The sequence below is a fragment of the Xyrauchen texanus genome, chromosome 17, assembly GCF_025860055.1.
Source record: "Xyrauchen texanus isolate HMW12.3.18 chromosome 17, RBS_HiC_50CHRs, whole genome shotgun sequence".
NCBI classification, from domain to species: Eukaryota; Metazoa; Chordata; class Actinopteri; order Cypriniformes; family Catostomidae; genus Xyrauchen; species Xyrauchen texanus.
The window spans coordinates 31,740,784-31,879,564 of NC_068292.1; the positions used below are offsets into that span (position 1 = coordinate 31,740,784).

At 38.5% G+C, this 138,781-nt stretch overlaps 4 protein-coding genes and 1 pseudogene across 7 annotated transcripts; all 5 read left to right on the forward strand.

The window, feature by feature from the left end:
- The first annotated feature begins 5,550 nt into the window (after nt 1-5,550).
- LOC127657976 (smad nuclear interacting protein 1-like) lies at nt 5,551-17,353 on the forward strand. Of its 2 annotated transcripts, XM_052147018.1 has the most exons (5): nt 5,551-5,824; nt 6,016-6,145; nt 13,398-13,966; nt 14,446-14,519; nt 16,621-17,353. In XM_052147018.1, the coding sequence occupies exons 1-5, from the start codon at nt 5,676-5,678 to the stop codon at nt 16,623-16,625; spliced, it is 927 nt and encodes a 308-aa protein (XP_052002978.1). In that variant the 5' UTR covers nt 5,551-5,675; the 3' UTR covers nt 16,626-17,353. The 2 variants fall into 2 exon arrangements, with proteins under 2 accessions (XP_052002978.1, XP_052002977.1); XM_052147017.1 differs by lacking the exon at nt 16,621-17,353 and having other exon boundaries at nt 14,446-15,310.
- Nucleotides 17,354-22,723: 5,370 nt separating this feature from the next.
- LOC127657944 (AT-rich interactive domain-containing protein 1A-like) lies at nt 22,724-64,626 on the forward strand. Of its 2 annotated transcripts, none has more exons than XM_052146965.1 (20): nt 22,724-24,915; nt 38,811-39,008; nt 39,628-40,230; nt 46,169-46,279; nt 51,750-51,957; nt 52,127-52,216; nt 52,336-52,506; nt 54,205-54,529; nt 54,662-54,804; nt 59,035-59,141; nt 59,252-59,461; nt 59,581-59,785; nt 59,883-60,015; nt 60,101-60,264; nt 60,396-60,537; nt 60,659-60,781; nt 60,916-61,012; nt 61,133-61,964; nt 62,108-62,238; nt 62,340-64,626. In XM_052146965.1, the coding sequence occupies exons 1-20, from the start codon at nt 24,007-24,009 to the stop codon at nt 64,260-64,262; spliced, it is 6,825 nt and encodes a 2,274-aa protein (XP_052002925.1). In that variant the 5' UTR covers nt 22,724-24,006; the 3' UTR covers nt 64,263-64,626. The 2 variants fall into 2 exon arrangements, with proteins under 2 accessions (XP_052002925.1, XP_052002924.1); XM_052146964.1 differs by having other exon boundaries at nt 22,725-24,915; nt 60,095-60,264.
- A 1,612-nt stretch (nt 64,627-66,238) lies between these two features.
- On the forward strand, nt 66,239-68,854 carry LOC127657677 (GPI mannosyltransferase 2-like; annotated as a pseudogene).
- Nucleotides 68,855-72,333: 3,479 nt separating this feature from the next.
- Nucleotides 72,334-83,285, forward strand: LOC127658354 (palmitoyltransferase ZDHHC18-A-like). 2 transcript variants are annotated; one of them, XM_052147601.1, is made up of 10 exons: nt 72,334-73,427; nt 73,561-73,721; nt 73,827-73,976; nt 74,164-74,301; nt 75,574-75,625; nt 76,238-76,340; nt 76,497-76,606; nt 76,749-76,851; nt 78,592-78,659; nt 79,476-79,618. In XM_052147601.1, exons 1-9 carry the CDS (start codon nt 73,189-73,191, stop codon nt 78,628-78,630), a joined length of 1,095 nt encoding a protein of 364 aa, XP_052003561.1. In that variant the 5' UTR covers nt 72,334-73,188; the 3' UTR covers nt 78,631-78,659; nt 79,476-79,618. The 2 variants fall into 2 exon arrangements, with proteins under 2 accessions (XP_052003561.1, XP_052003560.1); XM_052147600.1 differs by lacking the exon at nt 78,592-78,659 and having other exon boundaries at nt 79,476-83,285.
- Nucleotides 83,286-94,090: 10,805 nt separating this feature from the next.
- LOC127657973 (terminal nucleotidyltransferase 5A-like) lies at nt 94,091-100,172 on the forward strand. The gene is made up of 2 exons (XM_052147015.1): nt 94,091-94,492; nt 98,306-100,172. The coding sequence occupies exons 1-2, from the start codon at nt 94,337-94,339 to the stop codon at nt 99,329-99,331; spliced, it is 1,182 nt and encodes a 393-aa protein (XP_052002975.1). The 5' UTR covers nt 94,091-94,336; the 3' UTR covers nt 99,332-100,172.
- The last annotated feature ends 38,609 nt before the right edge of the window (nt 100,173-138,781 follow it).

Sequence of the window (138,781 nt, forward strand, 5' to 3'; positions counted from 1 at the left end):
TATAATTCAAACTGAAAATTACATTAAAAAAAATATTTGAATGTAGCATTTTGATAAAAGCATAAATAGGAGGCAGAACGAAGGGGCCTTAAAGGTGCACTCAGTCATTTTTTTCCTGATTAAAAAAAATGTTTTACTTCTCAATTAATTAATTGCAATTTTGAAACATATTTATAAAATCATGAGCACTCACATGAGATGAAGACTCCAGTCTTCGTATCAGTAACCTTAATAAAAGCTGTTTTACAACACATGGAGAGGGTCTCCTCATGAGGGCTGCCATATTGGGATCACATGACCACCCGAAATCTACTCACTAATCTAACCACCCGAAATCTACTCACTAATCTAACCACCATGTTATTGGACACTTTTAATCATAGATTAAACAATAAAACAGTATCAGTAATAAAGGGCTTAAATATTTTCTCACCCACATCATATCACTTCTGAAGATGTGGATTTAACTACTGGAGTCATACAGACCATTTCAAGCACCGTTTGTTGGTGATGTCCAGTGACGTAAGTGAAAATGTCCTGCTTGTCAAAACAGTCAGTCTGCGATTTAAATGAAGAGATAGAAGCAATTGAGATTAGAAAAACTGTGGCAAATTCTTCAAGAAGCTTGGAACATCCTATCTGCCAACAACCAAGAAAACTGTGTCCAGGAGTAAATAGGAGATTTGGTGCTGTTTTGAAGGCAAAGGTGGTCACATCAAATATTGATTTATCTTTTTTTTTATGTTTACTGGACTTTGCATGACATTAATTGATTGAAAATAATTTTGGGTGAACTATCCCTTTAATTTTTGTTTTTGCCGCCTGTCCGCTTATCTTCAACATGTTTTACACTAACAAATATGAAAAATTTTAAATACTATTTTATAAGAGACGGCACAGACAATTTTGCAACAGGTAGGTGTCCGTTTACGGCTCTCCCCATTCATTTGTAGAGTATCCGCAATCAGTGGCTTTTAAGGATGGGTTATACCGCATTTCTTTTCGATCCGTTACCAATAATTTCAAGTTCAATATCGTTGATACCAATACTTCTATTAAATTTTTTTATTATTATTTATTTATTTATATGAGTGGTGGTGGCGTAGTGGGCTAAAGCACATAACTGTTAATCAGAAGGTCGCTGGTTTGATCCCCACAGCCACCACCATTGTGTCCTTGAGCAAGGCACTTAACTCCAGGTTGATCCGGGGGGATTGTCCCTGTAATAAGTGCACTGTAAGTCGCTTTGGATAAAAGCATCTGCCAAATGCATAAATGTAAATGATTTAATAGGTAATTTAAATTACATTTGTGAGCCTAAACTAAAATAGACTTCTGTTTTGTTTGTCATTACAAAAATCAACCATGGTTTCACTACAGTAACTAGTTTAACAATGGTATTTTAGTTAAACCTTAGTTACCACACAGTTATCCATGATTCTTACAATATTACTTTAGTAAAACAATTATTAACATTATTTTCACAAAATTCACTCTGGTGATGTCTAATCTCCTCTGAGTCATATTCCAGAAAGCATTTTGGTCTGATGTGAACAGCTGCAGATATACAGCAGGGTTACCAAATCCGACACGGCAGTATTAGAGGTTACCAAAATCTGTTACCCCTCTCTATTTCACACAGAATTGATTTAATGTTACCCAAATGTAATCTGGTGATGCCTGGACTGCTCTATTTTGTTCAGAAACTGTATTGCTCTGATGTGAACTACCATGGCGATACAGCAGGGTCACCAGATTGGGCAATACAGTAACATATTTTTAACATACAGTATTCACTATTAGCAGTAGTGCTCTTTTTTTTAATGTGACCTTTCATTTCAATTACTTGAATAAGGAGCTCAATGGGAGACTTACATGTTTTCACAACAAAAAAAAAGACATTAAAGGTTCTTAAATTGAGATGAATCAGTGTTAGGTGTTTTAAAGGGTTTGTGAAGTTTATTCACAAATGAAAAGAAAACACATTTAGTAGACTTAATTTGTTATTTTCATTTGTTTTACTAATATATATATATATGGATGGATGGATGGATGGATGGATAGATAGATAAGAATGACTTAAGTTTAAATTAATTATTAAATTAGAATAAGTTATTTTACAATTATATATAGAATAACCAATGAAAATAACAAATTAAGTCTATATACTACTTCTATGCTGTGTGAAGGACATTATCAGTCCCACCACAAAGTCTTGAACAGAATAAATAGAATGTTGACACAGTACAAATAAATGTAAAGGCATGCTGGACAATGAAAATTACTGTCAATACCAACACAATCTTGGTGGATCCACCTGCTATACTTTTCACACTGAATCTGTGAAAAACAATTAAAACTCAGAAAGATAGAATGAAAAGCACAAGACACATAAACCTAGCAATTTTATACAGGTCCCTATACTGTCATGGTACTTCTATTATGTTGTGTCTGTATAGTTCACAAAACTGAATATATAACCTATTTGTTTTGGAGTTTTGAAACTGTATGTATTATTGAGGTTCCTTGATGAAACAAGCAAAAGCACAAATTTACGAATACAATTTTCTTAAAACCATTCTTCAGTTGTTGCATTTAAGTGAATGTGACAATTTATGTAAGAATGTTTTTACAAACAATTTACTCAAATTTACAAATTTGCCCTGCTCATTCACATCTATTGACTCACCAAGGATGCTCTTTACCCAGTGGAGTGACGGGTCTGTAGCGACGCTTTCTTCTGAGGCTTGTTGCCATCTTTCATGCCACAGTAGTGGCACAGGTCAGACAGATCATCTAAAATATAGGCGTAGAAAGGCTGGACCAAGATTACATCATATGTAAATTTGAGTGGTTTCATATAACAATGAAAAAGTTTAATTTAAAACACTAACAAATGTAAACACTGGTGCTTATTTATCATAGATACTAAATAGCAAAACCTTAATCTAAAAATCTAGGTGAGTGAGTGCTCTTTCTGTAGAGAAACTCCTTTCTGTATATTTCCAGGTCACTGGTACTTGATGGGAAGTGAATGCCCTCAGCTGTCTTTTCATTAAAGACATTTTCAGCAAACTAAATTAAAAAACAAAAACATTAAGTTAAAAATAGCGAGCTATATTAAATTTAACAGTTAATAAAATATATGTAATCATTTAAATTATTATGACAATGAACATAACATGTATATTAACTAAATTACATTCAACTTATTATATATTATTAACAGCAAATTAGTCTAAACATGAATTCTAGTTTTTAAACACACATCTTAAGTGCAGCACTTTTGTATTGCTTTCAAAACAGTTCAACATTAAATTTGTGTTTTGGTGATTAAATCTGTCTTGTGCCAAAGGCAGGCATTTGCAATTTCTCTTCGACTCTTCTCTTTCTCCACCCAGTTGTGATACAGTTCAGAGGAAACATGTTGTTTCACACAATTTTTTCCTCCATATCTTCGTTCCAATGAGAGTTTCTTGATACCGCACCCATGCTAGTTGATGTTCTGTTGCAGGTACATCAGGACTCCTCCCACTGAAACTTCCCGTGCCCGTTTCTTGCTCTTTCATTGGCTGTAGGTCAATGCTGCAGATGTATTCAGTTAAAACACATGTCACGTTGTGCAATTTTGAGTCGCAAGACAGGTCCAGATATTTAACATGTTCGATATCTCACTGACATCAGTGAGGAGTCAGCTCTTCTCTCAGATCACGTCTTTGATAATTCATAGATTGCGTTCATCGTTCACAGGAGCGAGCTCTGATTTGCCTATGATTTCGGGCTTTTGTCTTCAATCTCCACAAAACTGTCGGCGAGTAAAAATCGGGCCTAAAATCGTGTAGTGGAAACTCGGCATAAGGGAATATATATATATATATATCAGTGGACAGATCCGGCAGTAACACACCACCAGGTGGTGCTGTACAATGATGCCCTGAAGAAAGCGGAACCAAAAAATATCCTTCCATTTTTCATGGAGGGACAAATTCAAGCAACGTGCAAAAATCGATTGGATAAAATACAGTACAGAGCCCTCAGAATATGTCTAGGAGCAGTTAAGTTGACACCTATTAATGCTTTGTTAGTTGAGACAATTGAAAGCCCAATGAATTTATGCAGAATAAAAATTGTCGTTGGTATATTGGGCAACCTTGTAGAGTGATGCTGGAAGCCATATTACTTCTAGTGTTTTAAATAACTTTTGGGAGTATATAAATAATAAAGGAAGGGTTTTTGGGTGGATTATAAGTGATGTGGCAGAAAAGTAGACAGAATATTTAATGCATCACCTACAAGGAGTGAAGTTCTGTCATGGATATTCCCTGATGTAAATAGATTTGGAGATACTAGATAAGAGTAGAGAATGGGAAGAAATAGGACAAATTAAATATCATGTAAATAAGCATATCAAGGAAAGATTTTATACAAGAACTCAAATATATACAGATGGTTCAAGAGACCCAAATCTAGGGATTACAGGAGTGGGAGTATATATTCCAGGTCTTGATATAACTATATAAAAGAGACTAACATCAGAGTTGACAGTATATGCTGTAGAAATGGTTGTTATTATTATAGGAGTAATGTGGATGGAGGAGATAAGACCAGACAGAGTGTTGGTCTGTTCTGATTCTGCATCTGATTCATTAAATATTTACGTTGTTGTGGCAAATACATTGGAAAGGAGTGGAAGTAGGATTCTGTTGGGTACCAGTGCATGTAGGGATATCTGGTAACGAAGTGGCAGATGAGCTAACTAAAAAATGCTTTAAAAAGGAAAGAAGTGGATGTTCGTGTTCCTTTGTGTAAAGGTGATATTAAATACATTATAAGGGAAAATATTGTTAAAGAATGGCAAGAGGTCCGGATCAATGACTGTAAGGGTAGATATGTATATAAGATAATACAAATGGTAGAGAGTAAAATGAATAATTGTGGAAGAAATAGGAAAGAAGAGGTTATAATAACAGTTCAGACTTGGGCATTCAGGTTTGAATTCATCACTGTATATAATTGAAGTACATGAAAATGGTTTATGTGAGTATTGTGGATGAATTAAACATTTGAGCATGTACTATTTGAATGTAGTAGGTATGAAGATGAGAGAAGAAAGATAATATTATATTTAAATAAAAAAAGGTCGAAAATATAAGGATTTTGAATTTTTATCGGGTTGGGAGTATAATAGGGATCATGTAGGGTACAGTATTTTGATGCAGTACTTATATAGTACAGGTTTGAATATAATAATTTAATAAACATTAGATTAATGATGCTATTCCACACTTTTAGGATCATGAGGGGTTCTGTGAGGAGGATAGATGAGCTGAACATGCAGTGCCATCTGAATCATGGGGTCTTGATTGAACTAGAGTGGGGACAAAGCATCTTTTTTTTTTAAGGAAGTTGTCTAGGGAAGCAGGGAGAAAGAATGGAAAGTTGAAGGAAAATATGAACTAAATAAATGATGGTTGCATTACAGTTCAGTAGGTGGCGATGTGCACATAGTCTGCGAATCGCCAAAAAAAACTGAAGAAGAAGAAGCAACGTGCGAGCTTCAAACCGGAAGTGCACTTGGACGTTTCGAAAATTATGGTTTTAATATTTTTTCAGCATTTCCATTAGTATGAACGACTCTTACTTTTTACGAAGTTTATAGACAAGCTCAGTTCGCTATGGATAACAAGAGACGACACAGAGAATCTCCTTCCCGGAAGGCAAAGATACAAATCAAACAAGAAAATGTGAGCCCCGTGCGGCCTCAACGCTCACACCGAGCCAGTTCAGGCAGCAGCAGCCCTCCACCGAGAAGACGAGACAGCAGGTGAGCGCCTTTATAATTTACAACCCGGCTTAAATGCATGGTGACAGTTCCGCGGGTAAAACGAACGCTCACATTTGTTGTCTCGTCATTCCGTTAAAAACTATTGTAGTTTTGGGGTGTATGGTTCACCAAGTCATCTTGTTTTGTAAACAAAAATTTAATGTTGGATGTTTCCTGAATTGTAATTGTAGATCACCTGTTAGAAGAAGGGACCGATCGCCGGCGAGAAAAGACCGGTCATTAGCCAGACAAGAGGAGAGATCCCCTCGGACCCGGAGGAGCAGAAGTCCGCACCGTGGGACAGACATTAGGTTAAAGAAGGTGAATCTAATTGGAGAACATTGTAATAACAAATACAAATAGAGGCATGACTTTTTCCATAACCTTATGAATCAGTGCAAGTTAATGAGGAATGTTTCAACTTCATGTATTGGTGTGAAAGCTGTCATTTATTTATAGTTTTTAATTGCGTTTTTAATCTGAGGTCTTAAAGAGAGTTCACCCAAAAAGGAAAAATCTCATCATTTTCTTACACCCATGCCATCCCAGATGTGTATGACTTCCTTTCTTCTGCTGAACACAAACAAAGATTTTTAGAAGAATATTTCAGCTCTGTAGGTCCATACAATTCCAGTGAATGGCTACTAAAATTTTGAACAACAAAAATCACACACGGGCAGCATTAATCAATACGACTCCAGTCGTTAAATGTATATCTTCATAAGTGATATGATAGGTGTAAGTGAGAAACAGATAAATATTTAAGTCCTTTTTTTTACCATAAATTCTCCTCCCTGCCAGTAAGTGGCGATATGCATAAAGAATGTGAAATGAGAGTGGAGCTTGATAGTAAAAAAGGACATAAATATTGATCTGTTTCTCGCCCACACCAATCAAATTGCTTCTTAAGACATGGATTGTACCTCTGGAGTCTTCTGGATTAGTTCTATGCTGCCTTTGCGCTTTTGGAGTTTCAAATGTTTTATACCCGTTCACTTATATTGTGAAGACCTACAGAAATTAAATATTATTCAAAAAACGTTTGTGTTCAGCAGATGACAAAGTCACACACGTCTGGGATGGCATAAGGGTGAGTACATAATGAGAGTAATTTCATTTTTGGGTGAACTATTCATTTAAATCAAAGTTGTATGACTATTCTTTGCATAGTTGTGGGTGTTTTAGTTTTGAGTGCATGCTTTGCTGTTTTAATTAGCAACTTTGTTGTTCACAATTTTTACTGTCACCTTTATAATTCTCAGCAATATGTTCTCAGCAATATGTACTAATAAGAGTTCCCTATCGAGAGGTCTCTCCTATTGCGTAAGTAGCTTATATTGAAATATTGAAGTCTTTATGTAAAACGCATTGCAGCTGCACAGCAGACAGCGATGAGCGAGGCAGCTCGGTCATTGGCTGTGCCGCAGCAACTGCTCGAACCAATGATGGGGCGACTCTGAACGCGCTACCATTGGGCGCGCGCCTCGCGTTCGCGCGCTCAGAGCCTGCCGAAATTAGCATAGGCAGGCTATATAATGGGCACCCCGTCATGCGAGTTCCTTTAGATTTAATCTCCTTCAGCGAAGACCTTCTCTTCGCTGGATCCTCCGGATTGTTGGAGTCTTTCGCCGCCGTTGACAAGCTTACAGCGGGATTGCTAAGAGGACGCCGGCGCCTTCAGCCGCCTTGAAGCCTTCTGCTACGCCATCCGGCGCGCATCGCATATCGCTTACTGCAAGCGCTCGCCCGCGACGCTTTTAAAAGTAAAGAGTAATTTTCAAGGCATTGTTGCAAATGCCTTCAGCCTGCGCCTCGTGTAGAGGCCCTCTTCACGACGGAGATCGGCACATCATCTGCACTCGCTGCCTGGGTCTGGACCACGCAGAAGCTGCACTCATTCAGGCGGATGCCCGAATGCGACTCCTTGGGCCTCGCCGAGCTGGCGCTCGCTTTGCCATTTTCACCGCAAGCGAGCCGGCTTCCACCGTGTTGCCACCTCCGTTCGAGCAGCGCAAGAAAAGCGCCGCTCACAGAGGCTGCCAGAGCACGCCGACCGATGACGTCACGCCAGCCCAGTCCCGCGTGCATCACCGCTACCAGAAATCTCCCGCCGCCAGTCCATTTCACGAGGCGGACCTGCACCCCTCCAACAAAGCGGTGGGTCTCGTCTCGTTCGGCACATCAGGGGACAACGATGGAAAGGATGACAACCTCTCTCTTGGCGCTGCATCCGGCGACTGGCGGGCTCGTTCGACCCAGCGCCATCGACATCAGCGGACACTAGCGCGGGCACCAGCATGGACTCGAAATCGTCCGTATCCTGTCAAAAGCCGTGGAAGACCTCGGGCTCGACTGGTCTTCCCGGAAGAACTCCGCCCGCAGCCGGCTGGACGAGTGGTTCCTGCAGGGCGCCGGCAGGCCCCGACAGAGACCCTCTCCTTTCTTCCCTGAGGTCCACGACGAGCTCACAAAGTCGTGGAAAGCCCCGCACTCTGCTCGCCTAAAGCCTTCTTTTTCTTCCTCGCTCTCCTCAGTGGACGGCGCGAGAGAAAGAGGCTACGAGGCAACTCCGCCCCTCGAGGAGACCGTGGCCAACCATCTATGCCCACCCTCAACCGCTGGATGGAAGGCCAGAGCTTCTCACCCCTCGAAGCCCTGCAGAACCACCTCAGCTCTCGCCGGTCGCGCAAGCCAAGCTGCGTCAGCGCTGCATTCGATGGCGGTCCTACAAGTTTTTCAGGCCAAACTCCTCCGCACCATGGACGAGTCTGGACCTGAACCCGAGGCTTTCAAGGACCTGCACAGCGCTACGGACGTAGCCCTGCGAGCCACAAAGGCCACCGCCCAATCCATCGGCCGGGCCATGGCTAATTTGACCGTCCTTGAGCGCCATCTGTGGCTAACGCTTACGGAGATGAAGGACGCGGATAAGGCACCATTTCTTGACGCGCCTGTCACTCCAAGCGGCCTGTTCGGACCGGCGGTGAGAGAATTCACTGAGCGCTTCACTGAGGCTCGGAAGGATTCGCAAGCTATGCATCACTTCCTGCCCAAGCGCTCCAGCTCGTCTCAGAAACCGCCCCAGCAGCAGCAGCGAGCCAGGGCAGAGCCGCCCGTCTCCCAGCCGAAGAGCAGACCTGAAAAGGACGCTCGACGCCGCTTGCGTTCCGCTGGCCGAAGAAAGCCGCACGAGCAACGAGGTCCTCGGCCCAGAATCACTCTGAACACGGAGCCTCGTAAGTCTTCCTAGCAACAGGAAGAAAAAGAGAGAGTACGTGTCTCGCAAAAGCCGGACCGCTCTCTCTCAAACATCTAAAACATTACCCAGTCCCCTTACAGGCGGCTGGAAATGTCTATACAGCAGTCAATGGGCCAGTCATAAAACTCGCTCACCTGCAATCAAACGCCGTTTTTACGGCGACACACAGACATCACGAAAAGAGTCATTTTCTGCCTGTGTCACTAAGGGTTCACATGTCCACACTAAAGTGCGCATTCCCACCTCCCCAGTTCAGGCTGGATGTCCCAAAAATGTAGATCGTGTGCCTATTGTCATGTATACACCACTACACACAAGCACTGTTCCCACAGTTATAAACACTTCCCCAGTAAAAACGGGAAATACTATAAGTGTAGCGCGCATGCCTGCTGTACTGCACGCACCCACCCCTACACACAGCTACCCATACAGTTTCAAACAGCTCTCTATTTCATGCCGCAAGCATCACAGATGCAATGCGCGAGCAAAGAAACTCCCCGCTAAATGCGGAAAGCTTTATGAATGTGGCGCGCGTGCCTATTATGATGTATGCACCCCCACCCCAAAACACTGTTCATACAGTTTCAAGCATCTCTCCGACTCATGCTGTGAGCATCTCGGAGATAGCGCACGTGCTTGTACTCTCACACGCACCCCTGCACTCGGCACTCAATACGGCTGCTCAGCGCGCAGCTGCGCCTCTGAGAGCCGTAGACTCTGTGTTAGCACAAAGCGATTTGCCGGTGGGGCCCATACGTCACTGCGACACGCCCCCAGCCAGCATTTAGCCCATATCTGTGCGAGCAGAAGCCTGGGAAAAAATCCCCGACATGCCGAAATGGGTTTTGAACATAATAAAACACGGATACTCGCTTCAGTTCGCTCGCAGACCACCCCGCTTTTCAGCGGTGGTCGAGACGAAAGTGAGAAAAGATGTGTCACATGTTCTACGCACCGAGGTGCTCAAACTGATAGAGAAGGGCTATAGAAACTGTTCCTCCCTCTTTGAGCGAGGCGGGTTTTACAGCCGCTATTTTCTCGTCCGAAAAAGGACGGTGGCCTTCACCCCATCCTGGATCTCAGACATCTGAACAAAGCTTTAATGATTCGCTCATTCAGAATGTTAACAACCAAACATATCCTCGCGCAAGTTCGCCCGGGGATTGGTTTCTATCAGTGGATTTGAAAGACGCTTACTTTCACATTCGATAGCGCCTCATCACAGGCCCTTTCTGAGATTCAGCTTTGGAGGGACAGTCATACCAGTACACAGTACTACCATTCGACCTATCATTGGCCCCGTACATTCACGAAATGTATGGACGCGGCACTTTCCCCTGAGACAGCGGGAGTCGCGAATACTGAATTACCTCGGCGATTGGCTAATCATAGCACAATCAGAGGACCAGTTAATGGCGCACAGATCTTGGATTATCAGCCATCTAGAATGCCTGGGTCTGAGAATCAATTTTGCAAAAAGCGTGCTATCCCCCAGCCAGAATATCTCTTTTCTGGGAATAGTGCTAGACTCAGTGCAGATGACAGCGCGCCTCTCATCAGAGCGCGCGCTCTCTATTCGACGCCTTGCAACATCGTTCAGAACGGGCACGCACGCCCCCGTCAAACGATTTCAAAGAATGCTTCGGTCTCATGGCCTCGGCATCAGCTGTACTCCAGCTAGGATTGTTGCACATGCGTCCTCTCCAGCGCTGGCTCAAGAGCCGTGTCCCCACTCACGCGTGGCGCTCGGGCCACTTTTTGATCAGACGCCCTGGAAAGCCATCAACTGGTATCAAACCGGCGTGAGTCTGGGCGTGAGTACGCGGAGAAAAATTATCATGACAGATGCCTCCAAAATAGGATGGGGGGCCCTTTACGAGGGCAGGCCTGTCTCCGGGTTTTGGTCAAACCCGGAAAAGCGCCTACACATAAACTGTCTGGAAATGAAAGCGGTCGCCTTGGCTCTCAGAGCCCTGCTTCAGTACCTAAAAAACTAACACGTCCTGGTCCGAACGGACAACATGACGGTAGTTTCGTATATAAATCGCCAAGGTGGACTCAGGTCGAGCTCCCTGCATTCTATGGCCAGGGAGCTCATCCTATGGTCACAAAACCACCTGCGCTCGCTAAGGGCAGCGCACGTGCCAGGTGTCCTGAACCAAGGAGCGGACATGCTATCCAGAGACAAGGTTCTCCCAGGAGAATGGTCTCTCCACCCTCTGACGGTTCAGTGGTTATGGCAAACCTTTGGCGAGGCAGAGGTCGACCTCTTCGCCTCCAAGGAAAACGCGCACTGCCGTCTCTTCTTCTCAAAAAGCACGGACGCGCTCGCCCAAGTTTGGCCGAGCTGGCCCTTGTATGCTTTTCCCCCGATCGCGATGCTACCTCAGGTCATCAGTCGGATCAGGGAGGTGAAATGTGCAGTGCTCCTGGTAGCCCCACTCTGGAAAAACCAGACATGGTTTCCAGAACTGATACAGATGATGCAATCTGCCCCATGGCCGATTCCGCTGAGGCAAGACCTCCTCGGACAGGCCAGCGGGATGATTCTTCATCCCGCCCGATCTGTGGGCCCTCCATGCATGGCCCCTCAGCGGGTTCCCGAGAACCTCCCCAGTGGAGTTTTGAGAACCATTACTGGCGTGGCGCCCTCTACGAGGCGCTTGTATGCCCGAAAGTGGAAAGTGTTCAGTGACTGGTGTGATACCAAGAGTTTGAACCCCAAAGCGTCGCGAGATACCAAGTGTACTCGCCTTTTTGCAGGAGCTGCTGGAGGCGGGCCGCACACCCTCCACACTCAAAGTCTATGTGGCTGCCATAGCGGCGTCACACAATCCTGATAAAGGACATTCATTAGGGAAAAACGATCTGATCGTTCGTTTCCTAAGAGGCTAGGAGGATGAACCCTCCTCGCCCACCTTCGGTGCCGATCTGGGACCTGGCCATGGTCCTGGACGCACTCAAGGGTGCCCCGTTCGAACCTCTCCAAACCGTGCACCTTAAGCAGCTCTCGCTCAAAACCGCGCTCTTGCTGGTGCTCGCTTCAGTTAAAAGAGTGGGCGACCTGCACGCGCTGTCATCAAGCGCTGCTTGCCTGGAATTTGGACCTAACGACTGCAGAGTTGTCCTTAGGCCAAAGCACGGGTATATTCCTAAAGTGCTCTCTACACCCTTCAGAGCACAGGTGATATCTCTGGCAGCGCTATCGTCCCCAGCAGACGAAGGCGACGCAAATTTACTCTGCCCGGTCAGGGCGCTCAGAGTATATTTGGAACGTTCTGCCCTGTTCAGACAGACGGAACAATTATTTGTATGCTTTGGCGGCCGAACTAAGGGTCTCGCTGTCTCAAAGCAAAGAATATCGCGCTGGATAGTGGATGCTATAGCGCTGGCTTGTGAAGCCAAGGGCCTTCAATGCCCCTTAGGCATCAGAGCTCACTCTACGAGGAGCATGGCCTCCTCGTGGGCGTGATCGAGTGGGATACCCATTGAAGATATTTGTGCAGCGGCAGGCTGGGCCTCGCCTTCGACATTTATCAGGTTTTATAACCTACAGGTCCCCTCATTGCATTCCAACATTCTATCAGCCTGACTATAGAATGGAATAGAGTGTGTTTATGCTGGGCATCACCTCCTCCCTTATAAGGTCCGTCTCTGACCGACTTGGAGGATTTATTATGCGTACCAGTACATAAAAAGCTCAGTACATAAGATGTGTGCTTGTGTTTGTACAAAGAGCGCCCCGCCTTGGGCAAGGACGCTCTGCAATATCCCAGTATATAGCTCGCCGTTGGCCAGCTCGGGGAATAATCACTTTGCTTTAAAGCTCAGGCACCTGCCTCTGGTTTTATAGAGCGAAGTCAGCACGCACAGCGTTTTACATGGTGTTCCCATAGCGTAAGCTACTTACGCAATAGGAGAGACCTCTCGATAGGGAACGACTCGGTTACTAGCGTAACCTCGGTTCCCTGAGAGGAGGGAACGAGTATTGCGTAAGCTGCCGTGCTTGTGCTTGGTCAGTTCGCTTCAGTCGATTGAACCTAAAGGAACTCGCATGACGGGGTGCCCATTATATAGCCTGCCTATGCTAATTTCGGCAGGCTCTGAGCACGCGAACGCGAGGCGCGCGCCCATTGGTCGTGCGTTCAGAGTCGCCCCGTCGTTGGTTCGAGCAGCTGCAATGCGTTTTACATAAAGACTTCAATATTTCTCGAGAAACTGAGTTTTCCCATAGCGTAAGCTACTTACGCAATACTCGTTCCCTCCTCTCAGGGAACCGAGGTTACGCTAGTAACCGAGGCGTTTTCATTATAGGATCAAGAGGATCACAGAGGAGCAGAAACTCATAGGCATCGTGAGAGAAGGGATGACTCAAATGACCACAGGGTAAAACGGGAGGGAGAACGGCCACAGCAAAAAGAGCGAGACCGGAAAAAGGAGAGGCAAAGGGGAAAAGTAAATGATGCCCATATACAACAGCAACAGCAAGCTGAGAGGGAACAGCATAATGAACGGCGACGAGAGAATCGCCTCCGACAGGAGGCTCGGAGTGGTAATGGTGATGAGGCACATGAGTTTGGTGGTGGGCAGGATGGCGATTCCCCCCCAGCTGCTGAGAAGGAAAAGCCAAACTTTGAACTTTCTGGGGCCTTGGTGGAAGATACCAACACATACAGGGGGGTGGTCATCAAATATAATGAACCTCCTGAGGCCCGCATCCCTAAAAGAAGGTGGCGTTTGTACCCTTTTAAGAATGATGGGCCGCTCCCAGTCATGTACATTCACAGACAGAGTGCGTATCTACTTGGACGACAGAGGAAAATAGCAGACATTCCTATTGACCACCCTTCTTGTTCCAAACAGCATGCTGTTTTTCAGTACAGGTCAGAACAATAGAGAGCACTTTGATGCATATTTCAGTAGTAGATTTATAGACTGCTTTAATTGAAAGTAGTATGTTATATTTGAAAATGTGTATAACAATCATAAATAAAGCTAATAATGGAAGGGAGGGACATTGTCCCTGTTTATAATCAGTGTCAGGGACCTGACAGTTTGATTGATTTATTTTATTTTTATTATAATAAAACATATAAATATATAAAACAAATTGGGAAAAAAAATTAAAGCTTAGTTTAGTGAAAACATCATTTTCCTTTTTTCATATTCCTTTTTTTGATTTTTTAGAAACGTATTAGTTATTTTATGGATCACAGAAATTATATTGGTACTATATTATAAAAAGTGTCTTCAATGGTGGTATAACAAACCTAATGGTAAAACGTTATTAGAAGTATCTACTCTTGAGCTATTACTTGTTATATTTGTAACATTTGTTTTAATAATACTCTTTTCTTTCCAGATTGGTGGAGTTCACACGGTCAGATGGCACCACAGGAAGGAGAGTGAAACCATACATCATTGATCTGGGCTCTGGTAATGGCACCTACCTAAACAATCAGCGTATAGAACCACAGCGTTACTACGAGCTCAAAGAGAAGGATGTGCTCAAATTTGGCTTCAGCAGTAGAGAATATGTGCTCCTTCATGAGTCCTCTGACACAGCTGAGGTTGACGCTAAGATGGAGGACGATGAGGACGAAGGCCTTGACGAGTAGTTCATGCTCAACCTTTACCAAAAAAAAATATATGTTTTGTGCTGGGCTCTTCAAATGAGTTTGGCCCATTGGAGCAGCAATGACGGTTTCACTATTTCATTTTGAACAATGAATCAGTCATGCTTCATCCTGCCCAAGTTGTCTGTATGACTCTATTCTCAGGTGGATAGCTTGTATCAGACAGTTTTCTGTCAGACTGTCTACAGTGCTGTCCCTCAAACCAAGTGCTCAATGCCAGAACAAATTACTTGATGTGTTATATGATATATTTTGGATCCTTATGAGGCAGTGGATATGTGTAGATTTGGTTTCTGTAAATATACTGGATATATTCAAGTGCTTGTTTCATGTGCTTTAGTTTGCAGTCTTGTTGATTAGATGAGGACTGTGTATTGGTTAGTCAAACCAGGCTGTGAGCACTTACAGAGCAAAGAATAACCAGACTAATTTGCAGTCTAAATTTTACTTTACAGAAAATGACATCTTTGACGTTAGACATTTTTCTATTCTCTCACAGTACCTTCATATTTGATTTTTAGATGTTTTGTATTGTCAAATAAAAACAAGTTTTTTGTGTTTTTTTTTTATTTTTTATTGACTGCATATAATTTGAGAGCAGCTAAATTAGTTTCAATTTGTCAAATTAAAGTACAAAAATTCTGAGAATTTTATTTGTAGATACATTAATTGTCATATGTTACCAAAAAGAAGTCTATTATTTAAATATTTTACAAGAATTGATTTGAACTAAATTAGTAAATTATGCTCAAGTATTCTTACAAATTGAATGTTTAAAAAGGTCAACTGACAGACCATTTACCTAAAACATTTTGTCCTTCAAATAACTCAATTTGCATACCATATAGAGACATAGGTTTCATGAATATATAACGCTTTGTGTCTTCAGCTTTATACTACATTTTTAATCCTTTGATAACTCTTTACTATAAGGTTCCATTTGTTAACATTATTTAATAAAATGGGTTGACATGAACTAACCAAATCCATAATTTTAGAGCATTTATTAATCTTGATTAATGTTAATTTAAAAGTATACTTATATATATTTTTAAATAAAAAGTTGCATTTGTAAACATCAGTTAATGCTTTATGAATTAAAAAATGTACAAAAATTAATACATTATATATTACGTATTTACTGATGTTAACGAACGGAGCCTTATTGTAAAATGTTGCTAATGCTTTTATTTTGAATGTTAATACAGTACAGGGAATATGAATACAGAAAAGAGACAGCCTAATACAACATAAAATGAAGTGAAAAAATAAATATATTTACAATTATAAAACAAAAATATATAAACAAACAAACAATTAACTAAACACATATCCCAGAACACACTCTTTAAACTTTCTTTTTCCAAAGAGTCAATATATTTTTTATCTATTTCGTGCTTAAAGTAGAACACAGAGAATTATATAATAATTTCGAATTAAAAAAAAAAGTCAAATTCTTGATATTTGACGTATTTTCTGAAGCACAGTAAAGTCAGTTTTACGATACTTTTATTTTGAAATACTCAACATCCGGCTTAGAGGTTTGCCTTTATGTTTTTTGTGTGTGATATATTATTTTTTTGTTTTATGGTATCAGGCGCTGTTTCATCTTTGTGCCATATACATTTATTCTGGCCTTTGTATTGTATTACTGGTCTGAATTAGTTGATGTTTATTCCTGCCTGTACTCGTATCTCAGCATTTGATCGCGCATCTGCTATGTAATAATTACAGTCAGATAAGGATACAAATATTGCCTGTAATCTAGAATCGTTGCAAGAACTAATTACATTAGCCTTGTGTATTTTGTACCTCTTAATTTGCAAGTTAGTGCTCACATCTTGTTTGTGTTATGTGTCAGATTTGCGGCATGACCTTAGATCATTGTTATTTCTCTACAGGATAAGGAAAGCATGATAAAGCCAATGGCTACTGCTTTGGGGACCTGGAGGAGAGGAACCTGCAGGCCATGATTTCTGCTGCTGTAGGGGCGGACTTCCAGTTCAGCATGTATTGTTGTACTTACTGTACTACTGTATTTTACGTGTCTGTTTAATATGTGTCTTTTTCCCCATTGCGCTAACTCCCCAATTATTTCTGTAATCATTTCCTTTTCAAGAAACACCAAAATTGTTGTCCACATACTGAATAGAGATTCAGACTAGGAAAAAAAAGCTCTTTACTAAAATAAAAATACATTATTTTTGAATTTGCATAGTGAAAAGGTATTTTATCGGGCCATACGTTTCTCATTGCTGTTCTGTTCGTTGGCATGGTTGTTTACATTTTCTATTTCCACCATGGTTATTTATTAGGGCTTGAATGACCGCTAGCAAATTTCTGTGCTACATTTGGTTACCATACACAAACAATGTGTTAACTCTTTTCATGGATTGCTATTATGTAATGCATAACATTTTCTGTTTTAGAGAGGGCATTTTGTAAACAATTGTTTTATTTACATATGTTTATTACATGCAAATATATTGTCCTTAACAATTCATCTCAGAACTCTTGGCGTGTAGGAGAGATATATAGAGCCCACTGAAAAAACTGTGGAGGAAGAAGTTATGAACTTGTGACCCTTTTTGTATGGATTGCAGTGTATAATAATAATAAGAATAATAAAACTATGGTTTGTAGAGCTGTCTGACCTCATAATCAGATACTGATGGCATCTAAAGATGCTGATTTTGTTCCCTCAAAGTGAAATCCAAAATAATTTGTTTTAATTTGTTTTACTTGTACTAGTTATTTGCAGTTGTAACACTCAGAGTAAAATTGGGTCATTGTCTTCAAAAAATTTGCAGAAGATTAATAATTAAATGTAGTGTTATTATACATCTGCGTATCTAAAGCCACTTGCTCTGATATATGTTGATCTTCACTTGGTTAAGATCATTCAGATGACTCTAATCTCGGTGTTCACAAAAATAGACAACCTTTTTAACTTCTGCCCAGCTAAAGGGCTTTAAGATTTTAACCACCCCGAATCAATAAAATTAAGAGAAGTAATAATTGTAAGGAATAATGAAGTAATATAAGAGGTTATTTTAAATACAAGGATGAGAATTTAATCAGTAATTAAAAACAAATGTTGTAGGCTATGTTGGTGTAGAAAGCGGAGGCGTGTGAATACAACGGAGGAATGTGGACACAGTGGCACCCGGGCGGAGAGGTGTGCACAAGTGTTGCTGTTGTATAGAGACTAAAAAAACGAAATTGTGCCCAAGTAAAAAAAAAAAAAAGAGGAGTGGCCACCCCTATCTCCGCCACTGCCCAATGATTCACAGATAACCTAAACTTCTTTACTTGGATTTCAGTGCAATTGAAGGAAGATAAAAATGGATCTTTCTCAGATTTATTAAAGGATCATGAAACACTAAACTACATTGTATGAGATGTGAACAGATATGTATGTGTTGCACAAGAAATAAGATAATGTTCGCATCCGTTAATTCCAATTTTGAGAGAAACTATTTATTTAGGTATCACCAGTAGAGGTCATTGTCGTGTCGGCTACTTGTTCACGCAGCATTTTAGTCAGCTTATCCTCGTTGTTCAATTTGCCGAATGGCAAACGCAATTGTAGGATGATGACACAAATCATCCAACTGGTGTGATAAAAGTGCCGAGTTTTGTTCTTGAATCAGTCAATACGGTCTTTAATTATTCACACCCCACCTTTAAAACAAATATTTAAACAATGTTTAGATATTTCATTGGTTTGGGCAGGTTCTCTGTCCCTTTTTAATGGCACTAAACCAGAACACCTTTCTCATCATGTGCAGTCTGGACCTTGAAAAGGACTTCTCACTCGTGGATGAACACAGGGATGCATTTGTACATGAGAGGGCGACATGGAAACTATGTTAGGTAGTGCTCAATGTTTGTATACGTAATTATTAAAGTGAAGTTTTTCTCGCAGTTGCCAGTTCAATATGAACTAAAGAGTTAAGCGTGCACACGAAATTGTTACAGCATCCCTCAGGGAGGATTTACCCACAACAGTCATCTCAGAGTTGTGCGATCCGCGGAAGTATTCCAGAGCCAAAAAGGCGTGCTTCGGGGGGCCTGGGTAGCTCAGCGAGTAACTACCACCCCTGGAAACGCAAGTTTGAATCAAGGGCGTGCTGAGTGATTCCAGCCACGTCCCCTATGCATCCAAATTGGCTTGGTTGCTAGGGTGGGTAGAGTCACATGGGATAACCACCTCGTGGTCACTATAATGTGGTTCTTGCTCTTGGTGGGGCACGTGGTGAGTTGTGCTTAGTGATGGGTCTTTTTCATGAACGATTTGTTAATTTTGAACTAATCTTTTATGTGACTCAGAAGAACCAGTAGTCTCAGAGAGTGATTAGTTCATTTTGAGTTGGCCACGCGTGCACCTCTGTTCATTTATTACGTCAAAATCGCAAAGGCGTTGTACGGGAAACAGAAATTATTAGTTCACCTTTCAACCCAAAAGTTGGGGTGGGGGGTGTTCGTTGTTCATAGTCAAAAGTTCTTGAGGGTGGGGGGTTTGTTGTTCATGCCCAAAAAGGTTTTCAAGCGGGGGTGGGAGGGGGATCACCAAACTAGATCGTGCAGCCTTAAAGCTCAGGGAACCCCCGGGCAGTCAAGGGCCCCCTGGTAGTCAAGGGCCCCTGGGCACGCTATAGCGTATACGGCTGTCATGTGACAAAAGAACAGATGAATTGGACAAGAACATTTCAGAGGTGAACTAATCTTTCTGTTACTCATAATTTGTCCTTGGATGCATTATAATTTTTTCCTCATTGGGACTATAATCAAAGTGTGCGTAAGTAGACGTGTTGGGGATTTGTCTATTGAAAATTTTAATTTTATTCAGCTCAAATGAATGAAATTACTTGAATAAAGATTTGCTAGTTTTACTGAAAAAAAACGTAAAGATCCAAGTCAGTAAAATTATCCGATCTTCCATCACTTGTTGTGTGTGGATGCCATAGAGAATAGCGTGAAACCTCTACACACGCTATGTCTCTGCGGTAACACGCTCAACAAGCCACGTGATAAAATGCACGGATTGAAAGTCTTAGGAGGCAACTGAGTTTCGTTCTCCGCCACCCGGATTGAGGCGAGTCACTATGCCACCACGCGGACTTGGAGCACATTGGGAATTGGGTATTCCAAATTGGGGAGAAAAGGGGTAGAAGAAAAAAAGGCGTGCTTCGCCTCTTCGCTTTTGGGGGTCATAGAAAACATGGAAAGGAATAGGAACTGGATCATGTGGTCTTTGCTAATATAGTATTCTTTGCATACTTAATGTCAGTCACATATTTAGATTAATTAGATTTTTTTTTTTTTATATATAAATCTTCAAATATTAATATTAAAGGTTAAATTGAGATAACCAGATATTTGTTGTTACTGCTATGTTGGAAAACTCTAAAACTGTTTTCTTAAACCAGTAACAAACACATCACATGATTTGCTTTTGCAAGAAGGACATTTTGTGTTAATGGAACAAATGAACAAATGTTATGGATGCTGTTCTTGTTATGATGTTACAAGAAATACTCCATCAGTAAGGTTTGTGGATAGCAGGATCCTACACATTTCTGCATAACTTATATTCATAAATAATGTTTTCCTATTGTTTTCTCACCTACATGTGAAACAATTATTTGATGCTATCACATGCAACTATAATCTCTGAGATATTATTTTATAATTGGATATCTGAAAAAGAATGTGCAGATCAAAATAATCTTTATCACACTCAATGCACATCCAAAAAAGGACTATCCTGTTGCAAACTGTATATTTTCTTAGAACTACATGTTCAGCCTCAGCCAAAGAGTTAAAATTTTGTCAATAGATATATTCATGATCCAGTCCATATTTTAGTACAATCTGCTGGGCAAAAACAGGAGGTAGACAGGGAATGGATTTAGCAATGTGAAATCTGTTTCTGCTTTACAAGGCCTTAGAGTGAACAAGCTTGACATATAAACCGTTTTTTCTCTTTAACATTTAGGGTGATAAAATAAATTTTATTTTCAGTGTGATGGGAACAGTCGCAATTGCACTAAAAGAAATAATACATATATTCTATTGTTTCTTTTTTTTCTTCAATTATACACACACACACACACCACACACACACACACACACACATATATATATGAATAGGAAATCAAGTCACCATGTTCACATATATTTTTATTTCTATGCACATTAAAGTGTGAGCATGTGAGTATGTACCAGTTATGGTTTCCTATGGCTCTCTGGAGTGGTACTTCCTTCCCTAGCACACTTCAGAGAGTAATTTTGTGTGTGTGGCAGCTGCCCAGCAACCTCCTGGCTAAGGACCAACTTCCTTGTGTCTGCTCTTGCTACTTTATGGATTCCCATGTGGGGGTGTGTCTGAGAACAAGGGATTGAATCAAATGCTGATTGAATGAAGGGCTCTACTGAGCAGTTTCCTCCCTTTACCAGCAGTGTATGCATGAGGCTTATTGGCATACTGAGGGTCATGAAAGGGTATGAATCCACATGGGTTTGTTTACACAGAAAATGGTGCCATACTTTGTACTCTGCTTCATTAAAAACTGTTGACAAACAAGTATTTAGATGAAAGCCATGTTTGCTCTCAACAATTTTATATAAAGAACTATGTATTTGAAATGACAGCCTTTCATGCCACTTATTGGAAGAAGGCAGCAAATCTACATATAATCCAATAAATTTAATGGATTAGTTGTAGATTTCATTAATAATTTTATTTACCCAAGTTCATATTAGGGTTATAGAAGTAAGATCAAACATTGTGTTAACTACATGGATAATACATGTTTACTTATATTACAGTTCAGGATTGATTTACCAGTGTAATGAAAATGAGAGGCATATAGTGATAGAATCACATACAATTTTATGCAATTGTAGAAATTCACTATTCAAAGTGAGCCATGATTCATGTAATCCATAAGTGGAAGTGCAATAAAAGGTTGGTTGCTAAGTAGTATTCAGCTGGTCATGTGATTCTAATATGGCAGCTCCGATGAGGGGACCCACTCCGTGTCGAATCAAAAACCTTTTATAAGATTACTGTTATGACTGGATTCCTCATCTCACGTGAGTGCTCATAATTTTATACATATCTTTAAACATTACTATTCATTTCTTAAGGAGTAAAACATTTTTAATGAGGAATAATTACTGAGCTCACCTTTAAGTAGTTACCTGTTTTGTTTGGGCTAGTTTACCAAATATATTCAGTTGACAATTTTGATAAGAAATACTGTATACTATATTTTTCATGATTTTGGCCTATATGAAGAGCATAGTTTAACTAGTTCATTAAAAATCTCTTTCCAATAAATGCCTTTTCTTTCTTTTCAGTATGTCTCTCTGCTTGTCTATATTGTGCAGTATATAAACAGTATATATATATATATATATATATATATATATATACACACACACACACACTACCGGTCAAATCTTTTAAAACACTTGACTGAAATGTTTCTCATGATTTTAAAAATCTTTTGATCTGAAGGCGTATGCTTAAATGTTTGAAATTTGTTTTGTAGACAAAAATAAAACTGTGCCACGATATTAGTTTATTTCACTATAAAACTAAAATGTAATCTTTTTGAAATTGATGACTTGGACCAAATAACAAAAGAAGCAGCCAATAAGTGCCGGACATAGATGGGAACTCCTTCAATACTGTTTAAAAAGCATCTCAGGGTGATACCTCAAGAAGTTGGTTGAGAAAATGTCAAGAGTACATTTCTACAAACTATATTTATAATATATATATAAATACCAATATAATTTTAAAGTAAATACCAATTATAATTATATATATATATATATATATATAATTGGTATTTACTATAGTTTTATACTCTAAAAATATTTGAAACAATAGTTATAATTTAACAAAGATATGTTTTGAGGGCTCTATCAAACACTATATCACAGTCCCCATTATTTGTTTCTACAATGGAGTATGTATATATTTCAGAAAGAAGATACAGACAAGTATGCAGTTAAAAAGTGACAAGAGGGGATCTCCCTAATTCACAAGACTTGTATGACAAGCCGGCAATGCTAGAGGCTCTGCATTGCATTAGGCTTATGTGCTGTCCTGCCCATCCCCCATACTGAGATACCAAAGCAGAGTTGTGTTGCTTTTGCAACCAGCAAAGCTTTAGCTAGAGAGAGAGAGAGAGAGGAGAGGGGGTGGGGAAGGAGAGCAGAGAAGAGTGACGGTGTGTTATTCTCCAAAAGAATATATATACATTCCCCCAGAGATCCTTTCTCCGTCTCTTTTTAGATTCCAAACTGAACCACTGTATAAATAGATGGGCTTATTTTGTGATGATAATGTATTCTGCCTTTCAACCACTTTGTGTGGTTTATCTGATTTTCTTCCTCCTCGTGCTCTCCCTCTCTCTCTTTTTCATTTTCACTTCCTGCTTGCAGACTAGCTCAACTCACCACCAACCCTCCCTTCTCTTACTTTTCTAACGCATTTTAATCAGCACACAACCCACTAAAATACCAGTTTCCCTTGCACGTCCACCAACAGTAAAAATACTTTGAGCCCGGTGGGCTATTCTGTTAGATTTATGTTTAATATAAGTATATTCATTTTTTTCTTTCTTTTAGTCTGTTTTTTTGTGTAGGGTTGAAAGTAAATTAGGTGTCCGTGTGTTATTTCATAGGCAGTACTAAAACCAGTACAGCCAGCTTCAAGACAAACCTAGCTCAGCTAGCTTCATAGCAAGAAACCTCATTAGTGTGGTTAAACCACATGCAACTGGCTTTACCATTAAATTAATTTATCTATAATTACAGTGTTCTAAACTAAATTTCTTCAAGGAGCTATTTCAACCTTGCCGTAATGCAACGCCAATGTAACACCCAAGCACCCCCCAACTAGCCCCCTTCCCTGAATCCATTCCGCACTATGGAGGAAGTCCTAGCCATGTTTTACTGCTCTCAGTGCACCTCGGTAAAATGGCTGTATCTAACTGAGCCTCGTGCTGGTGTGATCCGTTCCTCGGCTGTAGTGTAATTCTGCAACATACCCCCCTTCACAAATTCCGTGTCGGTTAAAATTCATTCCCGGGAACTCAATTTACGGCGCTTGATAGTTTAAAACAAGGAGCCGACGGAGCAGTCCGGATTCGGTCCGGCTTAAGGGGTGGGGATGAGTCGGGCACGGGCAAATTGTTGTAAAACTGTTGTATTTACATTCAATGTTTAGCGTTTGATTGTGACCGACTCGGCGAGAGGGGGGTATCATGGCCGCTCAGGTTGCCAGCGCTACCTCTCTCAACACCAGCCCGCCTTCCGAGCTGAAAAAACCGGATCGAGACCCAAAGGAGGAGTCGGTACCGGGGGAGAAGCAGCATGAAATTAAGGAGCCGGGATTAGAGAGCGGATCTCCGGGTCGCGGGAAACTGCAGGACCGGGCCGATGTTGGAAATGCTGGGGGAGGAGGGGAGTCTGAGATGAAGAACGGGAATCCATCGAGGGTAAACAATAATCAAAATGATACCGCCGGACCGGAAGGGAATAATCACCCCGGTATGGTACATCACCACGCGCCTGGGTTTCCGCCACCTTCCCACGGCTTCAGTCCTCACTACGGCCGGGCCCCTTTTCATCAACATGGCGGACAACAAAGCCCTGGCATGGCAGCTGCAGCGGGGCCAGGCGCTCTGTCGAGCAGTGTGTTGGACCCCTATCAGTCCAACTCTCACGAGCACGGCTTCCCGAACCACCAGTTCAACAACTACAGTCCGTACGGAAACCGAAGCCCGTACCCGGGCCAGGGATACGGCTTGAACTCTCCGCGCAGCGCTCCTCAAGCTCAGGCGGTAGGGGGGCAGCCAGCCAAGCAGCAGCAGCCGCCGCCAGCAGCGGGAGGATCTATGGCAACATCTTACAATAATCAGAGGTATAACATGGGAAATCCGCAGCCAACATCTACCCCAACTCTCAACCAGCTCCTGACCTCCCCGAGCGGTGCCAGGGGCTACCCAAATTACCCAGCGAGCGACTACAACAGCCAGGATGGTGCTAAAGGACCAGCAGATCTGGGTAGCGGTGGGCAGTATGGTGGGGGCCATCCGGGTTGGCAACAAAGGACCCACCACCCGCAGCCCATGAGTCCGGGAAGTACCGGGCAGCCCCTGGGTAGAAACCAGGTAAAAAAAATACAATTCTAGTGCATTTGAAAGCCTCATCTCTTTCCCTTTGCTCACACGAGTTGTTAAAACGCACCGTGCCTGCTATTGTCTGAGCTAGGGAGGCTATAAAATGGCTGCCTCGGTGGGTTTTCCAATCTCCACATTTAATAATCTTATATTTAGATAGACTAATGGAACTTTAGAAAAGTTAAGTGACGTTAAGTACTGTCTTTGTGTTGAAAAACTGTCTTCCATTATGTGCTGAGGGTTTAAACTTCAAGTGTTTCAAAAACGCCGAAAATGTGTATTAAGCCTAGCCTGCTTCTCCAAAGAGGATGCTTTAACGCATTTAGCTGTTCGTACCGAGTCAGATTTTTGTGTTACTGTTATTATTTATCTTTGTATGTATCCGATATGCAATATTTAGTTGGTAAAGTGCTCTCTCTCGGTCAGTTCTGATATAAATTTGTTGAAAATTAGCATAATTATATAGGATATTTTATGTGGAAAAGCCGTGTTGTCTTGAGAACCATGTTCACGTCACTTGTATAATCGACCAACCCCTTTTATTTATCCTTATTTTGTCAAAAATTGATTTGAACTGTGTTATAGGTAACGTTAATTATACATCTGTTGAGAAAGGGCTTACTTTTAAACCCTGGACTGGATTTAATGTCTTTTTCGCTGCGCACAGCTTGTAAACACAAGCCCAGTGATTTGAGTAAGTGCAGATTGGTTTGCAGTGGGATTTGAATTGTGGAGGTAAAATCCTCCTGTCAAAGGCAGGAGACAGTTGGTCTTGGGTTGCCATGCTCGCTGAGCTCTGATTGGCTCTGCATCCTGTGCTCTTGGCCATTTATAATTGCATATGATAACACTGAACACTTGCTGATTAGTTCATGTTGCTCACCTCTATCACTCATTTAATCGTATGGCGTTTCTATGAAATTGATGTGTTTTCAAGCAATTAGGTTCAGTTACATTGTGTGAAACACATCTGTTTGTCTTGTGAAGTAGTTGCTTTGTAGAGAATTGTTGTTTATTAATGCACTAAGTGATGAAGTGTGTGTGGAGGGTTGTACACATATACTGATGATTTTTACTGATTAAAATGATTACAGATGTCACTGATTGGTTTGAAAAAAATATTTTTTTAAATTTATTAAATGTATGATGATCCATAGATTATATGGTTTTCAGTACTCTTAAAGTAAATGTTGAAACTCTGCCCCTTTTCAAAAGTTGCATTTAAAAAGTTTATAACTAATGGTGATTTTGAATGATTATTTCAGTGGCATGTCACTAATTTGCTGGGAACTTTGTGAAGTTTATATTATTTGAGCTATTGATGTCAAAAGTGCTAGTACCTTGGTACCAAGTGGATAAAAAAAAAAAAAGAAAAGATGAAGGCCTAAAGATACCTGTGTTTCTGCAGTACCGGTTGAACTGAGCACCAACTTGATTTGGTCCGGCATGCTGTCTGACTGACTGGCTCATTTGAGCACGTGCCGTTGCTCCTTTTACACTGAAATGGACAATCGATCAAATTAAAATAGTGATATGTCCAAGAATGGTTATTAAATCGTTTTATTATTAAACCGCCAATTTCATTAAATAAATAAGCCTGCATGTGCTGCGCGCTTCAGCACACATGTGAATGTTTGAAGCCGCTTCAATGCTGTAAACAGACTAATCAAAACATCACATTTAATGAGAATGTTGTAGTGGATTACAGTAGAAAGTGCACATTTACTAATAAGCATGCAGTGCCTGCAGGCTATATTGTTGTATAATTAAATCACAGCATTTCACACTTTAATAATCACATTGGGCCATAAAACAAACGTCTTAACCGGAGGTAAAACTACTGTCAAAAACACAGAACAGAAAAGATTTCATGTCAAAAAACTTTGATACAAAATAAAAGCTTGACTGGAAAATTTAATCACGACAGAAATATATTACTACTGTATAGCACAATGTAATATTTTCTGTAATAATAAGAATAATAAAGCAGTGTCTTACAAGCAGTAGTGCTGTTGTTGAATTTAAGTTTGTATATATGTTTTTTCATTTAAAATGTGATGCTTTTGTGCAGCACTTTTATTTGAAAGAATAAGAATAGTTTTCTTTTGTGGATTATGCTGTGATGATTTTCATTTGATTAAAGTTCTTCTAATAATTAACTTTTATTAGACACTATTTTGATTATGTAATTGATTAAACTTTAAACATGGAAGACAAAAGAAAACAGAATTAAGGGGGGGAAACAGATTTGAGAAAACATTTGTTAAATATGCCAAAGGAGTGTATTCAAAAGCATATTACCCAATTTATTTTGTGGTATCGAAATTGTTATAGAGAATTGTTAGTCTGGAATTTTAACTGGTATTGGTAGGTACGACTACTGAAATGTTGGTATCTTGTAGGTCTGGGCGATAAGACGATGTTATCGGATATTGACAATATCTAACAAAGATTCCGATTGCGACACTCAATTGACAGACGATGATTGACAAAATCGGGAAATGGCAAAACCTTAGATCTGGGAAGTCACCAAATATATTAAACAGTGGCCAGTGTGTGAAATCTGCCAAATACAACAAGGTTAAATCCAGTTCGCAAGCTACTTGTCCAAGTGTATTACATGAGCGAGTAATTTTGCTCATCTACCCGCAACAGGCAGGCAACCTGTAAGACGTCTTGGAGTGACACATGACAAGGAATGACACATAGACACGCTTTTGAAGAAACTTTATTGAAAACACTTTATTGTATTTTTAAGAAAAGACAAAAGGCCTGTCTTGTGGAACACATGCATGTAGGCATGCAGCACAAGCCTGTCTCTTGAAACAGGCAAGAGTTATCACTCTTTTTCTCTTTCATTCGTCTGAAAACTGTTTGCAAAAATAATGTCATCTATGAGAATGCTGCAGATGATCTCCGATCATCTCAGGAGGTGCTGTGAGTTTAGTTTGCTTTATTACCACGGACCAATTTGCGGTTAAAATGCATTGTGAACACAGCTCTGCAGGTTCTGTAATATATACCTTTGTATTAAAGAAACAAAGATGAAAGTGATTTAAATCGTAATAAATGATACAAGACACATTAACCTTGAACCTAGAATCGAATTCCATTTTATTTTGGCAGCATTAACTGTATTACCAAAACCCAATACAAACACTAATTTGATAGGAACACACATTTGGCTGCATTATTTTGGGAACACAAATGAATTTATAAGGCTTTATTATTATTTTAAAATGTATTAATGTCTTTTGTTCTTAATCTGTAGGCTATTAGTTATTTTTCACCTGTTGTCTTTGATGTTTACTTGTGTGATGGCAAATGGGGCTGTTGGAGACTGTAAATGATTGGATTTGGGGAGGTGGTTAAATACAACTTTTTGATCACTTAATTATTATAATTGCTTTTTTTCGTTTAGTTTAAAGTGCAATTTGAATTATGTTTACGTTTTCTATGTTTCAATAAATACATTTTTAAAGCAAAAATATTCACCTACGGTTGGCATGGGGTTTGACAATATAATCATATATTGCATTATATTTTATGGTGATTATCGATAAAATATTTTTACATATTACCCAGCCGTAGTATCTTGTCGACCCTAATTAGAGCTACACTTGAATGGCCCGTTAGATACGGAGTGCAAAAACCCTTGTTACTTCTCAGTTGATTGGTATAATGTTTTTGATGTTCTGTCTTGTCATCCTCTGCATTCATAAATCATCATTCATATTGTGTCTATCAAAACAATATTGTTTATTATATCTGGCATACTGTATATGCAAACTGTATTGTATCTTCAAGTTTCTCTAAATAGATCTCACACTTGGTTTGGTGTGGGTCTTTCAGTTTTGTTGCCTTGCCTCACTGCATCTGGTATTTCAAATGAAAGGGAACTTGGAGTTGCTTTACAAACTTTTTCCAAAAATGGACCAGAATTCCATCACATTCTGATTGGAAGTAATGATGTGACTGTGATATGCCATTCATTAGTCACACAGTATCTTTTTTCTAGGTCTATGATGTTCTGTGTTAGTCATTAATAATGGTATTTAATCAATTGTAATTTAGCCTAGGCCTAGATCTGCTAAATATTATTATTATTATTATTTTGTATTTTTTTTACCAAGAGTTTGGTTAGATTTAGCGTGGATTCTGCATGCTGTCCTGCCTGCCTTCAGTCTATCTGTGTTCTGGTATACACCCCATCCCCCATGGCCAATCAGAAGGCCAGTCCAGCAGAGTCTCCTGCCAAGGGAGCCCTCACTTTATCTTATGCAGATTAGCCATGTGCTGCTTTTATTCATTTTATTTTTTCCATTTGTTCACTGGAAAATGTCAAGAGCAGCTTGCCCTCAGTCAATTCACACTTCTAAAAATGTATCATTGGAGGCCTTCTTTCAAGGTTTGAATTCAAGCCAACTTCAGTACAGACATCCTAGATTAGATATCATGGGTGCAAATCAAATGCAGTGATGCAGTGTACTTTAAAAAAAAAATTGTATTGTTGTTTCCATAGATACGGTACTGTTTAGAGTTTAGTGCCCTTCTGCAAAGAAGAATGAAGGCCAGCTGCAAGTGCCATCCATTTTTACCCTGTCTTGTCTGACAAAATTGGCAAGTTTATGTGTATGTTGAATAACAAATAGTACAAAGCAGGGCTTAACATTAAGCATTGTCATTTGGACAAGTAAATTGGTCATTCACTTGTCCGGTAGGGCTGCACAATTAATCTCATTTTTTACAATTACGGCTGCCATGATTATGTAATGGTGAAATTGACGATTATAGCGTTCAATTCAAGTCTGCTCCTGTTGCATCAATGGTTTCTATTTACAACGTGTTTTTGCAGCAGTTGAGTATTCTAACCAATAACTAACATGTCCGTTGAGCAATGAAATGGCAATGGCCAATCAGAGCCACTTATATTAGTCCTCTGTCCTATCTGTAATGACTACTGATCCTAATGTGCAAGTTTTAAACTGTCTGAATGCCCAGATGCTTGCTTTATGTTCTAGCTCTGTTTGTGTGGCACACGAAAATTAATACTGAAGAAACCTCACCTGATACTCGAAAATAATCTGTAGAACAAGAGCGAAAAGCATATTTTGGATTCATTGCATATTGTACCGCTCGCTTTGAACGTAGATGTTAAATACACTGCAAATGAGCAACACGACAAAACTAAAACGATCCTGTTCTAATTGAGGCACAGATGCGGAGTAAATAATTTATTTATTATGCTGATTAAACAGCTTTGTTTTTAATGAGAGCATTCGCAAGAGTGCAGGACTCGTCGAAATACAGGTCTCAAATGGCACTTTTCCACTGCACGTTATGGTTCAACTTGCCTCAACTCTACTCGCTTTAAGTTTCTGAGCTTGCATTTCCACTGCAGTTTAGTGCCATCTCAATGTGGGTGGGATTATAGGCTGATCGTCTGATAGGCTGAAGCTGTAAAATCTGTACTCTTGTAATGCTCTCTGATTTTAGGAAAATGTAATTTTATTATTTTTAATTTTTTTTTGCCTTCAGAAATTCCAAGATATATCTGTAGTTTAATTAGTAGTAGCCTGATGAAAGGAATCCGTAAAGAAGACCCAACTTATTCACACTGATAGAATATTTCAATTTATCCATATAAAAAGTAGGTGTAAATTTTTTCCACATGTTGCTGTTGTTAATATAATAATTTTCATCTGCATCCCAACCTCAAAATCAATAATGTACTGTCAAATGTTCATTTCAATGCACATAACGTGTGATATTATTTGCATGGGTGCTACCAAAGCAGGGGCTGGTGCCACATTTTCAAAGGGCCCTTTGAGAGCACAAATTAACCCTGTCCCTGATGTGTCCCAGGGTGAAATTGAGTTTCACCCGTTTTAATCTATTCTTTGACCAACGCGCGTTAATACGGGTCAGGCGTTGCGTGCGGGTCTATGGATGTGTGCACAACAGCACCGCTGCTGAAAAAAATCCTAGGGAAAATGCTGCATAATGTCAAGTCCTGAAAAGGGAACGATTATCTAAAAGTGTTGCTGACTCATGCTGAATGTTGTCAATCTAGTTACTACAAAAAATATAAAGGGTCATTGTAACACTTCAGTGTCCAGTAGGGCTGCCCTCGGCCAAAGATTTTCTTAGTCGACTAGTAGTCGCACATTTATGATATTAATTTAATTACTTAAATATATATATTTTGGGGGGCATCAGAAAATGGTTTGAGTTCAGGGCTGAGAAAGAATGTTATAAGTAACATTGCTAAAACTGTTCTACATTACAGAGAATTACTAAACCGTAATAATGAGCTTTTAAAATATACATTTTACAAGCGCGCACAGGAAGCGAGCCGTAGCGACACCGGCAAAAGCAGTAATGATTCTGAATGTGTCAGAAAAACCAGCTGTCTGAACATTTTGTTGATTTATAGAGAGAAATGCACATTAGGATTTTGCCGACAGATGATCTGGGATCGACGATGGTCAGAGTGATATTTGGCTTGTTTTCCCTTTTAATGTATTATTATTTTAGGCTACTATCATTATCAAATTAATATTACAAATAATTTGCCTGTAGAGACACAGACACACTCACTTCAAGAGACATTTTCTTATATTACTAAGAATAGATGACAGACAAGCCCTCTATGCGCATGTATGACATGAAGTTTGTACGGAGGCATGCAGTCTCTTGGTACACACGCATGTAAACGTTTCTCACTCATTCTTTCTGTAAAGGTGGTTATTTAAATATAAATATAATTGATTTTTATCACTTCATTATTTTAATTGCTTTTCTATTTCATTTGGAGTGCAATTTGAATTAGAAATGTATTAGATTTAAGTTTTTCATTTCTAAATAAATTACATTTTCAATGCAAAATCACTAAAGCAAGAATATTCACCGATCCCTCAGCCCGGGGTTGCCGATGTAATTGGATGTTATATATATCATGAGGGATGGAACATAACGAATGTATTCACACACACATTGTATTTTCACTGGACAACAAAATACCTGACCGGCAGAGAATGCACGGATGAAGTAGGTTAGTTTCCAAAAAGATGTTGCCCATCACAACTGTTGTACAGCCATCTTTAAAAAAATTAATTGCACTTAATTGTTTTCCAGTTTCATTTGAATTTTTTGTTAAAATAAATAACAAATAATGTTCAAAGTTTGAAATCAAGGTGTCTTGCTTTATTGTGCTGGCTTAACCCTAACCCTGCTTAACAGAAAGTACCCCATAGTACCACTTAGCGTCCAACCAGCGGTGATGCTAGGGTTTGTCGGTTTCCTGTTTTTTTTTTTCTTTTTCTCTGTGATCAACTGACCAATCAAAACATGGTCGACCAAGACTCTTCTCATCCACTAATGTTTGGCCGACTAGTGTCCAGCATGTTAGTCAGGTGTGCATCATCTATCATGTTGTGTATGTGATGACTGAGGAGCTTTTAATTGGCTGCTTTGTCAACTTTTATTGGCCTGATTGTTGGGGTTTAGCTAATTGTATTTTAATGTTGCTTCATTTTCTTTACATTTAAATCTATAACACAAAAAGAACATAAATGTTTTTCATGGTTCAGAATTTGTATTTGAATGTAGGGAGGCAAATTGATTTGATGGAAAAAACTTTGCTCTTGTCCCATGTTTCTGTTTGATGTGGATGATTTTTGCTCTCTCTAAGACATTAGTGTATGGCCTGATTGAGTGTTTAATTGCTTAAATACTGCATTTGTCTTGGTCAACCCTGATTTAAGCATAGAGATGAACTTGGAAGAGAACTGTGTATGGATTACCCCAACTCAAAATGTATAGTGTTTTAGTGATGTGCAGCCACTACTGTTGACCGTTATGGATTTTTTAAATTGCTGTTTCCGATATCCAGAGACCAGGGTGGCCGATAGGCCTATATAATGGCGAAATATCACACAATTTAATATAGTGTATAACATATGCAAACATTTTTTAATTAATAATCTCTTATTTAGCACTATATTTACAAAACAAATTCACAAACTGCAACTATGTAAATACAGAAAAAAATTATTGTTTTAAATGGTAGATAGCAGTTTCTTCTGTTTTCTGTTTAGTCATCCAATTTTAGTAATTTATTTGCACAAAGAAATTGTTAATACAGTATATTAGGAAGAAGGAAATAAGAGTGCACACAGTAGTCTAGCAACTTTAAATGGCACGTGTGCATTAGCAAACATGTTTTCAAATTTTTTTGCATGGTGACTGAAACTAACATCTCCTTTTGAGTTCCACGGAAGAAAGTCATACAAGTTTGCAATGACAGAATAAAAATTTGAGTAAATTATCAGCTTTTGAGTGAATTTACCTTTTAGTGCAGAAGTCAGTACTCACCAGTTACATTTAAGATTGCCATTTAATGTTGACAAAATAAATTAAAAAAGTATATATAAATTCCTGAGATAACCTTGTTCATGTATACAGTTGAAGTCAGAAATGTACATACACTTTGGTTAAAATGTTTTTTTAATGACTTCAACCTCTCCACATTTATTATCAAAATAGTTTTGGCAAGTCATTTGGGACATCATCTTTATGCATGACATGAGTAATTTTCCAACAATTTTTACAGACAGATTGTTTCACTTTAATTGACTATATCACAATTCCAGTGGGTCAGAAGTTTACATGCACTAAATTAACTGTGCCTTTTAAGCAGCTTGGAAAATTCTAGAGTCAAGCCTTTAGATAATTAGCTTCTGATAGGAGGTGTACCTGTGGATGTATTTTAAGGCCTACCTTCAAACTCTGTGCCTCTTTGCTTGACATCATGGGAAAATTAAAAGAAATCAGCAAAGAGTTCAGGAAAAAAAAATCGTGGCCCCCCCCACAAGTCTGATTCATCCTTGGGAGCAATTTCCCAATGCCTGAAGGTACCACGTTCATCTGTACAAACAATAGTTTCCAAGTAAAAACACCATGGGACCACACCGCCATCACACCGCTCAGGAAGGAGACTCATTCTGTCTCCTAAAGTCCTATATCGAGAGGCTACTCGGCGAGGAAGAAGCCAATGCTCCAAAACCGCCTTAAAACATCCAGACTACAGTTTGCAAGTTCACATGGGTACAAAGATCTTACTTTTGGAGAAATTTCCTCTGGTCTGTTGAAACAAAAATTTAACTTTTTGGCCTTAATGACCATCGTTATGTTTGGAGGAAAAAGGGAGAGGCTTGCAAGCCGAAGAACACCATCCCAACCGTGATGCATGGGGGTGGCAGCATCATGTTGTGGGGGTGTTTTGCTGCAGGAGGGACTGGTGCACTTCACAAAATAGATGGTATCATGAGAAAGGAAAATTATGTGACTATATTGAAGCAACATCTCAAGTCATCAGCCAGGAAGTTAAATCTCGGTCACAAATGGGTCTTTCAAATGGACAATGAACCTAAATATACCTCAAGTTGTGACCAAAATGGCTTAAGGACAAATTTAAGGTATTGGAGTGGCCATAATAAAGCTCTTCAATCTGATTCGTGTGCAGAACTAAAAAGCGTATGCGAGCAAGGAGGCGTACAAAACTGTCTCCAGTTCTGTCTGGAGGAATGGGCCAAAATTCCAGCAACTTATTGTGAGAAGCTTGTGGAAGGCTACCCAAAAAGTTTGACCCAAGTTAATGATTTTAAAGACAATGCTACCAAGTACTAACAAATTGTATGTCATCTTCTGACCCACTGAGAATGTGATGAAAGAAATAAAAGCTGAAATAATTAATTCTCTCTACTATTATTCTGACATTTCACATTCTAAAAATAAAGTAGTGATCCTAACTGACCTAAGACAGGGAATGTTTTCTATGATTAAATGTCAGGAATTTGGCTTAAGTGTATGAAAACTTCTGACTTAAAATAATATTTTGTATATTTTTTATATTATAGTTTTTATATTATTATTATTAGTGGTGCACCAATCAGGAAATTTGAGGCGATACCAATTTTTTAACACTAAGATTGGCCTATACCGTTACAGATACATAAATAAAAAACCCTGTCACACTTTTGCAAGTTATATGCTGCAGTTATGTGTTTATGCCCCACACAGTAAAATTATGGTAACGCTTTGCAAAAAGGTTCCATTTGTTAACATTTGCATACATTTCAAAACAAGAGTCCATGTGTATTTCGGGCTTCTTTTCTTTATAATGAATCCTATATATATATATATATATATATATATATATATATATATAACATATAACTGCAGCATATAACTTGCAAAAGTGTGACAGGGCTTTTTATTTATGTATATGTGAGATGAAGCTTTTGGACACTTAGGACAATTGTGGGACTTGTTCACAACTATTACACAATGTGCAAACATTCATTGATGATGTTGTCTTCTCAAGAAGACAACAAACTACTATATGCATACTATATATTATGTAATTATCTGTAATGTAGATTGTGAAGAGCAGTATTAAATATCTTTAATCTCTTTTAAAAAATCTTTTATCTCTTATATTTTCATAAATGAACATTTATGAGAAAAGGAAATACAAATGTATCTTCTCAACTATAAACTGTATATTATTAAACCTCCCGATTTATGGGTTATCAGCTGTCTTTTCTTTGGCTTTTGATCTTGTTTCTGAACAGCAATCTAAATCGAGCATTTCTGTGATTTGGCGACTAATAACAACCATTTGGCTCTTTAATGTTTCAGTTTAGGGGCCAATGGCTCCTAAGTTATTAAAAAAAAAATAATCTGGAGCCCTGATTAGTTAACATTAATGCACTATGAACTAACATGAACTTACAATGAACAATTTTATTTTTATTAACTAACATAATGATTAAGAAATGCTGTAAATAAATTGTTCATTGTTTGTGCATTATACCTAATGCATTAACTGTTAAAGAAATGAAAACTTTTTATTATTTGTTACCAAAATTACATAAAAATTACATTAATTGCCAACATTTATTTGTATTGAAATGGTACTTTTGGCAATATCAAAAGGTCATTGGCACATAATGGCAACGAAAAACTATGAGAGCACCACTCACAGCAGAGATACTTTAAAAAAATAAGAAAAATATATCCATAACAAGCTCTAAAACTGCCCCATTGAGAAATGATTAATATCTATGATTTGTTTACTGTATTTTGGCATCTTGTTGTGACCATATTTATTGTGACCAACATTAATCTGATTTAAATTGGGATCTTCGTAGAATAGCGCTGGAATGAGTGACTGATGATGAGATATTGAGATCACCTGCAGAGTGCACATGTTTGATTGACAGCGAGAGCTCTCATATTAAAGAGGGAGAAACTAAAAGCACTCTTGATCGCTCAAACAGTCTATATTGCAACTCACAATGTCTGATGGTCACGACTCATGTTACATCATGTGTACTTGGATTTCTATTTGCATGTTTATTTGTGGTTTAATTTGTTTTTATACCCAATGTCAGTCCATTTATCCACTTGCTGCTCACTGTGCAACAGCGTCAGAATAACTACCTTAAAGACTCTACTTAATATTAACACACTTAAATTTAATATAAAACTCTAAACTTAATATTCATACACGTGTAATTCTTACACATTTAAAAAAACGAAATGGCATATTCATGTGAATTACATCATGTCTGAAAGTTTAAATTCATGAATGCTTAGAATTGCCAACAACTCGCCCTCCAAAGGCCACTCTATCATGCTTCAAGGGCTGAGAGGAAGAGGAGCAGTGCATGTTTGATTCCCTGTGTGCTGCAAAATAAATCTGATCTAAATCTAGGCATGATTGGCCGATTTTGTTCGGTGCACCCTTAATTACTATATTATTATTTTTATTTATATTATTACATATTTATTACAATTTACTGATTCACATGGCATAGAAAATACCTATATTTGTCAGATGGAGCTCTAGAGAGATGAGTGTTGTAACCGATTTTTAAGTTCTAGTTGCACAAAGCATTTTTTCTATTTCTGCATTTCTTGGTGCTTTTTTGAAGGATCACTATGATATGAAAGGCAGCAAAACTAGTTGGCTCCAACAACGTGCACTTTGCAACATTAAAAGCTTTGATTATGTTTAGACTGTCAGTTCAAATCCATTTTTTGTGCATATCTGATTGAAATCTTATATTTAGCAAGTCTGAAATGCAAAAAAAAAATCACATGCAATATGATTTTTACAAATCTGTTTCAAGCTACATATGTGGTTTGAAATCCTATTCAAATTACATTTCTGGAAATCCATTTTTGTCTGATCAGATCTCAAGAGGCTTTTTGCCATATGTCACTATTTCACACTATGTAAAGAAATGTTATACATCACACATTGTTGCAGGAAACATTCTGGCAGTGGTGGGAGAAAAAAAAGCTGTGTGGTGGCAGAGTGTAGGTGTAGCTGAGAATATTATTAATGGAATCTTCCCATGTGCGTTCTGAAGTTCGACAGTTACATTGTTTCATCAAAGGTGGCTACCACTCGAGTCCACCAGTCACTACTAGTCTGTCTGGACCACACACCGCTTTGAACTATGATACAGGCGTAGACAGGCGCATGCCAGCCGCCTCCTGCTGCCTCAAAAGGCGTAGTACAGCAACACAGCTACATATTGCCATTTTTATAAGCTAAAATCTCTATTCCATTCCCCTCCATGTTGTTTTTTTGCATACTGACATAATGTCATTGCTATAGCAGCCAAGAAATTATGAAAAGATAGCCAGGGGACACACGCATCAGATCTGATCAGTTGTGATGCACAGTGCGTACTGTAATTCATGAAGATTGAATTCCGATCGGATACATACAAAATCAGATTTTGACTGTCTGAACATAGCATTGTTGATTATAAACAAGCGATTGTTTTATCATCTCGCTCGCTTGCGTACAATACCATTTTCATGTCAAATTAACAGGTTTATAGATCTGTAACATCTTAAGTTCAGTATATGTGCTTACTCGCTGTGTGCACTCACGCTAAACTCAACAGGCATTCAAAGAGCTGCCGAAAGCCGCACGAGAGAGAGAGAAGGACACTGAAGAGCTCATTTATTTGCGCAGATTGTTTAATTACAGTTTCATACTAAGACCAGATTTGATTTATTCATCTGTATTGATTGGTTTACCAAATTTCACCTATTTGTTAAAGTAAATAAAATACCGCAGGAATTCTCAGCAACGTGGAAAATGCAGGAATGTTTAAAATTGTGCGCAAAAAACAAATTGATCGTCACACGTGACCCTGCGCCGAATTTCAGGCCCTGATGACTGATATTTTCAATTGTCATCCTGGTACTTACTTACTGCAGCTCTCATCTCATTACAAGTCAAGTTGGACTTGTAATGTTGGACTCTCCCCTTATGTCATTAAAAACCCTGTGTCATTCATTCAGTGCCAAGATTGCCTTCTTTTTACAAAACAAGGGAAAGCTGGCTTGGCTGAGGCTCAAGCAGAGCTACAGCTGGGATGTGTTAAATATTCGGCAGACTGCCCTCAATTTGAAATGAGTTATATATAGCACTGTTGACTTCCGTAACTAAGGCTGTGCAAGGTAACGGTCAGGGTAATAACCGTGGGAATCAGAGGCAGAGTGTTTCTGCTGTTTCTCTTTTCATTCTCATTTTCCACTATCGTTTCCCCTCTGGCTGTTCTCTCTCTCTTCTTCTCTTGTGGCCTCTTTCATTTTCATTTTGTCCTTGCAGATTTTTTTTTTTATTTCCACCTTGCATTTTTTAAATAAAATAGGTGCATCCAACTCTCAAGTATACTAGTGCAGTGCAGTGTTGTAGTTTTTCATGGGTTTGAAAACTAAATGCTTATTTTCCTTGAGTTTTCATACTGCAAGTTGGTCAGAGCTCTTTCCTCTTTGTCTCTCTTGTTCTACAGACTCCAGGCTCCATGGATCAGATGGGGAAAATGCGGGGTCAGCCATATGGGTCAGGTGGCCCTTACCCTCAACAACCGCATCAAGGACCTCCGCCAGTGGCCCAGCAGGGGCCTGCTTACCCAGGCCAGGCCTATGGGCCACCTGGCCCGCAGAGATACCCTGTGGGCATGCAAGGACGCATGCAGTACAGTCAGCAGGTTGGTGCTATCTTTTAAAGTGTTGACCTACAGACAGTTTTCAGGTGTACACTGAAGATGGTGAGGCTGTTTTTCATTAGGATTGTTTAAATGAAGATTGTGATTAATCAGAAAATGTATATTTTTACCCAACCCTATTTCCTAGAATTTGAAAAGATGCTTTATTTGAAAGTTTTAGCAGCGCAGACTCTACGTTTTCTGTCTCTATTTAACAGAGTTAAAGGAAAAAATTGCTTCATATGAAAGTCTAAATTGCAGTCAAACTAAAATAATGTTAAATCACAAAGTATCCCAGTTTTTGGTGTTAAACATTACAAAAATAATAAAATGTGTCACATTGTGCCCCAGGCATTTTGTGATCTCAAGCCGTTCCCACCCTTAATAAATATTCACAAATATAATGCTGCTCAAGACCATCGGTTCCAGTAAAATGGTTACATTGTATTTTTTTTCCTCACTATTTATGGAGCATAGTCTCATATTGTGAAGCATGCAGATGAAAGGATGCTTTTGTTTCCTTTTTGTCCATTTTCCCACACTCTTTAGACCCAATAAGTCAGTGTAGTAAATAGCATGAGTGTATTGATCTTTAGTGCTATGATCCTACTTGTATGTGCAGATGCCATCATATGGACAGCAGGGAACAGGGGGCTTTGTGCAGCAGGGGCAGCAGTCGTATTATGGCCAGCATGGTCAGGGGCCTCACACGGGCCAACAGCAGTCGCCATACCCCCAGTCTCCCCCTGGACAACCAGGGGGACAGGGACCTTATTCACAGCAACCTCATGCCCCCCAGCCTTCTGGCCCACATGGACAGGCTTGTGCTCCTTACCAACAGTCCCACATGCCCCAGCAGACTCAGGGGCAGGTACCCGGCCCCTCGTCTGGTTCATCCCAGTCCCCGTACTCGCAGTCCTCAGCAGCAACCCTCCAGTCTAGTCAGTCTCCCTATTCCCAGCAACAGGTGCCCCAGTCCCAGACCACACAGCAGGGCAGCTCCCAGGCTCCTCCTGCATCTCAGACCCAGCCCAGCTACCCACCTGGTCAAGGCCCCCAGCAGCCACCATCACAGCAGCCGCAACAGACGCCCACTTCTGCTACTCAGCAGCCCGCGGGACATGGACAGATGCCGCAGAGCCAGCCCGCATCATATTCGCAGAATCCACCACAACAACAGCAGCAGCAACAGTCGCCATTTCAGCGGTTTGCCCCACCTCCTCAGGTAACTTAGACCTTTCTATTTCAGTATGAAATTGTTCTTGCATGGGTGTAGGTAAGGTTTATGCTACCTTTACATGTTTGTGACGAGGAGGAGGGCCACTGTGTGTGTGTTTATGTTTAAGTTGATTGTTCTGCCAGTTCCCACCGCCTCCTTGCCCATCTTGCTAACCCCATTACAATGTTATCGTAATTATCCTACTTTCCACATCTAAAGTTATAATATCGAGGAAGTCATGTTCATGTGCTTTATTGTCAAAAGAATAGGAAACTTGGAGGACACCAGGTTCTTGCACATTTCTTGGAACTCTTCTTTTGACACTGTAATACATGTTTGTCAGGTTGCTGACGATAATGGAATTTTGGTTTAATATAAATGAGATTTTCTCTGTGCAAAAATGTACAATATGCATGTAATGTTTACTGATATGCTTAAATGTTTATGACCTAAACGGCAAGCGATAACAAGGTAGCTACATATAGAAAAAGGGATAAAAACCATTCACTATAGAATACGTACTCTCCTATGCCATGTTGAAAGTTTGTCTCCCAATTATGAGTTTCCCATTTGTAATTATGACTTGAGGGGGGTTCATGTGCAACATCCAAATAGGAAACATTATTTATATTAATTCCGATAGCACAGGAAGGCATAAATTCAATATGAAACAATGTGTGCAAATTATAACCCATTTTAATTTTATAATATCAAGTATTCAACAAGAAATCTGGTTCACCGGTTTGTTCTGAATCACACACAGACCATTTATTGGTCTTTAAAACACAGCCTTTGTGGATTAATAATCGCATATTACCAACTTGCCATTTTTATGTTGTTTTATTTAATTGGTTCTACACTGCACACTGCTCTCTCCCACCTGGAAAAAAGAACATATACATGAGAATGCTGTTTGTAGGCAACAGCTCAGCATTCAACACCATAATGCCCTCCAAGCTTGATGTGAAACTCCGGGCTCTGGGCTTAAACGGCTCACTGTGCAGCTGGATCTTGGACTTCCTGTCAAGCAGACGCCAGGTGGTTAGAATGGGCAGCAATATCTCTTCATCACTCACCCTCAACACTGGAGCCCTGCAGGGCTGTGTTCTCTGCCCTCTACTCTATTCGCTGTACACACATGACTTTGTGGTAACACATGGCTCCAATGCCATCATTAAGTTTGCTGATGATACGACGGTGGTAGGTCTGATCACTGACAATTATGAATCAGCCTACAGAGAGGTGCAGCACACTCTCTCCCTCAATGTCAGTAAGACCAAGGAGCTTGTGGTGGACTTCAGGAGAAAAGACAGAGAACACAGCCCCATCACTATCAATGGAGCACCGGTGGAGAGTCAGCAGCTTCAAGTCCCTCGGTATCCACATCACAGAGGCACTCGCATGGTCCGTCCTCACTAAGGCCATTGTGAAGAAGGCTCACCAGCGCCTCTTCTTCCTGAGATGGCTGAGGAAGTTTGGAATGAACCACCACATCCTCACATGGTTCTACACCAGCACTGTAGAGAGCATACTGACTGGTACGGCAACAGAACAGCCCTCAACCGCAAAGCCCTGCAAAGGGTGGTGCGAACTGCCAGACACATCATCGGAGGTGAGCTTCCCTCCCTCCAGGACATATATACCAGGCGGTGTGTGAAAACTGCTCTGAGGATCATCAGAGACTCCAGCCACCCGAGCCATGGGCTGCTCTCACATCTACCATCAGGCAGGTGGTATCGCAGCATCAGGAGCCGCACCAGCCAACTCCATGACAGCTTCTTCCCCCAAGCAATCAGAGTTTTGAACTCTTGATCTCTCACAATCAAAATACATCAGCACTGCACTTTATTAATCTTACACCGGACTGTCATAAATTATATTCTCTCTTAACAATACTGGCAACTGACTATCAACTGACAGCCTGAATGTCAATACAGCACAATACAACCTACTGTATAATTTAAATATACTGTTTTTATTGTATACTATATTGTGTGTATGTGTGTTCTATATTGTGTGTATTGTATACTGCATATTGTATATTATTATTTGTATATTGTGTTGTGTGTAATTATGTGTTTATTAGATATGTAAATTGTTGTGACTGCTATGTTGCTCGGAACTGCACCCAAGTCTTTCACCCACTGTTGCACTTGTGTATGTGGTTGTGTGACAATAAAGTGATTTGATTTGAATTGTGCAGCCCTGAAGGATCATGAAATTAGTCTACTAATGTGCTCTTTCTGAAACTTAATGGCCAAATGAAGGCACATTAAAATCATCGTGTTATTGACGATATTGGTCAATTTTACATTGTCAACAAAATGATCTCTATTATATTGTTAATATTCTATATGTTGCCCAGCCCTAGGCTAAAATGGTCACAAATGCGACAAAAAAAATTGTTGTGACAATACAAATTCTGTTGCCGACAGTGAGGAACACTTTGTGTGAATTCGTATGTGGATTCATCATATATCATCATGTGAGTTATTGAATTACATTTTTGGACCTTTAGGCTTTATAAGTCTTTAGTGAGTTCACAACTGACACTGAACCGCAAGTCATATATCGGGTCTATCCTATTCAAACCGAGAACCATTACTGCGATGTGCACTTTAAGTTTGTTACACTAAACATCAGTAAAATTACTGATTAATTGTTTCTGACAACATGTAATTTAAGATGCATATTCACAACAGAGTTTACTTTAAATTAATTTGTTACAATATGTTAAAGTGTTATAGATTATTGTTGAGCATTATGAGTATAACTATTTGAAGAGAGAACTTTTTATATAATTATATGATTATTTATATAACCTTTTTTATTGATGATTTTGACTGACTTGTTTCTACAGACGAAGAAAAAGTCTGTTTTAATATTAACAGGAATACCAGACATTTATGAAATGCGATCGCTGATGATTTACTGTTAATATTGTTTTATGAACATTTTCTCTTTGTAGTGTTTATATTGTAATACATTGTAAATTATTGTAAAAGTAAACATTTTGTATCCATTATCTGTTTGTGAGGGCAGCTGGGACTGCAGACGGTTTTGAAAAAGAGTCCCATGTGTATTTTGGGCATGTTTGTAATTAAACGTTCCGTGTTATGCACCAAATGTAAAAATTTTTATTATAATAATTTTTTATGATTATTGGCATTTTGCACAAAGAAACTGCATATGGGATTTCTTTCAGTTTGGACTGTTGTCGCTTCAGTGTCTGAGCCGCCCCGTCTCGGTAAGAAAAGATTAAGAACATTTTCAACACTGTTTTAAAAATCTCTACACTACATGAAATATCGACCATTTCATTTGATATAAGCTGTCTTCTGCTTTCTATCTTGTTCCTGACCAACAATCTAAATTGAGCATTTTTGTAATTTGGCAAATAAAAACAGCCATTTGGCTCCTATATGTTTCAGTTCAGGAGCCAGTAGCTCTGTAGTCATATTTTTTTATTCTTGAGCCATGATAATGGGAACATGTATTAAGAAAGTTGACTTGAATATACCCTGGCGGCCAAAAGTTTGGAATAATATACAGATATTGCTCTTATGGAAAGAAATTGGTACTTTTATTCACCAAAGTGGCATTCAGCTGATCACAATGTATAGTCAGGACATTAATAACTTGAAAAATGTCTACTACAATTTGAAAAACATGTTCAGAACTTCTTAAACTATTTCAAAGAGTTCCCATAAAAAAGTCCTCCACGTGCAGCAATGACAGCTTTGCAGATCCTTGGCATTCTAGCTGTCAGTTTGTTCAGATTCTCAGGTGACATTTCACCCAACGCTTCCTGTAGCACTTGCCATAGATGTGGCTGTCTTGTCGGGCACACCTCAGGCACCTTATAGTCTAGCTGATCCAACAAAAGCTCAATGGGGTTACTGTTGTACATTAAATTGGTGTTGAGCTGGTAGAATTCAATGAAGCTGTCAGCTGAGGACATGTGATTTGTCTATTTCTCAAACTAGAGACTCTGATGTGCTTATCCTCTTGTTTAGTTGTACATCTGGCCTTCCACATCTCTTTCTGTCCTTGTTAGAGCCAGTTGTCCTTTGTCTTTGAAGACTGAAGTGTACACCTTAGTATGATATCTTCAGTTTTGTTTGGCAATTTCAAGCATTGTATAGCCTTCATTCCTCAAAACAATGATTGACAATGTTTCTTTTTTTTTTGCCATTTTTGATCTAATATTGACTTTAAGATATGCCAGTCTATTGCATTCAGTGGCAACTCAACAAAACACAAAGACAACGTTAAGCTTCATTTAACGAATCAAATAGCTTTCAACTGTGTTTGATATAATGGCAAGTGATTTTCTAGTACCAAATTAGCAATTTAGCTTGATTCCTCAAGGATAAGGTGTTCGAGTGATGGCTGCTGGAGATGGGGCCTGTCTAGATTTGATCCAGAAAAAAAATTAAATAGTGATGGTGCTGTTTTGTTTTTACATAAGTAATGTCCTGACTATACTTTGATCATTTGAATGCCACTTTGGTGAATTAAAGTAACAGCAAAATCTGTACATTTATTAAAAAAAAATTGCCGCCTGTGTAGGTTCAATGAAACTGAAAAAATGATTACTGGGATCTGCTGTCTCAGTGCCCTTCAGTGAAGGGGCGGTCACACTACATTTCATACTCCATTATCTCCCATTGAAATGCTTCTGAATGCAGGAGACTGGAAACGCAAACCCTGTCTACACTGGACGTGAGTGATGTCATGTTGCGACGCCCTGAAGCTCTCTACACTGAATGCGTCAAAGTGACCTTTCTAAACCATTTATTTGTCTTATTAGCAGGAGTAGCGCCAGCATGTGCAGCGCAAAATCGAACAGGGGCATCCACGTGACAAGGCGCGCAATGCGATGGAAAACCGCTTGCTTCTGGTGTCGACAATATGCAAAGAAATTTCGCACTACCCTGCTGAAGAAGTACAAATTTCATGAACTCTGATTTGTGAAAATGGAAGAGTCACACTGACCTTATGGCTCAATTCAAAGGATACATATTTTTATAGTTGCTGGAAAGTAGGTTTATTCTAAGATTTTAAATATAATTGAATTTGTGACTTATAATTTATTACAAAAAATCCACAGTTTTCCTCAGCAACCACTGGGTGGTGCCAAGATTATTCTAATTGCCTGTTTTCTGTTTCTGGTCTAAAGACGCAAAAACGGCCAGAAAGAGTGATCCAGGCAGAGAACAACAACTATTTAAGTGTTATTTGGAGTAAAAATGAATTTCAGGCTCAGCTTGTGCTGTTGTTGGCGGCTGTCATAACAACTCATAATTATTGATATCAACATAACTAAACTCTTCATGACATTCTACACACTCATTTGAGGCAGTCAATAAAACATGGTAATCTCGACTATGAAGTATCTGCACTATACAGCCACGTGATTTTTTGACAATTTTTTCAAATTTAATACCATTAACATTACATTACCCACTAAGAATAAATGCAGATGCATGTGAAAACACTGGAAACCGAAAATTAAAATCAGTCGAATCGTGGAAAACTTCTGCTTTCAGGAAAAATGTGGATGGAAGCCCTTACATGTGACATCATAGTGTGTTCCATTTTGATGTCTGAAATTATTTAGTGTGCACAAAGCCTAGTATGACCGTGGCTTTTGGCACTTCAGGTTGTTCCAATGGATTGTCTTAAAAGGATACATTTAAATGCATAAGATGTTCTACTCTGTTTGTATGTGTTTTCTTTTTTGTACAGTTTCAGGTGGATGAAAGCATCTACAAGACTTTTTAAGTTGACCGATTAATTCTCAAACTTTTTGGTGTGTGAACATAATGATTTAGAACATAACTTATACCCACCCATAATATCTGTTAGCAAAACAGGCATGCATGTGCCCATTGGTTGAAATGACTATGTAGACTTACCTGGGCTAACTTGTTCCCCACAGGAGATTTCCCAGGAGTCTTTTAGTTCCCAGTCAAGCGCTCCCCCTTCCATTCAGCCTTTGGCATCTAAGAGCAGCACTGAGGACATGCAGGGCAGACCCTCCAGTCTACCAGTAAGTTTGATTTCTCCTTTCACACTCTCTTTATCTCTTTCTGGTCAAGCTGCTGCTTAAGTGAAAGCATATTGAGTGGATCACAAGTTGTTGGCTGCGTTCAGCTACGCTTAAAGATGCATTGTGCATTTGACGGTTTCACAAATTTGCAATCAGGTTGTTTCAAGTCTGGTTTTAGTTTTGACATTTGAGACCTTGAGCTAATTTGCTGCTTCTATAGAGTTGATTCTTGGAAGATGTGAGCAGCTGTAGCTTTTATCTTGGAAATGATTATGGAGAATGTTTTGTGTTGTTGTTAAAGGAGTTCATGTGGTCCATCACAGAAAAATAGCCGTTTTGGTATTTTCAGTACCATTTTTGCCTTCTCCAGATTAATTCAGCTTCTGTCTATGAAATATAAATGCATTTGTGTTATGAGCTGAAACGCTTTGTTTGAAAAGGACACATGGAGAGAAACTCAACTGTGCTGACTCAGCACACGTGCAGCTGACCATGGTAGCCATGGCAACCTCAGGGACGCAGTGATCTCACTTTTCTCCCTCCCAGATGAGATAAGGCCTGCCGCCTCTGGCTGAGTGATTGTATGTGTATGAGAGCACTTGAGTGTGTGTCTGTGTCCCAGAAAAATGTGTGCCAGAGTTCATTGTTGCTGAGAAGAGTCACTGGGGAGTTCTTCTAAAGAAGAAAAGTTTTTGCTGTATTATTAGGGGCCAGGCACCGAAGATCCATAGGCACCTATTGTTTCTGTTAGTGTTCTTTTTAGGGGGCCAAGCAGCTTCGCTGCTGGAAGTGAACCCTATTGTTATTGTACTAATTTTCTTATTATTAGGGTTCAAGCCTGAGGGGCTAGAAACCTTATTGTTTCTGTTAGGATTTTTAGGGGGTCAAGCAGCAAAGCTGCTGGAACCCTATTGTAATTATACTGATTTTCTTCTTTTTCTTTTTTCTGCCCTAAATGTTTCTGGGCGTCGTGGAGACGACAAACTTGGCTGGATGATCCCAAATCGCCCTCAATACTCAGTCACACAAACACACACCCATCTGAACCTAGGTGGTGCTATAATAAACACTTTTACATTTTGGCTCATATCTCAGCAACCGTAAGAGCTAGAATTCTTTTTCCCTCTAATTCAGCAAAGTTTTGTACAATTTGACCTCTTAAGTGGCACTACAACTAAAAAACTTAAGTCATAACTTTACAGCCATTTGAGTGACACAGTTAAAATTATTCAAAAACATCTTGGGTTAAAATGCTAACATATTCTTAAAAAATCGATTAAAAAATGGCTGTCAATGGCCAATCAAATTTCAGCACCTTATAACTCGTATTGGAATGGCCGAGGGTTATGGAAATTACTATACACAAGCAGGATGTCCACTCGAAGCCACATTTCAAATTTTGTGACAATCGGCTACTTGGTTGTGGTATAATTAGATAATTTGCATTTTTGCTCATAACTCTGGAACTGTATAGGCTACAATACAAATGTGTTGCTTCTCTGAATCCACCAGTGCCCCCAATGATATGATCACATGGATTTTCATATTCGTGACAAGTATTTTTTGAAAAACCTTGATCTAACTCGTAGATTTACCAGGCCGTTTTTATTTTTCAATTTGCACAAAAATGGGTATACATCACCATCCATACAAAATTTTGACATTTCAAATCATTCTGAAGATGTAATCAAATATGATTTGGGCTGTGGCTGTGAGCACAATTGTCAAACTTGGCAAAACTTAAATTATAGCAATTTGGCTAGAGCTATAACAGAAGAAATAGCTATTTTTATAACTACATTTTTAATTAGAAATGTGGAGAAAGCCCTGCTGGTTTACTGTTCTTGTGGGAGCCAAACAAGAAATGTCTTGCACTATTTTAAGAAGCACATTAATCCTGCTGTATACAGTAATGTTATGATTGATGTATTGCGGCTTGTGACATATATAGGTGTCCAGGGGTTGCTTTAACCGAAAAATCTCCGTCATTTTGTCACTGTCTTTTTCTGTGTGTATATGTTCAGGTGTCACTTGTTGAGCGTGATCAGAGTTTCTGTGGAGACACTGAACGCACGGCTCGTTGATGATCAGTGTACCCGTCTTTCATTTTCTCTCCCAATCCACAATGTTCTCAGCAAGTCCACTATTTTTCGCAAGGAACTGAAAACATTAGAGCACCACTGTCATGATTCAGCTTGAATTATTATTTTGAAAAGGGATTTAAATTTCAGTGTCAAATAGTGTGTTTAAACTACAATATTCTGATTTTTGTAAAGGTTTACAGTTTGTAAAATATGATTTTTTTATTAGTTTTGTGTTACTGAATACAGCATTCAATGAAGAAGGTATTAAGCTAAGTTAGAATACAACAGAATACATACTAAAAACTTATTTCCCCTCATGAACATGACATAAATGCTATTGTCTGTTATTTGACCACAGGTAGCACTGTGAAGTTAAATAATGTTTTTGCTATCCAACCTATTTAAATGATTTATTTAAGCATGTCTTCATTAATATGTTGTGTGATAGCATCCAACATTTATTGATCCGTGTTGACGTGTTATCTTACTCTTTTCTGACTAATGTTTAACATACTCTTTCTATCCTCACTTTAGAGTCATTTTTCTCAGTTAGACAGATGGGTAAATTCCTTCCAAAATAGGCTCCTGGGTAAATGTTCCTATTATTGAACACTAAAATGAATATTTGCAGTGAAACTGCAATAAAAGAATGAAATATGCAACTACTTGAATCTCCAATAGTACAGCTTTATTATGAGTTTGTTTAATTCTTTAAAGGGTTTAAATATTTAATTACATATAGCTAAATAATCAGAAGAACTTGCAATGCTTAGTGATATCAATTTTATTCTGATATAATAAGCAATGTGTTTAACTGAATATAACTGTATCTGAATGTTCCCTGTGACAATCATTAAAAAAAAAAAAAGCACTGAATTGATAGCCACTAGCATTAAATATATGATCCAGAACAATCAAGTCACATTCACAGGTGTCATTCCCATCTCTTATATTCAAGTACTGGGTGCTGTATGTACAATGACAAATCATCCACTGCACACATCAAAATCATGTTGCACCAATTCCTATTTTCTCCATTATATAAATATTAGTTACATTAAATTACATTACCATAGTCTAATAATTGAGGAAGCAGTCACAAATTAGTGTGATTCTTATTGGAAAGATAAGGAAAGCTTCAAAAACATATGAAACATAACACAAGATTAGCAAGTATCCCAGAAAACATTTTAAGTCCTTGGCACAACTGAACAAAATTAAACAGTCCCCATATTTGCCTGAAAACAGTTTGTTTTTCCTGAACTCTATGTGTACTGTGACTATGTTTATACTGTTTTCATGCTGTGATGCTAAATGAATAAATTCTACAGGTGAAGTCCATAATTATTTGATGAGACCTGTACAGTAGTGATGTTTTATCACATTTGAAATTAATTGTATTAGGATTTTCCTCTTTCCTGCTTTTTTTTCCTGCCTGTAATTCACTTTCTTTTGAGTGTCTTTGCATTAATTCAGTATCAATTAAATGTATTAAAAACAAATTGTAATTTTTTTACAATTTAGATTTATTCGAAAAACCTACTTTTTCGAACTCTTCCTAGGCCATTTGCCCGATTCTCGCGAAACTTGGTATATATCATCTACAGAGCCTCCTGACAAAAAGTTATCAAAAGAATTTTGATGCATCAAATTGTTCCAAAGGTATAAGCAAATATGTTTTGGGTGTGGCCTATAATGACTAATTATAGTAATATATATTACGCACACACACACAGTTGAAGTAAGAATTTGACATACACTTAGGTTGAAGTCATTAACTCATTTTGTAACCACTCCACAGATTTAATATTAGCAAACTAGAGTTCTGTATTATTGGACAGATGAATATTTGTACCACGTTCATCTGTACAAACAATAGTATGCAAGTATAAACACCATGGGACCATGCAGCCATCATACCGCTCAGGAAGGAGACTCATTCTGTCTCCTAGAGATGAATGTAGTTTGTGCAAAAAGTGCAAATCAATCCCAGAACAACAGCAAAGGACCTTGTGAAGATGCTGCAGGAAACAGGTAGATAAGTATCTATATCCACAGTAAAACAAGTCCTATATCGACATAACCTGAAAGGCTGCTCAGCAAGGAAGAACCACTGCTCCAAAACCGCCATAAAAAAATCCAGACTACAGTTTAAAAGTGCACAAGGGTACAAAGATCTTACTTTTTGAAAGAAATTTCTTCTGGTCTAATGAAACCAAAATGTAACTGTTTGGCCATAATGGGTGAGGCTTGCAAGCCTAAGAACACCATCCCAACTGTGAAGCATGGGGGTGGCAGCATCATCTTTTGGGGGTGCTTTGATGCAGGAGGGACTGGTGCACTTTACAAAATAGATGGCATCATGAGGAAGGAAAGTGGTGTGGATATATTGAAGAAACATCTCAAGATCATCAGCAATGAAGTTAAAGCTTGGTCACAAATGGGTCTTCCAAATGGACAATGACCCCAAGCATACCTCCAAAATTGTGGCAAATGGCTTAAGGACAACAAAGTCAAGGTATTGGAGATGCCATCACAAAACCCTGACCTCAGTCTGATAGAAAATGTGTGGACAGAACTGAAAAGGCATGTGCAAGCAAGGAGGCCTACAAACCTGACTCTGTTACACCAGTTCTGTCTGGAGGAATGAGCCAAAGTTCCAGCAACTTATTGTGAGAAGCTTGTGGAAGGCTACCCAAACAAACTGACCCAAGTTAAACAATTTAAAGGCAATGCTACCAAATACTTACAAAGTGTATGGAAACTGGTCCACTGGGAATGTGATGAAAGAAATACTGAAATAAATAATTCTCTCTACTATTATTCTGACATTACACATTGAATGTTTTCTATGATTAAATGTCAGGAATTGTGAAAAACTGAGTTTAAATGTAATTGTTTAAGGTGTAATATTATATATATATATTAGTATATGTAGTATAAACATTCACACACTTTTTTAATTTATTTATGAAATTGAATCTCAAGGCTAATTTCACTTCAGAATATGCATCTTGTCCTTGAATATTTTAGATGTTAAATGATAGGGATTCATTTCGTCTTTATTTTCGAATTATGACTTCAGTATTGTTTAAAAACTGTGAAAGCAGCGAAATGTAGCTGATTGACAAGAAAATGGTAGTTGAATAGATGTTATGTATGTATGTTGTTGTTTCTTGCTTCTAAAAACATTTGAGAGCTGACAGCATTATTTTTTAATTATTTGCAGAAAGGCTGCAGAAAAACTAACTAAAACATCAAGGATTTTATGCTTTTTTTGTTTTTCCTTGAATCTTGAAAATTGTTGGCAGCTTTGTCGATATTTGTAGTGCTTTGAATCTTCAATTTCTGATCTTTTGTCTGCCTTTTACTCATTCTTTGCTTAGGACCTATCCGGTTCCATTGATGACCTGCCCACTGGTACGGAGGGCGCTCTGAGCCCTGGAGTCAGCACATCTGGTGTATCCAGCAGTCAAGGAGAACAGAGCAATCCAGCACAGTCACCCTTCTCCCCCCACACCTCCCCTCCCGTAGGTTCACCTGCCAGCGCCACGGCATCTCGCTCTGGCCCACTGTCCCCTGCCACAATGCCAGGTGAGACTCATAATCCTTGTTAGTTAATGCAAATTTATAAAAGAGATTCATCATGTTCATTTGTATGAAATGGTTAACAAATCCATTTTTAAAATTGTGTAGTGCCTATGAATTATATTACAATCTCTTATAAGAAATTCTCTTCATGATGTGTATTTCTGTTTTGAAGGGAACCAGATGCCACCCCGCCCTTCAAGTGGACAGTCTGATGGGATCTTGCACACTTCAATGAACCAGCCTGGCATGGGCCAAGACAGAGGTGACTACATCTTTTAAACGTTTGGTGGAAGATGATGAAAGGACTTGTTTTCCTCCTTCAGAGTCTCTCTTTATACTTTCATAAAAATAATGTTGTTGTTTTTTGTTTTTTTTTATCAGGGTATATACAGAGAAACCCTCAGATGGGACCCTATGGGTCTCCTCAGTCTGGGTCTGCTTTGTCACCTCGTCAATCATCTGGAGGCCAGGTGCATTCTGGGTTGGTTCCATATCAGCAGAACAACTCCATTGCTAGCTATGGGCCTCAAGGTGGTCAGTATGGCCCACAAGGTGAGTGGCACAGTGGTAACAATGATTATAGAGTCTGCTAATTGATAAATTGGTCCATGAAAAAATTGCATATTTTAAGGGGTTACTATGGTGAGAAATGGGACTAAGATAGGTAATTTGTAAAGGAAGTGCAAAACAAATAGTCCTAACGACAATATTTTGAAATGGTTGTATTGAAAAGACTTGACCTAAAATAAATTTTAGTAAATTGTTTTTATTTGCTCTTTTTTTCTTTTCTTCTTGCTGTCCCTGCAAATCCTTCTCACTATTCCTCTTTCTCTGTGTGCGACCAGTGGATCGCAGTGTGGCTATATTTAGCCTTAGTGAAAAAATGCAGTTGATGTCGTATGGCTCACGTCAGTTGAGCTGCCACAGTGACTGTTGGTTACAGCAGTAATACAGGCTGCTGCTAATACACTCAAGGGCCTGGAAGTCTCATCGCTAAGTCCTGCAATGAGGCATCCATAACATTTGGCCAATGCTAATTACTCATTGCCCAAACTACTATTCCTATCATGGTGCTCAGGCTTAAAGGGTTAGTTAACCCCAAAATTAAAATTCTGTCATCATTTACTCACCCTCATGCCATCCCTGATGTGTATGGGAGTGGTGGTGGTGGTATAGTGGTCCAAGCACATAACTGGTAATCTGGTAATCAGAAGGACGCTGGTAGGAGCCCCACAGCCACCACCATTGTGTCCTTGAGCAAGGCACTTAACTCCAGGTTGCTCCGGGGGGATTGTCCCTGTAATAAGTGCACTGTAAGACGCTTTGGATAAAAGCGTCTGCCAAATGCATAAATGTCTGCCAAATGCATAAATGTGTATGACTGACTTTCTTCTGCAGGACACAAAGATATTCTGAAGGATATCTTTGCTCTTAAGGACCATAAAATACAAGTGAATGGTGGCCAGAACTTTGAAGTTCCTAAAAGGACATACAGGCATCATAAAGTAATCCATATGATTTCAGTGGTAAATATTTTGTTATGATGTGATTGGTTTGAGTGAGAAGCATATCAATATTTAAGTCCTTTTTTATTGTAAATCTATACTTTCACATTCGGTCACCGACAGGTTGGAGATTTATAGTAAAGAAGGACTTAAATATTGATCTGTTTCTCACCCTCAACTCTCATATCGCTTGTAAATACATTAGTTTGACCACTGGAGTTGTATGGATTCATTTTTGCTGCTGCTTTTGTCCTTTTTGTACCTTTCGAGTTCTGGTCACCATTTACTTGCATTGTATGGACCTTAAGAGCTGAGATATTCTTCTAAACATCTTAATTTGTTTCTTACAGAGAAAGTAAGCCATAAACATCTGGCATGGCATGAGGGTGAGTAAATGATGAGTGAATTTTCATTTTTGGATAAACAATCCCTTTAATGTCATTCCAGTATATTACCGGTTCAGAGTTCTTCTTTAATCTATATATTTTTCTCTACAAAACGGTTACATAAGCAAGATGATGAAATTAACTTAACAGCCAGTAATAATACAGTAGTTTTGTGAGGCAGTATAATGCCAGTTTAGTAAGACTGCATTTGTTGGTTTGCTTTGTATTTCTTCTCTTAAGAGATGTATTATTGAAATTGGTATTGATCCAATAAATTGTTGGTACTGCTGGGGGCTTTGTCAATATACACAAACTTGGGAGCTCTGCATCTCATTGCAACTTACTCTCTTCCTCTTCAGGTTATCCAAGGCAACCTGGTTACAGTGGCATGCCTAATGCCAATTACCCAGGCCCTGGCATGGGTGGTTCCATGAATCCTGTGCCTGGACAAGGAGGAGGGCCACCATTTGTTGGCATGACATCTGGAAGGATGCCTCATGGCCAAATGGGTGCACGTCCCTATGGCCCCAACATCGGTCCCAACATGAGTCCCAATATGGGCCCTAATATTGGCAGCATGCCCCCACAAGTGGGCACAAGGATGTGCCCACCTCCAGGCCTCAACAGAAAGCTGCAGGATGGTGCTGCAATGCAGCATGGAACTGCCAATTCCATACACAACAGGTACTGAAATTGAACTTGCCTTTCACCAATATCACTATGCATTAAGACTTGAGAAATTCTGGAACTCTGATTTGAGTTATATTTGGTTTCAGTGAGGCAACTTGCCCTTAAATGTTGTGTTTTGACTCCCAGACTGTCAGGTTACCCCAATATGTCTCCTGGTATGATGGGCTCAGGTCCTCCGTATGGCCCCTCCATGAACAACATGCCAGGGATGATGAACACCCAGGGCCCTTCCTACCCAATGGGTGGAAACATGGCCAACAACTCTAGTGGTAGGCTATCAAACATACTGTTTTTGTATTTTACCACTGATTCTTGAGATAAGGGACAAAACGCGTTTTAAATCGTAGTTGTTTTTTTTTAAATACTGAATTAATTTGAAATGGATATATATGTAGACAAAGGTTTCAGCTAACAAACCATGTGGGGAACAGGTTTTTATAAAAAATAAAAACAAATCTGAAAATTGACATTGATTTACCTCATAACTTGCGTATTACTGACATTTGTGTCAACTCTGTCAGACACATTAAAAAGCAACCTATTTTAATTTCATTCATCCAACAAGAGTGTTAAGTCTTTAATTATCTGAAAATCAATTAAGGAGGTAAGTGATAAAATACACTGTAGCCATTTTGTTTTTTCCTCAGATTAAGCTGCTTCTATAACCTAAACTAAAATGCCAAAATTATTCCATAATTCTTAACTGAAATGATCACAATGGGAAGACGGAGTTGACATGTTGAAGCTGTGACCGCAGAGACTAGAAATTAAAATTTTCTCATCATTTACCCTCATGCCATCCCAGATGTACAGCTCTGGGGAAAAAATAAGACCACTGCAGAATTATCAGATTCTCTGGATTTTCTATTCATAGGTATGTGTTTTGAGTAAAATTTACATTTTTGTTTTATTCTGTAAAGTACTGACAACATTTCTCCCAAATTCCAAATAAATATATTTTCATAAAGCATTTATTTAGCAGAAAATGACTAGTCAAAATAAAAAAAGAGGCAGTATTTTCAGACCTAGAATAATACAAAGAAAACAAGTTCATATTATTTTTTAAATGACACAACACTAGTTTTAACTTTGGAGGAGAAATCAATATTTGGTGGAATAACCCTGATTTTCAATCACAAGCTTTAATGCGTCTTGGCATGCTCTCTACCAGTCTTTCACATTGCTGTTAGGTGACTTTATGCCACTCCTGGCACAAAAAATACAAGCAGATTGGCTTTGTGTGATGGCTTGTCATCCATCTTCCTTTATCACATTCCAGAGGTTTTCAATGGGGTTCAGGTCTGCAGATTGGGCTGACCACGACTGGGTTTGATCCAGTGGTCCTCCATCCACAACTTGAATGACATGACTGTGTGGCATGGAGCATTGTCCTGCTGGAAAACCAATCCTCAGATTTGGGGAACATTGTCAGAGCAGAAGGAAGCAAGTTTTCTTCCAGGATAACCTTGTATGTTGCTTGATTCATGTGTCCTTCACAAAGACGAATCTGCCCGATTCTAGCCTTGCTGAAGCACCCCCAGATCATCACCGATCCTCCACCAAATTTCACAGTGGATGTGAGACACTGTGGCTTAAGGGCCTCTCCAGGTCTCCCTCTAACCATTAGACAACCAGGTGGAGGATCGTTGATGATCTTACCAGCTCTTGATCTTCGTCGATATCTGTTTAGTGCTTACCCTGCTGTTTTACCGGTTACCTCTTCTTCAGTTCTGTGGACATCAATATTGTGAATCCCTCTTCAGTTTGTTAAAGGGTTAGTTCACCCAAAAATGAAAATGATCCCATCATTTACTCACCCTCAAGCCATCCTAGGTGTATATGACTTTCTTCTTTCAGCCAAACACAGAGTTATATAAAAAAATATCCTGGCTCTTCCAAGCTTTATAATCGGAATTAATGGTACCTTAGATTTTGAAGCCCAATTTGAAGCCTAAAAACTGCATCCATCCATCAAAAAAGTAATCCATACGGCTCCAGGGGGTTAATATAGGCCTTCTGAAGGGAAACGATGTATTTTTGTAAGAAAAAAAACTATAATCACTAGCTTTCGGTAACAGCCGTCTGCACGTTCACTGACTTCCTCTATCCTCTGCGCTTCCGCGTTCGTCACTTCTCACCAGAGCTTACACTACGCCTACGTCATACGCATGAACTCAACTCTCTCGTGAACGCGTGGACGGCCGTTACTGGATTACTTTTTTGATGGATGGCTGCGTTTCTTTGGGCTTCAAAATCTAAGGTACCATTCATTCCGATTATAAAGCATGGAAGAGCCAGGATATTTTTTAATATAATAGAGAAAGAAGTCATATACAGCTAGGATGGCTTGAGGGTGAGTAAATTATGAGATGGTTTTCATTTTTGGGTGAACTTACCCTTTAAGCTTCTCTTTTGTGTGATCACCTATACCAATGATCTCACTGTGTAAACCATGTAAATCTCAGTAAACGCTCTTGCACTTTGTTTCACTAACTACAACTGTGGCTTGAATTCCTGACAGTCATATATCCTATATATTCTTCTAAAGAAAAAACACAAGTAGATATCTCAACGGCATTGCTCCGAAATAAATTGATGTTTTTTTTTACTGCAGTAATTTTTTTGATTATTAGGAAATTATTTTTTATTTTATATTGTCTTGAAATTGTTTTGGACTGCTTTAGTTTGTGAAAGGCACTTGGTCTGTAGAAGTTTCTCTTGTAAACGATGGGCTTCCTGCCACCACCTCCACGTGTGACCTTATCAACGAGCTTGCGTCATACTTCTCATGAGCGTGTGTCACAGATGTACGGAAGCGAACATTTGTAGTTAAAAAGTATATAAGTATTGTTTTGTTTCTAAAAATAATCAATCATTGGGGTTCAGAAGAACTTTATTTGTTGACTGGAATCGTGTTGATTATTTTGATGCACCATAAATATGCATTTTGGACAGTCAAAAAAAGTACATTCACTTGAATTGTTTAAAGGAGGAGGCCTGAAATGAAATCCTAAAATTCTTAAATTCTGTTTTGATGAAGAAAGAAACTCTGTAGTAAATTATCAGCAAATGTAAATTTTTGGGTGAACTTTTCCGTTTAATGTTATCATAAAGGGGGAGACCAAGATGGCAGGGGGCTTTTTTTCCTGTCTTACCCTTATTATTAGGGACTTTAAGCAACAGCTGCCAACAGGACGGCTGCAGAATTCTGTTATTTTGCGCATGTGCAACTTGGAACTCGCTTCTTCTGGACGTTGTACTATAACCATCTGCCAGGGGCGGACTGGCCATCGTGAGAACCGGGACTTTTCCCAATGGGCTGGCCACGAAATGGGGCCAAATGAGCTGAAAATGGGCTGCCGCATTATGCAGAACGGGCCACAAAATGGTGCTGTGATATGCCGAAGTGGTCAGCAATGTGCAGAAAAGGACAGCGACACACACACACCCCCCAACAACTTTTGGGCTAGACTCCTCTTCTGACAGCATGTTATCTTGTAACACTAAAAGCAACCATTCATTTGTTTAAAATAAAAATGTTGTACTTGAATGATTGAATGCTCTATTCCACCATCCTGTAGAATAGTAGCTTAATTATTTTTTCATTTCTCGGATACCACGATTGATCAGTTTACTTCCGGTCGCTAAAGTCATCCCGTCTACAGCGGTTGCTTAAAGTCCCTATTATATTTCAAAACAGCATAAAAGAATTCTGAATTATTTTATCCATTTTCCCTGGCATTGTTTTTTTTCATTCACAAGATGTGCCTAATGGGAAATACCTAGAAAAAGAATTTCATATTATAATACAGTATAGGCCTATGTATTATAATTTATAATTTTGCCTGTATTTAAAAAATAAGTTAGGGACAGCATCAACGAACTATAAAGATTTCAAATGTATTTATTCTTCCTGAAAAATGCCTCAACACCAGATCCTGGGCCATCATCCAGTCAGTCGACTCAATGCTTTATTTTTCAAATATTTCTAGCAACGCACATTAAAACCTTGATACTGCAGCACCGCAGTATTTTTTGTGAAGGTTCTCGTACTGGGAACATTTCATACCATTACACCCCTATTACAGAACCCTATCTTTCATTTTTTGTATATTTATGATTTTTTTTTGCATTTTTAAACACTGGCAGTTTGACATTGACAGTTGACTCTTGATGAGGACAGGTTAAGTTACATTTGCTTCCAATTATAGAACATGCATTTAAAAAAATTCGAATGAAATTATTAAAAAATATAAGTAATAAATGCCCCGAGTATACACGTTTTCTTTAGGTTTAACTTTTTCAGTATTTTTATTATAAATTAGATTTTTTTTACTTGAAGACTTTTGTATGTAGGACATGTTTTGTCCCCGATCTCAAAAATCAGTTACATTTTGTTTTTTTGTTTTTGATTTTCTTATCACATTTGCATAAATTAAAATATATTTAATTGTACTCAATGTGCATAAGGTAAACTAAGTATAAAGTTTTTCTCTTAGGCATGTCCCCTGGTCCAGATTTTGGTATGGATGGAAAACTTAACCAGGCACAGAAAATGAATAACAAAGTTGAGGGGACGACGCCTAAGACAGAATCAAAATCAAAGGTTTGCTTAACATACAAGAAAGTATATTTACTGTTTAGCTGTCTATAATTGGATTCACTCTTTGTTAAATATCCTGTGTAATTCCTTCCAAAACATTTTATTTTGCCTAGAAGTCCAGTTCCTCCACAACAACCAATGAGAAGATCACACGATTGTATGAGCTAGGCCCAGAGCCAGAAAGAAAGATGTGGGTAGATCGTTACCTTGCTTTCATAGAGGAAAAAGCCATGGGCATGAGTAACCTACCGGCTGTGGGGCGTAAGCCCCTCGATCTCTTCCGCCTCTACATGTCCGTTAAGGAGATTGGTGGTCTTACACAGGTAGGAACATGCTTTGCATGCACATACATATTTAATGTTAAAAGATAATTTATGTTAAATGTCACTGATTCACCCGCAAATATGTTTGCTTCTATCCTTTGGCTTCCTTGTAATTGCAGGTTAATAAAAACAAAAAATGGAGGGAGTTGGCCACAAATCTGAATGTGGGTACCTCTAGCAGTGCGGCCAGCTCTCTGAAAAAACAGTATATCCAGTGTTTATATGCGTTTGAATGTAAGATTGAGCGTGGAGAAGACCCACCACCAGAAATTATATCTGGAGACACCAAAAAGAACCAGGCCAAGATTCAACCACCATCCCCAGGTGAGTGCTGGTGTCTTTGACTTTGAGTTTCTACTACTATAGAAATATAGACTGCATAGCAATTTTCCTCATCTTGTCCTTTCTTTGTATGGCACAGCTGGTTCTGGCTCTCTTCAGGGGCCCCAGACTCCACAGTCCACCACCAGCTCCATGACGGAAAGTGGAGACTTGAAGCCACCTACTCCTGCCTCCACCCCACACAGTCAGATGCCCCCAATGCCAAGTGGCAGGTGAGTATAGTTCATTCACCTTGTGCTGCTGCCAGTTTCACTTGACTGTGAACCATTCCTTACCTGCCCTGTTTCATAGGAGTAGTGTAAACCTGCAGGATCCATTTGCTGATAGTGACCCAGCCATCTCTCGGAGAAACACTATGACCCCCAACTCTGGCTACCAGTCAGGCATGAGCACACCGGAGATGCCTGGGCGCATGGGCCCCTACGAACCCAACAAGGACCACTTCAGTGGTATGCGTAAAGGTTTGTATCTTGTTTAGATTCCCTCAACCAGGAATATTCTGACTTAGATACACCTGGTGCTAAATTTGACTGTTTAAATATCATGGTAAACAACATGAATGAGGTGCCGAGGTGTGTGCTTGTGGTCCTAGTTGGAGAACAGTTCATGCCTGGTGGGCAGGGTCCCAACAGCAGTCTTGGTGATCAGTACAACAGGGGACAACCAGGTCCTATGGGGAACATGCCTATTGGGCAAAGGCATCAGTATCCATATGGCCCCGGCTATGACAGAAGGTATTGCTATACTGAACTTTTACCTTACTTTTGATTGAAACTGATGCCTTTTTGTTTTTTATGAAGATTTACCCTTAGTGTCAAATGTCATGAGAACTGTGCTTTCTTCTTGGTTGCTTAGACCAGAGTCAGGGATAGGCCCAGAAGGCAGCATGGGGCCTGGAGTGCCACAATCAAATATGATGCCTTCCAATGCTGAATCTGGAATGTACTCACCAAATCGTTACCCTCCACAGCAACAGAGGTCAGTCCTCTTAGCAAATTAATTTCAGGGTGATCATATTGTCTTTGTGTGTATTTGGTGTCTAGCAAACATATATTTTCCTATTCTTTTTTGTAATACTGATTTTTTTTTTCTAACAAATGATTTCTGTGCAGGCATGATTCCTATAGTAATCAGTATCCTGGGCAGGGTGCGCCTCCTGGTGGTTCCTATCCAAATCAGCAGCCTGGAATGTACCCGCAACAACAGTCGGTAGGTGACTTTTTCGAATCCTACTTAATCTAATTTCAATATATTTTGATTTGACATAAGCCTGCTGAATAATTGTGATGGCTTAGACACATATTTTAAGTGTAATTTGTTTGCATTCAGAGTTATAAAAGGCCAAGTGATGGAGGCTATCCGCCAGCTAAACGGCACCATGATGGTGAAATGTTCAGTGGGCCTTACAATGCGCAGCAGCCACCACCACCGGCTCCCCCTAGTGGTCCCTCAACTGGTCAGCAGGAGATGTATAACCAGTATACCAGTTCTTACCCTGGTTCTGAGCGCCGTCCACCTGGTCCTCAGAATCAGTTCCCCTTCCCCTTTGGTAGAGACCGAATGCAAGGTGGGACAGGCCCTAACTCCCAGGGTTCTATGCCACCTCAAATAATGGGCAGTCCAATGCAGTCTGGTCCTGATGGTCCTCAAGGTGGCATGTGGCAAGGCCGAGGTGATATGGGCTACCCAAATTTTCCCAACCGTCAGGGTCCTCCTGTTGGTCCTGGCCAGGGCCCTGGCTACCATCCAATGAACCGACCTGAGGAGATGATCTCATCTGAACCACGCATGAATCATGATGGGCAGTGGCCTGGGCCAAGACAACCCCCGTATGGGCCTGCTGGTGCCGGCCCACCAATGAGCAGACCCTTGCAGTCCAACTATCAATCTCCCCAAACCGCGCAAAACCACATTCCACAAGTGTCAAGCCCTACGCCCATGACCCGCTCCATGGAAAGCAGGACTTCCCCCAGCAAATCTCCCTACATGCCCATCAATATTAAAATGCAGAAGGCAGGACCTCCAGTCCCTGTGTCTCACATTGTACCTACCCCAGTGCAGCCTCCAATGATGAGAAGAGACCTGCCCTTCCCTTCAGGCTCAATAGAGGCCACACAGCCAGTACTCAAATCACGCAGGCGTCTTACCATGAAAGAGATTGGTAAGGGAATTCAATTAGCATTTTAGTGATATAGTGCATGCCCACATAATAATTTACAATGGGCATAAAAAAAATTATATTTTGTAATTTGTTGCTTTGACCTGTTAGGTACTAGGCGATTTAATTTTAAACTCCTTTTCTAGGCACTCCAGAAGCATGGAAAGTCATGATGTCCCTAAAATCAGGGCTCTTGGCTGAGAGCACATGGGCTTTAGACACCATTAACATTCTGTTATATGATGACAGCAGTATTTCAAATTTCAACCTTATTCAGGTGAGTCATCTTTCAGAAATGAAAATAGCCTGTTGTCATTACTGATTGAAAGTTTTCATCATATAAATAATATTCTGATCTCTTAATCATTTATTTTGAAGCTCCCTGGTTTCTTGGAACTAATCGTAGAGTATTTTCGCCATTGCCTCATTGAGATATTTGGCATTCTGAAAGAATATGAAGTTGGTGATCCAGGACAAAGAGCTCTGTTGGATCCTAGTGTCCTCAAAGATGAAAATATTGTGGATGATGAGGCACTGGTTGAGTGCATGGAGGAAGACGGAGAAACAGAGGATGAAGATGAAGCAGAAGAAATGCAGAGTTCACAACATCAAGAACATCACACAGTACAAAGACCATTCCATATAAAACAGGAGGAAAAGCAAAGGACAGGTGAAGACTCTGGGAAGAAAGAAGATTGCCAAGCAATGGAGGAAGAGTCAGCTGCAGAATCTAAGATTTTAGAGCCACCATGCCTCGAGTTGGCTGTGACTGAGGAGAAGCCCAAACAGGCTAGCAAGTTCGATAAACTTCCCGTGAAGGTTGTGCGAAAGAAGGATCCATTTGTGGTGGACTGCTCGAATAAGCTTGGAAGGTTGCAGGAATTTGACAGTGGCCTTCTGCACTGGAGTATCGGTGGAGGTGATACAACAGAACACATCCAGACCCACTTTGAAAGCAAGATGGACCTGTTGCAACTATGGAAAGGGCTTTTTCCTGCCCAGGCCTCAGACAGGAAGAAAGGATCTCTAAAAGAAAGCCAGGCACCTTCGCCACCCTCATCAAGTGAAGAGCACAGAAAAGAGGTGGAAAGGGAACCTTCTCAGCAGTCATCCACTGAGGAAGTGACCAATGAGATTCCTAATATAAAAGAGGAAAATCCTGCTGACTGCTCAGAAACTGCTTCTGAAAGGAAATCACACAAGGAAAAAGATCAAGAGAATCAAGGATCCGATACAGCAACCCTAGAAAACATCAGGCCTGCACATCCAAGCCCATCATCACAGAGTCAGTGCATCATTGCCATTCTAGAAGATGAGCCACATAGCAAGGATGAAGTTCCTCTTCTCACGCTGTCTGACTGGCAAGATTCCCTTGCTCGTCGCTGCATATGTGTCTCAAACATTGTACGCAGCCTCTCTTTCATTCCGGGCAATGACTTGGAGATGTCCAAGCACCCGGGGCTGTTGCTACTGCTAGGTCGCCTTTTGCTTCTCCACCATCAGCATCCAGAGCGCAAGCAGGCACCTTTAACATATGAAAAAGAAGAGGAGAGGTATGAGAGTGTTGGTAACAAGAAAGACGAGTGGTGGTGGGACTGTCTAGAGCTGCTGCGGGAAAATTGCTTGGTCACTCTTGCCAACATCTCAGGCCAGCTTGATTTCTCGGTCTACACTGAGAGCATCTGCCTGCCACTGCTGTATGGCTTGCTCCACTGGGCTGTTTGTCCTTCAGCTGAAGCCCAAGATCCCTTCCCTAGTCTTGGGCTAAACGGTGCATTGTCCCCCCAGAGACTAGTGCTGGAGACCCTCTGTAAACTCAGCATTCAGGACAATAATGTGGACCTTATTTTGGCAACACCACCTTTTAATAGATTAGAGAAGTTGTTTGGGAACCTTGTACATCTAGTTGGAGAGCGAAAGGTTCCTGTCTGCCGGGAGATGGCAGTCGTGCTGCTGGCCAATCTTGCACAGGGTGATAGCCTGGCAGCCCGTGCCATTGCGGTACAGAAGGGCAGCGTAGGGAATCTGTTGGGCTTCTTGGAGGACAGCTTGGCAGCAACGCAGTTCCAGCAAAGTCAAGGTTCCCTACTGCACATGCAGGGGACACACTTTGAGCCAACAAGTGTGGACATGATGCGGCGGGCTGCTCTGGCTCTACTGGCCCTTGCTAAGTTGGAGGAAAACCACTCGGAGTTTACGCTCTATGAATCACGGCTACTGGACCTTTCTGTCTCTCCCCTCATGAACTCATTGGTTTCCCATGTCATCTGTGATGTACTCTTTTTGATCGGTCAGTCATGACAGCTGTGCGGAGCTGTGGCTCCACCATCTCTGGTTTTTGTACTTCCCCCTTGCCTGTCGTCCCCCTTGGTGAGGGGAGAATGAAAGCAGAGAAAATTGACTGTTCCTTTTTTTTATTTATTTATGCAAGCCCTTTCATATTACACCTACTGGTACCCCTATTCTTTGCATCTCACTTTGGGAAGGGTGTCAAAAATTTGCTGTGGATCATGAAGCAGAACCACAACACACATGACACAAATGATAACACTGATGCCATCAAGATGACATGGACAGGGACCCCAACTTTTGTGTCCTGAGGGGGAAGTACTTTTTATAATAAAATAAATAAATGAATAAAATAAATAGCTTGAAAAAAAAAAAACTATTAACCAAAGTTACTGTCTTGTTTACAGTGAGTTTTGGAGTTAAATGTTCCTTTGTCATCCCCAAAAGGGTCCAAATAATACAACTCTTGTGCACATTTGGATTCTAAATGGACAGGTGAACTCTTGATAGTTTGGTGATTGTATTTTGATGCTACACAGTCAACCTTATTGGATGTGTTTACAGCAGAAATTAGTTTCTGTACAGTCAGCCTCGTAACTGTAAACATACTGCAAAGATATGGCACTGTTTCACATGGGAAAATGTTGGCTCAGTTTTTAAACTGTTTTTAAACATTTGTTTGCTGGTGAAGGGAATTCTCCCCAAAGTATCAAGAACGTACAACACCCTGACCTCTTCTCTTAAACCCTTGATTGTATGAATTGACCCTAATAAAGAAATCAACTCCTAGGACTGGTATTCAACATTAGATGCAGCCCATGCTGTATTGTATATAAGATGTTGTACATTACACCTCCCTTTCTCTCCCTCTGTCTTTCACACACACTTATTGCTTATCTTTTTATCTACGAAGAATGAATGCGGACACTCAAGTTGGGTTAATTGCATCAAAATTCCTAGGTATATAAACTGAACCACCTTTTGGCCTCCACGATTCCTCCATAGTGCAGCAAACAACTGAAATATTTAAATTTCATTTGCTGGTACAACAAGATAACTCTAGATGAAGAAACACAGTTGAGATATTTTCTTCAGTGATATGAATTCTGCATATTTGTAATTCAGACTATGTAGCTTAATGTAAATTCCTTGTTTTCCCCCCTTTTGGCTCAATGAATATCATTTATTCACTATGAAATCTTTATACTATATGTTCCACGTGGTAAGAATAAATGTACATTAAATCTTGGTAAGATATTTGTGATTACTTTCATGTGGACATGGTCCTTATAAAGAACAGTATAGATTCTTCCTAATGTACTAGTGTTTATTTACCAAGGGTTAAATCAAAGCAAGCTGTTTTGTGATTTGCAAAGAGAGATGCCTTAACTTTGAAAGTAAAAAGCCAGATTAACAATGGCCTAGAAAATGGCATTCATCATCTAAAAATATTTTCATGTGTTAGAAAGTACATGCAAATGGATTATGGTTTGTATTTGCCTCCTGATTAACTGAAAGTTTTACAATACCAAACGACATGTATATTAATATAATACATATTTATATAAATATTAGAGGACAGTACAGAATTATGCAAAGAGTTAAGAAGGGTATTCAGAAAAAATTAAACTAGTTTGATGCGTTTAGGTCGTTGTTTTTTTTATTCTGACATTTTAAAAAAGCAGCAAGCTGGAATTGCATATAGCATTCAGTAGCTTCAATAGATTTAATTAGAGAGAAGTTAATATAATATATAACTCTTTTACTGTTCTCGTGCAGACATGTTGCGATTTTATATTAAATTGCAAGAACAATAGCATATTTCGACCTAAATTGTGCAGCAGATTATTTATTTAATGATTCCCGACCAAGCATGCCTGCTTATTTACATCAGATCCGGTAATTCATTTGATTACTCTCTCATAAAGGAAAATGACCCCACCATTGAAATATTATTTGGTGGTCTTCATTGCAGAATGAGGCTACTTATATGTGCACAACTTTGCATTCTTTCCTTTGTTTCCTTTCATCCTGCTATTACTTGACACTTTGCTATTTCCCCTCAACTGATTTCTTGCATTGTATGGTTGTGTGATTTTTTGCAGTGGCCGTAATAGTGCTCTTTTTGTCCTAAGTGCTGCGACACTATTCAGACTGTCGTTTGGTGCTACAGGACAGAAAATGTGTCCCTCGTCACTGTCCTTATGTTCTGTCTCACGCCAGCCAATGTTTTTATGTTAAAAGGCTATTTAGAGACTCTCTTTTGCAGGCAGCTAGAGAAAGAATTCACTCTGCGAGCATGTCTTCTGATGGCATTGTCTACTAATGCTTGTGCCAATGGGTTTGTGAATGCTGGATTTTTGCTGTACTTCACTCTGCAGGGGAGTTTTGCCCATACCTGGGCTCTTGGCAATGGAGGTGCGGGGGCCGGTAGATTTTGTCACTATGTCTGGGTACTAACTTATTTTTTGCTCACAGGAGCAATTTTATGCTGCACTTGTGGCTCCACCATTTTGTATGTTTCAGTTCTATGGCTTCCAAACATTATGCCACCCAAATGTTACACAGGACCAGGTTCCTCTTGTGCTGCAAAACAAAGGATACCGTGTGCATGACACGTCATCTCCAACACCTAGCTGGTGCCAGTGGTGAATTCCAATTCTGTATTCCTACATCCAAGATGTTTATTTGGATGTGGGCTTCCTTCGATACTTTCGGTTGAAGCAGGTACCCAACTTCATCTTGGCACTAACTGTTGCTACTCTGGGGTTCATAGCATCTTACACATACAGTCAGGACCATAAATATTGGGACATCGACACAATTCTAATCTTTTTGGCTCTATACACCACCACAATGGATTTGAAATGAAACGAACAAGATGTGCTTTAACTGCAGACTTTCAGCTTTAATTTGAGGGTATTTACATCCAAATCAGGTGAATGGTGTAGGAATTACAACAGTTTGTATATGTGCCTCCCACTCAAATTAAAGCTGAAAATCTGCAGTTAAAGCACATCTTGTTCGTTTCATTTCAAATCCATTGTGGTGGTGTATAGAGCCAAAAAGATTAGAATTGTGTCGATGTCCCAATATTTATGGACCTGACTGTGCATATTGAAAACATCTTGGTTACGTACGTAACCTCGGTGCCCTGAGACAAAGGGAACGAGACATTGCTTTTACATTTACATTTATGCATTTGGCATAAATGTAAATGTATCCAAAGCGACTTACAGAGCATTTATTACAGGGACAATCCCCCCCCCGGAGCAACCTGGACTCAAGGACACAATTGGCTGTGGGGCTCGAACCAGCATCCTTCTGATTACCAGCTTACCAGTTATGTGCTTAGACCACTACACCACCACCCTTTTACTAACGCACATGGGGAGGGCCTTCATACACTACCTATTTGAGGAGAGGTTTCATATGCGTTAGTAAAGGCAAGGTCAAGTGGACTGAAGTCGTAAGGGAACCCCAGATTAGTGTATTTATCTGCTGTTTGGAATATTCAGCATGCATGTCCAGGTAAGACCATTAAAATTGATTTCTTGAGACAAAAATGTTTTCAAATAAGACAAATGTCCTGTACTTACAGATAATTTCATCATGCCATTTTTATTATGTCTTCTCAGGCGTTGACATGGTTTCTTGCTTCCTCCTCACCTGTGCTCTACTGGATAAGTGGCCACATGCTTTTTCAGTATGAACCTCTGCTGTGAGATGAAAAGCATTTCACCCATGACCAAAAACAGCAAAAGGATCACTTAAAAGCTATCTTAAGATGTTTTGCTGGAATTTGTAGAAATAATAGTTATTTTTCTTTTGATGCACTGGCAGACTTGCTCCTTTTACGCACGCTGTATCCTGAGGTACTTCATATCTTATTGGTTTTTAGGTCTGGCTCTGCACTGTAACTTTCTGCCCTGGACTTGATCACCAGACTGAACAAAATTGAAGGACTTGATTCATTATTCGTAACATTCCAACATCCATTTGAATAATGTTTACTCTGCTTGTCAGATATTGTGCTAACTAAATTATTTCATGATCAAAACGTGGTTTCTGGTTTTTCTATGTAAGCAGTGGCGTAGCCAAGGGTAGGCATGTTAAGACCGAGGCCCACCCTGAATATTAGAGATTTTTCTTTGACTTCAATTATATATTCAGGAAATAGTACAAAAAAAAATAATACATCTAAATTCTGATTTCTGAAAGTGTGAAAGAACTGTTTGAATGTGCCACTTTCTGTTGTTAAGGAAAATTAATAATAATAAAATACATTTGGGTGAAAACTTACCCCATACATTTTTATTCAGGCTAACACAAAAGTAATTTCCTGGCTACGCCCTTGTATGTAAGAGGGAAAAAAAGTATAAAAATATATGTATTTGAATATTCTTGTTGGACCTTTCTTGTTTACTGAAGACAGAACTATTATTAAACTATTAATAAATATTGCTGGTGTGTTAAAAACGTATATGGATAAATTAGATTATGCTTCATGCTTAGTGTATGAATTTGGGTAATGTACTGACATATAATGCTGTGAGATCTCCATCTAGTGGATGTAAAATGTAATGAGTAATCTGTTGGTATAAGAGAGGGATAAAAAGCTTGTATGGCAATATATATTTTCTGTCAGTGGCAGTGAAACAATGATAGAGTCAAATTTATCTGAACTTGTTTTATTTAAATAAACGTGTATTTAGAGATGTCAATGTTTTTGTTTTTTCACTGGTACAAGCTCTGCATCAAAAATGTACCATGTTACCACGGTTTCCACCAAAATACCATAGTTATATTAGCAATTTTTACTAGTGTAAAATTTGTATAAATCAATATAGGATCTTTAGCTTTCTAAATCTTTTAATAACAATAGATTCAAAAGTTTCCACAACTTTATTTTGCAACACTAACATTGTATTTTCTTGTAGTTTAATCACTTTACTGTTGCAAGTCAAATTTTACTTTGAAAAATGACAGAGAAGAAAAATCTCTAGAAATTCATCAGTCTGTTGTTATTTTTAAAGAGTTGAAGGCTATTCTGTGCATAATGTCTTAAAAGAAATCAAACTGCATCTAACCTGAATAGAGGGAGAAATAGACGGCCATGATGCACAACAATTAGCAAGCACATCAGAGTTTCAGAAACAAACCCCTCACAGTCCTAAACTGGCAGCTTCAATGACCAGTACATGCCAAACATCAGATTCATCTGCAACAGGGAAGAGAAAACTCTGGGATGTTGGCATTTTAGGCAGGCTTGCAGAGAAAAAGCCATATTTGAAGCTGGAGGCAAATAAGAAGACAAGGAAAAATGTGCAAATGAACTTAAAAGTTTGAGCAGTAAATGATTATATGAGCATAATGGATGAATCAACCTACATTTAAGGTGTTGAGCTGATTTTAGAAAATTCATGATAAGTGCCCTGTAAGCCAATTATATCGTTGGGAAGTGTTGCAAAAAGCATGGGATTATATTTTACCTGAAGATCTAGAATAAACTGACTGCAAGAATGCCTATGGTGTCAGTTGCTGCAGGTGGACGATTCTTTGAAGAATACAGCATTCATCCAGGGACTAAAAAACATTTTTTTCCCCAGTTGGTTCTCAGCAAAAACAGTATTTTTTCATTCCGGTTCCAGTTTTCTGCAGCCTTCTTAGAAAGAAATAAAAGAATGGTTTATAACATTATTTTTAAAATGAGAGTAGGCCTACTCTGGTGGGTGATACACTAGTTTCAGTGTTGCCAGATCTCTCAAGAGAAACGAGCAACATGGTCTGACAAAAAAAGCCAAAATAAGGGACTTGTCTTACCCAAAATATGCTAAATAAGCTATTTGATTTTTGCCCATGTGTGGGAATTATCTGCATAGAAACAAATCATAACAAGCATATATACTACAGGGGGCTAACTACCTTAAGTTAGGATGCTAGTTCACTCAATTACATGGGTTCAATTCCTGGTTCATTAAGTACGTATCTTTGCTGCAGGTTATGGTGTACTTTTAATAGATCTATTGAAAACTATTTTGTAAAACTCAGACACAATTTATTATATTATTTTAAACAAATCTTTTTCAACTGAATCTAACAGCCAGTAATCACAGTATAACCTACAGAATTTTCTGAGAATGGTTGAATTAATGAGAAGAAAATGTCTATAATTTACAGTCTTATTTAAATTGTCAAACAATTTATTTAAAATAAAATATTCAGATTTTGCCAAACAAACAAAATCATAGTTTCTGAAGAACTTTCTCATGCTTTCTCAGAGTATCATTAATCACTGGTCAGTTTGGCCTTTGTACATGCTCTCAGTCTCCATATAAAAACAAAATTGCACTTCTGAAAGATCATCTTATGGCAGTGTCATGGGTAATCATAAATTTACAACACTGTCATACACAGAACCTTTAAAAAGTAAAGGGTATTATTATATCATCAATTTTATAAAATTGACAGATGTTTACTGAGGAATTGAACCCAGGTCTGTTAGTTTGGTCACAAACAATAATTTCCTTAAACTTAATAAATGGAAGTAGAATATACATATTATTGATTAGATAATTTTTTTTATGTGCAAAACATTATTTCTTTACTCATTGACAATTCACACTGAATGAATCTGCTGAAAAGGCAAGTAAAATGAATGACATGCATCCGCACATCCCCAGTTAACATGATCCCCATTTGATACATAACACCTGTTTGGCAGCATTAAATCTGTATTAATGCATCAAATCCAGGGTTGGGGATTAATGGAATACATGTAACGGGATTACATATTTAAAATACAAAATACAAGTAACTTTATTCTAGAACAGTTACAATTTAAATAGTTGGTAATTAGAATACAGTTACATTCAAAAAGTATTTTGATTACTGAAGGGATTACTTTGCATTTTATTGTCATTTGTTTTAATATTTAGTCCTTTCAGATGGAATGATGCGATCCAAAGTGCTTTTGAACAGCGGTGAAACACTTTCTTATGATTTCTCACAGTCATACGAGCAGACAGAGAAGTAAGTTTGAAGTAAGTTTGGAGCACAAGAAATATAAATAACCCTTGTGTAAATTGTCAGCTTTATGCTAAGCTAAAATGCTATTTCTAGCCATTTTACATGCATGTTACCAGGCACGATCATAATTGTTTATCAAGAAAATTCACATTGGAATTCACATAATTTATTTTTTCTAGTAAGACCTTTGATAAAAGAGTAAAAATTGTATTCTTGATAATAATTTTTGTATTGTGTACCTGTAGAAATATCTAAAAATCTTTAAAACAAGATGAATTTGATTGATCTTGTTTTAGAAACAACACTGCATAAGATATTTGTGTTTTTCACATAATGTATTTTTAACTTACTGTACAGTACTGGCAGAGTTTTTATAGTCAAAACTAGTGAATCTACCAGTGCTGAAGAAGTAATCCAACGTAGAATATGTTACTGACCTTGAGTAATCTAACAGAATATGTTACAAATTACATTTTACAGCATGTATTCTGTAATCTGTAGTGGAATCCATTTCAAAAGTAACCCTCCCAACCCTGATCATATCTAACAACAATTTAGCGAAGACTTGGAAACAACTGAGAAATGAACCTCTGACTTCTGACATATATAAGCATGTCTTTAGCATGTTACGGAAGGTTATATACATCCGTGCAATTAGGCCAAGACATTTGTGATGCTGTCGTTTCCTTCAGGATCAAAGCACGTGCTTATGTTCTACTAAAAAGAGGGAAGCCTGTTTTTTTTTTTTTTCAAGCAACACTTGGATGGAAAAATTACTAAAACCTTTTGGTCTTTAGTTTCATGAACAAACAAAAAACAGGAATCAATGGTGTAGTAGCGTCTGAAGAGGTGGGTGGGCATACTGTGAATGTATATACCCCGCCCCTTACAGAAACGGAAAATATTATTGGTTAGCAAATATCCAATCGCGTCTAAAATGAACGTTCTGATTGGTGAATAATTTTAGTCGGACTGCCTGTCTTGCCTGTGTCATCAGTTGCGCTCCTGCAGCTCTGTTAATCTATTATTGGTCAAATGTGATGACGCACCTCTTTCAACTCATTGGTCGTTTCTCTTAAGGTAATCCTGTGATAGGGAAGTTAAGTGATTGCCCAGAGGTAAATATTGATGTGCCTTAACGGTCGTTGAACTGGGCACTTTTCAGCTCAAAACAACATGACCTAAACACATTTTCGATACTCGACGGATCAAATACGGCGGGACAAATAAAAACCTACAGCAGACCGACCGTTGGGAAGCGCGTGACGTGGAGTATCGTTTGAATGCCGGTCAAGCAACGCGAGAGGAGACACGTCGCCTGAGTTTATTGTTCAACTATGTGATGATGGTTAAGCACGAGATGAAGAATGTCGTTTAAATGATGGATGGACAGCGCGAGGACCTAAATGTCGTCTGAAGCAGTGCGAGATGAGTTGACTGTCTATTCAACAAGTGAACGTTATTAGCTTAGCTTTCTGAGTTGACGGTGTCATTTTGGACGTCTCCTGTTGTTATAAAGCTCGAAAACAACAGCAGGCCATGACAATATAATAACATCGTCAGTATAATAATTATTTGGGATATTTTTTGGGGGGAAACTGATGTATTGAGAAACATGCATCGTTGTATTTTAACTTTTGTGAACTGATGTGTTGCCATTTACCATCCGTGGTACAAGTAATTTTGGGACATTACGTTTGACAACGTCTTGTAGGAATGTCGGAACATTTTTTTTAGGAAAAGTATTTAGTCTCATCTGTGATAAAACCAAATTAAGGCTTGGTTTGTAACACTTGAACCAAACCTGTTTGTGAGGTTACATTTCTGCTCAGATCAGGAGCTGCAGTCTGTGGATAAACAGGATAGTGTGTCTGTTCTCTCCTTCCTCTGTTCTCTACATTTCCTTAAAATGAAAAACTGTGAGTATCAACAAATAGACCCCCGAGCACTCGGAACATCCAACACTCCGATCTCCACCCTGCCCTTTGGGAGGAAAAGCTCCCAACGCCTCAGGAGGAAATGGGAAGTTTTCCCTGGTAAAAATCGCTTCTACTGTGATGGACGTGTTATGTTGGCCAGGCAGTGGGGTGTGCTCCCGCTGACCATCAGCCTTATTTTCATCACCAGTGGCTTATTTTTTAAATTTGAGTAAGTTGAATGCATGTTCTGCATCGTTATTATCATTATGCAAGCTTGTTCTGACAATTAGAAATGCTAACTGTAATTTTCTGAAGTATTGGCTTTTTATGCCTGTCCTTAACTTTTGTGTGGTTGACAACAGTTGCCCCTTTCTGGTGGACCACCTCACCGTCTTCATTCCAGTGATTGCTGGGGTGTTATTTGTATTTGTGGTCATCAGCCTCCTCCAGACCAGTTTTACAGACCCAGGGATTTTACCAAGGGCTTTGGCAGATGAGGCTGCAGACATTGAGCGGCAAATTGGTCAGTCTCAGATTGTTTTTCTTTTATTAAATTTTTGCACATCTTTTTTTTTTTACATTTTTTCTTTTTATTGATTTGTAGATTTTATGACATTTTTCTCCATAGATAAGTCAAGATCCTCAACATACCGTCCACCTCCTCGCACTAAAGAGATCCTTATAAATGACCAGGTGGTCAAACTCAAGTACTGTTTCACCTGCAAGATGTTCCGTCCACCTCGGACATCCCACTGCAGCCTGTGTGACAACTGTGTGGGTAAGATGGCATCTCCGTATTTCCTATTTTAAAAGCTCCAAAAATATCTTGTTGCTATGATTATGAATATGTATTACTTTAAGGCTAAAAGCAAATCACTTTCTTGTAATGTCCTTACATGATGATGCACAAGCACTTCCTGTGTGGGATGCAGTTTCTGAGAATTTGTTGTCTGTTCGCCTTACAGAAAGGTTTGATCACCACTGTCCTTGGGTTGGGAACTGTGTTGGGAAACGCAACTATCGCTTTTTTTACACATTCATTGTGTCACTGTCCTTTCTGACCTCCTTCATCTTTGGCTGTGTGATCAGTCACCTCACTTTACGTAAGTTTGTTCTTTCACAGCACCTTCAGAACCACAGTTCTACAGTTATTTTTCCTTTAACTGTTAGAAGAGGCCCTTCAAACTTAGTCTAACCTTCACACCGCTTTATCATAAAAACACACACAACCCACCACAGTTTTTGAATATACTAATATGAATATAACTAACGGTTGAGGAAGCTTTAAGGAATAGTTTACCTAAAATTTACAATTCTGTTATTATTGTCATTCCAAATCTGTTTGACATTTTCTTAGAACCAATTTCTTTTTTTTTTGAAGAATATGCAGACCATTTCTTTTTTCATATATTAAAAATGAATGAGGGCTGTAAAATTACAAAATACCAAAAAAGCACCATACAAATATCATAAAGTGGTTAATATTACTTTAGCACTATATTTCAAGTCAAGTTGTTGTAGGTGCATCCCAAACTGCACACTTCTGCACTATTCTACATCATTTTGTATCATGTAGTATGATAACTGAGAATGCAACAAAAATAAGTGTTTTATGAGTACTCAAATTATGCACTTCTTAAACCATCAAACCGTAGTGTGGAATGTTGGATACTTCACGCACTCAGAGTTCATGGCTTGCCGTACATAGCGGAGTTACGTGGCTGCGTTGCTGGTCTGACAAAACAAATGTAAATAAAGCGGAATGTAGCAACTAGTGAAACCACTGAAGACGGCACCTTATAAATCTAAGTTATGCTTTACCATCACCTTACGCTGTGTGACTATGTATATTGTTTGAGATACAAGTGTAGTACAGAGGTTGGCAAATGCCCTAAAGCTAGCGGCAACTCATTGCATGTGTTTGAAACGTCACTACTGTCAGCTGTAAAACAGCAAATGCTTCCATGTAGTAAAAAAACATTGTGTTCCATTTGGGAGGATACTACACTTTTAACATTCATACATTACGTGGCTGACTGCAAAGTTTATCTTGTAAGTGCATAGTGCGTCATTTGGGACACAGTTTGTGTTTCATGAAAGATAAAGATGCGGTTTAAAACAACAAAAAATTTAGTAAATGATGTCAGAATTTCATTTTTGGGTGAACTAATCCTTGAAACTGAAACCCTTCAATAAAAATGTGCTTTTGTTCAGAACTTAGAAACCTTTAAATATACTGACTTAATCTTTTTAATTATCATAATTTAATAGTTTGAAATTACAAATTATATTATAATGATCTAAATGTTGTTGTCTTTTTGTAAAGAAATAAATGTTGACAAGATTGTCCACTGATTTGGTTGTTATTTTAACAGGATCGCAAGGCATGAATAGTATCATCAAGGCAATACAGGAGACCCCAGCCAGATATCCTTTTTACTGTGTTTATGCCCTTTTCTCCCTCCCTGACATGCTTGTTTTTGAACCACCCATGGAAACACACAATAGACAAGCTGACAGAATTCACTATCTGTTTACAAGCTCGTTGTTGTAGGTTCCACCTTTTCCTAATCCCATTCATCCCTAATCGGCTCAAGCACTCCACCACGCCCTGATTTCCTATCAACAAGGCAACAGTTGCCTCGAGTTACAGATTTCAGAACAGCAGTATGCTGGTTTGTAGCCTTCTGAAGTTTGTGATTTGAGGTCATTGGTTACAGCCACAACCTGTCAAGGTGTGTGTGTGGGTGTGTGTGGGTGGGTGTGGGTGGGTGTGGGTGTGGGTGTGTGTGGGTGTGGGTGTGTGTGGGTGTGGGTGTGTGTGGGTGTGGGTGTGGGTGTGGGTGGGTGTGGGTGGGTGTGGGGGTGGTTAATGAATCTGGCTGGCTAAACACCAAAGGATACTATTGTGGTGGGCAGAATGGCTATACAAGTAAATGGGACAAATATTTACATGGTACTTATCTAATTGCTATTTTACTACTGTTTTTATTTAAATTCAACACACATTTTCATTTGCACCCTTAACCCATCCTGCACTATTGTTGAGCTGGTCATATGCTGCCTCTCCATCTGGTCGATTCTGGGTCTGTCAGGTTTCCATACTTACCTGGTGGCCACCAACCTCACAACCAATGAAGATGTAAATATCACTATGAATGTTGATTTGATCAATTGTGTAAAATTATATGTTAGCTAAAATATTTAAATGAAAATGTTCACTTTATCATACAATATTGTATGCAAAGTTGCAAACACACTTTAAAAAAAAAATTTTTTCATCCAATTATTATTGCAGATCAAAGGCTCTTGGTCCAGTAAGAGAGGGGAAGAATCAGGGAATCCTTACAGCTATAACAACATTTTTACAAACTGCTGTGTGGTGCTTTGTGGGCCGATACCACCCAGGTCATTACTGAATGCACAGGCAAACATGATGGCATATAGTCCTGCTATATCCTAGCCATCTGAAATTCAGTTCAGTGTGTGACTGTTGTGTATTAGGAATGTCAAGGTATCTCACTTATCTTGTTACTTTTTTGTTTTGCAGCTTGATTGATAGAAGAGGCTTTTTGCTTCCTGATGACACACCTCAAACAGTCACCTCTGAGACTGAGCTCCCTTTTTTCATGGCCAAGAATGACACACATATGGTAAGAGCACCTCCTAATGGACTGTTGGCTTTTGAAAAATATTGGTTGCATTACATTATAGTGATAAAACAAAATACAAAGTTTAGTTATTATTATATACAAAGTAAATGATTAAAAATCATGCTAATATTAAAGGAGTATTCTGGGTTCAAGACGAGTTAAGCTCAATCAACAGCATTTGTGTCATCATCTTGAATACCACAAAAATTATTTGGACTTGCTCCTCCTTTGCTTTAAAAAAAATGTCTCTTGAACGTTAAAATACTCACTGTTTCAAAGGTATAGCTACAAGATGTACTGTATAAACAGTATGCGTGTAAACATGATATTAGTGTGATAAAATCACTTACTAACCTTTTCTGGGTTATAGCCAATTTTATAACTTTGATGCCATGATGATGTAATGTCAACAAATCCTAAAACCCTTTACAGCTCAAATAATACATACGTTTTAACAGAAAAGTTAATGTAAGTGCTTTAAAAAAATTATAAGCTTCACATTTCTGCCTTAAACCCTCCACAAATGGTCCCCATTCACTTCCATTGTAAGTGCCTCACTGAAACCAAAGTCATGATTGTGCAGCTCCTATCTACTTGAGTGGAGGATCACCCGAAATCTTAAAAACTGCTTACCAAACTTGCATTTAAACAAAATAATAAAAAATTAGTTGTAAAATCTAATGCACCGGTATCATAAATTGTGATTCTTTACCTCAGATCAAGCTGAAAAATGAAATTTTACCAGCTTATTTTGCTAATGCACGTTCTCGAGTTGATTGACGGGCTATGTCTGTATCTAAAAGGTGATTGGCTCTTTTACCTTTTAAGGCAGGACTTCCTTTCTACATCTGTTGACCGTTGGGAGCTTAGAGCTCCTTGATTGGGCGTTCCAATTTCTCCCATTCATTTTAATAGAAGTGGCCTAGTCTCTGCTGAAACCCACATTTTTGCTATTTTTTTTTTAAAGAAAAGGAGGTACAAGTCGAAATGAATTTTTGTGGTAATCAACATAATGCCGCAAATGCTGTTGATTGAGCTTAACTTGTATTGAACCCGGAATATTCCTTTCAGAGATAAACCAAACTGAACCAAAAAAAGCTTCCAGAGCCTTTTTTCACCAAATGTGTTGTTGCACTTTTCTATACTTTTCAATGTCCTATTAGTAGAGCACCAGTGCTGAAAGACCAAATATCCCCTGCTCAAGTCAATATGTTGACCTGATCTAAACTACTGGTACATACTGTCATTTTTTTGTAGTTAAATGACTTATTGTTTTAAATAATAATTTATTAATCAGATTTTTTTAGAGGGGCCCGAATCTCTCTCTTTTTTTCCTTTTATACATTTTACACAGTTTTAGCCTGCCATATTGTGTGTTATGGGGTTAAATAATTGTCATTATTTTTCCTTAGTCTGATATTTGGGGTTATTTATTTTCTTATTTGCTCATAATAATTTTAAAGATGTTTTCGCTATTCATGTTACAATATTCTTAAATGACTCAAATGAAACTAAGGTTACACAAAAGATATTTAGGAACATCTTTACCTCTTCTTTTGAAGATTATGAAGTCAAGATGAGTAGCATTTTAATTGAAAGTATAATTTTTGTTGGAATTGTGAGAATGTTTGTGAAGTCCACCAATCTTAATTCAAATCTCATTAGTTTAATTTGTTTTATTGCTACTTTTATTTTAACCTGTATCAAGCCCTAAACTTTTGAGATATAAACCTCATACAGGAGAACTGTCAAGAATTTGCTCTCTCCTGCACTTCCTGAAGGCTTCAGCAGCTCTGTGAAGTTTGATGGTAAGGGTGTGTCATAAAGTTGCTTGCATGCCATTTTTTATGTCCCTCTCATGGCTCCTTGGTCTTCATTCTGCTTTTTATTGAAACTGTCTGCTTGGCTTCCATATCTTTGCTTTGAAATCATTACCATGAGAATCATATCTGTCATGAGAGAAGAAAATTCTTTATATTCTCTGTTCCTTTGCTCCTTGTGAGTTGAATGTCTAAGCTGACATCTGTTTTAACTCCATCTTGTAATGGTCATATGTTAATATATTGGCGTTCTGCAGTTGTTCTGTTTTTCCTACATTATGTCATGGTTTCCTAATTGCTGTCTCAATATGACTCATCCATGCTTCTCTCATTTTCATCCACTCTCCGGGGATTGTGTTGACCGAGGTCATGTGCTTTGTAGATGAAGCTCACCCCTGTGTTGACTTCAAGCACATGTGTTCATTTCCTCCTGTCATGCTGGATCCCTCATCCTGATGTGAAAGGTGTTTTTTCATCCTTGCAGCCCCTGGAGAGCCATACACCACGTGCTGCATCAGCATATCATTAAACCATTAAATAATATGCTTAACATACCATGTGGCACTACATTTTCATCTCTTTTTTTTTGTTCCCCTCTGTTCTTAGTATTGAACTAACCTGCCTCTATGGTGAAGCGCATCTTTAATGTTTCATGTTTATTCTAAACTGACCAGCTTCTCATGCTGTGTATATGTATTGTTTTGGTGTATAAAATCAACTGGCACTTTAATGGTGGCTGTAGTCTTATGATTAGTGGCTTTGCTGCTTTCTCTTAAAAATTGTTTGTTGCCATTCTTTTCACAGTGTGCTCAGGCCACAAAGGAGTTTTTAGAAACTGTGGTGCACTCCTCTAAGATCCAGAGCACCTGTGCTCCAGTCACACCCAAAACCACCCTGGCGATCCAAGAGAGTCTGCTCCGCACCGTCTCCATCACTGTCTCTCCCCCCAGCAGGTCTACCTCTACCGGCTGCTCAGGCCGCCAGGCCCGACGCCCCATAGATATGCCCTGCCCCCAGAGAGGGAGCAAACAGGCTGTTCTCCATACCCATAAACCCTTGTTGCATCTACGCAGCCCCCCGTGCTCCTTCAGTCACAGTCCGCTCATTCTTAGTGATGCTCCCGACATAGGCTTTATCCCACTGCATTGAGTGCAGTGTCACTGCCACCAGCAGCATTGTGCAAATATTCTCTTCTGTGTCACTCACCACTCTGAAAACTATTATGAATAAAACTCAGGATCTTCTCAGGAATATGCCATAATTCAACAAACGAGAATACATCTGCTTTGAACGTAAGTCAAAATGGTATATTTTTGCATTGCAGAGAAGTGTCAAGATTTGTTTCCTTAAATATCAGCCTACACTTGGAGGGAAACAAAATACATCTTTCCAAAAGATGGCTTTTTTTTTTTGGTCCTTTTGCACAAGAATGAAACCTTGAGCTATTTTTCAGGCTTTTTGAATTTTAGACCTAAAGCAATAGTTATATGATTTGAAAGGTCATTTTGGTCTGAGAAAGCCTTCAGAGTTACCTGACTCTTTTGTTTATTTTTGTGATTTTGAAGACCTCTTGCGATTTTTAAACAGTTTGTCAAAAGTATTCACATCTACAGGGAAGTAGATAGAATGTCGCTGTGGACTGCTCTGATCTGAGTGTTAAAGGAATAGTTCACCCGAAATTGATAATTCACTCATTTACTCACCTTTATGCTGTCTCAAACTCATCATTTTCTTTCTTCTGTGGAACACAATCCATAACCAATACGAATCGAGTGGTTTAATCCATGTCTTCTGAAGCGATACAATTGTTTTTGGTGAGAAACAGACCAACAATTTTTCACTATAAATCTTGACATCTGCAGTCTTCTAGGTGCGATCATGATTTGAAGCTTGATTGCATTGAAAGCTTTGGACCTCATTGACTTGCATTGGCTGATTTTGAATTGTGAATTTCTACAATGGTATTTGTAACTAAAAACTTGATTTTGAATGATGCTGCATCCACTCCATTATGTGTCACTGTAAATCCAAGATTAAACGATCAAAAAGTTACTGAGTTTACCTTTAAAAACAATTGTTTTCCGCAGAAGAAAAAGTCATGCAAGTTTGAGATTGCATAAGGGGCAGTAAATAATGAGAGAAATATAATTTCTGGGTGAAGTATTATTGTATGTCTGTTACACAATGTTACTGTTGGTCAGGATTAATTATCTGTACTCACTAGCACTTGCAGTGAATTAACATATTTCTGTTTGTTTTGTGTCGTTTTAGTATTCCTTACTTTTCATTGGTGAGTTAGGATTTATTATTATTAATAAAGTGTTGTTTTTAAGCTTGAGAGAAAAGCTGTTGTAACTAAAACCTTTTTGCCTTGAGATTTATGTTGAATCAGTTATTTCATAATTGTGAGAGTCATTTAATTGTTATTAAATGAGAGTCTGGCACTGTAATTAAGTTGACTGTATAAGTTCCAGAGATGTCTTGCACATTTATATGAGAACTAGACCCTATTGAAGTTTATCACTGCCAGTGTTGGAAGGAAAGTAAAATAATGTATTACTTCTCTTGTGTTTTTGTCCTTTTTTCACCATAAGACTGTTTAATTAGGAGCAAGTGAAAGTCTATAAAATAATAAATGTCCTTTTCACTTACGGGCATGTGATTTACATGTGTAGATTTTTGTATTTGTTTAGATTCTTTGTGTGATTGAGCATGGTGCCATGAGCTGCTACATGCCAGATTGTGCAAATGCATTTAAACCGTAGATGGCACAATTTTCAACCTTTTGTTGTTCCATTCAGTAAGAGGATGTTGTTTGTCTTGGAACCATTATTCATTGCTTGATTGATTCATGCATTTTGCTTTCATTGTGCATAAGCCATTTAGGACATTTCAGACTTGGTTCCCTTTTATGCATATTGCAAAATCTGATGTAGTTATTACTTATTCCATATTTCAGTTTTTGTATTTTGTTTTTATTTTTAATTAACCACAGTTTCCTCAAACTAACTTTTATTAGAAAAAGATTTTGCCTCTGCCAGAGCTCTAAAACTAATATCTTGGCAGTCAGGTTCAGATACGAGACATGTGCATCTTGCTACATATTTAATCAGCACAGATCTAAGCATAAACATGATTCACCACTAACATTAATGGCCAAACATTGCTCAGTGATATTATACTTGCCAGAACCTGAAAAACTGTTGCAACCAATTCATTTAGCAAGAAATTGCTTTTAGCCAGGCATTTATTTGCTGAATATTTTGCATTATTTTCCTGTAAGAGTGCCAAGAGGGAAATTCTGTTAATTGAAAGTATCAAAGTATCACACCTTATTAAAACACATGGAGAATATTAAATGGGAATGTGTAAGTTGATGGTATTTCCTCAAAGTCACAGCAACCGCATTGAATCAATCGCAGATCTAAGAATGTGCTACCTTCTCCTGTGCAAAATCAGAGTGGGAGAAAATACCCATGTGGTTACCCATTACTACTTGTGCAGAGAGCAGCATAATAGGTTGAGCTTCTGTTACTCTTTGTATTTTTTCTTTGCAATTTCATTCAGTTCATTTTGTGCTGTAACTAAAGAGGGTGCAAAAGACAGAATTTTTTCAATCAACTGGCTACACTAATGATTGTGGGACAAAGGTAAGGCAGGGTGCAGAGGTTAATGCAGATTTGATAATGGCTTCAGCACAGTGCCTCACAAATAGCCCTTCACTTGTAATTGTATCAGTAGTCCGGCAGGTAAAGGAATAGACAAAGCTGGCTAATAGACAGCAGGTTGCATTCACCTACAACTGTTGTTTGCATTCTCATGTTGTAGTGGTTATTGAAAATGGGTATCGTGTGCCAAACTCAGGGACACTTTGTTTTAACAAACCAACAAATTCATTATTTTAAGGATTGCAGAGTTACTGTAGCTTCTCTTTAAGTTCTATAGGGCCACCCACACACCATGCACTATACATGCCCCTGTGATGCACTGTCCAAGGGTGAAGGTTTTAGCCTTGTTTTAAGTCAAATAAGACACTGAGGTTTTGACTCCAATGTTAGCTTTTGAGTCTCTCCTGATACGAACAAACATCTGTTATAATACATTAGAAATCTGTCCATATACAGCATTATTCCTGTTGAAAACCTAATTAAATACAGGAAAAACTAGATGATGTTTGTCAGGAAATGAGATCAAAAATGTAATTAATGAAATGTTTAGAACATTAAAGATTTCAAACTATTTTCTGTGATCAAGTCAGTGTGTGTATGGTCTCTCTCTGTTCCGTGGACCTTGAGTCACTGAATCTTTTCGAATGGACTTTAAGTCATTAACCATGGTGTTACTGTGAATGTGGTAAATGATAAGAACTGTGGGATTTTATTGAAATGAGTACAATAAAGGTTATGGCAATAATGCAAAACAGATAACACCTTTTAGACACATCAAAGTGTTTCAAGATTTATTTTACAGCACTTGAAAGTGTTCTCAGTACAGACCTGAACACATGCCGTAGTCTTCAGACCGTATCAGAGTCCTGTAATCACATGGATCTTACTGATGTTTTTCTCCATATCTAATAGGCTCAGTGGTTAATTTAGCTGATACCAAACTCGTCTGTGCTTTGTTTTACTGCATGAAAAGTGTAAATAAACCTTATTCTTCAGCTGTGGTCTCTTGATTTTTTTTCTTCAGTATAGTCATAGACAAAATGAAATGCTGCATTAGGCCATGTTAGAATCCAAGTATAGTGACACGTTTAACAAGTACCTTTTGATGTCCAAAACAATCTGCATAACATCATAAAACAAAATCCCCATAAAATAACAGATGAAAGGTCAGCTCCAACAAACACTAATGCACTGTATATGGAAATTAGTACACCAAGGTGCAAAATGGCATCTTTGTTTGGATTCATTTGGTAATCTCTCTCTTAATTTTAAGACCTATTTGAAACAATCTTTTGACAGCAAATCTGTATAAAATGACTAATAAAAACATTTGAATGAAGTCAGAGAGACTACACAATAGTAGGTTATATAACAGACATGTGACCGCTACTCATTAAATCAGTAATAATGGGTGCAATAACAATAAAGAAAGGCCTGATATGTATATAGTCATAAACTCATTTTTGTTCAGCTGCTAGCTAATAGCAGAGTCATGCTAACTTCCAGTAACAGGTCTGTTGATTCCATATGTGTACTATGTGAACAAAAGTCTATTTTACAAAATGAACAAACAACCACCCACCCATCCTGCATACATGCACTCTCACACACATATGCTCTTGCACTCCACCAAGCAAACAGTGTGTAGCTCTTTGTTGTTGTTTTATTTATTTATTCCAAACTGATGTTGATATGGCTGGAGAGATGCTTATAAATTAACTTAAATAGTGTGCCTAACAGGATTCATAAACTGACATCATGGCATAGTAAACAGATCTTATAATGAAGCCTTTCTGATTTTATATATTTTACAATTATTTGTATTATTATTATTTGGCTGTGTGTAATTGGTTGAATAGGTAAGTATTGGCAATAAATTAATATGCTATGACTTCTGCCATTTTCAGTTCACCAACCCTAAACCGTGGCACAAAAGGTGAAGGCTCATGATTTTAGGAATAAAACTATGAAGACTTTTATTTATTCAAGCCATGGTGGATGAACATTTCAGGAATAGTTAGCCAAGGCTAATCTAACTGATCTCTTACAGATTCACAAACCATACAAATAGCCAGGCAACTTTTGTAGATCAGCATGTTTTTTCTTGGATCTGTCATCACTTTACTTGGGAGAATATGTGGGTACTAAAGATGGAACTGAGTTCTTCAAATCATAGTGTCTCACTGTTTTCATTGGAAGGCAATGGGTTGTCATTATGGAGCATATTTTTTCTTTACAGGTGCACTAAGATGGATGTGCTCTCTGATGTATTATTAAAGAAGAAAACTGTGTCTGAACATCTTGAGTAGTTTAAGAAATACAAATTGGAAGTAGAACATTTTTGGAAGTATTTAAAGGGATAGTAGATATCTTTGCTGAGTAGGTCCTTAAAATGCAAGTAAATGGAGATTTTCTTTTTAAGCTCCTTAAATCACAGACAGTCAGCATAAACATCATCGATATGACTCCAGTGTGAAATGAATGTCTTCTAAAGCGATATGATCACATTTGGTGTGAAAAAGTTCAATATATAAATACTTTTTAACAATAAACCATTGCTTCTGTTAGGTTTCATTAGAGGGTGGAGACAAGAGCATTCTCTCGTGTTATATATTCACGTTGCCATGATACAGAGGTAATCTTACATTCTCCACTCAGTTGAGACATCCAGGATGAGCACACAAATTTGAAACAAGTTTGAATCAAAGAGGTACTTGACACTAGCATTGAGCGGTGTGTTGAAATGCTGACTCAAGTCATGAGAAAGCATCTTGATGCCCAGAATTCAGTAGTAAGGGTGCACAGGTTTTTAGCAGTATACCTGTAAACAAAACTTTATTTATAGGTATACTGTTAAAACCTGTGCACAGTTTTGTTTACAAGGCACCAGGTTGCTGCAATGAATGCCTCTGAAGAATACCTATCAAAGTCTCTCTAGCATGTCAGTCCACTGGTGTCCATCTTTGGAACAATCCTCGGAGACTATTTCCAATCTTGCCAGTGCAGCTCCTATCTACTTGAATGAGATTTACTCACACTCATGCCATCCCAGATGTGTATGACTTTCTTTCTTCTGCAGAACACAATGATGATTTTAGAAGAATATTTCAGCTCTGAAGGTCCATACAATGCAAGTGAGTGGGTGCCAAAATGTTGACGCTCCATTAAGCACATTAAGGCATGTATTAATCATAAAATTAATACATACGACTCCGTTGTTTTAATCCATTTCTTCAGAAGTGATATGATAGGTGTGGGTGAGAAACAGATCAATATTTAAGTCCTTTTTTGCTAGAAATTGCTCGAAATTCTTCTATAAAAACGTAAATATTGATCTATTTCTCACCCACATCTATCATATCACTTTCTGATTTAACCACTGGCATCTTCTGGATTACTTTTATGCTGATTTATGTGATTTTTGGAGCTTCAATATTTTGGCATCCATTCACTTGCATTCTATGGACCAAAAGAAATTATTCTAAAAATCTTCATTTGAGTTCAGCAGATGAAAGAATGTTATACACATTTAGGATGGCATAAGGGTGAGTAAATGATGAGAGCATTTTCATTTTTGGGTGAACTATTCCTTCAACTGTTGCCTGCATGATGATGATGTTTTGAAATACTGCACATCTGTGATGCAGAATTCCAGTGTGGCAGATGATTCTGGAAGCTTGTCAAAACTGCAGGGGTTGTTGGGTTTATGATAAAGAACTGTGTTTCTGCATGCAAATTTAGGCACCTGGGATTTGCATGCATTTGATGAAAGCTGAAATAGGCATGGTGATATCTTTATGACCATAGTCTCAGCTTCTCTGCTGATGACCATGATTTTAGTACTTCAGAATTTTTAGACCTGTGGTGTGCCTTGACATGAATAGTCTAGAAGGAGTTGCTTTCAATTTGGGGCACATCCTGATCTCTTCACAGTGGAGTATATCACATTTTGGGTCTTTGGCCATGTACCACTCAGCTTCCATTTTTAGATGCAATTTTTGGTTTAACAAAACATTTTAATTTCAGAGGTAAAAATCACCCAATTTTGATAAATGTAGTTTTTGAACAGGGTGAACTTGCTGACATTAAAGTCTATGTGTGCAATGGAGGTGACAGCTGGCAGAGATTTGCATGCTAGAGAATTCCTCTGGTGGTGAGGGGGGGAAATTCTGGCCCTTAGTATTTATTATTGCTTCTCCTGTTTCACTTCTGCTGGTGATAGGCGGGCCGATGTGGACTTAGCAGGAATATATGAGAACAGATGAGGGGTTGTTGCATAACTTCCTTCTGATATGGTTCCTTTTTAAGGCTGGGGTTCTCTGGTATGTTCCATTTGAAGGAGGAATAACCTAAATGTACTACGGGGTTCTCATCTCTCTGTTTTATGTGACAGATTAATAATGCATTGATTAGACAATACAAAAAGTGGCTTAAGAACTCAATATATTGTGGTTTGTTTTTATTCGTACATCATTGAACAACCTACAGTTTACAGCAATCTGTTTTGCATTGTGTCCAGTTCTTAAAAGCGTTTTTGCATTCCGTCTGTGCTATTTTTAATTGTCACTCTATGTACATGTGCTGTCTTTTGGACGCATTTGGAGCATTTCACTGGTATTTAGCCTCATAAACGCAGCATTTTTAGGTTGTTTTGTCAAAGTAGAAACTTCTGTATTCTGTTGTGCTTCCTCCTAAGTGAGCAGTTCTCAGTGCTTGTGAGATTTGTGGAGGCGTGCTGCCACCATTTGACGTAGTTCATATAAACAGATGTACTTCATGCTTGAAATTATTGTATGTAGGAAAATCCTTACTTTTATTGCGGAATTTATGCACGACACATCATGATTAATTGCGTTATTTTGTTTAACGTGTTATTTTTTTTTTATATAATTGATTATATTTAATTAATGCATTTTAATCGACAGCACAATTATGCCCCAATGGAACATCCCAGAGAACCCCAGCTTTAAAAAGTAACCATATCAGAATTATGCAACAATGAACAATACTTTTACAGCATTTATTAATCTTGATTAATGTTAATTTCAACAAAAACGAATATATTTTTTTAAATCAAAAGCTGTTGACAGTCAATTAAATATGAACTAACAAAAACGATTGTATTTTTATTAACTAACATTAATCATAGATTAATAAATGCTGTAAAAAATACACTGATTTGTAATTTTCTGTAGGTTCATCCTCGCGTTCTCTGCATTCAGTGTACTTTATGTATATTATATAAAGGCCTTTGTAAATATGACTTGTTTTGAAAAAGAAAAGGTGATTTTAAATCCTTAAGAATGACTATTGTCTGTTACAGTAACTTTTTTTGTCTGTGCATATCCACCCACACATTTATTTTCTCCTACGACATAGAAATGTAGATGTGCTTGCGTAACAAGAGGCCTGGCAGTACATTTTACCCAAGAGTAACTGTTGCAAGGTAGGGAGCAGCCTTAATAATCCTTAATGAAGCCAGAACTAGCTACATCTTAGTTAACTAAATAAATGCAGGTGGCACACCTTGTTGTCCATGAAGTAAGTCGAGAACAAACACTATGAAATAAGATATTATTCACACAGAGAGGCCACTTTAAGAGCTGAGTGTTCCATGATCCACAGTTTTGTGGATCATGACCAGATAGACATGAAACTTGTCTCTTCATACTAAAAGATACTTATGCAGTGAAGGGCTGTGAACATAGAATATGGTAAACCGGACAATGTGCTAGTTGTCTCACATTTTAATCCAGTAAACATTTCTCAGGGTTGGCCATTGAGTGTTTTCGCCAAAATGCTGTCACACTACAAAGGGGTAAGTTGGTGCAGTGGAACCTGCCATTAAAACTGTTACAGGTTTTTCACCATTATTTACACAATAAAACTATTTAATAAATAGCAAAAAATGTAAAGGTAACATACAAAAATACCAAATCTTTGTTTTGGCCAGCGAAAATTGTAATGAATAATTTGCCATTTTAATTTAAAGCATTTAAAACACAGGTGACATCTTGCCCCAGACTGACATTTGTACAAAATATCCTTATCTTGAGAGCCTAGTGCAACCTTTTGGTTAAAATCTACCTTTGTTTTATATTTTACACTTGCCTTAATACTTGCAAGTGTGGTTTTAAAAGGATACAATTTAAGGGGGTTTTGAATGTGATGTTTCAATCTAACATACAATACATATGCTTGAGAAAACGCAAATTTGTATAATTGGACTTTTGGCTCAAAAACGTATTGTTACTGCGATATAGCCCTTGTGAAAACATCCTGTCTACTGCCTGGTCTGATCAGAATAAGTGTAAAAATATGCAACGAAAGCAAGAATTTGCAGCTGTCATGTTGCCACTGTGACCACATGACAAGATACAACTGTAAAAATCAGGTTGTGTTTTCTTCTTAGAGCATTTGGTAATGGCGAAGTCCCTCAGTTAGTGAGAATCTGTTTGTACATCACAGATACTTCTGAGCTTGCATAACACAATTCCAGAAGTTGAGCAGCCTCCTAGGACCTCCAGATAAGAACTTGAGGATCTTATCAAACTTTGACTGGACTTAAATTCTATTCTATATTAGTGGTAATATTCTAATATTATACCACTGTAGTTCATTTTCAGTGTAGTATCGAAATGTAATTTCAAGAATCTTATGCGTCATCCTTTTTGTCAAAGGCGAAGTATTAAAATCACATGATGAACACTTGCATAGATCATAGACTATGTAAAGACACTATTTAAAGATTTAAAAAAGCTTTATTATCATTCTGTTCTCCAGTCAGTGCACTCTGACACAACAGAGGAATGGGGAAGTCTAGTTCTTTATCAAAAGTGAATTGATGGGCAGTCAAAATTCAGCAAAGCTCTCAGACAGTGGACTTGTTATATAATGTTTTGTTATATTTCTTGCCAATCTGCTTGTTCTAGTCCATTCACAAAGCCTGACACCTCACCCCAAACCCATAATGAATTATGGAATATAAGTAGCCATGATCATTATGTCAAACCCAGCTTAGTCACTTAGAGGCAGCTTCTATTTTGCATCGAGATTTCAGTCTTGTGACATACTCCAGGGTTTGTGTCATCCTACTGAGGAAGCTGTACATTCTTGTTGACTTACATGGGCATTCTGCCTGATCCTGAATGGTTAAGGTTACAAAGAGGCAGAAGTGCTATGGCCTTCTTTATCAAGCGGGGAGTTATGTCATTTAATCCACAGAAATGTCTGTTTGGATCCGATGCATTCCACACTGAAAACCAGTTCTGGTAACAAGACATTTTATGGTGGTGCATTGACCTTTTGTGTCTAGTCTTTTCAGGAGTTTGAGCAAGCCATTGTCAGAAATTATCTACCAGGTAAAGCCCAAAAAAAAACAGCAGGATGCGGTTTGTAAACCTAAACTTGTTATGTTAGCCTGTTAAAAACAACCTTGTCTCATAGTTTGAATGTTACTATTACAAAATTTTTGCAAACTATAAATTATTTCCTGTTTTTGTTGGGGGGGTTCACACACCAATCACGAGTACAGCGGCTGGTTTTTACTTTATAACACGTATTTTTCATGCTATTACTACTCACACACTGCTGTGCTATGATATCAACACGTTTACTCTAATGCATCATTTGAAAAAGACAAATTATGGCTTTTGCAGACACCTACATTTACTACATATTATTTATTTGTGATTAGCTTGCATGGTAGCTCTTTGGGCTTTGGACTCATAGACTAAAGTTCGACCCAAGCACACTTAAAACTAGAGTACCATAGGAACAATAAGAAAGAATGTGGTCGCTTCAGAAAATGTGTGGTTAGGTTTAGGTGTTGGTTAATGGTAAGGATGTCTGCTTTGTTCACTTCTCATTTATCTTTTAGGACCCTATTGATTAGGTTTTGGCTAAAGTTTTAGCTTGGGGTTCTACGTTTTACTCATTAAAACATCTAAAATTACCCTTAAAAACCTTGTCTGATTACAACATAATGTTACTTGCTTTTGGCACCCCCCCACTGGACATTTAACTAGGAAACTGCAGCCAAACGTGTAATACAGCATGTATTTTTATTTGCGTAAATGTTGCCATGGTCACATATTTCATGACATCAGGCTGGTTAAAAATGCTCTAAACTAATTTTAAAGGGATATTTGATCCAAAAATTGTATTACTGCCATGAATTGCTTACCCTCTTGTCATTCCAAACCCACACCAATGTCTATCTTTCTACAATTAAGAATGTTGATGCTGCAGTTTTTTTCAAAGTAAATGGGGTCTGAGGCTGTCATTCCCAAACATTCTCTCCAAGAGCTCCCTTTGTCTTCAAAGGAAAAAGAATGGCATATGGTTTTGGTGTTAGAATTTTGTTTTTGGGTAACCTATCCTTTTTGAGTGTATTGCTGAAAGTCTAAAAACAACAGGCATGGTCCATATAGAAAGGTCACATCCAGGAAATATTATTTAGATTAGATTTCTAAACTTTACTTAAATTTAAGTAACCCTGAAAATTCTCCCTTTGTTTGCCTATTGCAGTGTTGTTTTAACAGACTTCCTAGCAAGCATTTAAACAAGGTGTAATCAAATAAAGAAAATCTGTCCCCACCCACAAAACTCAGGTGTTGTATTAAGATCCAAGGGAGGCAGAACTGTGCAACAAAAATAATAGTTGTATATCCTTTTATCAGCAATTTCAGGACTTAACTGTAACCTCTCTGGGTTATGAGACTAGGAACCACCTTTCTGACTATTGACAACTAGATGCTTTTGTTTTAAAGCTGCAGAATGTGATTTTTGTTGTGTTTACATCCATTAGGTTGGGTGGGTACACCCTGAAGTGTGTTGCAACGGTTGTCATTACACCTACAGTTAGTGACATATCTGCTTGCACCCATCACTGTAAAAAAAAAAAAGAAGTGGTAACATAAATGAACTGGTTTTATTGAAGTCAAATCAAACTGACGGTAACACCAAAGAAAGCATTTTTCAAGAGTCCGATCAGGTAGAAATAGCATTACCTTAAGGGGCTGTTCACACTAATAGCATTTGCCATCCATCTGAATTAGTCTTTTGTTAAAATTGTATTTCTATGTAAACATGTGCTAGACCTTTGCACCGCATCACGCTGATTTTTCAGCATCTCACACAGGAGGATATTTTTAAGATGCAGTGTTAAAAGAATAATCCAGGTACAATACAAGTGAAGTTCAATAGACAGAATTTGTGGCATAATATGTTAATTACCTCAAAAGTATTTCAACTTATTTAAATGTGAATCTGTAAACGGTAAAATACTCAGTTTTTCAAAAGTATACCAACAACACATAAACAAGATTTTAGTGTAATAAATTTGCTTACTAACCTTTCCTGTGTAAAGTTATATCCAATTTTACAACTTCGTTGCCATGACAACGAATCGTTGTGAAACCTGGAATCCTGCAAACATTTTTATTGAACCTGGAATAACTTAAACACATTTCGAGACACCTGTGTTCTGTTCTATATGTTGCACTACTTTTGTTTTTTAAGCACAAGAACTAATTTGGTCTGAACAGCAGATTTTTCCATTTTACAGAGCATCAGAGCTTTCAGTGATGTGCAGGGCAAATATCAAGTATTTCCTTTGTTTTACTCCCATTTGAATGTTCTAAATCACTTCAGGCCAGGGTCATCACCAACAATGCCCTCCTACCTCAAGACAAGCTATTTTTAGCCCAATGACGCAGGTGCCTCATATCATCACCTCCTCAGAACACTGATGAGGGCTCCCTCTTCCATGCTGCCTGGCGACAGGGGGATGCTATTACCAGGGCAACTGAAATTGGTTGACATCACACACTGTCAGGACCTCCCCTATTAAAATGGTATTGCAGTTCAAGCCTCTGAGCACATACACATGACTGTATTATGACTAACCCCCCACTGCTGATGCCCCAAAGACCGATCAACAGCTTGAAAGCTGTGAGTCATCCTGTGGACTGCATAAATGCCACGTTGCAGAGAATTATCTTTTAGCAGCCTCTATTTAGCCAAATAAACCCCTTTGAAACAGATGTTTTTCATCCAGTCTAAACAAACATGCTGTTAACATTATATATTTAAGAACTGAGACATATTTGGCATTGTGTTCTTTTATTTTCCAATTCGTATGAGACATAAAAATTCAGATTTAGGACATAATAAGATATTACCCTGTGGTTGTAGTTTTTAATATCAGTAGGAGTAGACAGTTCCAGCTATATTCAGTTAGAACTGTAAGTCTAAATTAGTTTCTCGTTCATTTCTAAAGAACTTCCCTATATCCAGATGTTTTTTCCTGATGTATTAACACATGGTTTACTGTCTAGTTTTTGTCCTTCATTTTGGGAATAGCATACTGTATATTATACAAATTTGGACAGGAAAACAGTTATAGTTTTATATTATTTGTATATGCCATATACAGTATGTGTACAGTATATATGTGTGTATATGTGATTGAGTCAAATCAAGACCTCAAATGTATTTTAAAGTATGAAAACAACTCATTCAGTTCTGGGCTCATAACCAGTTTAGACCAAATAAATAAAAGCTCTTTAATAAAGCAATAAGCTACAAAAGCCAAAATGTCTGTTACAGCAGGGCCATAACCACCAAAGACATTTATAGAGGCATTGTACGCAGATTGACCTGACAGTAAAATCTGAAACCATAGGTTGACGTTTTTTTTTCAACATGGGATCCGAACCTGGGTCTTCCATGCTATTGATGCAACATGCTTCTGGCCACACCACAGTGAAAGAAAAATACATGACAGCCAATGCAAACATTTCTGATAGGAGATGGTGCTTGTTGATAAGTGGGCATAATGTGGCCAAACCTTGGATACTATTGACACTCTGAAACAACATGTCAGATTCCTTTGGCAGGACATGGCTCATTCAATCAGAATTTAGAGTCGGAACAACACATTTTATAATAATGAACTAAGGACATGCCTACCGGAAATACACATGGTCTTCAGGTGACAAATATTCCTGGACCTTAATATTTCAATATGCCTTTGTTTTAGTTTCTTGGATGGAAACTGCATGATATATCCTTATGAAATCATATCCGTTTGTAGATTTGAATATAAAGAATGGAAACACACTTGTGGTAGTTTATCCTAGCAAGCTAAAACCTTGGGTCAAGGTAAAATATTTGCAGAGGTAAGAACATATGTGCTTTTCATATTTAGGAATTTGAATATCCAGAAAATATGATTGCTATAGCTTGAATCTAGAAGCGGGAAAAGAGTGTTTGAAAGAATGTAAGAGTAAATAGACACTTTATGGTGTTTTAGTATTTAGAAGAACACCTGTAATGTTTATTATAATTCATTTGGAAATTTGCACAAAAAATAGTTTTGTATTACTATAAGATTTTTCACTCTAATTAGGAATATAAACATTGCAGAAAGCTCGGTTTTTCCATGATGAAAAAGTTCTGCCAGCTTCTGTTTAACCTGCGTTCGTAACTGGATATCTACAACATTTGTGTTATCAAAAAAAAAAAAAAAGCAATACACAAATGTTTTCTGAGTTCAGTTTTGGTTCAGTTCTTAGCGGTGGGCGTGCCACAGCTGCAATGCCTCGGCAAATCCTTTCGGCGCCTCTTCCGAAGAGTGCTCCGTAATAATTCACGACCAACATTCATCCAATGAGCTTCACGTATGCAAATCTTGTCCGTATAAGTACCATTCGCATGGTTCATTTCATCATACTGTCTTGACTTGTACTACAGCTGTAGTGTTTGCAACCGGATTGGGAATCGTAAATCGCGAGCGCAGCTGGATGACTTCAGGAGCAGTGTCGATATTTATATAACAGATAACGAGAGCTTATGCTAACATAACGCAAACCTCTTTTTCTTGGAACTTCATCTAAAGATATATCCAATACGTTGCTGGAAGTATTGCGAAATCTGTCAAGAAGTAGACCAGAAGTAGCGCATTTTTCTAATCTGGTTGTTCTTCCCATCGCCATGTCCTCCGGTGATGCGTCAGAGCAGTCTCGGCGGTTTTGCGTGTTATCTTGGGAACAGGTGCAACGTTTGGACTCTATTCTTGGCGAGACTATCCCGGTTCACGGACGTGGAAACTTCCCGACGCTTTCAGTGCAGCCCAGACAGATTGTCCAGGTAATTATGAAAGCACGTCTTATGAAAGCACCTCTCTGTAGACTTTAATATGTAACAATTATTGACTTGCTTTTTTATGGACCTGTTTGATTAAACTTTTTATATCTTATTATCATAAATATTATAATTTTAATTATGATAATGTTGCAATTTGATTCGTATATCACTGTCTTGTTTACCGTTTACTTATCTCTGCTTGTTTTATTACATTTTAAACGTATTTTATGTTTATTTTTCTTTCGTATAATTTATTATTTTATGTATAGACTCTTAGACTTGCCACTTCCTGACCAACTATTGATCAAACGTCCCAACATGCAGCAATTTCGATAAATATTATTAAATTGAAACGTTATTAAATTGGCATCTGATTGCCAAAATCCATCAAATATATAATATTTATTATTTATTCATATTATCTCTTATTTAACACTGATTCTTTACCAATGTAAAAAAAAAAAAAATCACTCCTACGTATAAGCAAAACATTCTCAAGGGCCGTTCACACCGAAGGCGTAATTGCATTCATCTGCGCTGCTTTCCTATGTAAACCGTTGCGTCACGCGCAGAAGCTCCGCGTTTTTAGACGGCTTGTGAACGGCCCCTTAGCCAACCTCCGGTGATAGAAGAAAATATACTCTTAAGTAACATATTACTGTCATTCCCACTAATGTTGTACTAAGTTTGGCTCATTACCTAACTTAATCCTCTGCAATATAACTGCTTGATTCCCCATAGCTCAATGATTACCGCCATCTACGTACCCACTTTTTCAATGAAAAGAATACTTGTTCACATACACAAGCAGTATGGGCTTCAATATTCACATGCAAGTAGATATTGATCTTTTCTACAGATGACTTCCCTTAGTATTACCAGCTTCTCTTCTCACCCAACAACAGATGTTGTGTTTTAAGGTTTTCAATTTTAATAGTCTTGTTTCTTAAAACACTTATTTGATGAGCAAGGCTGTCATATACTGTAGGTGTAACTTGGATCGTGTGGGCCCCAGTGGAAAGAAAACGTCGGGCTCCCTCCTTGGGGGACCTTGATCGTTTTTCATCACCCCCTTTGGCCAGCAGTCATTTTTATTGTTTATTTTGGTTGACTGTTGCGGGCCTTCTCTCACCCCGGCCCCTAGGGCAGCTGCCCTCCCTCTAGTTACACCCCTGGTATGATGCCAAGTGGCATTAGAGGCTTCATGTGGCCAAGCGATTTCTAACTGCTCAGCCTGTCACAGGATAGAATTCTCATCTGATATCTTATCTTCCAATGGTCTCGGATACTGTGAATGCTTTACACAATGACATAATGAACAGAATGCATTAGATTGTAAAAGGATAAAAATGAAAAAGTCTGTCTTCATTTCAGGCCCGGTTCCAGATCAAAATCTCTGAGAGTGCTTCTGAATTTAGCGGGGGTGGGGTCTCTTGTAAACTGAAACGCAATAATACGCCAACTTTGTTCAATAGAGGGTACTTTTATGTCTGTTTGAAACAGACCTGCTTCATTTACTCACAGTCATGATTTCAAACCCCTCAATTTCTTTCTTCAGTGGATCTCAAAAGTATATGTTAAGCAGAATGTTAGCCTCAGTCAACTTTCACTTTCATTGCATCTTTTTTTTTTCATATAATGAAAGTGAATGGTTACTGAGACTGAATATTCTAACATCTCCTTTTGTGTTTGTGAAGAAAAAGTCAAATAAGTTTGGAACAAACATTTTCTTTGACTTTGAGTTTCATTGAGTGAACAGATATCCTGTCAATAAAACCAACTGGGAAGCCCATTATCTTTAATGGAATACCTGTAAAAACAGACTTTGATGTTTTATTAGTCAGCCTCCACATGCTATCCCAAAATTGACAAAAGATGGCTCATTGACCGTCAGGGTATCGTTTTCCGAATCCTAATGATTTGCCACAGCACCATCATATTATGTGGACTTTGTGGCTTCTTTCATTATCAGCAAAATGGTGTCATGACTGCCCCTTGAGCTTTTGGCTGTTAGGTACAATTGACCCATAAAATGAATAGCTTTTGAATGCAATCAAGAATGAGACTGGTCCTCTTCTGTTTCTGTGAATGCTTGGCCTGTTGACACGGTGTGTGAGGAGGAAAAACAGGGGCCTTTAACTTGCTGTCCTGGATGAGTTTATTTAACCACCATTGGCTGGATTTGTAACATACAAGCACTCCTTATTTTCAGAAAGTCATGTCTTGTTTTTAGGTTAAAAAGGTGTGGTATTTTATTATTAAAACATTTCAAGGAGACATTTCAAAATGAGTCATCTTGGCACTTTAGGAGTGCAAAGAATTTGCTTCTCCTAAAAGGCATGTTTTATTTTGCCTTGAAGCAATATTCTTTACACACTGTATTGTATATGCACTTCCCATGTTCTGTGGATGTCATAGATGTGCACAGACATTCATTGGACTTGGTTTCACTGCTTACACTTGGTCAGTTGCTACAGTCTGACCTAATATGTAAAAATAGAACACTAATGATTTGATTGACAGGAGCAAGGGTAGGTGTACATCTGATTGACACTAATCCAACAGAGCTGTGGAAAACTAAGGTTACATGCATTCAGGGCAGAGATAACAAGTTTAATTTAAGCTTGTCAACAGCCTAGCCAACAAAAATGACGCTATCAACAAATACAAGAAACTTGTGACAGTTTTAGAAGTTCCTGACATTATGGCCAGGGTTAGGGGAGGCAGCATACATTGCATTGCAATGTGCCACACAGAATTACAGCCCAGCTTTGTTAGAATGGACAACTCTGTCTCATAGAATCACATTACTATACCTACATTTTTACTTGCTTACTACACTTTAGCGCCTCTAGTGAAATAAACACTAGAGGCGCTAAACAACAATGCCTTTTTATCCCTTTCACACAATTATAAGTGAAACTGGAGATTACTCCTTTATAATCACTTTCTGCCCTGTTCCTCAAACAATTTTTTTTATAGCAAATATAATATATGTAAACGTTTGCATTACAATACCAACTACATTTACAAGCTTGTTCAAATGTGATGAAATTTCATGGTAATTATAAAGCACTTCACTTGCAATGCAAAGGATTGGGATGAGAGTCCAGGGAAGCACGCAAGTTGACGTGAGCCAAAAGTGTCACGGTTACTTCAGAAATTGCGTTTTTAATCTCACATTTGCTTTTATGACCCTATGAAGGGCTCCAGACTGCAATTTTTTTCCCAAACAGTGCGATTACATTTTGCAAGAGGTCGCACTGGTGCCACTATGCGCTGTTGTATTTTTTGTTGCGTATGAGAAATGGCAAAAATTCCAAAAGCGAAACGAAATGGCTATACCCGGATCAGTCACTGTGGCTCAATGGACAGATAAGCACAGAGCACGTGTTTACACGTGGACCGGTCTCGAGCTATCAGCTGCACAGTCATCATAAACAGTGCAGTGATAAGCGTGGACTGGGTCACTGATTCGGCATTGATTAATTAAGTTTCAAAAACAATGCTTTACTGTCAGTTAGGAATTTCAATGGGACAAAATTAATTCATTTTTGTCCATAGAATTTTCCATTTAAATAACCTTCATAACCAAGAAAAAATTGTCAATTTCAGGGTTGCAGCTATACTCAAGTCTGAATCCGATCTAGAGTACCCCAGTTCATTCAAATTTCTTAATTTTGTGGTTAAAAGTTTTTTTTTTTTAGATGAGGAAAGTCAGAAGCACATGCTATATGTCTGTAAAGACCACAGTAGTACTCTTTTTGTGCATGTTCTTGTTTGATAACTAACCTTGACCTCTTCTCCTTTTTGTAGGTTGTTCGAGCACGTTTGGAAGAGCGAGGTATCACTGTTCGGGATGTAAGGTTGAACGGCTCGGCTGCCAGTCATGTTCTGCATCAGGACACAGGCCTTGGGTACAAGGATTTGGACCTGATCTTTGGAGTTTCACTGTCAGATGACCAGGCCTTCCGTGTGGTTAAGGACGTAGTACTTGACAGCCTGCTGGACTTCCTACCTGAGGGGGTATGCAAGGAGAGAATATCAGCACTTACTCTGAAGGAGGCATACGTACAGAAACTGGTGAAGGTTTGTAATGACACCAACCGATGGAGCCTCATCTCCCTCTCCAACAACACGGGCAAGAATGTGGAGCTTAAGTTTGTGGACTCTCTGAGGCGCCAATTTGAGTTCAGCGTGGACTCTTTCCAGATAGTTTTGGACTCCCTGCTTCTGTTTGACCGTTGTTCAGAGACACCCATGTCTCAATGCTTCCATCCAACAGTGGTGGGCGAAAGCATGTATGGGAACTTTGAGGAGGCTCTCAGCCATTTGTCCAACAAGATCATTGCAACACGAAACCCAGAGGAGATCCGGGGAGGTGGGCTCTTAAAATATTGCCACCTCCTGGTACGGGGGTTCCGGCCAACCTCTGAAGCAGAGATGAAATTGCTTCAGCGATACATGTGCTCTCGGTTCTTCATTGACTTTCCGGACATAGGTGAGCAGCAGCGAAAGCTGGAGGCTTACCTGCAGAATCACTTTGCTGGAATGGAGCACAAACGTTATGACTGTCTGGTCACATTATACCATGTAGTCAATGAAAGTACGGTGTGCTTGATGGGACATGAACGACGGCAGACATTAAATCTTATTTCTATGCTTGCGCTTAGGGTGCTGGCTGAACAGAATGCTATTCCCACAGTTACAAATGTCACATGCTATTACCAGCCTGCACCCTATGTGCGAGACATCAACTTCAGTAACTACTACATTGCTCATGTGCAGCCACTGGGGCAAACCTACAGTAATTCCTACCAAACATGGCTGCCATGCAACTGACCCACAAAACCTCTGTAAAAGAGAAATAAAAATAGTTCAACCATTGTATCTTCCCATGTGGTGAAGGCGACATGCAAGCAATTGAATACTATATTCAATGTTTTCTTTAAAAAAACAACAACAATGGACTTTTAGGAGAAGGAGCTTTGTAAACAGTGTCAAAATTATTATTATTATTTTTGCTTAATGTGACACAATAACTGTTCACTGCTGTATGTCTGATTTGAGCCGATCCTTTCTCTTGGTGAATGAGTGGATGAGGGTCCTTTGCTCTTTTCAAATGTAGCAAGAATGCTGTCTTGAGATTCAATGTTTTTTTTTTCTCTCTTCTCTCAAATTCATTATAGATTCAGTTAAACACTCAGAGGTTATGTAAGTCGAGAGAGAAGACTGCATTCTGGTAGAAAGATGTTTTGAAACTATATATGCATTTTCTTTTTTGCCTGACTGTGGTTTCTATCAACCTCTGTTTTACTTGGTTGTTTCAAGGACCAAAGATATTTTATTTTCGTTGTCAAGAGAGGAATGTTTGCTATTGTAATTCCAAGTGCCTAAAACACATTATACAAAAAAGTGAGACCTGTGCTCTCTAAAAAATATTTTTTTTCTGTCTCCTAGTTGATTGTAAATCTCTATTTTCAGGGATGGAGGCATGTATTTTCATGTGATTAAAAAAAACCTCAAAACCCATCTTGTGTTGTAGACCTCATTTGCCTTTTGAAGCAGTTGGGATCTCATTTGGAAATCTTAAAGGCATATTTAAGAAATACTATTATTGTATATTTCTTACTTTGTAACTATTGATGTTCCTACATATTTATGCATAGCCTACTGTATATATTTATAGGCTAGTTATAGGGGTTTTCCCCTTTGTGTGCTTCTTGATAATATATTTTTTCAAATTGGAAAGATTTTCCACATCAACTGAGCACTTGCAGATCATCGGTGGTGAAAGTGGACATTGTTACAAATGTAGTAAGTGTAGTATTGTTTTGATCTAAATGTGTTCTCACTCTTAAGCCGAGGAAATGGATCCACTACAGTTCCAGGACATAAACCATAAGGATCCTTTCTGAAGCACAATGGCCTTTCTTTTTAGTGTGACACTAAGGGACAAGACAAAAGCTTTTTTGTTAACCTGCCCATGCTGCTACTGGAGATAGAATCATATATCATATCGACATCATTGTTTTATACAATAATATGACATTAAAAATCATTACCTCTGATAAGCAGGCGATTAGCACAAATTTGAAGGGAATGCATTTATACCTTTAAGAGCATCTGCGAATTTAAAGAGCACTTCTGCAATTACTACTATTATACTCTTGCTCCCAATACATTTTTAAAACTCTGTTTTCTTGTTGTGGTAGCAAAGTAGTTAAAGATTTAGGTGCAAATGATTCGGGTGATCCATGAGAGAGGCTGAATTCTTCTTTTACCATTGAGCTCTTGTCCATGTTTTTGCCATTGTCTTTTGGGAATCAATAAAGTATCTGTCTAGAAATACAACAATTAATGCATTTATTCTTCAAATAACTTGGATTTCTGATCCAAGAGCTTAATGTTAGAGATACTGTAGATGTCTCGTGGATTCTTAATTATTGGTAACAATATAAAACCTTGGTAATCATTTGTACAGAAAATAGTCTTGCATACACAGGGCTGTTAAATAGGCTAAAAAGGTTTATTTGCACTCAAGCAATGAACAGCAAATAAGAACAGGTGCGTCCGTTCATAAACACCATGTCCTAGTTTGTGTTTACTGAAATTACTCAATAACATTAGGTGATCTGTTCTGTAAGAGCAATTTAGTTGTGTATTGTGTGAAAACAATCCTTTACCCAAACACGTTCTCTAGCATGGTTTCAGAGGAAGCCTAAGGGTTGTTGTACAACAATGCATTTTCTCTTTTGTACATAGTTTGCAAGCATACAGTACACAATCATGGTGACTTCCTTTTATTTCAAACCCAAATGACTGGTGTATAAAGCCTGCAGTTTTGGGGAAAAACAGAGAAGATAAATGGCACAGTGATTTGTGACACCTCACAAAAGTTATTTAGTATCTCAATTTTGACATCTGTTATGAGTAGATGCAGTGGCCAGTTTATAACTAAGAACATCTGGATGATCCTTGCAGTGGACCTCCAACAGGATCTCCCCAGCTGTGTATTCTTTAGAATATTTAGTCTCTTCAAGGCGTGAATGGAACCTGATGTCCATAACAACATAGATAAATAGTGACCCTACAGTAACAGAATAAGTATTTTGTTTTGATTTTATTGGGGACTTTGAGTTTTGATCTTTGTAAATCTCTGAGATAAGTGTCTTTCTGAGATTGTGAATACCGTGCTGGCTGTGAAGTGCCTCCATTTAGGTCATGAACACATTTTAAGTGAAGGTGATATTTCATTGCAGTGTCAAAGTGTCAGGAGAGAGACATAGGACAGCATTGTTTTCAGCCATAGTATTAAAAACAGTTATTCCCTCATGTTAGACCTCACATTATTAGAGAGGATATAAATAAACTCACCTAGTTACAAGACTCAGGAACCCAAAAACATTTTTTGGGTTCATGTGTAATGTCCCTGCTCAATGTAAACAGTGTCATGGGTAAAATGTACCTGTCAGACAGTGGTTTTAAAAATTAGGATGAGGTAGTGCTATTTATTCAGTGGGACTTTTATATGGTGAAACAGGGTCATGCAGGGATATATTTGAACATGCTGGAACACATTGAGACATATTTTGGGCAAGAAGTGACAAGCTATGACATTTATTAGGCTTGTACCTATGATGTAATGTATGCCCTGCTATTGTCCATTATCTACATTTCATAATACAATTGCAATGCAACCCTATTTACTATGAATAATTGTATCAAACAAAGGGACATTTTTATAAATGCTCTTTAATTTAAATTGAGAATCAAAGAGTATACATGGAATATAAAATATAAACATGTTCACGATAGAACATGAAACCAGTAACTTAACACAACAGTCAGCAAAAGAAGGTCTATGCAGGGGTGGACTGGGATGCGAAATCGTCCTGGGATTTTGTATATCGCTGCCCCTTCATCATATCGTGGTGTCATTTTGTGGTCCATTATGCATAACACGGTGGCTCATTTCAGCTTAGTCCCGGTTCTCCCTATGGTCAGTCCGCCCCTGATTGGCCCCAAAGTGCATCGGTCCACCGGGTAAATGCCCAGTATGCCAGATTACAAATCCAGCCCTGGGTCTATGGTAGTCTCTTGATAATTTCACAGCACAAAATCGTGATCATTGTTGAGAAAACGTAAGTAATTCTACTTAAAACTGTAGCTTTACAAGCTACTCTTAACTTAAAGTAGTTAAACTACAGCCAAGCTACTCTTTTAAAAATGTAGTTACAGTAGCTACACTACAAGCTACTAACAAAAAGTATCTAACCACATACAGGTGTATCTCAAAAAGTTTTAATATCGTGGAAAAGTTCATTTTCCCCATAATTTAATTCAAAAATTCATTCATTACACATAAAGTGAAATATTTCAATCCTTTTTTGTTGTATCTTGATGATTAGTATCTCAAAATATTAGAATGAAGAATTTATAATACAGAAAATGTCGACCCTCTGAAAAGTATGTTAATTTATGCACTGAATACTTGGTCAGGGCTCCTTTTGCACAAATTACTCCTTTTGCACTGAATCACTGTGGCGTGGCATGGAGGCAATCAGCCTGTGGCACTGCTGAGGTGTTATGGAAGCCTAAGTTGCTTTGATAGCGGCCTTCAGTTCGTCTGTATTGTTGGGTCTGGTGTCTCTCATTTTACTCTTGACAATACCCCAAAGATTCTCTTCGGGGTTCAGGTCAGGAGAGTTGGCTGGCCAATCAAGCACAGTAATACCATAGTCAGCAAACCAGTTACTAGTAGTTTTGGCACTGTGGGCAGGTGTGCTGGAAAAGGAAATCAGAATCTCCATAAAGCTTGTCAGCAGATGGAAGCATGAAGTGCTCAGAAATCTCCTGGTAGACAGCTGCATTGACTCTCGACTTGAGAAAACACAGTGGACCAACACCAGCAGATGACATATCACACCAAATCATCACTGAGTGTGGAAACTTCACACTGGACTTCAAGCAACATGGATTCTGTGCCTCTCCAGTCTGGGACCTTGATGTCCAAATTAAATGCAAAATGTTCTTTCTTCTGAAAAGAGGACATTGGACCACTTGAGCAATAATTATTTGCAATAATTCGTGCAAAAGGAGCCCATATCAAGTATTGGGTGCATAAATTAACATACTTTTCAGAAGGTCGACATTTCTGTATTATAAATTCTTTATTCTAATATTTTGAGAGACTGGATTTTTGATTTCCATGAGCTGTAAGCGGTAATCATCAAGATTACAACAAAAAAAAGGCTCGAAATATTTCACTTTATGCGTAATGAATCTAGAATATATGAAAGTTCCACTTTTTGAATTAAATTACGGAAAAAACGTTTCCACGATATTTTAATTTTGTTAGATGCACCTGTAGTAACCATATAAAAAAGAAAATATTTTTGGATACATAACAATCAGATACCATATACCAAATATGGAACACCATGTTTTATAAAAGTAAATGGTAAATTACTTCCAAAAAGAAAGCAAATTCCCTTTAAGGCTGTGCGGGGCTCAAGTGAATCAGTGAATCATTTATGTGAACTAGTTCATTGACATGAACTATCTGAAAGAACCGATTCACTTAAATTATTTGGTTTTTCCAGAGCTACATGAGCAAGAGAAAGAGAGGACTGTTAATGGGAGTGTATTTGATTACTACCTCTGTACCTATGCTGCATTCGCAATGTAATGACAAATGTAACGTTTTGTGACGCTACAGCCCTGTGCATTGGAAAATGTAGCTTGTTACAGGAAAGGCTAGACAATTGTGGAAATAGCTTAGCAACTGTGACACTGCTGAAAAATTTAGATAAGGTTGTAGTGCCACCAGAGTTCTTATATACTGAGATAACAATCTCCACGTTTTTACCATAGGAGAGAGCGTAATGGTCAACTAGCGTATTACGACAGTAAGTCAGCGTTTGCAATACCCTACAAATGAATGTGGAGAGCTGTAAACTGTCACCTACCTCTAACAAAATTTAACGTCTTCTCTTATACAACAATTTATTGTAGTAAAAAAGCAGTTTTATTGTAGTAAACTCCACACATAGTTTATCCCAAAAGGATTCTTGGTACCTTCATACACAAACGCTGTCTATTGAGTCATTGACTGATAGGGCAGTGAGGCAACAAGACAGCTACCTTTGCTTTCGGATGCAGCCCTTGTAGGCTCCCTTGATAGAAGGTCTCTGTCCCGCTACTACAGCATACTCAGTAATTTTTTTCACGTTTGTCATCTTGGATTTACACTGACACCTTTTGTATGAATGCAGAATTATTTAAACACAATAGTTTTCAGTTATTAATGCCATTGTAGAAATTCACCATTCACAGTGAGCCATGATTATTTAAGTCAATGAGTGGACGAGTCCAACAACAGGGCGATTACTGAGATTAAGCAAGTAGATTTCAGCTGGTCATGTGATCATAACATGGCAGCCCCCTTGAGGGGACACTCTCCATGCAGAATAAAACAGCTTTCAAAAGGTTACTGATATGACTGCATTCCTCATCTAATGTGAGTGCTCATGAGTTTATCCATATGTTTCAAAATGACCATTCAGTTCTTTAGGAGTAAAACTTTTTACTGAGGAAAAAATTACTGAGTGCACCTTTAACTGCTCCCAGACACAAATGGCAATGTAATGTCATGTTATTCTCTTCCACTTTGGCTAAGGCGAGATATATTCCACACAGTAAAATGTATTTGCCTAAATGTGTTTCATACAAAAATAAGGAAAAATGTTAATGTAAATATGAATATGATGTTTAATATTTTAGTAGTGCAAGGAAATATTTCTGCTCTCTCCATGCCAGTAACATCCATGTGTGTGAGTCATACTTGTCTGTCTTGTTTCCCCTGGAACAATGGCACTCCTTGTCTTAATGCAATGAGGGCAGGGCCACAGTGCAGAAGTGGGCAAGTTAAATATTCAATGTTTAGATAACTATGTTCATGAAGTTGACTTGTATGGTCATGAATATATCTGACAGGCTATGACATTTAGAAAGAACTCAAATTATGTTAGAATTTAATGAATGCATGTTTATTTCATAGAGTAAGGCCAAGCTTGTTCTTATTCATCTAAGAAAGCACATCTACCACCCCTCATCCTAACTACATTCTATAGAGGGACTATTGAGAGCATCCTGAGCAGCTGCATCACTGCCTGGTTTGGGACTTGCACCGTTTCGGACCGCAAAGCCCTGCAGCCCTAGTCTGTGTAGTCTCATGTGGTTCTGTGTTTGTCCTATATTGTTTTATGTAGCACCATGGTCCTGGAGGAACGGTGTCTCGTTTCATTGTGTCCTGTACTAACTGAATATGGTTGAACGTCAATAAAAACCACTTGACTTTGACTTGAATTGATAATATTCATCATCTTTTAATTTAGAGTTTAGAAGAATTTTTTTTTTTTAATAGTGTGACACAAAAAGGTGAATCAGTCTCCATTAATGAGGCATTTAACTTGTCTGAGACAGTTAAAACAGTTTGTGAAATCAATAAAATGGATGATTTTGATGGTGTGTGTTATACACAAAAAAGATGAATCAATCTCCACTAATGAGGAATTCTAAGAAAACTTGTCTGAACTTTTTCAAGTGTCTGCTGCAGACTATGTGGTTCTCAATTAATTTAAGACGATTCAGCATCGATTCATCACAAGGTAGATTGCGACTAAACACTGACATCACTCTAAAAACCAAGAAAGGTCTCTGAGAAATAGCACATTGAATTAGTTTAGCCGTAAAATCAACGCTGGAATGTACAATATGTGCACTGTTGCCTCAGGGGCAAAAGACAAAGTTATCACATGTTCCATCATTTCAAACAGGGCAGAGAGAAGAATGGAAAAATGAATTGAGCCTCTTTCAATAGACTGAAACTAAATAAGTCCTTTGCTTAAAAGGAAAGCTACAAAGCTGTAACTTGAAGATGTGTAGAGCACAGAAGGTAGGTCACTCAATATAATACATTCTGGGTACAGCCTGTCCAGTTAAGGAAAGCCCACAATGCCTTTTTCTAATGTTTACTCACCATAATGTTGTACCAAACATCACTTGTATGACTTTCTTTTGTCCCTGGAACACAATGAGGGTGGGTATACAGTGAGGACAGAATTGATATTTTTCGGTGAACTATCCCTTTAAAGGGTACAAAATATGACATATTTTTTCCATAATTTATTTAGGGATTACTGAGTACTGTCTCAGATTTTTTGAACGTCATAGAAAAAAATTGTTAACTTTAAATAATGATGCAATTTGTATGGAACAATAAGAACGTGTTGGCATATTAAATTATTTCAATATAAAATGGGTTGGCACACTTTGTGCAGATTAGGTATGCACATTGTCATATGTGTTTAGATTTGACATTCACAGGAAGTCCGGTGATCTGCGTGTGTGTTTGTGTGTTCTGTGTCTTGAGAGTGTATGAGCAGACTGATGAGCCAGAAAACCTCTTGATAGGCTATTTACTTGTTTAAACTGCTTTGGTCTGGCAGGGGCTGGCTTGGGTCATAAAGCACAGGCAGTGAACCCTCTGACAGAGATAACAACTCTCAAAACTCCCACAGTCAGCGCAGCAGCACCAGAGGTCTATCTGCTGAGCCACTGCTATTAGATCACAGTGAGCTCACTTAGCAAACCACTAGTATATATATATATATATATAGAAATATACTGTATGTATGTCAGCAGTTCATGGGATTGGAATCCGAAGATTTTAATGTTCTGTATAAAACCACGTTATGTGTCCTAAGTGAAGCCGGTGGGTTGAAAAGGTTTTTAAAAAGGGGGAAAAAAATAAAACAGCTGTCGATGGGGCTGTATTATATAAAAAGGGAAAAAAGAAATACGGTAGAGGCTAATGTCAAAAGAAAATACAAACAGGGCATTAGACTACCCATAAGCTTCAGCATACGTCAGCTTAATACATGCTTATATCATTCACAGCATATTATACATTTAACACATGCTTATATCACTCAAAGCATTTTATGCCTTTAAAATGTTTAAATCACTCAAAGCAATTAATACATTTTTAACCAGGCTTTATGGACACGAATAACAGTTTTAAGAATAAAATTTTCATTGCACGTTTTCACAAACGACATATATTACACTTATTCACTAAACTGGAAAACACTCTGGGCTATAAATCATTAAATAAATATGATTAATTCTAAACTTACATACCCAGTCCTTCCATGTGCAGAAAACGGGGTCACACTCCACACATGCAATCCAAACGCATTGTTCAAAAATTATCCATTCATTACAAACACTCAATTTTAACATACAACTCGTCTGAACACATAGTTAATGCAATGTATAAGCATTATTTGTAAAATGTGATATTTACCCAAAGAATTCTCAACAGAAGAACAAAACCGGGAGCTCAATTGCACCAAGTATGTTCTTACATCTCTAACACAAGAGAGTGCCTGAAAGCGGGTGTCACAAAACTCTGGTGTCGTAAAACTCCGGTCCTTAAAAGGGCCACATCCAATTTAAGACTAGAGTCAAATTACATGAAATTTCTCCACTAGGTTTAGAACAACTTGAGGGTAAACAATGATTACAAAAATTTCATTTTTGGGTTAACTGTCCCTTAAAGAAGCGACTACTTGGGCCTCATGTATAAAACTTGGTGTAGGTTTCATCCTAAAAGTTTGCGTTTGCACAAAAGACAAATTTAACATATGCACAAAAGTTTTCAGATTTATAAAACTGTACTTATGCCAGAACAAGGGCAAAGTTCACTTTACATATTCCAGTTAGTGGAAGATTGTGTGTGCATGCACATGATTTATTACCCACCAAGTCTCCTCCTCAAAATAATCATATATGGAGCATACAACACATGTTTTTACTATGCATAACCTAATCTGCATGTAATTTACATATTCATGTTGCCATCCAGACATGTGATACTGACACGTTTAACTGTAGAAACTAGGAGATTATACAATAATACCGCCTGTAAATGTCACAAGTACCTTGAAGATAGATGCTGCAGCTTAAAATAATGGATTACTCTTTGTCTTGTTTTAGAGTAAAAATCAGTTAACCCGATAGAGATTATTTTACAGTACAGTATAAGATATAAAGACATGTTCATAGAATACATCCTGAATAGGCTATAGGCGAAGTGTAATTTTCTCACCCCACTGGCAAATAATTTATTATTTTTGTAAGCATATCTAACCTGAGTTAAATCTAACCTTAAGCAATTTTGATTCTCAGGTCATTTTTTAAATGTTTTTTTAGATCCTTAAAGTAAGATACTTTTTACTTGACACACACACACACACACACACACACACACACACACACACACACACACACACACACACACACACACACACACACACAATATATAGTATTATCTGCAGTGAAAACACGGATCACAGATCTGCATCGGATCTCTCAAAAATAAAACAATATATTCGACTTATTAAACCAAATAACTGCTGAATTGGTATTGTGTTTAGGGGTGTAGCACCAAATATTGGGTCACGGGCCCAGAAGTATTTTTGGGCCCAGGCCCCCTAAATAATTTTAGTTGGGGGGAAAGGGGGAGGGGTGATATATGTCTTTTAGATGGAAATATAACATTGCTATATTATGTATAAATAATTCACAAATTAAATTTTTTTTCAATCACAAATATACTTTGAATCAAGCAATAATAATAATAATAATAATAATAATAATAATAATAATAATAAAATAAAAGCACTGCCTCCTAACAAAATTTGCAAATAAAAAACAAATGAGCAATCATATAGCAATGGTATACTGTTTCCGGAGACACCGGCAATGCCACTGGAAGTAGGCAAAACTTGCCTAGAAGTAGGCAAGTTTGCACTAGCTCACAAATAACTGCACATCAGTGTGTTCATGTTGACAGCTTCAGGTCAGACCTACTGATCACATTGACCAATTGTAGATGGTAGTAAGAGGGTGTTTAGCAGCCAGTATGAACTTTTCCTGAAAGATCGCACTGGCAAGCATTTACGAACCACCGATATAAACTAAAAAACACCTTAGTTTTTGCTCAATTTTGTTTTAAACAATGTCACACCCATTCGCTTTTCGATTTCGTATGGAGTGTGCAGTGGCCTTTAGTCTTGGCGCAGTGAATGTGCCAAAGGAGGTTTTCCAATCCAGAGCCATGTGAGCGCACAGCTGGCCAAAATATAGTTAGACTGCAGTAGGTGTTTTTAATTAAACTGTTTTGGAAGTCACATGATTGTCATAAAGTGACATCATTCTGTGGAAATTTAAAGGGTAACACATGCTACTGCTGCTCTCAATCACAGGACTGACCTGGTGGGCCAGCAAAAGCAAACAGGCACCATCTCTCATTATGGGCTGTGAGGTCCACTAACAAGTTAGAAAGAAAGTTCTAGGATCAGCCTCTAATTTCAGATCTGTGGAATCATTTGCGGTGTGAAACTTCAAAGGAAGCTTTCAAATCTCAGCAGAAGCATTTCACTGTGTTTGTTTAGGAAGATATTCATTAAGGATGTCACCCCTTGGTTGATGGCTCCTTGGTTCATGGTGAAATGCTGCTGGAGCTGAGTGTTATGAGAAGGGTTATTCAAGAAGGAAATTGCGTTACTGTGTTTGACAGAATTGTGATGTCACAGGGAATAATGGATTGCACAAGGAAATGCCAGTGGGGTGGACTATGGATATGGAATCCTCATGTGAAGGGGGTTGCAGGCCTCTAAGCTCAGGTTTGCTAGGAACTCAGATCTGTTATTCTGCTTCAGTCACAACCGCTCTTATTGAGGCTACTGCCTGACATGGTAAATGGATTGTTCCTGAAGAAAAAATGGTGATTGAGAGGAGAGAGAGTGAAAGAGAGAGAGAGAGAGAGAGAGAGAGAGAGAGAGAGAGAGAGAGAAGGGCAAAATGTCCACCCTTCGATGTTCCTTTCCAAGAGGGGAATCGGAGCTCTACATTCCTCGCATTGCAACCCGCTGACAAACAATCCCAACTTTATCCCCACCACACGGGGCAGCTGAATGGCAGCAGTGTGTAGGCCACAGGCCTCTGGAGTTTTTGCAGAGGGGGAGGGCAATGCCATTAGACTGCCCCACCGCACTTCCTCACTCCAAAACCAAACATAGGCCTAGCTTAGGTGCTACTGTAGGCCTGACCGGTCACCATGCAGTCAGAAACGTGCTGGCAGAGGATGGGCCGCTAGGAGCCAAGGGCAAATGCTCACTTGATATTGCTTGCCTATAGTCAGTTATTGTTGAATGGGACAACAAAATGCCATGATTTTACACTGTTATATATAGCAGTAGCCTAGAAATATGGCTGTATTGTATTCATTTAACAGGATGCTCCTAAATGTTTTTCAGTATTTACTGAATGAGCCACTGTTGTATCTTTACTGGTTTTATGGAGCTACATAACCAGTCATGGTTTTTAAAAGTTAGAAACAACAAAGTTATTTGCTATCCAAACCACAATCCTGAGAGACAAAGCTTAAAATAAATAGAATGCATCCATAGCCATCTGAGATAGACACCCTCTGAATGAGCTCACTGTCATAACAGATGCTGCATATATAATCTGAGATTTGACATTTCTCACCTTTTGCTTGAAAGAATAGTTCATCCAAAGATTTGTATTCTAATTTAACTCATATTTACTCTCCTTAATGTGATGAACGTTTTTTATTAAGGGGTAATATTTGCCCCTAGAATTGAGTTTCAGGGGCATTTTTTTCCCTTAACCATGTGTCATACATACAGAAATTGTGAAGCTTATAATTTTAAGCTTCAAATGAATTCTTCTGTTAAAAGTTTTGTATTTGAGCGGGAAATACAAGCCTGCTTCGATTGCACTGATTGGATTGTTTTTGAAGCTGCAGCTACAGACCTGGACGAACTCACAGATACTGTTACATCATACATCAGTTTCTGTGAGGACATGTGCATCCCTACTAGGACATTTTTATCATTCAATAATGATAATATAATGACAAACCATGGTTCACAGGAAACTCAGACAGCTTTGTCATGCCAAAGAGGATGCTTACAGGGGTGGGTATAAAGTCTTGTACAATCAGACCAGGAACACACTGAATAAGGAAATCAGAGTGGCTAAAATAAGTTACTCTGAGATGCTGGAAAAAAGGTTTTCAGCTAATGACCCTGCATCAGTGTGGAGTGGCCTAAAACAAATGACTAATTACAGGACTCCTACCCCCAACCCTGTGGTGGACCAACGACTGGCTGATGACCTGAATGTGTTCTATTGCAGATTCGAAAGGCCCAATCTCACACCCCACACCCACTCTGACCTTCACTTCACACAAACACCAACACCTCCTGCAACCCCCCCTCCTCCTACTCAACCTGCACTGAAGATCTTTGAAGATGATGTGTGCTGTGTCTTTTGGAAGCAAAAGACGAGGAAGGCTTCAGGCCCAGATGGCATCTCACCAGAGTGTCTTCGATCTTGTGCTAACCAACTGGCCCCCATCTTCACACAGATCTTCAATAGATGACTGGTGCAGTGTGGAGTCCCATGCTGCTTCAAACGCTCAATTATTATCCCTGTCCCTAAGAAATCAAAAATCAAAGGAGTTAATGACTACAGACCTGTCACCCTGAAGTCTGTGGTCATGAAATTATTTAAGAGACTGGTGTTGGGCCAACTGCAGGACATCACTGGTCCCTTTCTGGATACCCTTCAATTTGCTTATCATGCAAACAGGTGGCTCACTGGTGCAATCATAACAACCTGGAGATGAACATGCTCAAAATGGTGGAGATGATTGTGGACTTTAGGAGGAACACCCCAACACTGACCCCCTTCACCATTCTAAACAGCACTGTGGCAGCAGTGGAGTCATTCAGGTTCCTGGGCACTACCATTTCACATGACCTGAAGTGGGAGACGCACATTGACTCCATGTGAAAAAGGCCCAGCAGAGGTTGTACTTCCTTTGCCATCTGAGGAAGTTCAACCTGCCACAGGCGCTGTTGATACAGTTCTTCTCAGCAGTCACTGAGTCTGTCCTCTGCACTTTAATAACTGTCTGGTTTGGTGCAGCTATGAAATCAGTCATCAGAAGGACAGATCAGACTGCTGAGAGGATTATTGGTTGCCCCCTGCCCCCCCTTCAAGAACTATGCACTTCCAGAGTGAGGAAAAAGGCTGTAAAAATCACTCTGGACCCCACTCACCCAGCCCAATACCTTTTTGCACTGTTACCTTCTGGCCGGCACTTCAGAGCTCTGAGCACCAGAACCGTCAGACACAGGAACAGTTTTTTCTCTCACGCTATCCATCTCATAAACAGTTAAAGCCACCCCATTGAGCAATAATTATGTGCGATACACAGTCTAGTCTTTTTATATTATCTAACATATCCTCTTCTGCCATTACATACATTGGACTGTACATAACATACTGTATTTTTGTACTTTATATAACTGATTTTATTAGATTTGTACTACGTATGTACTGTATGAAGGTGTGTGTGTCTGTACGTATATGTATAATTATTTTTTATTATTATCCATGTCTTGCTGCTGTTTTTGTATTTTTGAGCACTGGAAGCTCCTGTCACCAAGACAAATTCCTTGTATGTGTAAGCATACTTGGCAATAAAGCTGATTCTGATTTGAGCTGTGAAGTCGATGTAGCCGCCATATTTGATTTACAGAGTTTATTAATGATTTGATCTGAGAGTGAATAACAACTTAAATTTTATTATGTTCATCGCACAGTGATCGTATGTCTTCAGAAGATTTGGAACATAGTGCATGAGTTGTATTAATAACTATATCTTTTTTTTTTTTTTTTAGCTTGACAGCCAGCAGCAGGGCTGTTGCTAGTGGGGTGAAAACAATTCTAGGGGCCCACAACAAACCTATTTTAATAGGCAAGGGGCCCAGAACAACTTGCTACAGCCCTGGCCTGGTGTCACTGTTAACTAGCATTATATGGCAAATAAAACCTGTGAAGATGGGTTTTGACTTTGAAGTAGTATTAAGCAAATAATAATAGAATTTTCTTTTCCTACAAGATAATTATGTGAAAGAGTATAATACAAATTGCATGGATATACCAAATAAAGTTAACTGGAGTATAATATTACTTATAATGATAGTTTTTTCAGCTCAAGTGTAGCTTGACAGAGTCCGTAAAGCTGCATGGAAGAAAGTCCTCCTCAATCTCTACAGACATAGTATACAGCAATACTGATGATGCTTTGAGGAAACAGTGAGCTCTCTGAGCTGTCTGTATTTACAATATAAAAAAAACTCACTCTTTCCACCCCCTTGCTTCTCAAGGCCAGATGAAAGCTGTGGGTTGTTCTGCCCAGGGCCAGATGTTCTCAGGTGGGGCGATTGGCTTGAGGGATGCTCCGTTGTTTGTCATCTCACCCCACATGTGGAATTAGCCTCGGATGTTATCCCAAGCAGGAGGTCCAAGCGTGGTGGCCTGTGGTGTGTTCAGGGGGATGCACGGCTGTGGGGCTATGATCTCAGACATCAGCACGGGGAGCGGAGATCATAGCCAAGGTCACAGAGCATCCCACTGTCTGTGCAACAGTGTCCCATTGTCTTAAGTTTCATTTTGCAGTCTTAGAGCTACAGACGTTAAAAAAATGTTTTACCCTCCCTGAGAAACAAAATAAACACGACCTTCGGGAACACACTCAAAAAGCTTGCCTTCTATAAATAACAGCACTGTAAGCCCACATTAAATTGTTTCAAAGCAAACATAATTCAACAACATCCGCCCTTTTCACAATAAAACCATTTTATGAGAACACTGGAACTTCAAGGCTTACGTGCAAAGCTTTGAATAAAAATTAATGTAATTTAGAATAAATCAGAAATAGAAAATCATTCATTGTTTTACTTGTGGGCACATTGGTTTTTCATTAGCTTATGAGTTTTTGGTTGTATAATTTTTTTCAAATAAATAGTTATAATAATTGGTGTGTCAATTATTTCCTCATTTATCTTTGTTACTCTCCCCCTTTTTCTTTCCATTTTTGTTTTTAGTTAGTTACATACAACAAATAAAGTGACTTACGGGGCACACTGCCTACACTCTCTGAACCTTTACAAGAGACAAAACTCATTAAAACGTATGTTCTTTTTTAGCAAGCATAACGTTTATTTTGCCAATTCTGTCGATTTACCCAAAGTTTGAAGAGAATACAAAATCTCAGGGTTCTACAGCATTAAAAAGCATAATTCTGCAGTTTCAGAGAAGCAATGGTTATTATGCAATGCATTTGATCTAAAACATTCAGACCATTATTTAAATCTTCATCCACATATGAAAATTATTTGACCAAAATGTCAACTAGCCCCACAAATTCAGATTTTATGCAGATTCTTGTTAATCTCTCCCTCTAAATTTTGAGAGTTGTTTGGTTACAGCAGTAGGCCTACAGTGAACCGTCCATACAGTCAGATCTGTTATATATTGGCAGCTTATGCAAGAGACATTTTTTATTTTTATGATTATTTGCTTGGCTGGGTGATTGTGAGGACATTCATAGAGAAGACATTTTAGTTAGACAAGACATTACTCATTACAGGTAAAAGCCCCAAAAAGTGGGTCATGGTTTAGATTTGGCTTCAGAGGAACTCTGTGGAGATCCCATTTCCTTGATTCTAAGAAGTTGTTAAAGAGGGCTGCTGGGAAGTAGTGTTCTTAGTGCTTGATCAGGGTTGAGAAAATATACAGGCACCCTAATGGCATAAGACTCCTTCCTTAAGTTCCACTGGTTTTGATGGTAGTTTCCATTGATATATATATATATATCAACTGTCTGCGACTTTGTGAAAGTTTTGCTATCAAGCACATTTTGGACATTTTCAACATCATGTGCATAGGCTCTTTCTAAACAAACTGGTGTGTTTATTCCTGATAGATCTCCAGTCTAAGTACCCATAGACCAATGGATTCCAGAATTCCTTTTTTTTTCTTTTTCTTTTACTGATAAAAACAGATTATTATGTACAGGTGGATTGAAAACCATAATGTATTTCCATTATGGTTTTGATAAAAATGAAAATAAATAAATTAAATATATTTCCCTAAGAAAGATTAATTCTGGGGTGTGTTTGCTGATGGTTCTTCACTAGGTGTTTTTGGATCGTCTTGTTGCATGGTTGTATTCCAGGGTTGTTTTTACTGTCTTTTTTTTGGGCTAAATAATCAGCCAAATTCTCAAGCTCACTATTGAGGAATACTTCCATTCTAAGGTATGTGTCAAGAATTTAACAGTTTCTCAAATAGTAGAGTTGATTTAAAATTTTGAGCATGTGAACCTTGTTTTTATGGATTTCCAGGATGGAAGGTATGAAAAAAAAATACAGTAGATTTTTGCAACATTGATCTAAATCGTACTGTTTTTTCAGTCATATCATATTTTTTATTTTTTTTTTTAAGTTTTAGAATAATAGGATATACTATATATGGAATATATAGAATCAACAGCATTTGTGGCATAATGTTGCTTACCACAAAAAATAATTTCGACTCGTCCCTCTTTTAAAAAAAAATAAAACATCAAGGTTACAGTGAGCCATTTACAATGGACATGAATGGGCTAATTTTCTGAGCGTTTTAAGGGTAGAAATGTGAAGCTCATAATTTTACAACACACTTAATTACAAATACATAACTTGTCTTTAAACCCTCCAAATATCGGCTCCATTCACTTCCATTGTAAGTGCCTCACTGTAAACTTGATTTTTTTCTTTCAATTTTTTTTTTTTTTTTTTTGGTTATCAACATTATTCCACAAATGCTGTAGATTAAGCTTAACTTGTATTGATCCCATAATATTCCTTTAACACTCAATGATATCTCATCTGCTGAAATGAAAAGTGCATGATTGCAGTGTACAGGCAATGTAATGTCCATAGTGAACATGATGTTTTGGCTGAAATAATATCTTCTATGACCAGTTGGAGGTTTTCTTATTTAGTTACTGCTCTGTCAGTCTGGATCATCCACACTAGCTCCACTGTGACATCATGTCCACCCACAAATGATTCCCTGGTTGGTTTAAACTTCCTGTGTCTATGCTCAGATCCTGTTTGAGACACAAAAAAGCTCTATGTGTGAAGGAAACTAGAGACAAACAAGGAGAATTGACAGACTGACATGTGTAGGTGGGTGGTGTAGATATACTAGGATAAATTTGAGGTGAAAACTCTAGTTCCTCCCTTTGAAATCGTATCTTGTGCACTGATGCATTCTGTCACATACAAGCTTGAAGTGTCTACTTGAAATGTATGCTTCAAGTTTAAATGAGACATAAAATAATCTTTATTTTATACTTGTTCCAAAGTTTATATAGTAATTGTCAATAAATGTGCTACTTTTTGCAGCCAGGCTCTTCAAGGTTCAACAATAATTTCCGGTATACCAAAAGATGAGTGGCTGCTTCTCTTGCACAAGTCCAATTACAAGGATTGTCACCTTAGACCTTCCCTGCCTGTAATGAGAAAAACAGGTTTTCTTTATTGAAAGAGAAAAGTCTCAGCTTACAATGGGGGGCTACTGCTGGAACAAAATGTCTGTTGTTTACAGATCTAGTCTCTAGTGTGAAAAATACCAATATAACTGTAAAATAGCAACAATGTAAATAAATAATAAATAATGAAATTAAGTGAAACATGAATTGTTGTGTGATAGCATCCCATCAACAGTGTTTCACCATACCTTTGAGACTTTTAAGCACAATGTTGTCACTCTGGAGATGGTATTGTGTTATCTTCATCTTAAGTCTAACTTTAATATCATAACAAAAATCACTCGCCATGACAGATTGCAGAGAATGTGACCAAATTAGTCCTATTGATACTAAGTGAACCGTCAATATTGATTTCCATAAAAAAAATGTCAAGTATTCTGAATAAATATATATTTATTTAGTATTTTATATAATAATGCATGACATAATTTGAAAGATACTGAGTGAATGTTTAAAGAGAGCTAAACATTTTGTTTGGTTTCAGGCACATTTCTGGCTCCTGACCTTTTCAAAGTGTCTCATATTTTAGTTTGAGCAAAGGGGAAAAGTTTTTTGTGGTGTGCCATCCACTGTTTGGATATCCTTTATCTCTAGTGCAGTTTGATTTTTAAATCAGGATATCTATTTACCTCCTTGTGGCAACAAAACCACATATACACAAAGTGTAATGTGATAAGAATATCCATATTTGAATCTTTTTTATTTTATCAAGCTGATTTTCCTGTGAAAAATTTGATAACAGACCTGGTGAAAAGTTTTTTACATACCAGGACATAGGCCTACTTGACCTGGTTATGTCTTAATTACAACATATTGAAATTCTCTGCTTACTCTCGGGGTGCTGTCTAAAATGTATGCTTTGATGAAGAGTTGGGTTTGTCTGTTGGAATATTTTCTCTGGCCGATGATGGGATTTTCCATGCCTCGGGCGGGATGTAGCAGAACGAATGGGAGAAGCAGAAAAGAGCTACTGCAGATTCTCTGTCATGGCCAATTCCCAACAAATTCTCACGCCAAGGCATCAAAGACAGACGCTTGTACAAGAGCCCAGCGTGTCAATCTATAGACACCAAAAGCACACTCTTGTGTCAGTTTTAGTCAAGTCATATTTATTTGTATAACGCTTTTCACAACACACATTGTTTCAAAGCAGCTTAAAAGGATATATGTATATATATATATATACACTCACCTAAAGGATTATTGGGAACACCTGTTCAATTTCTCATTAATGCAATTATCTAATCAACCAATCACATGGCAGTTGCTTCAATGCATTTAGGGGTGTGGTCCTGGTCAAGACAATCTCCTGAACTCCAAACTGAATGTCAGAATGGGAAAGAAAGGTGATTTAAGCAATTTTGAGCGTGGCATGGTTGTTGGTGCCAGACGGGCCGGTCTGAGTATTTCACAATCTGCTCAGTTACTGGGATTTTCACGCACAACCATTTCTAGGGTTTACAAAGAATGGTGTGAAAAGGAAAAACATCCAGTATGCGGCAGTCCTGTGGGCAAAAATGCCTTGTTGATGCTAGAGGTCAGAGGAGAATGGGCCGACTGATTCAAGCTGATAGAAGAGCAACTTTGCCTGAAATAACCACTCGTTACAACCGAGGTATGCAACAAAGCATTTGTGAAGCCACAACATGCACAACCTTGAGGCGGATGGGCTACAACAGCAGAAGACCCCACCGGGTACCACTCATCTCCACTACAAATAGGAAAAAGAGGCTACAATTTGCAAGAGCTCACCAAAATTGGACAGTTGAAGACTGGAAAAATGTTGCCTGGTCTGATGAGTCTCGATTTCTGTTGAGACATTCAGATGGTAGAGTCAGAATTTGGCGTAAACAGAATGAGAACATGGATCCATCATGTCTTGTTACCACTGTGCAGGCTGGTGGTGGTGGTGTAATGGTGTGGGGGATGTTTTCTTGGCACACTTTAGGCCCCTTAGTGCCAATTGGGCATCGTTTAAATGCCACGGCCTACCTGAGCATTGTTTCTGACCATGTCCATCCCTTTATGGCCACCATGTACCCATCCTCTGATGGCTACTTCCAGCAGGATAATACACCATGTCACAAAGCTCGAATCATTTCAAATTGGTTTCTTGAACATGACAATGAGTTCACTGTACTAAAATGGCCCCCACAGTTACCAGATCTCAACCCAATACAGCATATTTAGGATGTGGTGGAACGGGAGCTTCGTGCCCTGGATGTGCATCCCACAAATCTCCATCAACTGCAAAATGCTATCCTATCAATATGGGCCAACATTTCTAAAGAAGGCTTTCAGCACCTTGTTGAATCAATGCCACGTAGAATTAAGGCAGTTCTGAAGGCGAAAGGGGGTCAAACACAGTATTAGTATGGTGTTCCTAATAATCCTTTAGGTGAGTGTATATATACACTGTAAGGGGGTTAAGATGGGCAAGGAGGAGGCAAGAACCGGCTTGTCAATATAAATAATAATTTAATTAAACTCAAAACAAAAGCACAAACATAAACACACACACATGACGGACATGCCCGTAATTCTCTCTCTCTCTCAAACCGTCGCCACCGGCCGTCTTTATCCCTAATCTCGAACCGTCCCCAATCGGCCTGATGGGGCGGGCGACATTCCAGCAAATTCTCACACCAAGGCATCAAAGACAGACGCTTGTACAAGAGCCCAGCGTGTCAATCTATAGACACCAAAAGCACACTCTGGTGTCAGTTTTAGTCAAGTCATATTTATTTGTATAACGCTTTTCACAACACACATTGTTTCAAAGCAGCTTAAAAGGAAATCTTGCATTTACACATGCCCGTAATTCTCTCTCGAACCATCGCCACCGGCCGTCTTTATCCCTAATCTCGAACCGTCCCCAATCGGCCTGATGGGGCGAGTGACATTCCAGCCTGGCCCCGCCCCCCTCCGTTCCACACTCCTCCCGGTGCCACCGGCATGACATACACCCCATCCCCCTTTCCCTGGGGAGGGGCGTGCTTTGTGCCCCGTCAGGTCATCCCCGCCTTCCTCGACCTGGGAGGACACAGGAGGGGAAAACAACAACAAATAAAACCAAAATAGGTGAGGGAAAAGGCCAACATGGTGCGAGAGAGAGAGAGAAAAAGCTCACTCACCGGTTCTCTGATGTACCGTCGCGTGGTCCTCGAACACTCCTCCACACTCTCCTGCGGACGTCAGCTGCACCTCGCTGGGTGAACCAGAGTCAAACCTCCGACCCCCAGCGGACAGAACGCCCCTCCGCTTTTCGGGTCGGCATGTGGGGACACTCCTCCGCCCCTGGCAGCGGCCCTACCACTCCAGGCGGTCGGGGAGTTGCTTCCCTCCTCCCGTCGTGGTCGGCGGTCTTCCCTCGACCCCTCCACATCTCTGGGGACAGCAGGGCACTCCTCCGCCCCCGGCAGCGGCTCCCTCGCTCCAGGCGGTCGGGGAATCCAGTCCCCACTCGCCCCGCGGACGGCGGCCGTTCCCCACGTCCGGGCGGTCGGCCTACTCCGTCACCCGGCAGATGGCAGCGGCGCTCCCCTGGGTGGACGGTAGTGTCGAGGACTCTGCGACGGGCATCCCTCCTCTTTCCCGGGTTTTGGCACCAATGTAAGGGGGTTAAGATGGGCAAGGAGGAGGCGAGAACCGGCTTGTCAATATAAATAATAATTTAATTAAACTCAAAACAAAAGCACAAAAATAAACACACACATGACGGACATGCCCGTAATTCTATCTCTCTCGAACCATCGTTACCGGCCGCCTTTATCCCTTGCGCGCCCCATCAGGCCGATTGGGGACCGGGCGTGCGACATTAAAGCCCGGCCCCGCCCCCCGCCGTTCCACATATACATACATACACACTGTAATATCAATAATGTCTTACAGTGATCATTGTGTAGTCTGAATGTGATTAAATATGATTGTAAAATGTGTATAGAATTTAAATAATTAAATAATAATTGTATTTAGAACCCCTGTGAGCAAGCTGAAGGTGACTTGCAAGGAACACAAAACTGCATAAGATGTTGGTTAATGGAGAAAAATAACCTTGGGAGAAACCAGGCTCACTGTGGGGACCAGTTCCCCTCTGGCTAAACATGAACATAATGCCAATATTGGTTATTTGTGTGCAGTGCAAGTCATGGTTTTAAATTTGTAAATTAAGTAAGCGTTAAGGGAGAGTCACATGGTGCCATGTGGGGGTTGTATGTGTGAATGGCGAGCTCTGTGCACTTTACTAGTTTTTAATTATTTTTGTTTCTTAAACCGGTGAGATTCGATACACACTGCTACATACCTGTTCTATGAAGTCAACATGTCAAAGAATTCAAAATACTCAGGCTCTGGAGATATTAAAAGACACTTATGTGCTTAAGCTGATACCCCAGTCAGGGCCGCAGACCAGTGACTCAGTTTGGAAGGTGCGGCGGTCAATTGTCGAGCATGTCAGTAATGCTGGCAAAGGTCGTGGTGGACTTGGAGGATCTTGCTGTAATACATTTATCGATCACTGCGATGGAGACAAAATTCTCTGAGTTGGTTACAAGAATTGGGGACATTGAGAAACTGATCGATAATCTGGAGTCATCGGAGAGGGAATTAGCTGCTAATACGCTAGTGACCAAAGTAGATTTGGAACACATTTGGAAAAAGTTGGAAGACCTTGAGAATCGTAATCAGCGAAACAACATCCGAACTGTTGGAATTCCTGAGCATGAGGAAGGCATAGATATGGTAAAATTCCTAGACGAGCTCTTTCCGAGTTTGCTCGATATAACAGGCCATAAGCTGAAAGCAAGCAAGCTCACAGGCTCCAGGTTCGGAGATCCGTGGAGGGAGAAAGGCCCCGATCAATTCTGGCCAAATTTCTGAGATCATCTGATAAAAATATTGTGTTATGCGAGGCAAGGAGTAAAGAAAGGCTTTCTTGGAAGAACCACAACATTTTTTTGTTTCCAGACTTTGTGAATTCGACAAGAGAGAAACACAATTGATTCAAGGAATGCAAGAAACTCTTAAATCAATGAAAGATCGCATTTGCACTGATGTTTCTGGCCAAACTGAGAATTGATACTAAGGATGGCCGCAAAGTATTAACATGTCCCCAGCCAGCATTGGCCTTCATAAAGTAATTTGAATGAGTAAGCCATGGTGTGATTATCACATTGCTCCCAAGTGAACTTGACTCACTGAACATTCTTTTGACTGTACAAGGAAGCTGGGCATCTTTTTTGTTTCTTTTTGTGAGGGTTCCACATAGCGGCTGGAGTTTGTTTTGTGGAGTATTATTTGCAGGACATTGGAAGGATTAGGTCATCTACTGAACTCATGAACAGCCGGCACTGAACATTTGTTTTACTGTCCGAGGTATCTGAACGGCATTCTTTTTTTTGCTGGTTCTGCTACAGGCTGAAATTTGTTGTGTGAAGGATCGCACCTTCGGGGCAGTTATGTGAAGGAATCTACAAGTTCATTGTGTTAGGTATAGTGAAACACTGTAGGTGGGATGCTATCACAAAACAATTCATGTTTCACTTAATTTCATTATTTATTATTTATTTAAATTGCTGCTATTTTACAGTTATATTGGTATTTTTCACACTAGAGACTAGATCTGTAAACAACAGACATTTTGTTCCAGCAGTAGCCCCCCCATTGTAAGCTGAGACTTTTCTCTTTTAATAAATAAAACCTGTTTTTCTCATTACAGGCAGGGAAGGTCTAAGGTGACAATCCTTGTAATTGGCCTTGTGCAAGAGAAGCAGCCACTCATCTTTTGGTATACCGTAAATTATTTTTGAACCTTGAAGAGTCTGGCTGTAAAAAGTAGCACATTTATTGACAATTACTATATAAACTTTGGAACAAGTATAAAATAAAGATTATTTTATGTCTCATTTAAACTTGAAGCATACATTTCAAGTAGACACTTCAAGCTTGTTTCTGCCTATTGGCTGGAGTTTGTATTATAGATTTCCTTGTGTTATGTAATTCTATCTCACAAAATCTGTATAGAATCTCTAGACTTGAGCAATCTGATGGCAAAGTTGTCATGGGGGCTCTCGTTGGCGCACATGGACTGTTTGAGTTTAGAGGGATGGACGCTGGTTGGTGCTGCCATGCGCTGGGTTAATGTGCACGTTTTTCTTTTTCTGTTTGTTTGTTTCGGCAGGAAGTTTGGGGTTTGACTGTTGCAATAATGTTGGAATGTGGTCTTTTTAATTTTATTTTTGACACACAATCTGATAAAAAGAAGGAAGGTTATTTCTTTTCTTAAACGTAAGAAATATAATATAGTGTTTCTTCAAGAAATTCAACTATCCCCACAGGAAGCTGAAAACGTTCGGAAGATATGTTTTCTTTAGTGCTGGCTCAAGTAAGAGCAGGGGAGCCATTACATTGATAAGTAAGCATCTACAATTCAAATGTCTCAAAAATATTAAAGATACATTTGGGAGGAGACTTTAATCTTTTGATGGACTCAGTCCTTGATCATAGTGAAGCAAAGGTGTGTAAGCCCCTTAGAGCAACATTGTCGCTTCACAGTATGTGTAAAAATATTGGTTTTTACAGATATTCGGAGACTTTTAAACCCATCTGGTAGGGACTATACATTATTTTCATCTGTCCATAAGATTTATTCTTGATTTTTTTATATCTATGTCCATCATTTCATCTGTTGTTGTTTGCTCAATTGGAAACATCTTAGTCTCAGATCACGCCCTGGTGAGTTTAGAGTTGTTGCCTCATATGGGAAAAATAAATCATAGTTGGCGCTATAATGTATCCCTTTTGCAAAATCCTGATTTCCAACAAATGTTAAAGGCTTAAAAAATTGTTTATATGGAGACCAGCTGGTCAATCCTCTGTGGGTGTGGTTTGGGAGGACTTAAGTTCTTAGGGGTCGGATCATACAGTATGCCTCATTCATCAAAAAATCCAAAACACAAGAACTGCGTGGCGTTGGAAGGGAATATTAAAAGTGCAGAGGCAGGGCTAAAGCACAGAATGTCGTCTGATGGCCTAAGAGAATTGACCCAATTGAAATACAGATATAATACTATTTTGGCATGGAAGGTGGAGTTTTGGCTATTCAGGGCAAGACAGTCTTACTTTGAGTCAGGGGACAAAGCAGGGAAGCTTTTGGCTAGATATATAAATCAGAGAGTCTTTTTCTACCATTTCCTCAGTGAAATCTGCTGGTGGTGAAATATTTAACTCAGCCATTGATATTAAAATTGCTTTTAAAGAATTATCTCTTGATCTTTATAGTTCCACATCTTCGTCTGCCAATGAAGATATTAGGAACTTTGTGGAATGGTTCCACAAAGTTCCTAATATCTTTATCGGTAGAAGAAGTCACTCCCTATAGATGTCCCCCTCTCTTATTTCAAGCAATTTGATAGCCTAGCAAAGTCCTTAATTTGGAATGGGAAACATCCCAGATTATATTTCAGTAAGTATTGCATAGGCCGATTGATAAAGGTGGGCTAGTCCTTCCCAAGATTTTGTTTTATTATTATGCGTTCAGTCTCAGACATTTGGCTCATTGGTCATTTCCACCTGAGAGAGCCCCTCCCTGGTTTTGTATTGAACAATAAGTTCTTGCCCCTATTTTGCCAAAGCCTTTCTATCAAACTAACCGGAGAATTTAAATGACACCCCGTTATCTCGCATTTACACTCGGTATGGACAAAAGTGTTGAGAGTGTTTAATTCAGACATTTATTTAAATTTATTTAATACACTCAGTGACCTATATCAGAGTGGAGTGTTGAGATCCTTTGAAAATTTGGTTCAACATTTTGGGATTCCCAGATCTCAGTTATTTAGATATCTACAGCTATGGCACCTGATCTGTACTAGTTTTGTGAGTAGCATACACCCACCTAAATCAGCAGATACTCTGGGAGTGCTGATTATTGCTATTGGAAAAGGTCATGAGGCATCAATGTATTACTCCCTGCTAATTCAGAGTCTGGGGGATGGAGCTTCAACTTCCCTCAAGAGATTATGTGAGAAAGATTTAAACCTGATATTGGAGGATGGAGTTTGGGCTAGGATTCTAAAAAACATCAAGTCTGCATCTAGAGGCGAGGGTGCACCTTATGCAATTCAAGATTTTACATAATTGTATTGGACCCCCTCTAGATTGTATAAGATTGCTCTTAAAGACACACCCACCTGCTGGAGATGCCAATTAGAGGATGGAGACATAATCCATGTCTTTGGGGGTGTTAAGATCCAGTATATATATATATATATATATATATATATATATATATATATATATATATATATATATATATATATATATATATATATATATATTGGTCTTGTATATATTTTGTAGGAATCAATAAAAAAAAAAAGTAAGCATTAAGGTCAAGTGTTTTAAATATACAAAAAAATATTTTTTATGAACTGTAAGATTAATGAGTACTGTCTTTGAAGTCCATCCTGGATTAACTGCAGAAGTTTACATAAACTACGTATCCATCCAATAATTTTTTGCGAAAAACTTTTTAGCGCATCAAAATAAAGCTGATGGAAATGCACATTATCGCTAAAATGTCACAAATGTCGACATAATATTTTTCCGTTTGACTCAAGTGCATAAACTCAAATGTCACAAAAAATGGTTAGGAAACACTTTTTGTTGATAAAACTGGCATTAACGCAAAATGTTATGTCACATGACAGAGATAGCCCCAATTATTAGCCTGTGCTAATCATGACAACAGTATTGAAAGACAATTTATTGTACCTAATTATGGATTGACCTTTACAGTATATAGAGCCGATCTGCAAACATGACACTTCCAGGAGTGCCAAAACAAATATTTTGTGCACGTTGAACAAATAAATGGCCACTGTTTGTGATTAATTTAATCGCAGTATCCATACGTTTATTTAAGTTTCTTTTCCACACCATTCAAAATAATAGACGGCAGTCATGGAATTTGCCCACAGAACAAAAAATATATAATTTCTGTGCATAAAGATGTTTGGAACACTTACAGCCCAATGCTATTAAATTATTGTTTATAAATATAAATTATTATATACTTTTGAATAAATGCCGGCAAAATCCCCTGTATTAAAATAATATTAAATAAATTATCAAACGAAAAAAGCATTACATTAAAATTATTAATTAGCAAATGAAAAAAGCATGCTAAAGAGCATTTTAGACCTATATATGCCTTTTCTTTTCTCAAACTTAAATTAGCTTTACCCTGTTCTGTAGAAAAAACAGTCAGCTGAATGACGTCCTCAGAATGTTCTGTATATTTTCAAGACTATAAACTGTTTTAATCTACAGAACTATTTTTCCAATGTTGAGTTCACTTTCAGAAAACGAGCTTTTGAACCTTTTAAAACGTTTAAATATTTTAAATCTAACCCTCTTTACCTTGGATCCAGGGCTGGACTGGGAAGAGAAATCGGCCTGGGATTTTACATAGCAACTGGCCCAAAAGTTGTTGAAAGTGCATCGGCGGACCGGGAAAATGCCCGGTATGCCAGATTACCAGTCCAGCCCAGCTCAGATCGCATTTACTGCTTCAGAAAATATTAATTTGCATTTTGAAGCTAAAATACATTTTAGATGATAATCAAGTTCAGTTGGTCGTTAAAAGTTGCTGGAGACATATGTGGGACATAATGCAGTTGTGATGGCGATTCTTTTGATTAGATGATTGTTCAGAATATTGAATATCAGGAATGTATCAAATGTAAACCCTGATATTACACAGCATAATTTTTTTCTTTAATAGCTGTGCACACCGAATATACACATCGATTGCGTGTCCTTATACTGAGACAGAAAGTTTCCGCCACTACTTTGTGCAGGTTGCCAGCTTGAACAGGGCCATGACGATCCGCAACATCAGGACCAATATTACAGTCCTATCAGAAGATCAGCTGTTCTCTTTTGATTGCAATTCCTCCTCTTCTGATTGCTTTTATATGTGAAATTAAAATTATAGTAAACTGGCAAATTTTTATGAATTGTCTCAATACTCTCCCCAATTTACCAAAACCCATAATAACCAAATATTAGGGACATCTGGGAGGCGATAAACACACATTTCTGAATGGAAACGGCTTCAGGGCAGATTTCTTTTGCGCTAAACCAAAACTTGTGCGACAAAGTGGTTTTTTTTAGGCATGACGCCATCACGCACGCCCTTTTTATCGATAAAAGGCCATTTGAATGGATACGGGCAGAAGGCAGCAAATGTCGCAATTTTATTTTTTGCATTTTCACTTTGTCGATAAAAAAATAGCGCGAAAGGTGGATGGAAACTAGGCTATTGATGCATTGTCCTTTGTTAGTTGGCTGATGAAGGCTTTTGTTGGCAGTTAAATGATTGTCTATGTATTCCATTTAAAGAGTGTAGTCCATCAATACACAAAGGTGATGCAGGCAGTGATAAATGATGTGGTGCATCGCAGTTCAACCTGCAGGTCATTTTGGTGAGGTTCGTTGAGGTCCATCCTTAATCCATGGTTCAGGCAGTGGCATATGAAGTATCCAATGTCTTACAGTTGGAGTTGTCATAAGTTCATCCTCTGAAGTAAAAAATTATGTCTGGCTACCACCGGCTGTAGTTTGTAATTATCTCTCAGCGACACATAGCAGTGGAGTCCAACACAAAGCAAGAATGGAGCTGCCATAAATTTTTATGCAGAGTTATAGATCATGATGGATGTCTCTGGTCCCAGCAGACCTATAACTAAATCAGCCTAATTGTGAGTTAAAGGATAAATCAGGTGTATGCCTGGCTAAATAGAGGAGTCTTTAGTCTAGACTTAAACTGATTGAATGTGTCTGCATTCAAAACATTGTAAGAGAGTCTATTCTATAGTTTAGGAGCCCAGTATGAAGAGGATCTACCTCCTTATGTGATTTTGATATTCTTGGAACTATTAACAAACCAGAATTTTGTGATCGTAATGAACGGGATAGAATATAGAATGACAGAATGTCACTTAATTACTGTGGAGCTAGACCATTCAAAGCTTTGTATGTATTTAACAGATTTTTAAATTAATACAAAATTTAACAGGTAGGCAATGTAACGATGATAGAATACTAATACTATAGAATACTATAATCTATACTACTAATACTATAGAATACTATAATCATATTCCTTATTTATTGAACTATCAGTACATCCTCCCAGTAATGCATTACAATAATCTAGTCTTGTGGTCATGAACGCATCAATTAATTTTTCAGCATCAGCAACAGAGGGCATGTGTCGTAATTTAGCAATTTTTCCTCAGGTGGAAGAATGCTGTTCTACAAACAGAAGAATAGATTGGTGTAACAAAAAGAAGGATAGATTGGTATAAATTATAACACCTAAGTTCTTTGCAGAATAAGACAATGTAACAGTACATCCATCGAGAGTAAAATGATATATTAGCGGCTTATTTTTAGAGGTTTTTGGTCTAATCATTAGTACCTCTATTTTGTCGGAATTGAGTAGAAGGAAATTTCTGGCCATCCAGTCTTTGATTTCATTGATACACTCTGCTAATTTGGGGAATTGTGAATTTTCATTGGGTTTAGAAGAAATATAAAGTTGGCTATCTTCAGCATAATAGTGTAAACTTTTCCATGATTCCTGATAATATCTACCAGGGGAAGCATTTATAAAGGAGAAAAGTAGAGGTCCTAAAACTGATCCCTGCGGCACTCCATACTTAACTTTTGTTTGATTTGACAATTCCTCGTTTACACATACAAAGTGATAGCGGTCTAATAAAGAGGACCAAAACCATGCTAATGCAAGTCCACTACGAGGCATCCGGCAAGTGCGTTCTTTTCAATGAGAGACCTTTGCCGTCAACGGACTGATGCGATTTTTAGCATAGTTTAATTATATTTTAGGGTTCCATTTTGTCATTGTGACATATGTTGGAGGTATGATTTTCATTTCTTATGAAATCAGCAAAAAAAAACAAAAAAAAATCACAGTGGTTAATATTTAATCTGTTGTTTAACTGTCTATACACATCCTGCACTGCTGAAGTGACCCGTTTCATTCTGGGTGTATTCTGAGTCTATGTTAAGAACAAACCTAAACATTTTTGACTGATCACAGTCACTCGGTGTCCACCATAACACATCTTGCACAAGTTTTATTATAACACATAAAAAATTTGCTGCCTCAAGTACAATGACACAGGTTTGATGCCAGAGACTCAGAGATGACATTGGCTCTTGCATATCTTGTGACCGATAACAACGACATCAAGTTTGGATGTACATGTATTTTTTGAATAAGACATGCCGGTAGAATCAGGATGACACAGGATCAGGATGCCTTTATGGAAGGGGAATATTTTTACAGATTAAAACGTTTCACTCTGCTAGTTGCACAATGCCATCGTATGGAATGGAATATAATTATAGTGCATTTTTATAAATAAATGATCGTGACTGTAATTTTTTGCTTGTTACGTCTTTTCTATTGTTGAGAACTGTTACCGGTTTAGGCATAAATGTGTGGTTGGGTGCTTAAAAATATATATAAAGTGTAATGTATATCAAATTATGAATATCTAAGTGTCTCTTTCATGTTTTATATGGTTGATTATCAGTTAGGTTTAGAAATGGGGTTAGGTTAGGGGATCTAAAATATTATATACGATTGTATATGTAATATCACACTAATATATTTATATGTATTATAAAACATTGAAGTCAAGCACACAAATTAATATTCAAAGATTGATAAATGCTGACAATGTTTCTTATTGAAACCAATGGGGTTTCACAGTGTCAATAAGAGGACGCCAGGGTGCACCTTTGACGTCATCATGCAGACACGGATGGCTTCTGCAAAGTGTCAAAGTTGGACGCTTAAGGAATGAGAACGGGTTGCAATTCCAGAAGTGCTTAGACAGCCCTTCCCTTCTTCTATATGAAAAATGGCTTCATGCCACACAAGTGTGAACCATACAAACACACAGTAGCAATTTAGTTTCAATATTCACAGGCTCTGTGCCAAAAAGGGTCAAATGGAAGCACAGAGTAGATGCCGTACTTATACAGGCAAAACATTTAAGTGGTGCATTTAATGTTATCTGCTAGTGCTAGATCTGATATTAACAAACGGCTAGTATGTTTACATCCAGATAGCTGTTTGGATTAACACACTACAATGATACTAATTTCTGCAGTATGCATAAGGAGCATAGCATGCAAATATTTGTATACATACTAGAATGACCAACTAGATTTTCCCAAATGTGCAATATACTTGTAATAATCCTCATTTGAAAAGTTGATTTGGATTCTACTTGACCATTTCCTCTGTTACTGATAAACCAGAAGGAATGTCACACAAATAATATCACATATGTCACACTAGGGCTGGGATATGCAAGAAATATGTACACAATATATATATAAATAAATATAGCGATATCCTTCTCGGAGCGAATCGGGTATTACACAATGTTAAACAGACCCAGAACCCGCATCAATAGAATGGGACCCGTCCCAGCTGACCATATAAAACATGGTTCCAAAACCATATGAGTCCCGTGTCGGGGTGGACCTGTGAAGAATTTAGGTCAAACACTTCCTTTTTCTTTTCCTTACTGTAGAATAAAAAGAACAACACAGGACTTCCAATTTGTCCTTATCTTTCAGCAAGAGACTTGTCTCTAAAAGCCTCAAACTTTTCTCTTAACTTTAGACAACAATATAACTTATAGTCCGGATTCAATAATACATTTACAGTGTAACGGTACATGTAATTAATAAGAGACTTTTTTAATGTTTCTGCTGTAAAATGCTAAAGTTTTTAATAAAATTAATTTCAAGTCTACATTTTATAATCAGACTTGAAGTTAGACACAGCATTGGTTCTAACTTCAGTTCTAAAAGGTTTAGAGAGAAGATCTTCATCTTCCAACCCTGAATTAATTTATCAGATACAAGCTTATGAGTCTTCATTTGAATCAGGAGTGTTACTTGGACAGCAGATGTAAACTAGCTATTAGCTAATTCTGGCGCAATTACTTTTAATTGTGCATTGTCCCTGTAAAAAATAAACAACTTTAAAAGTTTCTTATGAAGGAGTACCATAATCTGAAATTGAAACTATAACTAAATGTTTACTCTTTGATTGTTCATCATTTTGAGTATGCAAATGTTTGCACCCAGTGTGAAAGTTTCCATAGGAATCCATTATTTCTATAGACTTTTTCATTGATGAAAGCAATTACAAAGGACTTACAATTCTACTGTCTGGTTCTGAAGCATTTCTGGTAGCCGCATTTTTATTACCCAGACCTGTCAAAGCAAAATGACTTGTGTGTACTTTTAGAGACAGCTAAAACAGAACAAACAATATATGTGCAAAAACTGAAAATAAACAATGAGGTTTCATTACCAGATCTTTTAAATAAGACTTCGAGGCAACACATTTTCTCAAAGGACATCAAACGTTTGCCTGATTTGACTTATCTAGACGTCTACCATTATCTTGATGAAAGCATAGTTTAGATGCTTACAATTATTCTCTTAGCAGAAAGTTCAATAATATTTTAATGCTCCCATTATAATTAATAAAGTTGTTAACACTGCAAGTGCGTGACTTAACTAGCCAGCTAGACTCTAAAAGTTTATATCATTTGTGCTACAACAATTGTTAGTACAGCACATACAGAATCCAGCTGTCTCGCTTCAATGCGATTTACAATTTTATGTTTTTTCCCCTGAAATTTCAACACTTTAATTAAAATCAAGTTTGGTGTGAAAGGGCCTGAACCTGTAAATAGTCCATGCCATTTGCATCACAGAAACTTTTCCTACTGCTCTGTCATAACATCAGACTGAAAAATGGAGTAAGCTGTTAACACAGTATTATGTTCCTTCTCTTGCCGCGTAGGATGCACTCACTTGGCAAAAGAGAGCTCTGGTTCTGTGCTTAAGAGGCCTCTTCCTCCACATGGTCTGATTTGCAAAACACCCTCTGCAAATTGACCATGGAGGTGAATCATAGGACCTTGACTTTCTCAAACCATTGACCCTCCGGGACGCTAAAGGGGGAAGCATGGTGTACAAAAATTTATTTTCAGAGCCCAGTTCCCTGTGGACTATAATCTCCCCTGTGGTGGGCTAAGCATGACAATGCTTCAGAGTTACCCTGCTAACAGTCTGTCCAGCTCTTGACATCACCTACCTTGGGCCTCTCTCTGGCGATATCACCCATACCCCCATTTAACTGGCTCTTTCCTTTTGACCTGGGATCGACCTCAAGCCATTATGGGGATTTTCCATTAGACTTTTGGAGAGGAGACCCCTGCTTCCTCTAGAATGCTAGACTCATGTGGTAACTATAAATCCTGTGTAAACTTGAAGGAACAGCAGAAAGAAGCTTGGATATCATTCTTATGGGTCCCAGTCATAATTTAGATTGTTTTTCTTTTCAGTTTTTTAACATCCAATGTTTTACATTCAAACAGCCAGAGTTAATTTCTGTGAAGAATGACTAAGCTTAATTTGTGATGAGCAGTAACATGCTGTTTTAATTTATTTCATTTAAATGAATATGAATATGAATAAGTTTATGGGTTGCACTCCTGTAAGCCTCGAAAATCTGTTTACAACAAGTCTTTGCCAGATCACCATGGAACCCCAAATCTCCCTTAACCATGATATAGGAAGCTATTTAAAAGTAGTAGATGAACATGGTAATAAACATAGGAGCGAGGACTGTTGAAGTGAGATAATCTAATAAACTAATATATATATATATTAGTATACACATACTAGTGATGTCAAAAGCACCGGTAATTTGGTACCAAGTCGCTCCTAAAATAAAAAAGATGTAACGATACCAGTGTTTCTGCAGTACCGTAGTACAGAGCTGTCCGGTTTCAGAACGCAATAAGACAGCTTTAAAATGCTCACAGGCTGAACGTGTGCTCTGTTACTTCTTTTACACTGAAATGGACAATTATATTATATTAGAAGTGACATGTCCTAATGTATTGTGTTAAACCGCTAAAGGCTGCAATCTTAGTGAAGCTGAGCTGCGTACTTTAAATTAATGTATAAATCCGACCGCACATAGTCTGGAAACTCCAAAGACATTGAGAATCCTTCACATTATTTGAGATGATGGCATAGAGCATTAATCCACTGTGAACATGCAGCATGCACATGTAAACTATATATTTATATAATTCAATTACAGCAGTTGCGCTTTATTTATATAGAATTTAAAACAACAGAGTTGAAGTGCTTCATAGTAATACAAAACATAACATTTCAAACTTACCACATACACAAGTCCAACACTCCAAAACTGTGTCCTACATTTTGTCAGACTCAAAGGCCAGTGTAAACAGATGAGATTTGAGACATGAATTGAAAGTCTTCGATGAACACACTAGGCCCTGTTGCAAACTGTTTATCCGGTAAAGAGAAGCTTCCAGTGAAAAACACACACCATGGTCAGAATCAGAATCAGCTTTATTGACAGGTATGCTTACACAAACAAGAAATTTGTGTTGGTGACAGGAGCTTCCAGTGCACAAAAGTACAATACAGCAACAAAGCTGAGATAATAATAAAATATAATTAAAATAAAAAAATGTAATCAAATAAAAGGTAGTGGGCAGGGTGAGTGTGGTACAGAGTGATTTTTCCAGCCTTTTTTCTCACTCTGAAAATGTACAGTTCATGAAGGGAGGGCAGGGGGCAACCAATAATCCTCTCAGCAGTCCGAACTGTCCTTTGTAGTCTTCCGATATCCAATTTCGAGGCTGAACCAAAACCAGACAGTTATTAAAGTGCAGAGGACAGACTCAATGACTGCTGAGTAAAACTGTATCAGCAGCTCATGTGGCAGGTTGAACTTCCTCAGCTGGTGAAGGAAGTACAACCTCTGCTGGGCCTTTTTAACAATTGAGTCAATGTGGGTCTCCCACTTCAGGTCCTGTGAGATGGTAGGGCCCAGGAAACTGAATGACTCACTGCTGCCACAGTGCTGTTTAGAATGGTGAGGGGGGTCAGTGTTGGGGTGTTCCTCTTAAAATCCACAATTATCTCCACCGTTTTGAGCATGTTCAGCTCCAAGTTGTTTTGACTGCACCAGACAGACAGCTGTTCAACCTCCCTTCTGTATGCGGACTCATCGTCATCTTGGATGAGGCCGATGACAATGGTGTCATCTGCAAACTTCAGGAGCTTGACAGAGGGGTCCTTGGCAGTGCAGTCATTTGTGTACAGGGAGAAGATTAGTGGGGAGAGCACACATTCCTGGGGGGCACCTGTGCTAATTCTACAGGTCCTGGAAGTGAATTTACCCAGTCACCCTAGCTGCTGCCTGTCCGTCAGAAAGCTGGTGATCCACTGACAGATAGACATGGGAACAGAGAGTTGGTGTAATTTAGTCTGGAGAATAGCTGGGATGACGATGTTGAAAGCCGAACTGCAGTCCACAAAAAGGATCCTTGCATATGTCCCTGGTCTGTCCAGATGTTGCAGGATATGATGCTATCCCACGTTGACTGCATCATCCACAGACCTGTTTGCTCTATAAGCAAATTGAAGGGGATCTAGAAAGGGTCCAGGGATGTCCTTCAGGTGGGCCACCACAGACGTCAGGGCGATGGGTCTGTAGTTATTAAGTCCTGTGATTTTTGGCTTCTTTGGGACAGGAATAATGATTGAGAATAAAAGCATGATTCAAAATAAAAGCTAGATGCTTGAAATATAAGAAATTAAATAAAATATTTAACAAAAATATATCAATAATAATAATACTGTAACACAGTTAAAGGATGGGCAAGGAGGAGGCGAGAACCGGCTTGTCAACATAAATGATAATTTAATTAAACTCAGAACACACAAACATCAATACACACACACACACATGACGGACATGCCCGTAATTCTCTCTCTCTCGAACCATCGTCACTGGCCGCCTTTATTGGGGACCGGGCGCGCGATATTCCGACCCAGCCCCGCTCCACAAATACCGTATAGTAAAATGTAATATTCTCTGTAATAAAAATAATAATAAAACAAATTAATTAATTTAGCACAATCATGCCAACTATTGAATTAAAGTTTGGCAAAAACAAAAAAAAAAAAAGTTCTATTTCAATTATTAAATGATTTAAGAATGAATTGATTATACCATGTTGATGATTAAATTAAACTTTAAAACAGATTCTGGAAAAAATATTATTATTAAAATATCATTGTTAAAAATAATTAAACTTATGAGTTCAATAGTTTTGGATTTGCGTAAGGCTTTTGACACAGTGAATCATGATGTTCTTATTTTTAAGCTCTCTAAATTTAATCTTTCTGCCAAAACACTAGCATGGCTCTCAACCTACTTGTCAAATAGGATGCAGTGTGTTAGAATTAAAGATGTACGCTCTAGTTATATGAAAAACACAATGGGGGTGCCTCAAGGATCTGTATTAGTTCCTTTACTTTTTAGTCTTTATATTAATGATCTTCCACAACACTGTAATGGTGTTGATATACAATTATATGCTGATGACACTGTTCTGTACACACATGCAAAAAATGCACAGCTAGCAGCTGAAAAATTAACATATGCCATGCAAGGTGTTGTTGAATGTCTTGAACAATCTTGTCTTACCTTGAATATTAATAAGACAAAGGGTATGTTCTTTAGTAAAACTAAGGGGCAGACTCAAATTGCAGACATTTTAATTAAAAATAAATCAATTGACATAGTAACTGAATTTAAATATCTTGGTGTCATTTTAGATTCAAATTTCAATTTTAAGAAACACATTAAGAAAATGACAAAAACTATAAAATACAATTTGGCAAACTTTAGACAGATTAGATTGTTCCTCCCTATGGATGTAGCCAAAATATTTATGCATGCCTTAATTTTTTCACATATTTCATATTGTATCACCTGTTGGGGACAGGCCAGTGAGTCTGCCATTAGACCTTTAGAATCATTATACAAACAAGCTATACAAATCCTTGATAAAAAGCCATTCCGATATCACCATTGCAAGATCTTAGAGAAACATAATTTATTGAGTTTTGAAAATTTTAGACTCTTTTCAAACTTGACTGTAGTGTATAAGATTCTACACGGCCTGGCCCGTGCTTGTTTATTGTTTTTTGTTTGCAATTGCCCTGTAACTTCAGTAAAATCTACCAGAATAGCTTCCATTTTTGACTGTAACGTACCCTTCTGTCGTTCAACCTTTAGACAATCTGCTTTTTCTTACAAAGCCACTACACAGTGGAATGCAATAGCGAATGACGTAAAAAGCTGCAATTCCATCAAGAGTTTTAAGTCAGAACTGAAAACCTTTCTGAAGACCACTCAAATCTGTACTCACTGAAGCTGATGTGGTGTTGATAAAATGTGTTTTTTGTATGTATGTAGGGGATGGGGGTGGGTGAGTTTGTTTTTATTGTACCCTGCCAGGGGACTGCAGATGTAAAATAGCCTACGGCTAACTCTGGTACAATGCATCAAATGGCAACATTTATGTTTGAAATTGTACATGGTCCCTAATAAATAAAATAAAATTAAAAAATTAAAAAAATAGCACATTATCATATTTTTGCTGAAATTGGAATCGAGAATCGTGAAATTTCACTGGTATCGGTACAGACTACTTAAATTTTGGCACTGTGACAACTCTAGTAAATACATATATATATATATATATATATATATATATATATATACACACACATGAATGTATTATATAATATATACACACACACATATATATATATATATATATATATATATATATATATATATATATATATATATATATATATATATAAATAATCAAATTATATTTAAGATATTAATAACATTATACAATATCTGCAGACTCTGCTTTAGGCAAGATTCTAAGCAGCTTTATACTGTATGTGCATATGTGGACTGAAGAAGCTGTTTTCAATGTCAGTTTAAAAACTTTTAAATCAGTGCAACACATATCTATAAGCTATGGAAGGAAATAAGAAAACCTGGGTTTGTAGGTGTTAAAAAAATAATTTGACAACAGTCAAAAATGTGTAGAATATGTATGGGGATTTGGATGTTCTCACAAACGTATTAATGGCAGAGAGGTAGGGAAATGAGAGTAAGAGGGGATTTACATACTAACACACTTCTGCCTTGTTAGGCACATTAGTGTTTTGGTATCACAAAGGCAAGTCATAGTCAATTGCAGGTGCTAGATCATAATAATAATAATAATAATAATAATAATAATAATAATAAGTTCCCTATTTGCTGCAATTGATGTCTGTAGTTACTCAGCATGACAACAAGCTGGAATTGTATTCGGAGTGTAACAACAAACACACTTGTGGGTTTGACCAGGCATACTGTATACAAAGCGCTGCCTCTGCTCATAGCGTGTGATTGCCACCATACCTATCCTCAGCTAATATTGCTTTCTTTGAAAATGTTGCACATAAACATGCTTAAAACTATCCCACATAACCAGAAATAACTTTTGCTGAGATTTTATAAATACACCCTTAACCAGAGGCTGGTGTGCATGCCATGGCAATCCAGCCTAGCATCTTTGCGTTTTATTACAGGGGCTCTCTGCGCCTAAAAACAAACGACTGCACAGTGAAATCATTCATTTTCTGGTCTGATGTCATCTCAGACTCTCCATAATTGCCGGAGTCCGGCGTCTTGTGTCTATAATTGGTTGAGCCACCACAAACTCCCTGAGAAGACACGGTAGGTGGGTACTTGGATAACTGGCGGAATCATTATTTTGTCGTAAAATTGAAGTGGGAGGTCATCAAAAGGAAAACCATTTTTCAAGTCTCTTCTTTTTTCACTCTTCCTTTTTTCTTTGTGGTTTGAAAACCAGACCTTCCAGGCAAGTTTTACTTGTTGTCTGTCTGCTGCTGTACAGAACTGGTTGCAGTTGCTGACTGATGTGGGGTGCTTGCAGAGGGTAATGATAGATCTGTTTCCCAGAAACCTGCTGTAATTCAGCACATTTTAAATGTATGTTGAGCATTCTGTGTAATTTATGTAACCATAGAAATTTTGAACAGAGGTTATTTGGGGTGAAAACATCAGAAGAAGTAAGGATGGACTTTATGCTTATAAAGGTAATTGAGAGGAAGTGATGTAGAATACTATTTCAAACATCTCTGTACGTGATAGTTGCTGGTGGTCATGAAATTTTGCGGTGCAATTTGTTCAGTTTTATGGTGAAGTAAAATTATTTTATTTTTAACTAGTACTTAAAATTTCAGTTTAGAACAGATGTCATCTGAGGTCATGCCATGTGGAATTACAGTGAGCTTTATTTTGTAGATTCTAGAACATGGATTCCACACCAGACTCATTCAATGACACTGCTCCTTCACAAGAAATTCACATTGCGATGAAAAGTAGGGTTTATGAAAACCAATAACACCATCTTTGTAAGGAGTTACTCACACTATAAAATAGAGCCTAATAGTACCAAATACACATTCATTCTACGAGACTACGTTGTAAACGGTGCCTTCATCTTAAGGGAATATTTCTGGTTATTTGCAACTTAATGTCTTTGGAAAGCATTTGTGGCATTCTGTCGATTACCACAGAAAATAATTTCAACTCGTGCCTCGGATTGTAAAATAAGAACTGAAAACTGCTTCCAATGTAAGCGTATTACTACTGTAAATATATTTTCCTCTGTTTTTTATTT

What these genes read in the sequence shown, in the direction of transcription:
- LOC127657976 (XM_052147017.1), top strand. Translation starts at nt 5,676, where the DNA reads ATGGATAACAAGAGACGACACAGAGAATCTCCTTCCCGGAAGGCAAAG. An exon ending in CCGAGAAGACGAGACAGCAG is followed by an intron (nt 5,825 to 6,015) that starts GTGAGCGCCTTT and finishes TTGTAATTGTAG; the next exon opens with ATCACCTGTTAGAAGAAGGG. An exon ending in CAGACATTAGGTTAAAGAAG is followed by an intron (nt 6,146 to 13,397) that starts GTGAATCTAATT and finishes TTTTCATTATAG; the next exon opens with GATCAAGAGGATCACAGAGG.
- LOC127657944 (XM_052146964.1), top strand. Translation starts at nt 24,007, where the DNA reads ATGGCCGCTCAGGTTGCCAGCGCTACCTCTCTCAACACCAGCCCGCCT. An exon ending in GCAGACCCTCCAGTCTACCA is followed by an intron (nt 46,280 to 51,749) that starts GTAAGTTTGATT and finishes TTCTTTGCTTAG; the next exon opens with GACCTATCCGGTTCCATTGA. An exon ending in CATGGCCAACAACTCTAGTG is followed by an intron (nt 54,805 to 59,034) that starts GTAGGCTATCAA and finishes TTTTTCTCTTAG; the next exon opens with GCATGTCCCCTGGTCCAGAT.
- LOC127658354 (XM_052147600.1), top strand. Translation starts at nt 73,189, where the DNA reads ATGAAAAACTGTGAGTATCAACAAATAGACCCCCGAGCACTCGGAACA. An exon ending in ACCTCACAACCAATGAAGAT is followed by an intron (nt 76,341 to 76,496) that starts GTAAATATCACT and finishes TTATTATTGCAG; the next exon opens with ATCAAAGGCTCTTGGTCCAG. An exon ending in CCAAGAATGACACACATATG is followed by an intron (nt 76,852 to 79,475) that starts GTAAGAGCACCT and finishes TTCTTTTCACAG; the next exon opens with TGTGCTCAGGCCACAAAGGA.
- LOC127657973 (XM_052147015.1), top strand. Translation starts at nt 94,337, where the DNA reads ATGTCCTCCGGTGATGCGTCAGAGCAGTCTCGGCGGTTTTGCGTGTTA. An exon ending in AGCCCAGACAGATTGTCCAG is followed by an intron (nt 94,493 to 98,305) that starts GTAATTATGAAA and finishes TCCTTTTTGTAG; the next exon opens with GTTGTTCGAGCACGTTTGGA.